General features: G+C 37.9%; 9 protein-coding genes and 1 long non-coding RNA gene across 23 annotated transcripts in view; 1 reads left to right on the top strand and 9 right to left on the bottom strand.

Annotated features, from left to right (window-relative positions):
- LOC111585533 (adenylate cyclase type 4-like) overlaps nt 1-5,938 on the bottom strand; it is a 24,361-nt gene extending 18,423 nt beyond the window's left edge. Inside the window, exons 1-5 of the mRNA XM_023295072.3 lie at nt 5,688-5,938; nt 3,680-3,892; nt 2,666-3,586; nt 153-350; nt 1-76 (exon numbers count right to left, since the gene is read on the bottom strand). The exon at nt 1-76 is cut by the window's left edge and continues 86 nt beyond it. Coding sequence (XP_023150840.2) covers nt 1-76; nt 153-350; nt 2,666-3,580 — 1,189 coding nt within the window. The 5' untranslated portion in view covers nt 3,581-3,586; nt 3,680-3,892; nt 5,688-5,938. The remainder of the gene's footprint in view (nt 77-152; nt 351-2,665; nt 3,587-3,679; nt 3,893-5,687) is intronic.
- A 5,089-nt stretch (nt 5,939-11,027) lies between these two features.
- Nucleotides 11,028-33,526, bottom strand: khnyn (KH and NYN domain containing). The gene is made up of 9 exons (XM_023295074.3): nt 33,387-33,526; nt 30,403-30,661; nt 27,012-27,146; nt 21,585-23,233; nt 19,793-19,923; nt 17,762-17,858; nt 17,491-17,598; nt 15,170-15,271; nt 11,028-13,486 (listed from the first exon to the last, which is right to left on the bottom strand). Exons 2-9 carry the CDS (start codon nt 30,622-30,624, stop codon nt 13,144-13,146), a joined length of 2,787 nt encoding a protein of 928 aa, XP_023150842.1. The 5' UTR covers nt 30,625-30,661; nt 33,387-33,526; the 3' UTR covers nt 11,028-13,143.
- Nucleotides 33,527-33,584: 58 nt separating this feature from the next.
- Nucleotides 33,585-53,287, top strand: ripk3 (receptor-interacting serine-threonine kinase 3). 2 transcript variants are annotated; one of them, XM_055007738.1, is made up of 14 exons: nt 33,585-33,725; nt 36,192-36,348; nt 38,708-38,871; nt 38,941-39,109; nt 39,912-40,067; nt 42,241-42,389; nt 43,618-43,667; nt 46,154-46,315; nt 46,409-46,491; nt 46,619-46,682; nt 46,782-46,840; nt 49,932-49,980; nt 50,087-50,259; nt 51,887-53,287. In XM_055007738.1, exons 3-14 carry the CDS (start codon nt 38,714-38,716, stop codon nt 52,058-52,060), a joined length of 1,446 nt encoding a protein of 481 aa, XP_054863713.1. In that variant the 5' UTR covers nt 33,585-33,725; nt 36,192-36,348; nt 38,708-38,713; the 3' UTR covers nt 52,061-53,287. The 2 variants fall into 2 exon arrangements, with proteins under 2 accessions (XP_054863713.1, XP_054863714.1); XM_055007739.1 differs by lacking the exons at nt 33,585-33,725; nt 36,192-36,348 and adding an exon at nt 36,358-36,594.
- LOC129348140 (uncharacterized) lies at nt 38,853-48,249 on the bottom strand. The gene is made up of 3 exons (XR_008600602.1): nt 47,515-48,249; nt 39,894-40,055; nt 38,853-39,195 (listed from the first exon to the last, which is right to left on the bottom strand). It is a non-coding gene; the product is annotated as an uncharacterized LOC129348140 (long non-coding RNA).
- A 6,593-nt stretch (nt 53,288-59,880) lies between the features above and the next one.
- Nucleotides 59,881-65,407, bottom strand: si:dkeyp-74b6.2 (cerebellin-1). Of its 2 annotated transcripts, none has more exons than XM_023287718.3 (4): nt 65,069-65,407; nt 63,334-63,990; nt 61,738-61,857; nt 59,881-60,335 (listed from the first exon to the last, which is right to left on the bottom strand). In XM_023287718.3, the coding sequence occupies exons 2-4, from the start codon at nt 63,625-63,627 to the stop codon at nt 60,138-60,140; spliced, it is 612 nt and encodes a 203-aa protein (XP_023143486.1). In that variant the 5' UTR covers nt 63,628-63,990; nt 65,069-65,407; the 3' UTR covers nt 59,881-60,137. The 2 variants fall into 2 exon arrangements, with proteins under 2 accessions (XP_023143486.1, XP_023143487.1); XM_023287719.3 differs by having other exon boundaries at nt 63,334-63,869.
- Nucleotides 65,408-66,431: 1,024 nt separating this feature from the next.
- On the bottom strand, nt 66,432-72,637 carry LOC111580122 (E3 ubiquitin-protein ligase TRIM39-like). Its single transcript, XM_023287713.3, has 10 exons — nt 72,505-72,637; nt 69,824-70,058; nt 69,379-69,748; nt 69,112-69,207; nt 68,801-69,034; nt 68,570-68,717; nt 68,455-68,481; nt 68,306-68,370; nt 68,047-68,169; nt 66,432-67,360 (listed from the first exon to the last, which is right to left on the bottom strand). The coding sequence occupies exons 1-10, from the start codon at nt 72,632-72,634 to the stop codon at nt 66,965-66,967; spliced, it is 1,824 nt and encodes a 607-aa protein (XP_023143481.2). The 5' UTR covers nt 72,635-72,637; the 3' UTR covers nt 66,432-66,964.
- A 14,084-nt stretch (nt 72,638-86,721) lies between these two features.
- On the bottom strand, nt 86,722-104,004 carry LOC111580123 (E3 ubiquitin-protein ligase TRIM39-like). 10 transcript variants are annotated; one of them, XM_055007733.1, is made up of 13 exons: nt 103,814-104,004; nt 101,850-101,985; nt 101,611-101,702; nt 96,491-100,998; nt 95,014-95,244; nt 94,560-94,932; nt 94,388-94,483; nt 93,353-93,586; nt 92,191-92,338; nt 91,971-91,997; nt 90,749-90,813; nt 90,383-90,505; nt 86,722-88,235 (listed from the first exon to the last, which is right to left on the bottom strand). In XM_055007733.1, exons 5-13 carry the CDS (start codon nt 95,238-95,240, stop codon nt 87,852-87,854), a joined length of 1,677 nt encoding a protein of 558 aa, XP_054863708.1. In that variant the 5' UTR covers nt 95,241-95,244; nt 96,491-100,998; nt 101,611-101,702; nt 101,850-101,985; nt 103,814-104,004; the 3' UTR covers nt 86,722-87,851. The 10 variants fall into 10 exon arrangements, with proteins under 10 accessions (XP_054863708.1, XP_054863710.1, XP_054863703.1 ...); XM_055007735.1 differs by having other exon boundaries at nt 95,111-95,244; XM_055007728.1 differs by having other exon boundaries at nt 97,450-100,998.
- Nucleotides 104,005-106,864: 2,860 nt separating this feature from the next.
- LOC118471433 (uncharacterized) lies at nt 106,865-113,355 on the bottom strand. Of its 2 annotated transcripts, none has more exons than XM_055007755.1 (2): nt 113,165-113,355; nt 106,865-108,179 (listed from the first exon to the last, which is right to left on the bottom strand). In XM_055007755.1, the coding sequence occupies exon 2, from the start codon at nt 108,150-108,152 to the stop codon at nt 107,274-107,276; it is 879 nt and encodes a 292-aa protein (XP_054863730.1). In that variant the 5' UTR covers nt 108,153-108,179; nt 113,165-113,355; the 3' UTR covers nt 106,865-107,273. The 2 variants fall into 2 exon arrangements, with proteins under 2 accessions (XP_054863730.1, XP_054863731.1); XM_055007756.1 differs by having other exon boundaries at nt 106,865-108,176.
- Nucleotides 113,356-122,580: 9,225 nt separating this feature from the next.
- Nucleotides 122,581-128,195, bottom strand: LOC118469144 (uncharacterized). Of its 2 annotated transcripts, none has more exons than XM_035940806.2 (2): nt 128,048-128,195; nt 122,581-123,883 (listed from the first exon to the last, which is right to left on the bottom strand). In XM_035940806.2, the coding sequence occupies exon 2, from the start codon at nt 123,854-123,856 to the stop codon at nt 122,918-122,920; it is 939 nt and encodes a 312-aa protein (XP_035796699.2). In that variant the 5' UTR covers nt 123,857-123,883; nt 128,048-128,195; the 3' UTR covers nt 122,581-122,917. The 2 variants fall into 2 exon arrangements, with proteins under 2 accessions (XP_035796699.2, XP_035796700.2); XM_035940807.2 differs by having other exon boundaries at nt 122,581-123,880; nt 128,048-128,133.
- Nucleotides 128,196-132,402: 4,207 nt separating this feature from the next.
- Nucleotides 132,403-138,180, bottom strand: LOC118469530 (uncharacterized). The gene is made up of 2 exons (XM_035942827.2): nt 137,795-138,180; nt 132,403-133,666 (listed from the first exon to the last, which is right to left on the bottom strand). The coding sequence occupies exon 2, from the start codon at nt 133,637-133,639 to the stop codon at nt 132,737-132,739; it is 903 nt and encodes a 300-aa protein (XP_035798720.2). The 5' UTR covers nt 133,640-133,666; nt 137,795-138,180; the 3' UTR covers nt 132,403-132,736.
- Between the last annotated feature and the right edge of the window lie 5,999 nt (nt 138,181-144,179).

The raw sequence follows: 144,179 nt of genomic DNA, 5'->3' as shown, positions 1-144,179 counted from the left end.
CGACCATGAGGGCCCAGGCCAGAGAGAGAGGCAGCACCGTGTAGACACTTAGCGAGAGGAAGAGGAAAAATGCCACCTGAGGAGGTGGAGTTAGAGATGAAACAAACAGTAGCACTCTTTTACCCAATTAAAACTCCTTCCTTTCTTCCCACCTGTTCCCATGTTGTCACAGGCCGTTCTGTGAAGATGAAGACTATGGCAGTGATGTACAGCGTCCCCCAGACGAAGAGGGCCAGAGCTCCTCCACAGCGCCTCACCGTGGCCAGCCAGGGCAGGCAGACGAGCAGGACAGCGCTCAGACAAAGAACCACGCAAACCACCGACAGCGCACCCACATGGAATTCAATGTCCTGTGCAGAGAAGAGTGAACAAGATCGCAAAATTAACGCAAACATGACAGCTGTACTGGATACATGCTGTCAGTGCGACAAAGCCGCTGAAATTTAATTTCATTAGCAGACACAAACAAGGAAAAGGAGTTCTGCATATTCACATGCTTCCTGTTCACTAAATACACAAAACACCTGTCTGCTCAACAATAAGGAACAGAATTAAAATGCCTTTATTCATCAGACATGAAAGCCGGCTGAGCTTCAAACAGGTGGTGCAGTATTTTTAATCCGCTGCAGCCATGAGGAGTAAAGCTATTTTAATTCTTGCAATGAGAGCAAGGTTCATGGTTATTTTTCAAAATGAAAACACTCATTTTGGTTGAATGTGCTGCAGCCTAGTCACAAATTCATGAGGAGGGAATTCAACAAACTAGTTTGCATTGGGAAGCAAAGCCTCTAGTATTTGTTGAGCAAAATCTCGCAGGAAACACTAAATAATTACAATTATTGTTTGAGATGTGAAATTAACATGAAAGAATAGATAAAATGCAGAATATTGTCAGATTTATCAATTCACTTATGACTTTTTTTTCTTATTTTTTATGAGTTAAATGCAATTAAAACTGAAATATTGTCTCAGGGTTTGAGTTGATCTGACATTTCATGTTTGATAATTAGTAGAGCGAGTCTCTTTGATTTTTCTTTGTTGATTTATATAAATTTTTAGCCAACTGAGGTAAATTTTTACACTCTCATGAAAACAAAACATGGCAAAAATGCAAAGTACATCACTTAAGTCTTGTTTTCCCTCTAAACTTTCACTGCTAAGAGATGGATTTGCTCCTTTACAGTTCCAACATGTTGATTTGCAGCACAATTTGCACACAACATGAATTAACATCAGCTTACTCTACAGGTAAATTTGTCACGACCAAATATATGGCTTCATAATCAGTCTACAGTGACAGACAACATGAAATTTGTGAAACCATCTTTAGTTGGATTCAGGACTTGGAGTAAACACATTTTCTTCCAGACCAGCTTAGAAACCCTAAACAAAGGCTGCATCACTGGATGTCAGTCCAGAGGCTCAAACCCAAATTTGATGTTTCAACTCTATTGTACTTTTAAATTATGTTACACAACACACAAGTGGCCTGAGACTCACATGACTTCAGATTTTCCATTAGAGGCCTTACATCGCTTTCAACGACCACAAATAACTTCAAGATTAAGTACAGCATTCAGAAATAATGTATAAGGAAGTCATCAATTTGTTTTTAATTATGATTCAATATGTTTCACAACTTTGTAGTACATACAGCAGATACTGCATGTACTGTGTTAATATGTTTTGTGGGAATGAGAAGTCACGTAGTCCGTCTAATTGCAGCTCAAGAATGCCGCCGTGTTTTGGAAGAACAGGTTTAATTCTCCGTTTTCTTGGCCACATTGTGCTGCATTTCTTTCAGCAACATGCTCTTAATGATCACCTCTACTCTGATACAACAGGGACGGATTAATGACATATTTTTCATTCTCGCTGTCTCATCTGACTTTCGAACACACCTGTCTCCTACCATATTGAACACATTACATACACTACTGTTCAAAAGTTTGGGGTCATTTAGAAATGTCTTTATTGTTGAAAGAAAAGCAGTTTTTTTTCAATGAAGATAACATTAAATGAATGATAAATCCAGTCTAGACATTGTTCATGTGGTAAATGACTATTGTAGCTGGAAACAGCTGATTTTTAATGGAATATCTCCATAGGGGTACAGAGGAACATTTCCAGCAACCATCACTCCTGTGTTCTAATGCTACATTGTGTTAGCTAATGGTGTTGAAAGGCTAACTGATGATTAGAAAACCCTTGTGCAGTTATGTTAGCACATTAATAAAAGAGTGAGTTTTCATGGAAGACATGGATTGAGTGACCCCAAACTTTTGAACAGTAGTGTACATTTTGCTGATTTATACAGATTTGTTCTGTACCGGTAGAGAACCCATAGTCAATTGTGAGAAAATAATCTGCCACATTTTTCAAACAAAAATGGTAACAAAATACTTCATATTCTCCCGTTTCAGGATCTCCAGAGTGATACTTTGGGGTTTTTTGTCTCATCACCTTTTGTTCTGAGCTAGGAAACAAGACACTTATAGAATTTAGTCCAACCAGTGTTCCAAAAATGTTGGACGTATTTCCATAAACATTCCCTGAACAAAGCCAGGGCCACATTTAAATGAACTAATTATTGATTATCAACACCTACACGTGACAGATTGTTAAGAACATGTAACATATGCAGCACTCTCTCTTTGTGTCTCACCGTTCTCGTGGTGGGAATGAGGACGATGATGGCCACACAGAAGAGCAAAGACAGCACCAGTCCGGGCAGCATGGCCGGAGTCTCCTCCACACACCGCAGGAAAGCTCTGTGGAAGGCCTGGTAGCAGCAGCACACCCCCTCCTTCACGCTCCGCCTGGACCGAGTGCTTCGCCTGTCATCGTCCCCGTCATCCTTGTCCCACCTGATGTCGATGCTGTCTCTGGTTTGGTTGACATGGGGTGAGACATCGGGGAATACAGCCGAAGTGTCGCTGAGAGAGGTCTCTGGTTTCGATTTATCCGTCAGGTCTCTGTCGGAGTCGTCCCTGTGATCGTCTGGACTGTTTTTACTGGTTTTGTCAGAGTAAGAAGTGTTCAAGCTGGATTCAGACAGATTGACAGCAGAGATAGAATCTGTCTTTTCAAACGAGCTTCCGTCGAGCTCAGATAAATCCTCTCCACAGAGATCAGTGCTGAAGCTGGTGCACATGTAGCCAGGGCTGGACTTTGTGCTGCTGTAGTCCGAGTCGCTGGATGAGTTGACCGGAGCATCCGTGCTCTGAGGGGTCTCGCCTGTTCCTCTCAACAAAGGATTGGTCTTCAGAGGTTCAGGGGCCTGTGCTGTTTTTGCCACGCCCACCTCTACAGGAAGCTGGGAAACGCCGCGTCCTGATTGGTCCCCAGCGGTAACACCTGTGGTGTCATTACCTAGTAAAATGTCAATGCTGCCGCTTTGTGCAGAATGTTTTAACTTGTCTGGTGCGTGATTCAAGTCATCAAGCTCCAGGATGTTACCTCCACCGTTTTGGCCCTCCCCATCGCTGGAGATGATGACGATGTCCGGCACTAAGGACACCTGCGATGCTTCTCCTCCGGGCCTCTTCTTGTCCTGAAAATCTTCAGACTTGTCTGGCATCGTGATCTGTGTGAAAGCAAAGGAGTTCAGGGACTATCACCTTGTCATTTTGATCTTGTCTGTGTGATTGATAAACACTAGAATTATCTTTATTGTTACCTTGTCAGGTGCTGTTAATGGAAAACTTCAGACTCTGCCCGTGTGTCAGATTAAACTACAAAGATTTTTCCAGAAAGAGTCCAGCTCCTCTGTTTCAACACTGATGATGGTTCTCTTTGTTAAGGTCCAAAAGATCTGCGACAAGGAATCCTGAATCGTAGCAGAACGTCCTTTGATGGGCACTGGTCCATAGTAGGAAGGAGAACAGTCTCTCTGCCAAAAAAAGGGTTAGCAACAACACAATCAGCAAAGCGTAAACAAACCTAAACATACATATACAGCATCAGATGTTTAGCTCAGAGATCTGTCACACAAGCAAAGTCCAATAAGAAGAGCAAACAAGTCGTACCTGCGCATGGTTTTAATGCCATTTTAATGACGGTCCTCTTCTAGTCATTTCCCCATTATGCAAAAAACTTGTTAGTCTGGCTGCAAGCTCTTCCCCAGTAACACACACTCATGCACAATACACACACACACACTTTTCAGGTGTGTACTGGAATGACATGTCAGTGACGCACCCTATGCACATTAAAAACATTTTTTCCAGTCGCCACCTACACTCTGATCAGCCTCTCTGTCGCTTTCCCCCTTCAGCTTCTTCTTCCCTGTCATTTATACAAACCGTCCTGCTGTGGCAAAACGTCACAACTACCTTCCTCGTTCCCTATCGACATCGATTCTGGGATTAAAATATCTTTTTAATCTGTCTCCTCTGCTGCAAATACATGTCTGATTTAATAGCAAAGCCCTGGAGGGATTATTGCAGTAATTCACCTGATTCATACCTTTAACCCTGTGTGACCTGCCCACTGTGGCTAGTCAGCCTTATTGCACCCCTTTTACATTAAATGACAACAAGCTGGTTTCTTTTCTACACTTCCACACAGGTGTAGTGTGTCCGTAAAAGGCCAACACACTTGTGTGTGTAATGACAGTACGCTTATTGTTCGTACTCGTGTGAAATGCTGTTCCACTGGTGTCCTTTTTCCCCCGTCTGCTGGTTTCACTACTCGGTTCTGCTTGTCCGTGAGGCACTTTCCAAAAAGAGGAAGGGGTTTTCCAAAACTTTATTACATCAAACTCAATCCTGGAACGTTAGATTGCCTTCAGGTTTTATTAATGACTACTTAAATGGCACATTTTGGGAAAAAAATATTAGCAAGGCACTTACCTTCTGAGGTTTATTTATTACAATCATGATGGGCCAAGTAAATTTTGTTGGAAAGAAAAAATAAGTTTCTATTCATGTGCCTACAAAAATCTCCTGTTGTATTTTAACCTAGAGGATACACAAGTTTTAAAAATGATTGACTAATCAGTAAACTATGAATCCACTATCAAGGAGTTTAATAGTATTTTTTGTGATTGCTTGTCTGACTAACAGCATATATTCAGTTTATCGAGCTAAACAAACAAAACGAGCAAATCCTCATATACTTGAGGCTGGAATAAGCTAATATTTGACATTCTTGACTGAAAAACCGAAAAGCCTTATCTATTTCTTTTGTGATTTCAGTGATAAAAACGGTATTACTGGTGCAGAATGCTCTCCAACATTCAGGTAAAGCACACCTGGTAGCTTTTAAAAGAAACCTGCTGTTCAGAAACGTTGAGTTGAGTTTTTGAGGAGTTTTAAAAGTGAATTTTGACATCTTATCAGCACTGAGAGGAAAGTGAATGTTAACAAAGCTATCTAAAATCTAACTGGCTGTCTATGGCGTGACGGATGATGGCAGCAGGTGTAAAGACTGAGCTCATAACAAAATAAAACAACTTTAACGTCCACTGGAGGACTACAGTTTAAAATAGAGGCTAATAGTGGCGAATAGTTAAGCTATCAATCATATCGGTTCTGAATTCACACTTTTAAAAGCTGTAAAGGATAAATTAACTGTGACAGAGCAGAAAAACACCGGTTGGATATTAACTTATATGCCCTGAAAAAAGAAAAGCTAATTAATTTAAAGAAAGTTAACGTGTTGGACAGACAATTTACATTTTTTACCTCATTGTTTCTCGATGTTAGCGTCCTTCTGTCCGTCACTTTGAACACACAAATGATAATTTCCTTTTTTTATCGCCAAATTTCCTCCGTCATCTTCTCACTGATGTCGGATAAAACCTCTCGGACTCGTTTCGGCTTCACAGGCGGATAAAAAAGGTGGAAAATATCCTGTTAAAGCCGCTTTTTTATTTTTTAAAACAAGGACGTTAGAAAGTTCCAGTCCGCTCCTGCGCACGAGCGCCTGTGAGTGTGTGTGCGCGAAGTTCGAGCGCGACACGGCGGGGTGCGCGACACGGCGGGGAGCGCGCCCCGGGGGCGTGCACGCAGCGGGAGCGCTCCGGTCCCGCGGCTGCGCAAACAGGATGAAAGCAAACAGGGAGGAGGTCAAAGGTCAGAGCAGGATGCTGATGGACGAGAACCCTGCAAGAAATTAAAAATAAAGACACCATATTGTCAGTCCGTCCGCATATAAACACACAGGAACACTGTAAAATAAATAAACAAATAAATAAATGCATTTTTTTAAAAAAACTGAAAATCTGGCAACAAGAGTGCCAGAAAAAGTATGAATATTATTTTTGATTTTTGATTTAAATACTGTAAAAAAAAAATAATCTAAGCACAAATCGCACAAGAACATATTTGTAAAAACACAGATGTTTGATGTAAACATCATGCATAGTTAAATAATAAGATTTAAATACAATTAATTCTAATTTTATGGAAATATATTGTAAAATGAATAAATAAATAAATAAATAAATAAAATTAATGATTTTCCTTGTTTTTTCTTTCGTTTTACAGTCAACATGTACATTTTCTGTAATTTCACCAGTTATTATCTATATTTTACCAAATCAGGCAAAATCTGTAAAATAACAGTTTAAATTTCTTACTAGTTATTGTTTTTTAAAAATGCAGATTTTTGATGCGAAAATGTGAATAAATAAATAAACAACCAAGTAAATAAATTTCATTTTCCATGCATTATTACATTACATTATGCACAATTCTGGCCTGTTTTTGTTTTTTCTTTATTTATTTTTTGCAAATTAATGCTTTATTATTCTGTTGTTTTGCTGGTTATTGTCTATAATTTACCAAATCAGGGAAAATTTGTAAGGTATCATTTTAAAATCCTTATTATTACAAAACAACAATATTTTTGCTGATTTAAAAGTAGTTCAAACTGGGAAATTTACAGTAAATTTACAGAAATTTACACTGCAAAAGAACCAATAATAGTTTTTTTAAATGCTGGTTTTCGATGTGGACAACATGCAAAGTTAAAAAATAATTTTTTTTGTGCCGGTTTAAATATATTTATTTGTAAAAATAAATAAATCTGATTTTTCACAGAAACACTGGGCACAATATTGGCCTGTTTTTCTGTCTTTTTCCTCTTTTTCACGATCTCAACATGTAAATTATTACATTTTTTCCCTGCAGTTTTACCAGTTATTATCAAATAAATCAGGGAAAATCTGTTGAATATCAGTTAAATATAGATTTACCATTTTTTAGTCCTTAATATACAAAATAACTATATTTTTCAGATTTTTTTAAACTGGACAATTGCAGTGTAACACTGCAAACGAACCAATTATTGTTTTAAAAATGCAGGTTTTTAGATTTTCGATATGGACATTATTTACAGTTTTTTTTTTTTTACTGTTAACATGTAAATTCATGGATTTTTCAGTCTGTAATTTTACCGATCACCGTCTGTAATCGACCAAATCAGGAAAAATCTGTAAAATAAGTTACAAATTTATTTACAATTTTGCTATTATAGCATTTTATGTTATATGAATACTTCTAACCTCTGCTCTGCCTGAAAGATCCAAATTCTGATAAAACGTGAATAAAAAAGAAGTTCTAGCACTTTTCTGACAAAATGTACATTCAGTAAACTCCAAAAAGTGACTGGTGGTTCATTTAACTATGAAACAGTGCAAAGATTTGACAGAAACAGTTGAAGAATTAGATGAAAACAACTCAAAAACAAGAAAAAGAATACCAGTGAGCAAACCATTCAAAGGGTTTAGAAACAAGCGTTTTCCAAAAATAGATCATAATTTTCTCCAAAACTTCTGCTCAATGGAACCTCATGCAGCACGTCGTCCTTCTGTTTGTTTTCAGCTTTATTGGTGCAGTAATTTGTGTTGTAATATTTTCCTTTGTTGGTGAACAAGCAAATTTTACAATATCAGCAAACACAGCGACTCGTCCTGCAGAGCCGACGCTGCAGCTGCTGCTTTATGGCCTCAGAGTCTGAGTGATGAATCTGACATCTGGAGTCTGAGTGACTAAATTAAAATATGAAATAACCTTAAAGTCAAAGTGAGTTGTCTGGCAAACTTTACGTGGATTTCTGCAGGATGTATAGAGAAATATCTAGAAGTACAGGACAGTTTAGGTACACATTTCTGTATATTTAATCTATTCAAATGATTTAAAACCCAGAAAAGGATATTTCTGTACAAAGACTGATATTTGCTGCTAATTATTTCACACAGCAGCGACACTTTTGTGTCTGTTTGTTGTTGATTTTACCATGAAAGGAAAGTCAGGAGAGCATCATGAGGCGATATTCACTTTCACTTTCTTTTCATTCTTTTCTTTTGTCTTTATACAACAACCATGAGATAAAGAAACCAGCAGCCACAACAGGCAAAGTGACAGCGATTAGTGTCTCTTTTACCAGTTTACCTACACATACTGATTATTATCTGACATTTATTTAGAGGAAAAACATTGAACCTGTTCGACCTAAAGAAGTGAAACTGCCAAAGCTAAATAAGACATCATGGAATTCACAGATGCACTGAAGTCTGACCGATGAGTTTCTGTAATATTAGCTTTGCAATATTTCAGTTTCATGTGTTAAATAACTTCATTACCTCAGAATCATTGTCAGTTTTCCTTTATTTTCTTTTTCTATTCTATTGTTATGTTCAGTAAATTATTGAACATTTAAGTTGTTGATTTTCTTTCTGAGCAAAATCTGGCAAAAGAGTTTCCTTCAAGATTGATGAAGTTTTATCTCATCTCATCTCAGTTTATCTTTTGTTATACTATCTCATTGAATCTTAATTCATCTCAACTTGTCTTATCTGAACTTATCTCATTTCATCTCATCTCAGTTTATCTTGTCTCATTTCAACTTATCTCATCTCATTTTATCTCATCCTATTTTTGCGTAACTTTATGTAACTTGACTTATCTAATCTCATCTCAGCTCATCTTATCTTATAACTTGACCAAACTTATCTCATCCCATCTCATCTCCTCTTATCTCAATTTATCTCATTCATTTATCTCATTCATCTTATCTTAAAATGAGGCTAAAAGTTTACAGATAAAAGTTTATTTGAGGACGTTACATAAAAACAATTCCAAAATTTTTAAACAGAAGTTTACCTATTTTGCCGCACATTTGAACTGTATTTTGCGTCTGCATCCTGATAAGAGCATTAAAAATAATATTGATGCTACTTCCACTATAGAAGAAACCTGTAAAAAAATAATCTAAATGAATTTGAAAAGATAGGAAAAATAAATCAAATATCTCTGCTAGTTTCATTGAAATAAAACCTGTTATTTTATGTGTTTATTTATTACCATGTGCTTCATTTTAGAAAAAAACGATAAAACACGGAATCATTCTGAATGAACTTTCTCACAACATTTGTTATTTTCTCTGGAGTTTTAGTTGTTCTCCACCATTGTGCTGTATGTAGATGAGTTAAAGTGGTTGAACAAAGGCAGAGCAAAGCTCCAGCCACCACCTACTGCTTCTTACTCATCCTAATAAACTCCTGCAGAGGTGAGCAAAGCATCTTCACGGCATTTTTTACTCTGTGCACCAGGGAAGTAAATTAGATGACTTTTGTTTCCTCTGTAATGCGTCAGGCCTGTGTGAAAATACTGCATCTGGTTCAGGATGTTCCTTAAATAGAGGTCGATTTTCTCTATTGTTCAGACCTTACCTAACCGGTTTAATATGCACGTATTCTGAGAAAGAGAAGCTCGATCCGTCTCTGGGAGGTCTAAAAAAAGAGAAAAGTACAGTGATCTCAACCTTTTCCTGTGTAAACACAGATCTGTGTAGTGTGTAATGCTTTATATCTGCTCTGGACAAACAAAACAAAGTGTTACAATAGCGAAAAGGGAAGCGGAAGAAGGCAAAGAAAACAGAAACGCATGCTGGAAACTACAACAACAGGACAACACGCTCAACGTTTAGCAAAGGAACGCATCTGTGTCCTCGTCTTGGTCTGTTTTTCAATCATTCTGGAGAAAACATGTCCTGATGAGGGGGGTTCTGCATGTTCTTTCACTGTAAAATCAAGAATTCCTCTAATCTGGGGATCAAAAATGAGCTCAACGAATGAATCTTGTGGTTGATCATCGTGTACTGTAATAAATTAACATAAAATACAGTCAAATCCTAATAGCTTTGGATTGTTTTTACAAAATACTGTTAAATTTGATTCTTTTTTGGAGTCAAAAACAAAAAATATGCATTAACAACTGACACTATCAAGACACCTAACATCAAAAATCAGACAGAAATCAGAAAAGAAAAATGAGACACAAAATGATAGAAACGATACATAAACCAACAAAAAAATTTGATAAAAATTACATGTTAGAGCTAAAAGCTAAAAAGGAGACACAAGACAACCAAATAATACACCAAAGGATTAAAATAACACACAAAGCAACAAAAAAAGCAACATAATTATAGTTACAGCCATTGATTACAGCAGTAACACAATTGAAATACAGTTAAAACGTTACACAGTAAAGCTCAGTAAAGCCTCAGCACCAGCTACCTGCCTCTTCAGAACTGATTTTAAACCTTCTCCTCCAGCTTACTGTCACCACTGTCCAGTCAAGTGCGACCTCTGGTGGAAATTATCACTAACAGCGGGTTTATTACAAAGCAGAATTTATTATTATTTTAGTTTTTCTCAGTCGCTTTGGTTCATTTCTCAGATCAGAATTGAAATTCTCAAAACTGCTTGTTCAATCTTCACATCATTGTGTCACTTGTGCACATCAAGTTATCAAGTTAAAAATTAGTGATGTGGAGGTCAAAAGGTGAGCGAATGTGGTTTAATTAATAACAGTGTTTAGTATTGAGGGACTGTTGGAAATCTGGTTGAAATATTAGTTATACGTGACTCAAAACATCACTTTTATCAGGTTTTCATCAAATTCAGCCCGGTTAAAACCAGATGTGACAGGTTTTGGTTTTGTTCTTCCTGTTTTCATGATAAAAGGGCATAAGAACGAAAATAATTGAAACACCAGCAGATTATTTTCATCATATCAATTAAGAAATACTTTAATAAGGTCTTAAAATGCACTAAAATATACAACGCAAATAGTTACAGTTCACTTTTTTTGTGTGTTTTTGCAGGCAAATCTGATATTCAAACACTGGAGATGTGAATAAAAAGGTCTTTATTTGATCATGTTCTAGTTTGGTCCTCACCCAGGTACACTTTCTAGGATTTTAAAGTCATGACAACATCAAAATAAATAAAAATATAAAACACAGTGCACAGATATAGAAGTTCATAGGCTTATTAGCAGTGCTAGCCGTGTACCTCTGCTTTAAATCTATTGCTGCAATAGTTTGATTTTAAAATAAACAGACATCTTCTGTTGAACAACCATATATTGCTTATTTCTTTCTGCAAATCTGCTCCTGAAACCCACAAAAACCCAGAAGACGATGGTTAAAAACCCAGCCGATGCGTTTCAGCTGTTTCCTCCAAAGTAAAAGCCCCAAGAAGGTCAACAGGTGTCATTTACTGTGTTCATGTGTTAGTTTGCATCAAAAATATGTTTATCCAGGAGATTGGTAAAGCTATTAAGGGGAAATCTGGATTAAAAGTCGTAAAATATAACTCTGGGTTCATGTTTTTCTGACTCATTTTTTTCCCTATTTCTTGGTGAAACATTTTGTGACATTGTGAAGAAAGATCTATAAAAATAATGTTTATTGATAGTTTTTAAGACATTACAGTTGAACCACAGTTCCTTGGACTCATCACAATTAGATTCAACTCCAGAACTTCATTTGGTTCTTTCTGAGCCACTCAGAGGTGGACTTCCTTGTGGTCTTTGGGTCTTTGTCTTGCTGCATAAACCATTAGTGTTGAGCTTTAGGTCATGAACTGATGGTGGATGTTCTCCAGGAGGATTTACTGATAGAGAGCAGAATTCATGGCTCCATCAGTGATGACAAGTCGTCCAGGTCCTCCAACCATCACACTACCACCACCATGTTTCACTGCTGGTATCATGTTCTTCTTGTGGAATGCAGTATTAGCTTCACACCAGATGGAACGGACCCATGTCTTCCAGAAAGTTCCACCTTTGACTCATCAGTCCACAGGATATTATCCCAAAGTCTTGGAGCTCATCCAGATGTTTTTTTGTAAATACCAGATGAATCTTTATGTTCTTTTTGGTCAGTAGTGGTTTGATCCTTCCAACTCTCCCATGGATCCATTTCCTCCCAGAGTCTTCCTTATTGTAGAATCATGTAGATGGATCTTAACTGAGGCCAGTGAGGTCTGCAGATCTTTAGATGTTCCTCTGGTTCTTCTGTGACCTCCTGGATTAGATGTTGATGCTCTTGGAGAAATGTTGGTGGTTGGTCCACTCCTGGGAAGGTTCTCCACTGTTCCATGTTTCTCCATTTGTGGATAATGTCTCTCACTGTGGTTCTCTGGAGTCCCAGAGCCTCAGCAATGGCTTTGGAACCCTCCAGACTGATGAATGTCAATGACTTTGTTCCTCATCTGTTCTTGAATCTCTTTAGAACGTGGCATCATGTGCTGCTTTTTCAGAGCCTTTAGCTACTTCACAATGAAGACAGGTTCTATTTAGTGATGTTTAGGTTCAACAAGCCTGGCAGTAATCATATGTGAGTGTGGATGGAGAAACTGAACCCAACGGATGAATGAATTTGATCATTTGGTAGCTAAGGGGGGCAATTACTTTTTCACATTGGGCAAGATGGGGTGGGCAGTATTTTTCCTTCAATAATGAAAACCATCATTTTAAAACTGCATGTTGTGTTTTCTTGGGTTATCTTTGACTTACATTAAGGTTAGTTGAATGATCTGATCCTTCAAAAACTTATCTGGTAAATCCTCCATCTATGTACGACTTCTCTCAGCCTTCTGAATAGCTGTCGGTCCTTTCTAGCCTCGTTTATTTTCCTATTGTGGTCCTCTCACCCGAACAGGATCGGCGTAAAATGTGTAAAATTATAAAAAGAGATGGCAGAGGGGATGCAGAGCAGAGAAAAGCAGCCAAGCAGGAGCTGAAACTGATTCTGGCTTCAACAGGTAAGCAGATGGAGTTTGACGGGACACACAGGTAAATCTGGCAAATTTCAGCAAGGAAACTCTCCATTAAAGAGTCATTTCTATTCCGTTTGCTGCTCCAGGATCAGATCTGACAGCACGTTGACGTCGGTCTCTGCTGGGTGACACTGCAGCACCAGAGTCACCATGTTGTCCTGACCAGAGAACACCTGACAGAGCTGCTCCCTCAGAGCTGCTGTTTCCTCCAGACTCCTGTCCACAGCTGGACCTCCGTGCTGCCAGCCCCTCCGCTGTCCTCGCTCTCGACCCCGGCCGCCTCCGTCCACAGCGCCCCCTAGCGCTCGGTCCCGGAAGTTCAAGACCTCGGTCTGGGAGCGAGGAGCTCTGGAGGGAGGGAACGCTGAGGCCGAACCAGCAAAGGAGTGATTCCCTGGATGAGGCGTCCTGAAAGGATAGGATCGTTTATCTCAGTACGACGATGTAAAGAAGTCCATCTGCAGAACAAATTCCTTTCATTTTTATTCAACAATGTCTTTATTACTAATTAATCAGTGTGCAGAGAAAAAAAAGACGTTGCTCTCAACCAAATCCCTCACGTTTTACAAAACAACACAAATAACACACAAAAGTATTAAAACAAGACATAAAACAACAGAAATGACATGAACGGATAAAAACAAGATACAAAACAACACTAACAACACACAAAAGGATAAAGACAAAAAAACCCCACTAGTAATCCACAATAGGACAAAAACATAACATAAAACAAGGCAAAAAACACACAAAAAAGACACAAAACAACATTAAGAACACAAAAATATGAAAATAAGACACAAAACAACACAAATAATACATAAAAAGATAAAAGCAAGACACAAAACAATACTAAAAACACAAAAAATATGAAAACAAGACACAAAACAAGTCTAATAACACACAAAAAGATAAAAACAAGTCACTGCAACATAACACAAAAAACCCATAAAAATGACACAAAACAACACAAATAACACACAAAAAGGATAAAAACAAGACACAAAACAACATTCATAATTCACAAAAGGCTAAAAACATGACAGAAAACAACACTAATAACACACAAAAAGGATAAAAACATGACACATGGACACAAAACAACATTAATAACACAAAAAATATGAATACAAGACACAAAACAACATAAATAATACACGGAAGGATAAAAGAAGACACAAAAAAACACACAAAAGGAAACAAGTAACACACAAAAAACCCTAATAGCACAAAAAAGGCCACAAACAAGACACAAAACAACACAAATGATAAACAAAAGGATAAAAACAAGACACAAAACAACACAATAATACACAAAAGGCTAAAAACATGACACAAAACAACACTGATAACACACAAAAGGCTAAAAACAAGACAAAACAAAACCACACATACCAAACAAAAGGAAACAAACAGCACACAAAAACGCTAATAATATAAAAAGGCTACAAACAAGACACAAAACAACACAAATGATACACAAAAGGATAAAAACAAGACACAAAAAACACAAATAACACACAGAAGGACAGAATTTCAGTTTCTAGCTCTTCTTTCCAAACACTGTTGTCAGCTATGATTTTTCCTTAAACAAGTGTTGGTCAGAGTTGAGTCATTCGCTTCACATTTGCACTGAGAAATGCAGAATTTTGTGTTTTTTACATAATGTGGTTTCTGCAAATGGTTTATTTTTGGCTGTTTTTTAAATGACACGTTCATAATTAAGAGACTTTGATGAAATAACATGATTTCAGGCTTGGAGTTTATTAAGTTTACAAATGAAACAGGACGTGAGAGATGAGTTGAAAATCCAGTGATTCTTTCTGTTTCTGGCTCTGATAAATAGTGTAAATCTAGTGATTTTTAAAAGAGAACCTGCTTCTTCAACCTGCTGGCTGGTTTTGGGGTTCAGATGGTTCAGGAGATGATTTATCTTTTAGAAAGCTGCACTAGTACAAGCAGACTAAAGTGCTTTTGTCAATTCTTTCAAAGTAAAAGTCATTTAATATTCCATACTTGTTTGGTTTATACTGTGAAACGTGTAAATAAAATTATTAAAAGAAAGGAATATTATGACATAAAAGACATCACCTGTGCTCTGAACGCAGGAAGTCGTCCAGGTGAGGTCCTCCTCTTCCCAGAGGGTCGTCAGGAACCATGAAGTGATCTCCCACAAACGTGTACTGCAGGAGTCTGGCGAGGGAATATCTCATTCATTTAATACATATAGATACACAGACATATATACTGTAAATATTTATAGTAAAACTCCTATTAGGACCAGACATATTAAACACATTCACACACAGTACTTCCCTTTAAGACTAGACTTGAGTACACTTTATCTGAATGGCTGAAGTACACATGAAGAAGGTGACCTCAAAAATATGTAAAATGCCAAATAATATCCACAAAATGACCAACACAGCTGCAAAATAAGACACAAAATGGCAACAAAGAGCCGCAAAATGATGAGAACTAGATGTGAAACTACCAAAAGCTGAGCCGGAACAGACGCGATACAACCAAAAGAGAGGAAGAAAGGCAGCAGATGCATGAAATTACTCAAATTGGATGCAAAACAACCAAAATCTGCATCAAATTAGTTTGAATTAGTGCAACAGGAATGGGCTGCTGTGACAGCAGAACAATGTAAGAAGCTGGTGGAGAACATCCAAGACGCATGGATGCAGTCATCAGAAACAATGGTTATGAATCAGTACTAACTCCTGTGTGGATCATGAAACTAAAACAGACAGAAAAGAAAACATGGAATCCTAGAAGCTGTTTGTGGCAGAACAATGCCATAGTTACTGATGGAAGAACTGAAGAGATTTTGGTTATTATCAAGAAAACCATGGAAAATGTCTGATATCAGCTCTTAAATGAAACTCTTATCAGCTATTTCTGTTATCTTTGTTCAAACAAATGTACCTGTACCTTGATAATATTATATATCAAAATTTCCCTGAAATTCTCTGGACTGGTGTTTTATTTGTATTTCAGTTTATAATAGATGCATGATAAGCCTTCAGACAACTCAAAGCTTATGTTGTCATGGATCTTCTTGAGAAAAAATCATGCAAAAACTTCCACCTAAACTGTGGAATCTTGCAAAATCCCACAGTTTTACCCCAGCGACTTTTTGAATTATGAATCTTTGAAACTAAACCTCAAGAAAAAGTTAGAATCATGTAGAAACAACCTAGTTTTATCATTTAGTGCTACATCAAAAACTTCTTAAAATCAGCTTCGGAGCTGGAAAATCCACGTTTTAGGACAATTCAATCGCATTCTTTGAAACTTTTCTAAGGGAACGTCTTCACATCCACTGAAAACATAATAAACAAGAAAAGCACTCAGAGAGCACAGTACTCTGCCAAGGCTGCTCAGTTGTATGATTTCCGACGGATGAAATCTTTCAAAAATGTGTGGTCCACAGCAGTGGATTTGTAGTAGGATAGCCATGATGAGATCGTGAGCAGTCAGCTGATGTAGTGTTCACTTGTTGTCATGGTTACAGTGACGCTGTGCAGCTATCTCACAATGATACAGAAATCTTTAACAAATCCGTGGATCCAGACTATAAGCCGCATCACTGCCAAAATCTAATCACAAAATGACGTGAAACAGCAAAATGAGATGCCAAATGAACTCATAAAAACATAAAATGACCAAAGTACGACATGAAACAACCACAAAATGACGAAAAAAGGCCAAACTGGGACATAAAAAGACATAAAACTACCAAAATGGGACACAAACTAGCACAAATGCAATTGTGTGACCTAAATATGTAGCAGGCGGCGGGAATTGATGGGACTCAGAAACACCCCCACAGTTTAATCAATTATTCCTTGTATCATTTCGGATGGATAAATAAATCCACAGCGATGGATTTGTAGTAGGATCGCAATCATGTGATCATCAGCAGGCAGCTGACGTAGTGTTCACTTGTTGTCATGGTTACAGTGACGCCGTGCCGCTACCTGGCAATGATACAGAAATCTTTAAAAAACCCGTGGATTCAGACTATAAGCTGCATCACTGCCAGAATCTAACCACTTGGTCCTTGTGTCATTTCTGACCTTCCCTGAAAATTTCATGCAAATCTGTTGGTCTGTTTTTGAGTGATGTTGCTAACAGACAGACAGACAAACGAGCACCGATCGTCACATATCTCCGCTGTGTTCTGTGGACGAGACATTTCGTGAGTTCATCAGCTTGTAGTTGCATCATTAATGTCATTAGCAAAATCGTGAATACAATGAAGTCCATAAGGGAGAGCAACACTGGACTCTCGTGACTTCTAGCAGCAGATGTGAAAAAGCTGCCACGTCTAATTGTTTGGCGGTTCAGTGATGGTCTTTTTCTCCCTCTCTGATGTCAAAATGTAAACTCTCAGTGTGTACCTCTTCTTGATGATGTCCCTCCACACAGGAGACTCGTCTGAGAGGTCTCTCAGGTTGTCGTTGGTTACGATCACGCCGTCCGTCTTCTGTGCATGCTGCAGTATCAGTCTGCAGAAACGACAGAAAAGAAGACAAAACGCCTCAGTGGTCGTGTTCGTCGTGAAGTCACCTGATGTTTTTACGCTGCAGTCGCAGTAAATTCTCACTCCTGCTTTGAAAACAAACATTGACTGATGTCGGACGTCTCTGAGAACAACCAGAGTCCGTCTACCTGTCGTCGTACGAGCTGATCCTCTTGCCCTGGACCTCTCTGGAGGGCGTGTAGGAGAGCAGGCCCACCTTCTGCAGCTCCGTCAGGTAGTGCTGCTCTGAGAGACGGAAACAAACCACTTTCAGTCTGTGCAAAGTGGAAAACACGCCCACACACAGTCGGCGAGCACAACCGCAAGAACACGAGCGACAAGCCCTGATTTACTGCGACTAAAAACAGCAGCAGCTCGTTCTCTCTGCAGCTGCAACACTCACGCATGGAAGGAAAGAAGCAGATGTAAAGTTTAACAAAGAGCTGCAGGAGCTAATGGAGGAAGTTAAGTTCTGAAGAAAAACAACCATGCAGGTTATTGTTTCTGTTACATCTGAATGTGGTACTTAAAATCTACATGAGCATAGATAACTGCAAGTCTGTCTATGGCAGGGGAGTCAAACTCATCGAACTTCAGGTTCCACATTCAGCCCAGTTTGATCTCCAGTGATCAGTAAAATCACAGCATAATAACCTATAAATAACCACAATTCCTAATTTTTCCTTTGTTTAGTGCAAAAAAAGTACATTCTGAAAATGTTCACAACAATCTGAAAATTGTTAAGAAAAATAAGTTCTATTTCAGCAACATTCAGCTTCAGTTTATCATTGACACATTACAACTTCCAGATCATAGAGTGTCGACAAAGGAACACAACATTTAGTCACTGGTATCTGGAACTGAATGATATAGTATTTTACTTTAAAAAAGACAAAAAAAACCCCAACAAAAACAAGACAAAATGAGACAAAACGACAAAAGCGAGAAACAAAATGAGACAAATGACATGAAACAAAACAAAAAGAGATAAAAAAATTTGACAAAAATGTTACAAAGTGACAAAAATATGGACAAACAAGACAAGAAATGACAAAAGCATGAAACAAAATGACAAAAACAATTCATTAAACAATGAATAAAGCAAAAGACAAAATGACAAAAATGAGGCAAAAAACAGAAGCGAGACAAAAAATGACAAAAGCGTGAAACAAAACAACAAAAGCGACACAAAACAATGAATAAAGCAAAACACAAAATGACAAAAATAAGGCAAAAAACAGAAGTGAGACAAAAAGGAAACACAAAACGACAAAAATGTGAAACAAACAAGTCAGACAAAAAAACCCCCAAAAACCTGACAAAATATTACGAAAATGAGACACAAAATGACAAAAGAACAATGAATAATCTAGTATTTTACTTTATGATGAAAACAACTTGTCATGGTCTAGAAATTATTTTAAATTTCTAGTTTTACAAATTTACAATTAAGTCTTCTCTGTAATTTTTACACTTTACAAAGTCGTCTTGGACCGGATTGGACCCTCTGGAGGGCTGGTTTTGGCCCACGGGCCGCATGTTTGACACCCCCGCCTATTGGAATTAAATGTGTAAATGTATGCACCTAAATAAAATAATAAATGTGTATTTCTATCATTTCTGTCAGTGAAACAACCAAATCTCCTTGTCATATGTAAAATTTGACTGCTTCTGTTGTCTTATGTGATGGGAGATGAGTTAAAGTTTTCCAACAAGCAAATATTCTCTCAGACGTGAGAATAACGGGACGTTAAATGTGTAGAAGTGCACAGTTTTTGGTTGAGTCTTCAAATCTGAATGTTTGTGCAGCAACAGCTACTGACGGATCAACTGCCTTTTAATCACTGACTTTTTTCATGAAAAATGAATATTAATGCAACCAGAATGTGCACAATTAGCTCCTATTTACAGACACTGAAATTCACTTCACAGGTTTGTTATTTACTGAGATAAAATCTCAAGAAGGTGAAAAAAATGAGAATAATTGCCAATTCAACTCTACAGTAAATGGATATTTTTTGAGTTTTCTCTGTTGATCAGACCCAGTTATAACATAGAAATCAACTGGACCTCTTTCACTGATCAAAACGACTTATTAAACTACTATTTAGCTGCAGTATTTACACTCTGCGAACTACTACGAACACCGTTAGTGTGAGTAGATGGAGATATGAATCCACCTTTGTTCCTGGGGTCGCTCTTCTGCCTCCACTGTGGCAGCAGAGCGCTGATGTCTCGGTGGCCTCGGTCCCAGAAGTGCTGCACAGCCAGAGCGATTCCTCGACAGGAGAAGAAATGACCCAGACCGTGGCTGTGGAAAACATGGAACAGCATGTGTAGAGTTTAACAATAAAATCTGAATGTTATCACAGTTCACTGGGTCTTTGATGTTACTCTGGATCTAATATTAACACAATATGAAGCTTGTATATCTGTCTGTTTTGAGGTGGTAAATGGAAACGTAGTGCAGGAATACCTCAGATTGAATGTTTCTTTAAATATTTTAAACTGACCACTAATCAGACTGACGTTTATTGATAATTCGCATCTCTTTCTGCAATTCTGCAAAGATGAACTAGATTCTAAAGTTGAATATCAGTTGATTTTCAGACACCTGTGTGTCTCTCTGAACTTTGGAAGCTTCCTCGTGGAGTTTTTGACCACTAGAGGTGCTCTAAAGAAATGATTTTATGAGTGTTTTGATTTGACTGGTGACGCTGCTTTCATGCTGTTCTGCTTTACTGACCGTTGGAGGCAATGATGTACAAAGAAATGCACCAACAGAGGCAGTGGACTAGACGGCATAGATGTAAAAATGTAAAAAAAACGGTTAGAAACACAGAACTTGATTTTATCTGTTTGCAGTGAAAATCCACTGTGGAGCTATAACTTCACAAGCCATAAAATCCCCCAAAAAGGAGCCTATAGTATATCAGCTCAAATAAAAGATGTTAAAATCATAAATGAATGAAGGAAAACATCTATACAACTGTCCAGATACACATTCTTACATTTCAAATCAGACAAAAACAGCTATAACTGATCAATACAAAAAAATATCACACTGGACAGAGTTGGATAATAGACTAAACCAACACAACCAGCCATTAATATGCTAAATCAGTACAAGATAAAAGAACATACTGGAAGAGATACTGCCAGTAATTAAAAATCTGTCAAATGAAAAATAATAAAATCTTCACACAGCCTTCCATAGGTTTTCATTTCAGTTCAATCCAAATGCTGACAGTCACTGATGGAATGTCTACAAGTTGAAAAAGTTCACTTGACAAGTGAATTTAAGTGTTTGGTTATTGCATTTTAAAATGTCATTTTTAGAACAAAGACTAACATCGATCTGTCTCTATCTATAGAAAGAAAGAGATGGATTATATAGAGATAGCTAGACAGATAAATTATATAGGGATAGAGCTAGATAGAGATTACATAGCTAGACAGGGATTATAAAGAGATGTATAGACACAGAGATTATATAGATGGAAAGAGATTAAATTGATATTATATAGAGATAGACTGAAATGGATATATAGCGATAAAGGGATTATATAGATAGACAGAGATTACATTGAGATATACACAGATACAGTATATAGAGATGTAAGGATAGGTAGATTGACAGAGATGATATACAGATGTGTAGAGATAGATTGGCAGAGATTATATAGAGACGTATGAAGATAGAGATATTATATAGCTAGATAGAGATTATAGAGACATAGAGATAGACTGATAGAGATTATATAGAGAGATTGAGATGATAGGGAGAGATAGAATGTGCCAGAGGGAGATTATATAGCTAGATAGAGATCATATAGAGATACATTATATAGAGATGTATAGATGGGTAGATATAGATAGCTAGATATAAAGGCAGAGATGCACAGAAATAGAGATTATGTAGAGACAGAGAGGTTTCGTGTCATACTTTCTGCACTCTGCTGTAACTCCCACCTCATAGCCACATTGCTGGCGTCAATGATGATCGTCCTCAGTTTGGGATCTCCGGGTTTATCCGTCAGCTTCAGCTCGAAGGGCGTCTGCAGGCCTTCGAGGAACCGCTGCTCTCCTGTCACCACCACCGAGGACGAGAAGCTCTGTCGGTCTCTGTTTCTGGTGGGAGACGAGTCTTTACCGGTGAAGACGGGAGGACGAGGAGCCTGGAGCGCTTGCTTTAAGGCAGGCTGGGGCTTTGGATGGTGGTTTGGTTTAGAGGTGGACTGACTGGGCCAGTAGACGGTTTGCTGCTTGTTGGACTGCAGATTGAGTGGGTGATCCACGGATGAGGGATAAGTCGGCATGGGAGGCCCTTTGACTTCAGGAAGGATGATTTGTGACTTTGATGTGTGGTGCTGCTTTGGATGGGACGTGTGTTGACTCGACGGCTGGGTGTTATTCACCCAAGCAAATATATCTGGATCTACTTTAGGTGCGACGAGGTTCATCTGTCCTCTCTGACCAGTTTCACTCCTGTTTGCGGCTATAAAAAGCTCAGTTTCTGCTCTTGCTTCGTCCTTCTGCAGCACCACGTCGTCCATCTCCCTCGGCTCGTCCCTGAAGGCGTCCGTCTCCTTGCTGCCCTCCCTCTGCAGCTCCAGGAGCAGCTCGTGGGTGGATCGATCAGGAAACATGTTGTAGGCTTTGGCCACGTTCTGCTCGTCGTACCCACAGCTGGCTGCAGCTTTCTTCAACACTCCTAGGACAAAGTCTTCCTCTTGTTCCATCTCCTCTGCACTGCCCTCTCCTCCTTCAGCTTCTCCATTACTGATCTTGACTTTATCTCCTCCTGCTGCTCCTTCGTCCTCCCTGTGCTCCGTCTCACAGGGTCGGTTCCTTTCGGTTTGATTCATGGCGTCTTGATGTTTTGGTTCTGGGACACCTGGACTGTTCTGCTCGCGGTCGCTGCGATCCTGCGCCTGCTGAACCAAGTCCAGAATCTGCGAAGCCTCTTTGGGTCCCGTTCGGGCGAGGACTCGCTTCACGACGTCCTCGCTGTAGCCCATGGCTGTGAAGAACTTCAAGAGAAGCCAGAACTCCTTTCCAGTTGACAGCTGCACCTCCTGCTCTACATCGGCTCCATCTTTCTGCCGGGTACCTGACGTTTCCACGTCTTCTCCCACCTCCTGAGGAGAATGTTTGGGTCTTTCTTCAGCTCCCTCTGCCTTCCCTCTGCTGCCCGTCGAGGAGGACAAACGCCGGAAGAAGGAGTCTTTACCTGCAGTCGCCCCTTCAGCCCAACGATCAGGTGTTTGTTTGTCCCATCGATCCTCTGCATCCATGTGGGACCTTTCCTGGGTTTTTGCATGAGTCGGCATCGGGTTCGGGTTTGATCCGAGCCCTGATTCTTTCACCAAATCCAGCAGGATTTCCTTCACTGACACTGGAAGCACGAGGAGATCCAGGATGTGTCTGTCCTCCCATTTCTCCACCAGAGCTTTAAAGGCCCGGCGTGAATCCAGGGATTCGCCTGAACCTCTGTCCAGGGCCTCGGAGCGTCGGGACTGTGTGCCCTCATATCGCTCCACCAGGTCTGTGATGAGAGAATAGGCCCGGACCACCGGCTCGGCTAAACCTGATATCAGCAAGAAGCCTGGAGAGCCGACCTGGTTTGGAGAGAAAAAGACAGAATGACAGAAAAATAAAAACAAGACGGCGTTCAGACTGAAAAGCCAGGTGGTAGAACAATGGAAGCAGCTGCATTACTACCATGCTGCACTACTATCACCTCAGTAAGCTGTCCTACATCGTACTAACGCCAGATCATAGGCTGGTTTTTATACATTTTATTTATTTTACTTTAGTTCATTTATATTGTATTTTGATCCTTTTTAAAGTGTATGCCGCTAATACGAAGGTGAGAGAGAAACGTCTTTTCAGTTCCTCTGTATAACCTGGATATATACAGAAACTGACAATAAAAATCTTCTATTCTTCTATCGATGAGTGCTGATAAAAGGAGTTGTCATGAGAAGTTTGTAGGTAAATTTAACATCATATCCAAAATGGAGAATGACACAGTTTGTCCATATAATGTGATAAAACCTGGTAGGACACGGTGTGTCCACAGAAGGACCTGAGGACTGAACTACGAAGCAAGTTTCACATTTCTTTGTGTGAGTCGACTCGACAAAACCTCAGTCAGAGATAACGGGTATCAGGAAGGTGGTTATCAACTTTCTTAGTTAACTCAGACTTCCTGCTTCAAACTCTGTTCACATAAAACGAGTTGTTTAGCGCGTCTTGTAACTCTTCTTCTGCAATAAATGAATCGACGGTGTTCAGCTGCTTCAGCCAACAGGTTGTTTTAATGGAGGAACATAAAATATATGACAGTAAAAAGCTGCTATTGCTGGAATGCTGATAGAAAACGGCTAAATATGTGTTAATATATTTATTTACTGATCAGTGCAGCTGCACACTAGAGCTGTCAAACTATAAACTTCATATATTTAAACATGACATTATATTGATCCGCATGTAGGTCGGACTCTGCCTCATAATGAAGGAAATCAGGTTAATTTGTGGCCAAATGAAAGTGGAACTAATGTCACTGATTGAATAATCTCTGTGATAAATACTGATAAACTCATCGATAGTCCCTGTGAAGGAAAAATGACTCTTTGCAGCTGTTACCTGACATCATCCCAGATTATGTTCAGACAGGCAGATGGTGTAGGAGGAAGACATGCCAGGACTCTCTGCTCTGGTCGAGGTCAGATATTATCTATTCTGATGTGACTAAGCAGACTAGTTGTCTCCATGTTGGTCTGTAATCTAAATCTGAATCTTCTCCCAACTACAATCTAAACCCAAAGATCAGAGAGAATCCTCAGAACTGATGCTGGCATTGCTTGCATGAACTGCTGCTCTGTTGGTGTCACTTCTCCTGATATCAGTAAACTTTACTCACAACCTAAATCATCTGAGTCTCTAGCTGCCTCCTCATCCTCTCTCGACCTCGCTGAACTTCCACAACAGTTCCTTCAGAGTAATCAGACCAAGCATGAAAACATATTTATACCATTTCTGCATCACCAGCTGAATATATGTCGGGTTTCCATGGCAACATGATGCATACAGGGTGTTATACTGTAACTACAAGGCTTCATTCAGTGGTTTTAGTAACGTACAGATCAATAGGTTTGCAGATAAAACATTTTCCCTCAGCTGAGAATCTGGATCTCTCATAAATAATCGTCAGGAATCGATTTGGTTGAAAGGAAACTCTTTACAGCCGATTTAAATCTGAAACTCTGAACAGAACCTGCTCCACAGCCAACACCTTCCTGACACTGAAAACTCCGACTTTAGGTACAAAATTCCTGCTAACACACTAATCTCTCATCAGCCCCCCAAGGCCTTTTTCTTCTGACCTCTGTTCTTGGATTCTTATCTGACACACCTACAAGCTGAGCTGATTGAAAAAAAAATGTTTTGCATAAATGCAAATCATGTAAGGGGAAAAAAAAGGCCAATCAGACTCTGAGACAGGACTTTACAGCTGCGTAAAGTTGTCCTCTGACAGAACAGTGAGCATGTCACAAAGTCATTCAGCTCTCTGGTCAGTTCTCTGTTACTGATTTAGCCTCATGTCGTCCTGCGGGTCAAAACTGACCCGTTTGAAAATGTGGGAAAAAAATTATTTTCACAGTGAAACTTCTGATGTCCACATTTTCAACATTTTTGGGAAATTTTTTAACATTTTTTGGTGGAAAAAAAGAAATGCTGAAAATGTTTCTTAAGAACATTAACTAAAAAAAAAATCAAACAAAATCCAGCGAATTTCACTGGATTTTGGTTGATTTTTTTAGTTAATGTTCTTAAGAAAATAGAATTAGAATTAGAATTAGAAGTTTTGCTGATATATATGTAATCACTTTAAATATCTTTACTCATTTTTTGGAAGATTTTTGCTCATTTTTTGAAAACAAGAACAAATATTTTCTTGTCAAATTTGGGGGATTTTTTTTTAAAAATAAAACCTTTATGGGAAACTTTTAAGGAATTATTGGAATTTTCTTCCTGAAGATCTTGCAAATTTTCATAAATTTGTGGATTTTTTTTTGCTGAATTTTTGGAACAATATTTTTTGGTGCCCGTAAATGAAAACAACAGGAGGGTTAAATACAGAAAAAGCTTCGGCAGACCGACTTCACGCAATAAAAAGACTCCGCTGACAAACTCTCACAAAAAATGAAACTGTTGCATAGAAATGTCCACTTTAAGGGACATGTATTCATACAAACATCAACATATCACGTTAAAAAAACCCTTTAAATCTATTTAAAGTTGGCGAAGAAACACTAATAATCCATTTAAAGTGTCTACAAGTACAAACTAATAGTGAAAAAGAAAGTTCTAAAAAATGCCATGAGTTGTATATTTGCAATTCGGGTTAATAATAGATTAAAAATTCCCAGCGACAACAAGATTTTACTTCTTAACCGATGACGCAACACAGACATTGACTAATAATGTATTTTCTCAGTGTAGTAACACAAAAGTCATCCCTAGATATCACATTATTACTCAATATCACTGTTAGGACATCATACTGGAAATGATTCAAGGTTTTAAAGGCACACTGCCTGTTTTAATGTTTGCTTTTCCACTTTGTCATCTTATTTAGAGCGACACGTTTCCCCATTTTTACACTCTGACAGCCGAATTATGCAAACCTGTATCAGATTATGTCCTTTAATGCACTCTCAGTATGAACTAGAGCCGAGGATTTGCTTCTTTTCTTTATTCTAATGGGCAGAATTTAAAGTTAATATCCTGTAATTTGGACTGACGGTTAAAATCATTGCTCAGTGTTTTCATTTAACCCTCCTGTTGTTTTCATTTACGGGCACCAAAAAATATTGTTTCCTTTCTGAAAAAAAATCCAAAAATTCAGCAAAAAAAGTTGCCCAAATTTCTGAAAATTTGCAAAAACTTCAGGAAGAAAATGTCAATAATTCCTTAAAAGTTTTATTTTAAAAAATCCCCCACATTTGAGTAAAAAATTAGTAAAAATCTTCCAAAAAATGAGTACAAAATATCTAAAGTGATTACATATATATCAGCAAAACTTTTAATATTTTCTTAAGAACATTGACAAAAAAAATCAACCAAAATACAGCGAAATTCGCTGGTTTTTGGTAGATTTTTTTTGCCAATGTTCTTAAGAAACATTTTTAAAATTTATTTTTTTCCACCAAAACATGCTCAAAAATTTCCCAAAAATGTTGAAAATGTGGACATCAGAAGTTTCACTGTGAAAATTTTTTTCCCCCGCATTTTCAAACTTTAAAAACGGGTCCATTTGACCCGCAGGACGACACGAGGGTAAATGAAAGTTGATTAATCTGTAATTAATTGTTAATAATATACACTTACCACTATAAGTGCGGAGGTGTTTTTAATCAGGCTGTCCATGAACAGCCCTTTGGCTCCACAGAAAACGCAGTGAAGGACCCCCGGATACGAAACCTCCTGCTGCTCCTCCTGGTTCACAACGCCCTTCACAAACAGCTAAAAGAGGAGAAACAGGTGGTTATTGTTGTGTTACTCAACTTTTACCATTCTAGGACATTTAATTTTGGAGTTTTTGGCGCCAGCTCTGTTAATTGTGGTTTCATTTTCTCGACATTACAGACATTTTTCTTCATAAAAACTGTCCGAACTAAAAGGAAAACTAATGGATTTTTGTGTTGGATTAAAAATCAAAACATTATGTGTGAATATTTGTGGGACAAAAGTCTTTAGTTCATCATTTTATACGTTTATCATGTTATACCACCAAAAATCAAGTAGATAAATTAAGAGTTTTCTGATAATTCTTGATGTTTTTACTGGTTTGTTTGTAGGTTCCTTGGCAACTCTAATCTGCATTACATGAGAGACATCCAGTAAAATATCAAGCTCTTTGTTTGTAGGACTAATCCCAAGTAAACCGCAGCACTAATGCAAACAGAAAACACTTGATTCTGTGTTATTTACGTTGTGTTCTGGTCGGTCGGGTTGCAAATGTCGGATATTAACTGCAGTTTGCCAGAAATTGTTAAAAAACATCAATAAAAACATCAGGCAGGATGTGCTAACAGCATGTTTCCTTCAATAAATTAAGTCATGATTTAAAAACTGCATTTTATTATCTTATAGGAACATTTTAGTGAGACAAAAATGCGAAAATAGAAGATTTCTATAGGGGGGTAAATACTTTTTTACATGGGGCAAGATGGGCTGGGCAGGATTTTTCCTTCAATAAATTAAATCATGATTTAAAAGCTTACATTTATTATCTTATATTAAAATTAGTTTGATGATCTGGATCATGCAAATGTGACAAATATAGGAAAATAGAAGATTTATATGGGGGGCAAATACTTTTTCACTACACCGTATGTCTACGACTGCAGGTCGGAAACACCTGTAGTTATTTGCATTAACATTCATGACCAGTCAGATGGATTATCTCAGGACAGCTAAATGTCACTGGTGGTGTTTATCTTTTTCATTTCTCAGGGTTCATGATTCAAACGTTGGATTCTGGACTCATAAATGTGTGTTAATGTGTTTTCTGTTGTTGCTGGATGGATTACTCTAGACGCAAGAAGTGACACAGAAATCACATTAACATGAAATATAATTGGATAAACTCTGAGCAGAGAGGAAGTATATCTACATGTAGTTTGCATTTCAGAGCTACTTCATCAGCAGCTGAAGGAGGAAAGTGAATTTGTTTCCTTTACAAGAACTGAGTTTTTGCTCTGTCATTCTGCAGGTTTGACTGAAACTCCACTGACTAATCAGCTGAGAAAAGCTTCTGGATGAGTCATTTTCTAGGAGCGCTGCCCTGACAATAACTTCTTACTGAGGCGGCACCTTTTCAACTGAAATGAAAGTTAAACCTCCAGGGATTTAAGTTCTACTACATGACAATCAATTTTGAAAAATACTGTAATATTATAAAAACAGGATTTTAAAAAAAGTATTATATTATTGTTTTATTCCTTAATATAACTTAAAAAATAATGGCAAATACCTGTACAATGGTTCGATTTTATTTATCTGTAATTCAGTTAAACAGGAAAAATGTATTTTGTTTATTATACTTTCCTTAACATAATTGCTTTTTTCAGATAATAGCAAATATCTGTAAAATAGTTATTATATTTCACTGATTTTAATGCAGTAAAAGTACTGTAATTTTACTGTCAACTAATAGCAAATTAAGACTTTATTCTGTGGTTTTACTAGTTATTATCTGTAATTCAATCAAATATTAAAAAACCTGTAAAATAATTTTAGTTATTATAATAGTGTTTCAATTCCTTAATATATATAGAAAAATTCTTTCAAAAAATGGCAAATATCTGTAAAATAATTAAATTTTACTGATTTAAATACAGTAAAAATGATGTATTTTATGGTCAATTTTTAATTAGTAAATTAGAAAAAAATGTCAATTAATATTTTCTTCTTCGGTTTTACTAGTTATTATGTATGATTCAATTAAATAGGAAAAATTTTTAAAATAATTTGATTTATTATTTTATTGTTTCAGTTCCTTAATATAAAAAAACTTTCTTTTAAAAAATGAGAAATGTCTGTAAAATAGCTATGTTTTACTGACTTAAATACAGTAAAAGTACTGTAATTTTATGGCCAACTAATAAATAGTGAATTATTAAAATTAGCAAATGAATAGCTTTTCCTGGTGTTCTACGAGTTATCTGTAATTTAACTAAACATTAAATCTGTAAAATTATTTCATTTATTACACTGTTTCAATTCCTTAATATAACAGTTTTTTTTAAATTAATGGCAACTATCTGTAAAATAGTTATATTTTACTGATTTAAATACAGTAAAAATTGTGTATTTTACAGTAAATTTTTAATTAGCAAATTAGAAAAAAAATGTAAATTACTATTTTTCTGTGGTTTTACTAGTTATCAGTAATTCAATTAAACAGGAAAAATCTGTAAAATTATTTTATTTATTATAGTTTGAATTCCTTATATATAAAATCCTTCAAAAAATGGCAAATATCTGTGAAATAATTACATTTTACTGATTTAAATACAGTAAAAGTATTTTACTGTCAACTAATAAATATTACCAAAATTAGTAAATAAATATTTTAGTCTATAATTCAATTAAACAGGAAAATTTTTTTAATATAATTGTTTCAATTCCTGAATTTCAAAAAAAGGCAAATATCAGTAAAATAATTATATTTTACTGATTTAAATACAGTAAAAATGGTGTATTTTACGGTCAATTTTTAATTATTAAATTAGAAAAAACTAACTTTATACTTTTTTCTGTGATTTTACTAGTTATTATCTGTAATTTGTTGCTTCAATTCCTTAATATAAAGAATTAGGGTATAAAGTGAAGGTAAAATAAAATAATAAAATAAAATTAAGTGAAATAAGACAAAAACATAAAATGCAATACAGAAAAAAATCACAAAATATACAAAAGTGATGCAGAAATGTGTAAATGACATAAAAAGGTGCAGATAAGTTTATAGTTTTACTGGTTGAAATGCAGTAAAATTACTGTCATTTTACTGTCAACTAGTAAATAGTGAATTACAAAAAGTAGTCAATTAATATTTTTATCTGTAATTAAATTAAAATGGAATAAATCTAATAATTGTGGAACCAAACGGATTGTAAATGGTTCTGGTGATGATAAAGTTGTTTGGTAAACAACATAAACAATAATAAACAGTACATATTTTTCACATTTATGTAATAAAGAAGCGTGCTCTTACTTTGGCAGCCTCCACGTTGCTGCTCGGCCCTCGGAGCTTCAGCCAGATCTGACCGTCGTCTCCGGGAGGCAAACCGTCGGCCCCGATGCTGAACGTCACCCTGAAGATTCGCTCCACGGAGCCGTGGATGGAGGTCAGAGATCCTCGTAGCATCCCGGCACACGCAAACTCATCCTCCACCTCCGGGTTTCCTCCTCCAGCTTCACTCCTGTCTGTGTCCATCCCTCGTCCTCAAACCGGCGGCTGGAAGTGGAACATCCTGAAACAGGTTCAACAAGAAGATCTGTAGATGAACTGGAGTTATAATCAATTCTCCAGGATTAAAAATGACGTTTTACTGATGCAGGTCGACTCCCAGACATCTGAAAAACACTGAGAACCATCTGATGGGAGTAAAATTAATAGAATAATAAAAAATAAATCAATGAGCTCTCACAGAAACAGTTCAGAAGCCAGAAAGTAGACTACAAAATAAAATACTTTTTATCAGCTTTAAACTATTTTTTTAAACCACTGACTGCTCTTTTACCTGTTTCTTAATTTATTTTATTTACTTTAGCTACTGTTCTTACTTAAAACGGTTTTACATGTTGACACTGATATAATGTCCACTTTAAAAAAAAAACTATTTAGAAAAAAATTTGAATAATTTTTACATTTTTTTACTGCATTTAAATTTTTTAAAAGTTGTATTTTGAAGGAAAATATTTTCCCTCAATAAATTTAAGATATTATCAAGTAAAATTACAGAAATATAATATTAATTTATACGTTGACTGTAGAATAAACAAACAAAAAACAGGATAAAACTTTCCACATTACTAATATTACATATTGTTTTAAAGTATTTTTTAAGAAGTTTTAAAAATTATTTTAAAAATTATATAGAAAATAATATTTTTACTATATAAAATATGCATTCAAGTAATGGCAAATATCTGGATCTATATCTGTTTGTGATTTTACTAGTTATTATCTGTAACTCAATTAAACATGAAAAACCTATAAAATAATTTTATTTATCATTTGACTGCTTCTTTAACATAACAAAACAAATTTCAATACCTGTAAAATATTTATGTTTTTATTGATTTAAAAAAAGTAAAAATACTGTAATTTTGCAGCCAATCATAAATTAAGACAATTTTGTCTTACTGTGTGTAATTTTATTAAATAGGGAAATTCTGTATTTTATTTTATTTGCACTTTTCAGCCATTACAGAAAATATCTCTAATTATATTTTTAAAATGAAATTTAGTAAATTAATATTGCTGTTTTTCTGTCATTTTAGTTATCTGTAATTTAATTAAACAGAGAAAATCTGTAATTTTTACATTTTATTTAGTTATTTTATCATCTTTATTATCATTATTATTATTATTGTTGTTATTATTCAGATTTTTCAACCATTATGCAAATACCTCTAAAATAATTATATTTTTTAAGTATTACTGCTTTCCTGTGATTTTATTAGTTATTATCTGAAATTTAATTAAATAGGGAAAATATTTAATTTAACTTTTAAAAGAATTTTTCAATCCTTGCAGACAATATTTCTAAAATATTTTAAAAATTAAATTTAGTAAATTAGTATTAATGATTTTGTCCTTTTTCTAGTTATCTGTAATTTAAATAAACAGAGAACACTTTTTTACAGTTCATTTACTTATTTTATTATTATTATTATTATTATTATTATTATTAGCATTTTTCAACATTACAACAAAAATGATATTTTTAAAATACATTTTGTAAATTAGCATTACTGTTTTCCTCTGATTTTACTTATCTGTACTTTGATTAACTATTAAAAATCTGTTTTTTCTATTTTATTTATTTATTTATTTCTAGCATCTTTAGCCCTTACAGAAAATATGTCTAAAATAATTATATTTTTAAAATTAAATATTGTAAATTAGCATTACTGGTTTCCTCTGATTTTACTATTTATTATGAATAATTTAATTAAATAGGGAAAATCTGTTTTTTTAATTTTATTTACTTATTTTATTATTATTGTTAGCATCATTATTAGCATTTTTCAACCCTTACATCAAATATCTCTACCAGAATTATATTTTTTAAAAGATAGTATGTTTACTGTGATTTTAATAGTTATTATCCGTATTTTAATTAAAATAGGAAAAATATGTAATTTTGTTTTATTTTCTAAAGCATTTTTTAAAAAAATTACAGCAAATATCTCTAAAATAATATTTTAAAATAAATTTTGTAAATTAATATTACTGTTTTTTCTGTGATTTTTCTCATTATTATCTGTAAATTAATTAAATAGGGAAAATATTTTTTATTTTATTTTTAAAATATTTTTTCACTATAATCACTAAAATAATTATATTTTTAAAATTAAATTTTGTAAATCAGCATAACTGGATTCCTCTGATTTTTCTAGTTGTTTTCTGTAATTTAATTAAACCAAGAAAATCTGCATTTTTTTTTACATTGTACTTACTTATTATTACTGGAATTTTTATCAATTACAGCAAATATCACTAAAATAATTATATTTTCAAAATTAAATGTAGTAAGTTAGCATTATTGTTGTCCTGTGAGTTTGTTATTTAAAAGAGAAAATCAGTAAAATAGCAGCAAAGTGCTCACAAATTGCAGATAAACACAGTTTGTAGAGAACAAAGCTCAACATTAAAACCTAAAACTCTTCAGTAGTATGAAGTGTAAACCCTCCAGACATCTCTTCTCTCTCTCTTTAGTAATCGAGGCTGTAGTTCCAGACTGTTTCTGGTCTGTTTCAGTGTTTTAACAACAGATTTACGGTCACAACAATGCAGGGAAAAGGAAAGACAACGGAGACGCAGCGCGTAAATGTGGCCCGACATGAAAACACAAGAAACCAAGCAGGAAGCTGATAGAAAACTCTCCCCAGAACAAATCTTTTACACTTTTAAACCGGATAAAAGAGTCGAAATAAAGTCATTTTTCTGTTTCTGTGCGGGTTTCTTACGTGAGCTGATCTGAGCGCCGCAGTCCGAGTTTCGTTTCCAGCTATTTGGAGGCGCAACTCGCTTCCGCAAAACACGACAACAAGCAGCAGAGAGCGGAGTCCACAGTTGAACACATGTTGCAACGATTCCGCCGCTCCGGTGGGCCGAGGTCACGGAGCCTCCGGCGGCGGGACACGAGCAGGAAGCCGAGGCGGAGAGAGGGAAAAAAGCCCCGCAGCAAACCGAAACTAAAAACACACGGAGGGAGCTGATCCGGCAGAGAAGCTGCTGTTGACCTCCGACAGCCTCATCTGGAGGCTTGGTGCGCCTCAAGTGTGCGTCGAAGTGGATCCAAAAAGGTGCCAAAGTTGCGCAAAATTACGCCTTTATGAAACAAATACTGATCAATAAAACACCTGGTAACGTCATAGAAGCTCATTTAAAGTCTGTTTGTTTAAATTAATCAGTAGAAATGTTGCTATGACGTCTGCCAGAGTCACAGGAGATGAAGGGGGTTTCCAATGACGTCAGAGGAGGGTTTTTTTTTTCTGTTTTGGCTCAAAGAGGCTTCACTAAAAGAGCTCTGCTGCTGATGGCTCTTTTTCACTTCTTCTTTGCTTCAGTTTAGAAATGCACTCGTGTGTGTGTTTCAGAAAATGTCCCAGAAAAACAAAAAAACAAGAGTTTGTTGCTTTTTAAAGACGTTTCCTCCCACTTCCTGTCAGCAAATCCTCCAAGTATCTGAGAAATAATACAATAAAATTAAAAGCACATTATTAATTTCTGAGTTAATCTGCAGTTGAAAGCTGCGTGCAACAAATTCAGATTATTACTGTTTGACATTCAAAAAATAAAATAAATAAAAAATAATAAATGATTTAAAAAAAAACGCAGTGTTCAGCTGCTGCAGGAAGTTATTTTATTTATGTCAATATTAATATACAGTTTTGCAACCGAGTTGGAAAATATACTGCAGAAAAAATTTTGGAATTTTACGGGCTTTAAAAAAAAAAAAATTACAGATATTTCAGTATTTTTTTTAAATTCTTGAGAATATTCATACAATAAAAATAGAATGAATTACTTGATGTAGTTAAAATTAGAGACTAAGATAATAAATCAATAAATTCGAGTTAATAAATAAAAAATATGATTTCTATTTTCTTTCAAGAAAAGTGTTTTATTTTGACATTTAAGTACATTCACAAATTAAATATTTCCCCCTTTATTGCGCACATGATACTGTTAAATTCAAGTTTAAAAATGTAAATATATTTTTCAATTCTATAAAATTTTAGTGACAATTAACAGAAAAACAATTAGTGGTTCTGTAATTTCACATCGATTTATTTGCTTAATGAGAGATATCTTGTGTAATTCCAGACACTGATCATTTTCACACATGTAAATCTAGTTTATTCATAAAAAAAATTATGCTACAAGATGTATTTGAAGTGTGGAAAGTTCATGCATTTTATGAGATTTTCCAGTATTTGGTGCCCCTGCTGCCAAAACATTACCATATCTTAATTTAATTAATCACATTTTTTTGTTTTATTTTATGTATTTTTTTTTAAAAATTAAGTTTATTTAAATTTAATTATTTTATTTCTATTTTATTTTTGTTTATTTTAACTTCATTTATTTCTTATTTTAAAGAATTATTTTTATTTTAATTTAAGCCTATTGTAATTTATTTTAATTTAATCTTATTTTTATCTTAATTCATTTTAATCTCATTTTAATCTAACTTTAATTCATTTAGTTTTACTTTTATATCTTTTTTATTATTTTTATTTTACTTAGTTTTATTTTTATTTATTTAATTTGTGTTCTTTAATGTAATTATTTCTATTTTATATTACTTTTATTTTTTTAATTTTATTTACTTTTAATTATTTTAAATTTTATTTCTTTTAACATTCTTTATATTGTTTAATATTTTAATTTATTTCAATGTCTGTTTTGTTTTATTTGATCTCATTTTAATTTATTGTCATTATGTCTTATTTTATTTTAATTAATTTTAATCTAATTTTCCATCTAATTTAATTTTATTTTAATTTTATTCACAATAACTAAAGGTTAAGTACCAGTGGAAAGTGTGTGTAGACCGCTAACACACCGCTCCACTCACAAAATTACACACATGACGATTAAAACTGACGTAGCAGAACCTGAAATACTGTCTTTTTTTATTCTCATATTAACATCTGGACCAGCTGCCATCAGATCTGTCTGAGACGTTGGTGTTTGGAGCTGCACAGCTTCGAATATTTATGCATTTGTGCTTTTAGATGATATTATTATTGGGCATTTATTCCATTTTCTGTATTATTTTAGTTCTGTGGCTTTATGTTTCCCATTTAACTCAGATTCAAACATAAAGACACCTTTGTATGTGTCTATTATCAGCTTCTTCCTGTATTAATGCACACATTTTAGTGTTGAGGGCCTGTAAAGGTGTGTTGATTCTTTATAATCCTCCCATTTACTGGAATTCATCTGACAGGCTGATCTGAGTGCCTCCTGCTGGCCAAACTGACTCATGTTTTGGAGCATATTTCCGGCTTTAAAACTGTTTTTCAAAGCACCTGGTTGGGTTTTGTGGCACTTTAGTGGTTAAGGATGAATTAAATAACCTTAAAATGAATAAATCAGATTAACAGAAGAAGCCTGGTTGGAATATTTCATTTTTATTCACTTTAATCTCTTCCTAAATGTGTCCAAACCAAAGATTTCTCATATTTAGTCCCTTAAACTGCATGAAATCAACATGATGTCGAGTAAAACCTTAAAAATCTGCCTTTTTTCTTTGGTTGTAGGCCAGAAGCAGAAGTACAACGAGGATTTCTGGGACGGATCTGGGCTGCACGTTTCACTTCTGCTTTCACAGAGAGAGAGTAGAAAGCCGGTGAATGAGGAGGGAGGATTTACAGTCGCTTTGCTTGGACGATGAGGCAGAAGAGAAGATCCCTCAGGGTGAGATCAGTCTTTACAAGTCTGTATGAGTGAATTTGTCGCGTTCTTTGTTGTGTTTTCTCAATCGAACGTTGTCTTTTTTACTGATGAACCGGTGGAACAGTATGTGAATCTGTTGTTTTACTATCAGACGTTGATTTCTGAGTTTAAGTCTTCAGCTTCAGGATCTTATTGTTTATTATAACTCACCATCAAGAGAAGAAAAGAACACTGTGAGCTGCTGGATGTTGGCTATTCTTGCATTTTGTAGGTATTTCTGTGTTTTTACCAACAGTCTGGACTTTTCTTTGCGTGCTCAGGACGCCAAACAACCCATATTTGTGGTTTCCTGTTGTGTTGTGTAGGTGTGCCAGTAAAACATTTGTGCCACTTTGTGACTTTGACCTTTTCTTGCTGAGCCACAACAGAGCACAAGACGAGATATTTCAAGCTTTTATTGGATGACAAACTGAAATATGCTTAGTTTTGTTTATGAATTTAGCCATAAATGTACCACATCCTAAACAGTTTCATGAGAAAAGCATCACCTGTAGTGGCAAATCAACTATTTTAGAGCTTTTTAGTTTCATTTAGATTGAAAGTTTCAGGGTTTGGTGGTGTTTTTTATCATCTGGAATATAGATCAAGACAATTGTAGGGTTTTTATACATAACAAACTTAAGGAATTCATCCATCGACTGGGACGGTAGGATTTTTTTAGTTATTATTCTTTCAGTACGGCTGATTTATTCCAATATTACAGCTCGTTTTTGTGCTACGTCGAGTGTCTGTGCAGATTTGTATTTCCATCTTAAGACAAGAAACTTCTACATACATAAGTTTGATACACAGCAGTGAGTTTTTTGGGGTTTAATCAATGACAAAAGAGGCGTTTTATTGCTTTTCTCCAGTGCTACATCCACATTAATACGCTTTCAAATTAAAAAGGCAAAAGGCAAATCTGTCAACACTTCTTGTACGTTTGATGGGAATCGCTCCAATACAACCTTCCCTCTTTTGCATACAGGAAGCAGTCGCATGATAAATACCAAGAATTTAACAGCAACATGGATGTTTTGTCTTTGCTTTATCCTCAAAAGTACATACAGTGCTGTGAGAAAGTATTTGCCCCCTACAGAAATCTAATATTTTTGCATATTTGTCACACTGAAATGTTTCAGATCATCAAACTAATTTTAATATTAGACAAAGATAACCCAAGAAAACACAAAATGCAGTTTCGTTTATTATCCAGCCCATCTTTCCCTATGTGTAAAAGTAATTGCCCCCTTAGCTACCAATCTACCAAATGACCAAATTTATTCATTAGTTGGGTTCAGTTTCACCATCCACACTCACATATGATTACTGCCAGGCTTGTTGAACCTAAACATCACTAAATAGAACCTGTCTTCATTGTGAAGTAGCTAAAGGCTCTGAAAAAGCAGCACATGATGCCACGTTCTGAAGAGATTCAAGAACAGATGAGGAACAAAGTCATTGACATTCATCAGTCTGGAGGGTTCCAAAGCCATTGCTGAGGCTCTGGGACTCCAGAGAACCACAGTGAGAGACATTATCCACAGATGGAGAAACATGGAACAGTGGAGAACCTTCCCAGGAGTGGACCAAAGTCTGGACTTGAGTCTAACTGAGATTCTGTGACAAGACTTTAAAAGGACAATTCATGATCTAAAACCATCTAATGTGACTGAATTCAAACTATTCTACAGAGAAGAGTGGAGCAGAATTCCTCCATGGTGATGGAAAAGACTGATCACAAGCTGGAACATTTAACTGCACTTGTTGCTGCCAAGAGACCAACCAGTTATTAGGTTCAGGGGGGCAATTACTTTTTCACAGGGTAGTATGGTTTGTGGGTTATCTCTGTCTAATATTCAATCAATCTAAATATTAGTTTAATGATCTGAAACATGTAAATGTGAGAAATATGCAACAATAGAAGATTTCTGTAGGGGGGCAAATACTTTTTCATGGCACTGTATAATGGCTGAAATGTAATCCTGGAGTCAACAGCATTTCCAAATGTCGACTGTTTAGAGGCCCTGACCTGCTGTAGTGGTGTGGACACCAGATGTAAACATAATGATGACACTTTATACCAGTTTATGTCTAGAAACAGTGACATTAATAACAAATGTTGATTCACTAAAATATCAGAACAACATGTTTAATATCCTGTTCAGGTTTCTAAACCACCACATTCTCAGACTAACACTGGGGACAGGAGCTCAGCTGTAGAAGTTGCCTTTAATCTGAGTGAGACTTACGGAGGCGCTCTTTGGAGAAAAGGTCCAGGATAGCAAGCTGCCTCCCTGAGATGAATAGTTTAATTGCAGTCTTCTTCTTCTTCTTCCAGTGAACCATGGCTAAGAGTAACAGTCCTGCTCCAGTGGTGATTGGAGAATCCTCCCTGAAGGGCTGGACAGAGATTGGTGAGGGCGGTTTTGGAAAAATTTACAAGGCCAGGCACCATCGGTGGTGCTGCGATGTGGCCATTAAGCTGCTTCGCTACGACGACGGGTAAGTTTCAGCATGTAGCTTCTGTTAGCTGATACTGAAATAAGTCACTGACTGAACCAATGCTCACAGGAACAGCTCGTCTTTGCTGCGTGAGGTCGAGATGATGTGTCTGGGAAAAAACCCGTACGTTATCCAGGTCCTCGGGATCTTTGAAGGCCGACCGCCCTTCAATGAATCGTGGACACAGCTGGGGCTGGTCATGGAGTTCATGGATAGTGGATCACTGGCCTCCCTGCAGGTAAAAACCTCCAGCAACCTTTAGATGGATTCATGTTTCCCAGAGGCTGAACCCCAGTGACTTGATGAATCATTCAGTTCAGTTTACTGAAATAAAACCATATTTATATTTAGTTCTACATATTAAAAGATTAGACATGAAATGATAGACATCATTTGTTTAATCACTTCGTAACAGTGGCTAAAATCAACTCATTTTTCTATCTTTTGTATATACAGCACCATGCAAAAGTATTTGCCCCCTTACAGAAATCTTCTATTTTGTGTATTTCTCACACTTATACGTCCCAAATCATCAAACTAATATTTATATTTATTGAATATTAGACAAAGGTAACACCACAAAATTCCTTTTGATAATTTGGTAGATTGGTAGCTTAGGGGGCAATTACTTTCTCACATAAGGCAAGATGGGCTGAACAGGATTTTTCCTTCAAAAAAACTAAATCATCATCTAAAAACAACATTTTGTGTTTTAGTTTGATGATCTGAAACATTAAAGTGTGACAAATATGCAACAATGGAAGAGCTCTGTAGGGGGGCAAATACTTTTGCAAGGCACTGTAAATGGCATTATGACAAGCCAAGCCATGAAGAGACAGTTTTACTTCTAAAAGACAAGTGTTTTACATTAAACATAAAGGATAAGACTCAGTGAATTGGGTTTAAACGTGTGAAATAAGTTGGGGGAACATCCTGTGCTAGAACAGAATAAAACAGAAAATAAAAGGAGACTATGAAGGACAGTTTGTAGGATATTTATAGGTCTATAAATGCATATCTACCTTCCTCCAACCCAACAGAAAACCTTGAACAGACCCCCTCCCTGGCCGCTGGCCTTCAGGCTGGTTCACCAGGTGGCTCTGGGCATCAACTTCCTCCACAGTCTCACTCCTGCTCTGCTTCACCTGGACCTGAAGCCCAGCAATGTGCTGCTAGACTCCTCTCTGAACGCCAAGGTGAGATAAAACAAACCCTGGGGCCATTATTACCCACAATGCAACTTCACCACCAGTGAGACAAGGAGCCGCCGACAGATATCTGTTAACCTCACATCTTTTTAACTTGCTTACTTTAACTTTTTTTTAGATTCTTTTAAACTTCATTTCAGATTTCAGTTTAGCAGACTTACAGTTTTGAATTGACACCACACAGCCTGTGACAAAAAGACAAGGTCAGAGGTTAAGAGTGGTCAGATCTCAGTCTGCAGTATTCTCCAAAAAACAACAACATTTGGGCTCAACTGAAAAATCAACAATTTGCTTCAGTCTCTTTGGGTTATGACGACTTCTTAGGCAGTTACGTTCAACCAACAAACTACACTGAGTTTATAGAATCGACTTTTCCCTAACACTCATTCAGAATTTCCTCAGTGAGGGATCAAGGGGAATAAAGTTTGTCTTATTTTTTTAGTCTCATTTCTATCTCTATCCAAATCCTATCTCCACCTCTGTCAATCCCTATATCTAACCCTGTCTCTATCTCTATCCCTATCTGTCTTTATTCTTATCCTTCTATTTCTACATCTATCACTATCTATCCCTATCTGTCTTTATTCCTATCCTTCTCTCTATTTCTACATCTATCACTATCTATCCCTATCTCCATCTCATCTCTATCGCTATCTCTGTCTTTATCTCCATCTCCATTTCTATCCCTATCTCCATTTCCATCTTTGTCCTATCCAAGGTATTTTAAATTACCATTTTGAACCATCTCAAATTGTCCTGGCATGCTAAGACTTGAAATCTTGAACTCAATGTGAAGAAAAATTGCATTAGCAAACCATTTTTATTAAGTTACATCAACGAATGCAGATATTTGACTTTAAATTTACACAAATCATTAAGTCGATGCAATTACAAGGCACTGTGGTTTATCTAAATCAGTGATTTGTTGGGGTTTTTTTTATATCTTGCAACCATAAATTGAATTATGAGGCAGTAATAGATCTTTTGTTGGGTATTTATTGGAGGAAAACTAGACTAACAGAAATGAGATATACTACAGAAATGTAGTTAAATAGTCTAACTGGTGTGAAAGAGACAAACTCAACAATATTTCAACAAGAGAACTTGTATTTAAGTCACACATTACCGATACAATCATTATTTATTTCGTGTACTGGTCCATTTTGACTTTTTGGGTTGTTTTTTATCTCTCTGGCTTGTGAAAAACCCTCCAAAGTCCACATTTAGGTGTTTATTTTACTACATTTAGTCTATGTAGGTGTCTCTTTAGTTGCACCTAAACCCACCAAACCTTCCAGTTCTATTCGTAACTGTGTTTTCCAGAGACCATGTTGATATATCATTCACAGCCTGATTTACATAACGGTTTATTCTTAAAAACATGGAGAAAAGAGATTTTTGGCTAGCTGCAGTGATAAAGAGAGACATCCAAAATTCCTACTGCTAAAAGTTTTGTCTTTTAATGTCGACATTTTGAATTTTTAACCTGACTTATCCAATATTCAAATATCTGCATACATAAAATTTCAGAAAATTTGAAATACGAAATTGTTGTAATTGAAGAAATCAGCTGGAAAAGTTTCATGTTAATATCTAAAACTTCAATTTCTTCACCCCATTCAGCTCTAGTGTCTTGTTTTAAAGCAAACTTGAATAAGAAAGAGTCAGTTAAATGCTAAATAATTCACAATATGTGCATTAAATGTATATATTCTTTGTAAATGCTGTCACATGTGGAGCTCTGCTTTAATTAAAACTAAGGTTTAAGACTTAAACTGAGCTGCCCCACAGAGAGGTTAGGCAATTAGTGGAACAATGTTTCTGTAATTTCATAGTCTGGACATTCCATAAAACAAAAGTGCATTTACTCAGAATTTGGTTGCTTAATTCAGTTTCATTTCAGTATTTTGGTGTTTGTTTTTGATTCCACAAGTAACTCCAGTTCTGTAGAAACTCTCATGTGCCCACAGTAAGTCTGTTTTGACCTTTTTATGAACTGTAGATCTGAACGCTCAAGACTAAACAATTACTACTTTACTTCTGTAGCCACATGTACCCAACAAATAACTTGATCACCTGATTGTCCAAACAATAAACCGTTATTGTCCCCCTCCTTCCTCTCTTTATGCTAATTTTTTTCTCTGTTCTCTCTCCTCTGCAGCTCACCGACTTCGGCCTGGCCAGGATTTCCCACAGCAGCACACGGACCTCTAAGAAGGGCAGCGAGGAGGAAGGAGGAACTCTCGACTATATGCCACCGGAAGCCTTTAGCACCTCGTACTGCCCAACACGGGCCTCTGATATCTACAGGTACACCCAGTTTTAAATTAACTTTTTAATGAACTTTTAAAATTAACATTTGGATATCTGTTCACCAGTGGGGAATTAGCAGCTGAAAAAGTATTTGCCTCTCAACAGAAATCTTCTATTATTGCATATTTCTCACATTTAAATGTTCCAGATCATCAAACTAATATTCATGTTTATTGAATATTAGACAGAGATAACCCACAAACCTGTACTACCCTGTGAAAATGTAATTGCCCCCCTGAACCTAATAACTGGTTGGTCTCTTGTCCCAGGTTGTGATCAGTCTTTTCCATCATGGAGTAATTCTGCTCCACTCTTCTCTGCAGAATAGTTTGAATTCAGTCACATTAGATGGTTTTAGCTCATGAACTGTCCTCTTAAGGTCTTGTCACAGAATCTCAATTAGATTCAAGTCCAGACTTTGACACCAGGACCTTCATTTGGTTCTTTCTGAGCCACTCATGTCTTCCAGAAAGTTCCACCTTTGACTCATCAGTCCACAGGATTTTATCCTAAAGTCTTGGAGATCATCCAGATGTTTTTTTGTAAATACCAGATGAACCTTTATGTTCTTTCTGGTCAGTAGTGGTTTGATCCTTCCAACTCTCCCATGGATCCATTTCCTCCCAGAGTCTTACTTATTGTGGAATCATGTAGACGGACCTTAACTGAGGCCAGTGAGGTCTGCAGATCTGTAAATGTTCCTCTGGGTTCTTCTTAGACCTCCTGAATTAGATGTCGATGCTCTTGGAGAAATGTTGGTGGTTGGTCCACTCCTGGGAAGGTTCTCCACTGTTCCATGTTTCTCCATTTGTGGATAATGTCTCTCACTGTGGTTCTCTGGAGTCCCAGAGCCTCAGCAATGGCTTTGGAACCCTCCAGACTGATGAATGTCAATGACTTTGTTCCTCATCTGTTCTTGAACCTCTTTAGAACGAGGCATCAGGTGCTGCTTTTTCAGAGCCTTTAGCTACTGAGCTATTTTTTCACTATCAATTAGAACACTACACATTCTGTCAAACACAGACTCAGTCTTAGTAGGAAGTTGAAATATTCGTCCTGCTGCAGCATTTATTGCAGCTAATTAAACCGTGTGACTTCCTCATCCAGAAACTGATCACTTCCCTTCTGGCTCCACATTTTCTGGCATCGCTGTTGTTAGCGTATTAAGAAGAAGGCAGATGAAAAGCCAAGCAACAATCTAATTTATGATCTGTTTGTCTCTCAGCTACGGCATCCTGCTGTGGTCCATTGTCACTGGGAAACAACCATATCCACGTAAGTACCACAAATACTCAGAACATCTTCTATTTATTCAACCCAGCAACAACCAACAATGCAGAACTGACCCAGAACCTGCAGCCAAGCATCTGAAAATACACAAAAAAGAGGCAAAAACAAGGACACTTCTGACAAGTGTTTTAAATGTACTTTATTTTATAGTTTAAATTGTTAATTCAACATTTTAAAAAAGAATAACTTTAGATTTGTAGATTTTTAATCCATCAAGGGCTACATAAAGTGTATTTTTATAACTTGAGGCAGTTTAACAGGTTTTTGTACATTTCTGGGGGACAGAACAATGAGTTTACTGTCACCTTTTCGAGTTTGGTCGACATCCAGCTATAACATCCTGTTTCTGGTGTTTCCTGTAGGAAGTGTTTTGACTTTTTTGACACTAAATGCTGTGTTATATTCATTCGGTCTTTCTCTGCATGCTGTGGAGCATGAAGCCAACTTACTAGAGATTATTTGCTCAAAACAACAGACAGAGAGATGATGAAACTTCGCCAGAAACTGTAGTTATCATGTGAAAAAAAACACAAACTCTTCTAAGAAGCTTGGGGAAACTGAAGAGTTGAGTGAAAACTCTCACTTCAAGTCATTTGTTGATATTTTTTTAAGACTTCTTACTCAGGGTTTTGATTGCTTTTATTTGTTTATTACTCTTCTTAGAATTCATTTTAATTACTGATTTCTCCATTTTTTCACTTATTTATATATTTTAATCTATCTAACGTTCAGTTTATTACTTCAGTTTTATAATTTCTCATTCTGTTGTCATAATCTTTGACTTCTGTCTCTACTTTAATAACAGATATTTAATTTTTAAAATCTATTTATCTCATTGAACGTGTTATATAAGATGGCCTTTATGTCCTTTATTTCTAACATGACTCTGGGGGTTGTTTGTACTGTTTAACTGCATTTTTATTTCTATTATCTGTCAAACATTTTGTGTTGCATCGTATTTGTGTGAAATGTTCTATGTAAATTAAGTCTGACTGATTAATTGATTGACATTTTTTTTATATTCCAAATACAGTGCTATGGAAAAACTAAATCTTGTATTGTTGCATATTTCTCACACTTAAATGTTCCAAATCATGAAACTAATGTTTATATTTATTGAATATTAGACAGAGATAGCCCGCAAACCACAGAATGCAGTTTTTAAATGATGATTTATTAAAGATTTATTGAAACCCTATATGAAAAAGTAATTGCCCCCTTGAACCTAGTTTGGGCCCTTGGTAGCATGAGTTAAATGTTTGTTCCAGCTTGTGATCAGTCTTTTCCATCACCATGGAGGAATTCTGGTCTACTCTTCTCTGTAGAATAGTTTGAATTCAGTCACATTAGATGGTTTTAGATCATGAACTGTCCTCTTAAGGTCTTGTCACAGAATCTCAATTAGATTCAAGTCCAGACTTTGACTCCAGAACCTTCATTTAGTTCTTTCTGAGCCACTCACAGATGGACTTGCTTGTGGTCTTTGGGTCTTTGTCTTGTTTTTGGTATCATGTTCTTCTTGTGGAATGCAGTACTAGCTTTACACCAGATGGAATGGACCCATGTCCTCCAGAAAGTTCCACCTCTGACTCATCAGTCCACAGGATGTTGAAAATACCAGATGAACCTTTATGTTCTTTTTGGTCAGTAGTGGTTTGATCCTTCCAACTCTCCCATGGATCCATTTCCTCCCAGAGTCTTCCTTATTGTGGAATCATGTAGACGGACCTTAACTGAGGCCAGTGAGGTCTGCAGATCTGTAGATGTTCCTCTGGGTTCTTCTTAGACCTCCTGGATTAGATGTCGATGCTCTTGGAGAAATGTTGGTGGTTGGTCCACTCCTGGGAAGGTTCTCCACTGTTCCATGTTTCTCCATTTGTGGATAATGTCTCTCACTGTGGTTCTCTGGAGTCCCAGAGCCTCAGCAATGGCTTTGGAACCCTCCAGACTGATGAATGTCAATGACTTTGTTCCTCATCTGTTCTTGAATCTCTTTAGAACGTGGCATCATGTGCTGCTTTTTCAGAGCCTTTAGCTACTTCACAATGAAGACAGGTTCTATTTAGTGATGTTTAGGTTCAACAAGCCTGGCAGTAATCATATGTGAGTGTGGATGGAGAAACTGAACCCAACTGATGAATGAATTAGGTTGATTTGCCACTAAGGGGGCAATTACTTTTTCACGAGGCAAGATGGGTTGGACAGGACTTTTCCTTCAAAAAATGAAATCATCTTCTGAAAACTGCATTTTGTGTTTTCTTGGGTTATCTTCATCTTACATTAAAATAAGTTTGATCTGGAACATTTAAGTTACAAATATGCAAAAGTAGAAGATTTCTGCAAGGGGCCACATACTTTTTCACTGTACTGTATAAAATATAATGCACTTAATCCTTGAATATAAACACATTTTCTGCTTGGCACAGTGTTCGTCAGTTTCCTCTAACACTGTTTAATCTTTCCTCTGATAGATGCTTTCTCCAGCGTCGTGAAATTCCGTATCCCTCGGGGCGACCGGCCGTTGCTGGATGAAATCAGACGTCAGGCTGCAGGATGTGCAGGTCTGTCGGTGCTGATGGAGCTCATGATGAAATGCTGGTCGGGAATACCCTCAGAAAGACCGTCCAGCTTTGGTAAGAACGCGACCTGACAGAACTTAAAGACACCAGCGAGTGCCTGTCAGATATGTGGGCTCACGCTGTGTTCGTACGACTATCTAACTGCAGAGTGCGCAACCATGACGGAGGAGCTGTTTAAGATGCACAAACATGCGCTTTTAGAGGCTGTCCGTCAAGTGCAGGATCAACTGGTGAGGGCTTCCTGTCCACCCAAGTCACCCTGAGATGATGTGAAAATTCAGACATGATGCAGCAAATCACTCTTTTTACTCTGATTGTACGTCACGGCCTGATCTCACTCTCCCTTCCTCTTTCCAGAGCAGAAAAGAAGACGACGACTTAAGACGTCGGATGCAGAGAGTTGGAGTTACTGAAGCTTCAGGCGTGTGCTGTTATTACACCTGCGAACACGTTTATACACACCAGTGGCCGTTGGGTGCACCAGTTTAACATTTTTGTCTTGTTTTTTATCTTTTTGCAGTGAGTTTCAGAGGTCCGGCTGGGAGCGACAACGTGCCGACGGGGCCGTCGCCGGTTCAGGTGAGGTTGAGGAAATTCGAGAAAAATTTGCTTAAAAACTCCATCAGTTTCCCATCTTCAGAGCGAACAGCTGATGAAAATGTTTGTCTGAAACCTGAGAAGACATTTACATTTTAGTTTTCTTTTGTAGCACCCCAGCACCTGTAATTTAAGACTATGATGACTTTCTAGAAGTAGTGGTAATTTAGGATACTGGGGTGTTTGGGTTCGTACTACTAAAGGTAGCTACCCTAAGGTTTACCTGATGTGGAGTAGACTTACCTTGCATACAAGACTTCAAACCTTTAGGTCTATCCACAGTTCCTACATGCTAATTGCAGTAACTGACCCCCAACAACTTGGTTATAGTTGAGTGAAATAAAAATACTTTAATTCAGCGTTTTAAATAAAATAGCAAACAAATATATCCCCTTCCATTTGATAATTTTTAAACACAAAATAACTCAAAATAATACCTTTCGAACTAAATACCTTCCCTTGAAATTAAATTAATAACACAAACATCTCTCTTTAAATATTTAAGTTTATCTCAAACAAACTTAGAAAGGAACGCCTTCAAATATGTCACTGAAATGTTCTTCTATGTGACAACAAACGTGTACTAAATACCAAATATTGTTCATTAAGTTGTGGATCCACACATACACTCACACCAACCCCAAGACGTTGCAGACCTGTGTGTCGATCTCCAGCTGTTCGCCGTAGTCCAGGTGCAGAGTAGAAAACCCACGATGATCACAGGAAGCAGCCCACGAAATCCCCACAGCGGCGTTGATCTCCGGTCAGCAAACTCACAGTTAGCAGTTAGCAGAATCCACGTCATGGCGTTCACAGCTCTGTGTCTGAAAAGTCAGCAGCCAGCCGACGAATAATCCAATGTCTCAGGAAAAGAAACGGTCAGAGGAGAGGCAGATAACTCCTCATCCCGGTAACTCCTCATCCAGAAGCACCTCCGTCTGTCCAGTTCAAAGTCCACTCAAGCCCAGACAACGCTCGCCTGCAGTAGCTTAGCCGTTAGCTTTAGCGGTTAGCTTGAACCCGCTCACACACAATCTCCCGTTTTTTCTCATTCGGACAGAAAACAACATCTGTGCCTCTGCAGTCGTTAACTACACACAGTTAACAAGGCAAAACATAAGATGTACTGAGTAAATCCAGTCAATAGAAACTCGGATTCTTAAAACCTGGTTCAGCTTCCAGAGCTCCTCTCCCTTCACCCTTTGGCTCTGCTCTCCCAACGTACATCTCACGTTTCTTCCTCCCGCCCCCTAACGGTCTCTTCCTCACTCCCGACCAATCCCCACACAGAAAAAACAACTTGACCTTTAACCCTTGACCAATAAACAGTTAACTGCAAATTAAAAGGAGTAGTCTGTTTTTTCATTCTCTTCCACTAAATATAATTAGTTAGATCAACCACACACACACACACATTCTTTCCTATACAGTTTATTTCAACGATGTAAATAACCATTGAGTTTACAGAAAATTAACCTGAATTAACTATTTTAATGTTTTAGTTAACTCAATTACTTTTAGTTTAACAAATTTTTACATAAAACCTAATAACTTTTTAAGGCTATTAATATAATTAAGTGCCCTATTCTCAACGGGGCTACACTTTGCCACAGATTGGCCCACGCTGCTGTTTTCTACACCATTTTTTTTTTGTTTTTTTTCCTGCCATGGGGAAGCATTGTACGTATCACTTGCTGCTGCATCAGGGGAATTTTAACAGGAAGTGATAAACACAGAAACTATAAAAGCCTCAATACAGTGTGTAAAGTTTGGATCCAACGCTTATAGAAGGTACATTTAAAGATGTATTTAGTTTTAGAATTAAATGGTGAATAGAAGCAGATGGACGGAGCTGATTGGTGAAGTTCAACACTTTGAGACTTTCCTGAATAGACACAATATAAAAGATGGACGTAGCCACAGAGACGCCACATATTTAAAACAAAAAAGAAAATAGTTTCAGACATAACAGATTGCATAAAGGCAAAAGAGAAAATAAATATATGTAATGTGGTATTTTATGTTAACCCAAACTTAGTGAGCAGTATAATGTATAAGAGGCTTTAAAATTCAAAATGTGTCTTGTCCTCCTAGTAATGAGACTGTTTTTAAACTAATTTGTGTATTATTGTCTTCAAGTCAGGTATTTTGACCTCCTGGATTTTTGAAATTAGAAGGGACTATGCAGATAGGGAACCCTGCCTTGCAACATACCTGTTTTTATCATCTATTTTCTTCTAAACTGCACCAGAATTTACTAAATAAACATCATAGTATATTGAAGGAGACTTAAATCTAGCAGCTGACACCAAAAACTCATTAGGAAAATGTTTACTGAGGTGAGAATTTGGGTCATTTTCTCTTAGACTTCTATACAATCTGACTTCTTTTGTAGTCGCCCCCTGCTGGATGCTTGAAAGAACGCAGGTTTAATGCACTTTTCGGGCTACTTTTGATGCTAAATAGGTTAGTCTAATCTGTATAGATGGAAACTTTTTCTGAAAGTAATATAAAGCTGGCGAGTATTGCTACATTAACATATGATAATTTGTGAAAAAACTATTTTTTGGGAGGAAATCTTTCTCTCCAGGCCACGAGAAAGCGTGTCACATGAGAAACGGTCCAACACATAATTCCCTGTAAAACGGCAAATCAGGCTTGAGTTGTGTTTCCCTTAAAAAACTTTTCAAATAAGAAACATTTCCAATTGATTAGTTTGTTTGTTTTGTCCATCTCTGGATTAACCAAACCAGTTATTTTCTTTCACTGTTTCCTGCTCTGTGCATCCAGTAGCAACTTTTAGCTGTGATGCTACATAGCTTCAGCTAACGTACATGCACCGTGTTTAATGTGTAAATGAGTGCTATTGTTGACTATAATGTCGTGTGTTTTCACTAAAACCTCACTGTTTTCATCGGAAAGATGCAGCGATTAGTTCTATACAGGGTTTTTATTTGAAACTGCACTATTGAACTTTGAGCTGTTGCTCTTTGTTCTCCTTTATCTTCAGCTTAGAGGTTTGATTTATCTCATAAACAACCACAGACTGAACTTGTACATCTTCTGGTTGCAGGAAATGGCTGACGGTTTCACAAACCACAGAGAGAAGACAAAACTCAGAGGTAAGAAGGAGGTTGTTGCTGACACAGGAAGCGGCTCAGGAGCAGTTTAGCTTCAGATCAAAGCTCAAACCAATCGTCTGCAGGTAATAAATGTCTTTCCTTTCAGCTTCACCTCCTCCTGCTGGTCCGTTTCATGGCCGGGTTAGTCCAGCAGACAGCAGACTGAAGCCGTCCTCTGTTCATCCCATTCACTCGTCTCCATCGTCGCCTTCCACCAGCCGCTCGGCTAAAGGAAGAGCAGCGAAAAGCTTCCTGAAGGAAGACCTGCAGCACTATCAGGTGGGTTTATGAGCTCTGCAGGAGGTAAAACACACCTCACACTGGAGAGGAAGAGGTACTTCCTGTCTGACTAGATGTGGAGTTCTAAAGAGATGTTAACCCAAACTTTAGGAGGCAGAACACAAAACCAGGAGCCTGAGGTCAGTAATTTAAAAATATGTGTTCAGAATTAGAACCAGAATGGCTCCAAATAATTCTATTCTTCTAAAAGCAGTACACAGTTTAAAAAAATACAATTTAAAATCTTTTTTCTTTTCAAATAACATCAAATATCTGTAACTTTACAATATTTATTTTTCTTTTGCGTATTTAAATACAGTAAATCATGTAATTTTACAGTCAAATGTAAAAAAAAAAAAAAAAAAAGCTTTTTTTAAATGTGAAAAAATGAGTGGCATTTCCAATACAATATAAATCTGTTTCCATTTTTATTTTTTATGGTCATTTTTCAATCCTTGATATTATAATTTATCCATTAAATACAATCAACTATTAATAAATTTGCAATTATTACAATTAAAAAAAATATTTTTTTCTAAATACAGTATGTCATGTAATTTTTTTCAATGAAATGTAAAAAAAAATTATAATTTTTAATGTGGACATTATTATTATTATTATATGGCTAGTGTAAAATAATGCTTTTATTCTGTGATTTTATGTAATATGATTGCATTTTTTTATTAATTTTTTTTGTTTTATCAGGTATTATATGTGATTCAACAAAACAGGAAAAATACAAATAAAATAAATTTTCTTTTCAGTTTTTGGCCATTTTTCACTCCTTGGTATTGTAATTTGTATTTCAAATAACACAATTTTTTAAATATAGAAAATAATATATAATTTCTGAAATGTGGATTTTTTTCATGTAGACATTCTTTATTATTATTTTATCTTTATAAATATAGAAAAATGTGTAAAATAACAGTAAAAATTAACTCCTAAATTAATTTTTACTTCAATGTTTTGCTTGAAAATAACAAATTTTGTGCAACTTATTTGACATTTGAGGGCAAAAGTTATTATTTTGAGGGTAAAAATGACTATTAAAAGCTACTTTTAATTCATTTTTACCTCAAAATTTGCTTGAAAATTTAAATTTTGTGCAACTTATTTGATATTTGAGGACAAAAGCAAAGACAAAAGCTGCTGATTATTTCCACACATAACATCCATCCATCCATCCATTATCTATACACTGCTTAATCCTCACTAGGGTCATGGGGGGGCTGGAGTCTATCCCAGCTGACTCAGGTGAAGGCAGGGGACACCCTAGACAGGTCACCAGTCTGTCACAGGGCTACATACAGAGACAAACAATCACTCTCACATTCACACCTACGGGCAATTTAGAATGATCAATTAACCTCAGCATATTTTTGGACTGTGGGAGGAAGCCGGAGTACCCGGAGAAAACCCACGCATGCACAGGGAGAACATGCAAACTCCATGCAGAAAGATCCCGGGAAAGCCGGGACGCAAACCAGGGATCTTCTTGCTGCAAGGCGAAAGTGCTAACCACTATGCCACTGTGCAGCCCCTCCACACATAACATCATTTATTAAATTGTAGGACATATTTGCTGGTTTATTGACATTCCTGCTGTTTTTCCTCCTCTGAGCAGCGTCAGCTCTCCAGCCCCGGCACTTTCTCCGACCATCCGTCCCCAGCGAGGAACGTTAACATCAACATCAGCAACGGGGTCGGAGTCCAGATTGGCAACAACAACACAATGCATATCTGCGATGCCGCCTACTTCTCTGAGAGGAGGAAGCGACACCCGACAGCGCCTCAGTGATCGAAGAGTTCTCAACTTTCTTTATTTAGGGTCCGAGCACCGAATGGTGCAAAGATCTTTGAAACCCAGGGGTTCAACATTTTCATTCTTAGTCTGTCTTTTTAAATTGCAGAAACTCTGCTCCCACTTTAGGACACAGGAAGTGTTGTCTGACGGGCCTGTACATGCATCAGTCTGCCTCAAACTTTACATATTTGATCAGAGTCCAGCCCTCATAACATCCATAGGCTGAAATACACTCTCAGTTACAGCACCACCTGGTGGACATGCTTGGATTAGCTCCTCAGCAAGGATGCGAGGACCCGACCAACGTTTGCAGCCTTAATTTTATTTTTTTTCTCTCCGAATGCTTGACTGAGCTGCTTTTATTTTTAATACTTTTGTTCTTATGTTGTTTTTCAAGTCTGAGCAGGATTCAGGAGGCATTTTAGTACAAAAAATGTATTTTTAAAATTTTTTTCTGCTTTTGTTGGACAGTTTGAGCCCAGTAACACCTCACACCTCCCTTCTGCCTCATCAGCAACATGAACATGAGCCAAGTCTGCTCATATGGTTTCATCTTTTTCACCAACAAATGGAGCCAGCTCACCGTCAGGCGCCAAAAAATGCCTGAACACACTGACTATTATTCAGAACGGCTCAATATGTGCTTTAAAACCTGTTCTCTGGTGCATTTTGGGTTCATTTTAACCTAAAACGCACATTAAAAAGTGACAGAAGCTCATTATTTTAATTCATTCACCTTCATGTGCTCTGAAATACTCCAGATATACTGTGTATATGTGTGTTTTTATGCATTAATTTGGTCACTTCATGGTACTTTTGTGAGTGCAGCCAAGAAAGTTTTTATTTTATTATTGTACATTTATTAAAAATGGATTTTCTAAAAGAAAAAAGGTTGAATTGTAACTCAGGTGTGCATTAAACGGCATGTCAGTGTTGAATATTTCACCCAGTCAAAACGAAGCGTAGCTTCAGTGAAGTTCAGGAACAAATAATGAAATATTTTATTTGTCGTATTGTTTGGCATAAAATCTTGTATCTTAAAAAAAGGAATCTGGTGTTTGTTTACTTTTCATCTACTGGGTAAATCTACAAGTGTTTTCTTTTTTCTGTAAATCTTTAAAAACTATTTCCTAAAACATCTGCTCACTGTAGTTTTATCAAAAAGAACAACTGTAAAATAACAATTAGACAAATACAATTAAAATCAATTCATCATCATCATCATCATCATTATTATTATTATTATTATTATTATTATTATTATTATTATTATTATTATTATGGTCATTTTTCACTCCTTAGTGTTTTAATTTTTCTTTCAAATAACAATTTTTAAAAAATATTTAAAATATTAAATTTTTGAAATATGATTTTTTGATGAGGACATTTATTATTATTATTATTATTATTATTATTATTATTATTATTATTATTATTATTGTATGGTTATAAATAAAGAAAAATCTATAAAATAACCATAAAGATGACCAAAACTATTCCTAATGAATTTTTACTTGAAGGTTTTGCTTGAAAATAACAATTTTGTGCAACTTATTTGACATTTAAAGGCAAGTTATTATTTTATGCTTATAAATAAAGAAAAATCTGTTAAATAACAACAAAAATTATGTTTTTGGGTCTATTTTCAGCAGCGGATGAACACAGATTTGGTGCTTTTCTTTTTACATACACTATATAATTTAAGTTAAATACAGTTAAAGTTAAATAAAATTACTGATCCCTTCTGTAATTCTGTATTTGTACTGCAATGTTGTTTTAATTACAGTTCTTTGATGTTTTGCAATAAATTCTTTCTTCATTTTTTAACAGGATTTAATCTCTTTTTTTTAATCTCACGGTGAATATCACAGAGTTGACAAATGATTTTTAAAGCAAAAATGTCAAAAAGTTCTCCTTAGATGTGAAACTTTGCTGCTTTTCTCTGGTTTCTATTGTTTTTTTGACACGTCAAACTGACAAGATGGACTGAATTTAATCTAAATTGAAGAATTGCAGGAAATCGTCAATTATAAAATCGGTCAATGAACTAATTACCAGTTTAAGTGACCAGCGGTGTTGGGAGGGAATTTCTATCTTTTTTGAACTGATTAGAATTTGGTGCTCAGAAGATTTTTCTAGAATTTACACATTAATTATAACAGAAGTTCACAGAAACGCTTAAACCAGAGGTGTCAAACTCATTTTAGTTCAGGTTCCACATTCAGCCCAGTTTGATCTCCAGTGACCAGTAAAATCACAGCATAATAACCTATAAACAACCACAGCTCTGAATGTTTCCTTTAAAAAACATCAGGAAAAGCCCGAAAGTTCTGAAGAAAATAAATTCAATTACATTCAATTTCAACAACATTCAGCCTCAGTTTATCATTTACACATTACAACTTCCAGATCACAGTGTGTCTACAAAGGAACACAACATTTATTCATCTGCAACAGAATTATATAGTATTTTACTTTATGATCAAATGTCAGACAAAACAAATATAGCAAAAATGGGACTCAGAATGACAAAAATTTGACAAAGGACACAAAACAAAAAACTTGACAAAAAAGTTACAAAGCGACAAAAAACAGAAACAAAACGACAAAAGTCTGGACTGCACCGAGTGGACAGAGAGCTGATTGTGTTTTTCTTTGTTTTATTCCAAGAGACTTGAAAAGTCCAGAATTTATTGAGACGAATATTAAATGAATAGAATATTGAATAGTAAATTAAATTTACCTACCAGATGTTGCTTTTATTAAAAAATGTTGATCAGATTCAGTTCCCTCTGACTTTTATTCTCCTTTAGGCAGGAACCGTCTTTGTTGTGAACTTCACCTGTCTGTAGGTGGCGCTGCTGCTTTTCGCTTCATCTTCTGTGTCCTGTGTTACTTAAAACAGGTTCTTCTTCCAACAAGAAGCAACTTTTAAAGACTAAATAATGAATTTAAAGGTTGAATTATTGTTATTTTATGTGTGTAGCAGCAAAAATGAGAAATCATGTGAAAACCTTCAACAACCATGAATTATTTTTATGTTATTTTATGGTTAACATATAAATTAATGCTTTTATTCTGTGATTTCATTCAACAAAGCTGGAAGAATCTGTAAAATAACAGCAAACTAAAACCATTTTTTCTTTCCATTTTTTAAATAATTTTTCCTTCAAATAACATCAAATATCTGTAAATTTCCAATAGATTTTTCTCCACCTTTTTAAATTCAGTAAATGGTGTCATTTTAGACTCAAATGTAAAAACAACAACAAACAAACAAAAGCAAACAAATTGTCATTTACCATACAATTACTATCTACTTTCAATGTTTAATGCATTTTTTTTGGCCATTTCTCAGTCCCAGATATTAGATTAGATCAAATACCTTTATATACTTTAATAATTTCAAATAACTTTTTTCCTATTTAAATACAGTAAATGTCATTTTAGAGTCAAATGTTTTCATATGTATATATATATATATATATATATATATATATATATATATATATATATATATATATATATATATATATATACATATATATATATATATATATATATATATATATATATATATATATATATATATATATACATATATATATATATATATATATACGAGATTTAAAAATGAATCTCATTAATTAGAGACTTTGTAATTAATTAATCATGATTAATTGCATTTTTTGTCATATAGCAATATTTGACTCAATAAGCAAAGTTTTTTACTTTAAATAAATTTTAACTGAGGACTGAGTCAATGAATAGACAAATGCGTGAACTTTAACCCTACACAACCATGCGTATCATATTTGCTACATGAGTTTCTGAGACTTCAATCTCATCAACATGATGAATACTTTAATAAATAGAACAAAGATAGTTTCTGTTTCTAAAATCAACATTGTTGTGAGCAAAAGGTTGTCAAAACTGCCCAATGTATTAAATGTGATGCAAAAAAAAATACTATTCTAAATTAGATGGCTTTTCTTTTTCTTTTTTTAGATTTTATGAAAGAGGTTAATAAACATCTCAGTTCCAAAAAAAAATAAAAAATCTCTGGCTATTTTAGGTTTTACAGGGTGAAACAGCAAAAATGTTTATGTTTAATTTCTATTTATCTGCATTTCTCATCTGTCTGCTACATTCACAGATTACTGCAAGCACAATTAAAGTGATTATAGTCAACATTTTAAGACTTTTTGTAAACTCAAGCACTTTCAATGTCTTGAAAAATGGTCTATTATGGGATGGCTATACTGTTAGCCAGTACCAGGACTGTCGTAGCTAACGTTAGCTCTGGTGCTAACAGCAACATGTTTTACACTGAGGTGATCAGAAAACTCTTTGTTGCACAATCTGCACAAAACCACCAATCATTTACAGGCACCAAAAAATATTGTTTCCTTGTTTGAAAAAAATCCAAAAATTCTGCAAAAAAATCTCCAAATATCTGAAAATTTGCAAAACCTTCAGGAAGAAAATTCCAATAATTCCTTAAAGGTTTTATTTTTTTAAAAAAAATCCCCCAAATTTGGCAAGAAAATTCTTGCAAATATTTTCAAAAAATTTGTAAAAATGATCCAAAAAAATGTAAAACTATCTAAAGTGATTACATATATATCAGTAAATTTGTAAGATTTTATTCAAGAAAATCAATCAAAATCCAGTGAATTTCGCTGGATTTTGGTTGATTTTTTTTTGTGAATGTTCTTAATAAACATTTTTAACATTTCTTTTTGTAACCCAGTAAGAACAACCTTTACTCGACTACTGTACTCTGGTTCGACTCAAGGAGCAAGGGATGGTTAATGTAAAAAGGTAAACACAAACATATTTATTTCAAAAATTGACATGAAGTAGAACAAATTCACTTTTAAAATCCCAATCTAAAAAAAAATAAAAAATAAAAATAAAGTGCCCTTTCACAGCCTGACGCTGTCTGATATTAAAGTCTATCAAAGTCCGGTCCAAAGTGTTCAGTTTGAATCCATGTCCGTCCCAGTTCATTCAGTGTGTGTGTGTTGTGTTCTACCCGGGTAGTGTGTGTGTTTGTATGGTTACTGCGTGCCGTTTAAATCTTATCTACCAACATGAATCTTCATGAAGATGGAGAATTCTGGATCCTCTTTACTCCTGGTTAGAATCACTGCTGTCCACTGACTGTAGATCCAGCAACAGGAAAAAAACAATCTGCCATAGCAGGAAATAAAGTTAAATTTCAATCATCAGCTACTGTACAGTATCATATCTATTTCTCTCTTTTTACCTCAAATGTAACATATAGTACTGGCCACAAAAGATTAATGAGCTATATCATGAGATATTAAACTCTTAGTCACCATTAATGCGTTTTTTAACAGTATTAACCCATCATGTTACACAAATTATTTTTTATCTCTAATCAATCATGTTTTCTCATTCACAATCACATTTATGCACTTTCAATCTACTCAAAATGAACTGTAACATATTATTTATACCATGAAAACCCGTATGTGTACATATCATGAACTTTAGCGCACTGTGTACCACTTTTATAACTCGACATTGAACGTAGCGCCCAGGAATGACGCAGCAAAAAAAATTACCGTTCTCATGTGAAAACAAAGGCATTTCTGGAACACAAAACTCAGCATATTGACTCATTACAACATCTTCTTAATATTTACAATTAACTCCGATTGGTCTTAAATTATAAGAAAGGTTCAATATTGCTCATCTATAACCGAACTGAGAATTACATGGCCATTAGCAACGTAGCATGCTAAGCTAATACACTCACCGGAGTCCTTGGTGGAGAAAAACAAAAGAAAACAAATCCTCCCGTCGCCGCCGTCTGGGACTCTTTCGGAACAACTCAAAACATGTTCACACTCTTAACTTTAAAATTAAAGCAGTTTTTCTTAAATAAAATATCAATAACTGTGATGAATGTACTGTAGCAGCTTTAGAATCTGGCTTAGCTGGGGTGTCTGTATCCCAGAATGCAATGCGCACGTCTACTAGATTCCCTACACTGAGCGCACATAGAGCCATCTAGCGGCTGCTTAAAGTGACTACAATCATCCTATTACAGCTATCTTAATAAATTCCGATATTTAAATTAAAGTTACTGAAACTAAAATTTAAAATATGCTAAGTAAACCCAACACTGCGTTTTCATATGGGTTACTTTTTTTTCCACCAAAAAATGTTCAAAGATTTCCCAAAAATGTTGAAAATGTGGACATTAGAAGTTTCACTGTGAAAATATACTTATTTCCCCACATTTCCAAACTATAAAACAGGTCAATTTGACCCACAGGACGACACGAGGGTTAATCCACTTTACGATCACCATTTTTACAGTCTTGTACTGTATAAGGTGGGTAATCCTATAAGCAACAGAGAATTCATGACAACAATTTTGTGCAACTTCATTGACATCGGGGAGCTTAAGTTCTTCTAGCTGCTCTACAGAAAATTAAACTAAAAAAAGCTTTTACATGAGTGTTTTTGATATTTTCACGTCAGTTTTTTTTCTCAGTCTTGCTTTGTGCTAACACCGGCCTCCGCTGAGCGCCGACACAAATCGGTTGTGACGGTTCGGTGTGAACTCAGCGGGATTCTGGCACCGCTTCCCTTCCCAAACCTCCATCTGCCACCGGATCCACCGTCCTGGACCAAACTCACACATGGATGTATGGATAGTTCAGGCTTTTTTTTTTTTTTTTTTTTTTTTTTACAATGAAAAGGCGAAAATCTTGTTGTGTAAAACATCTCGAGGCAAACAGCAGGGATGCCAACTATGTTCAGGCCCCTATGGAGGGTCTGGAAAGAGTAATAGAGGTGGTTTGGAGGTCACAGCGCTGTCAGCATTTAACCAAGAACACATGGTGAGGATCCATGTTACAGGAAGCTAAATCTGCCTGTTTTCATTTTGTGTCTTGTTTTTGTCATTTTGTGTCTTGTTTTTGTCATTTTGTGTCTTGTTTTTGTCATTTTGTGTCTTGTTTTTGTCATTTTGTGTCTCATTTTTGTCATTTTTTGTCTTGTTTTTGTCATTTTGTGTCTTGTAAAATACTAGAGTGCTCACTGTTCTTTTGTCATTTTGTGTCTCGTTTTTGGAAGATTTTGTGTCTTGTTTTTGTTTTTTGTCTGCCTTTTGTTGTTTATCTCATGTTTTAGTTGTTTGTTGTTTTTGTCATGATGTGTTTTGCCTTATTTGTTGCTTTGCGCATCGTTTTTGTCATTTTCTGTTTGTTTTGTCTCGCTTGTGTCATTTTTTGTCTAATTTTTTGTACCTTTTTTGTTTTGTTTCATGTCGTTTGTCTCATTTTTTTGTCGTTTTTGTGCCTTGTTTTTGTAATATTTTGTCTCACTTTGGTTGTTTTGTGTCTGACTTTTGTTGTTTTGATCATAAAGTATAATACTATATCATCCAATTCCAGATACCTGTGACTAAATGTTTTGTTTCTTTGTAGACACTCTGTGATCTCAAAGTTGTAATGTGGAAATGATAAACTGAGGCATAATGTTGCTGAAACTGAATTTATTTTTCTTAAGAAATTTCAGGTTGTTAATGATGTTTTGTCTAAAGATAATTCATTAAATGTGAATATTTTCAGAATGTACTTTTTTGCACTAAAACAAAGGAATGATTTGGAGTTGTGGTTATTTTTTGGTTAATATTCTCAGATTTTACTGGTCACTGGAGATTAAATTGAGCTGAATGTGGAACTAACCTGAACTAAAGTGACTTTTCCAGCCCTGCTTTAGAAAAAAAAAAGTTGTCGTGCATCCCGTGCATGAAACACTGCAACGATGGATAGACGGATAATTCTCTTTATTGCCACAAACATTTGCTCCTTTCATGCATTAAAGGAAATCCACAAACAAGCCTGGAGTAAGCGAGCACAGACGACACATCACGGTCTGAACGATAAGCCACAGAAGTGCAGTGGAAATGGAAATTACATTCAGGATTATCTGGTGCAAAGTGAGTTCACCCGATTCATCCGATGGACATCAGCGAGTTTGCATTAATGCTTCCTCCTTTAAGGGCCTCACAGCGACTGATTCTTCCCTACAAGGGGAACACCAGGAAGCCGGAGAAGGTGGAGTACTTCCAGCCTCCCATCAGGTTCCCTCGCTCCAGTTTGAGGTAAACCTTGTCCCCTCGCTCCATCATCACCAGCCCGGCGTTGGTGGCGGCTTCTCGGGTCACGTCCTGGTCGCCCGCGAAGGCCGAGATCACGGGCCAGCCGTTGAGAACCAGACTCACCTGCGAAGGACGAGGTAGAGCGGAGGGAAAAGGACTGATTAGAGATGCATACATGTCTGTAAGATAGTAGCTTAGCTTAGCTTAGCACATTGGTTGGAAACGGGACACCATTGATCACAAATGACTTAAACCTGCATTCTTTTCACCGACCAGTAGGGGGTGACTCCTCTGAAGTCCAGTTGTATTGAAGTATGAGATAAAGACCCAACTTCTCACTTGATCTGCTGCCTCAGGAAACATTGTTTTAACCAGTTTAGGGTCTCATTTGTTATTTTTATGTCTAATTCAAAACAGCATGAAGCGATTTTTTTAAAATTATGGTCCCATTTTTAGTAAAATAGACAATAAAGCATGGACACTGTTTACATTTAAACAGCTGTGAAATTGATAATGGATATTAACTGTTGTGAAATGAAGCTAAAAATATACATGTTTGCTTTGCCACGCAATATTTGTTTTGTATGTTGTCATACAAAGAGACACCAATCTGCATGTACTGCTACCATCCAAAGCACATTTTCTTGCTTCTCCTACTAAAAATATGAATAAAACACACAAAAAGTGCACAAAGCTCAGTTTTACTTAAGCATGACTTTAACCTGCATCCTTTCTACAGGCCAATAGGGGACGACTCCTCTGAATTCGAGTTGTATTGAAGTCTTCTCACTTCTAACTTGACTTGCTGCCTCAAGAAACATTTTGCGAATGAACTTATGGTCTCACTTGCAAATTTCAAGTCTAATTGAAAACAGCTTGAAGCCATTTTTTTTAAAATTATGGTCCAATTTTTGGTAAAATAGCCAGTAAGCTGGGACACTGTGCACAATTAAAAAGCTGTGAACTTGATTTTGGGTATTTTATTGTTGTCATTTTAACAATTTGGTCGCATAAAAATGTGCTTAGTTGTATTTCTTGTTTGTTTTAGTCCACAATGTACTTCTTTTGTTTTTTGTGCATCAGTGTGCACATTGCTAACCAAGCTCGCTATCTAACATTAGCTGGTAGCATAGCATTTAGCACCCAAGTAAGAAAATAAATGTAATGGAACATCAAATATCAGTAGTTTTGTAACGGATAGTTGGGCTGTAAAGGTTGGAACTGCAGTTCCCATGATGCTTTAGGGAAAGCAGGAAATGTTTTTGCGTCCATGGATGTAAAAATAACTATCACTGGGTTCCTGGGTCGAAAAAAATTTAAAAACCTTATAGCTCTCAGGCAATTTCAGTGGTTTCTATACAACTTTATGCACATTTATATATGATTTGACTACATTTAGACTAATTAGGGTTTGATGCTCCTCTATGTTTAAAGGCCTAACCACTTAGTTGCAGGCTAATTGCCAACATACAAACTTTAAAGTGCTATCAACCAAAGATGTGCCACCCAAAGCTGTTGTTCTCACTTGTATCGTCTGCCGGTTGTAAACTTTGACGACATGAAAGCTGAAACTGTAGACTCCTTTTCTGGGGGCCACAAAGATGCTCCTGGCCGGGTCGAAGTGGCTGCCGACGTTCACCAAGATCTGAGGAGAAAACGAGGCAGAAGAACCACTAATGGACCACTAGAAATACATTTTTCTTACATTTTTTTAATTCAAGCTTTTTGATGTGCTTACTCTCAGCGGAGAAAAACCAAAAAATGGGTGAAAAGAAGGGAACAAATCAGATACGATAACCCATAAATAACCCTCAACATTGCAGGACATTGCATTTATTACACTACAAGTCCACTCTTGTGCAACACTTTCAGATAGTAAACAAAGACTTGCAGCACAGTTTGTACTGTACTCAGATGACGTCTGACTCACGTGCTGATAAAATCTCAGATCATGATCATGTTGGCTGCAAAAAAAAACCTCAACAATGCAGCTTCTGATGACACAGTGTGATTTGAATGGAAGGAAATCTGGTTCAGTGGTCCACTCCAAACCAACAGTGATGTTTTATACAAACAGTCGTGATTCTTTTGAGGACGAACTCTGTGGACTTTCATGCAGCAGAGTTTGGTGCTCACATTTGTGGGTAACAGCATGAATCCTGTTGATTTTAGTGGTCCTCTGACGACATTTATATCCCCAAAAAACTCCATTCCTATGCAACTAAACAGCTTTCTCAGGGATATTTTTAAAAGTATTTTCTCCTGAATTGCTTTTCTTTGTGGTGGATCACAAATGAATACTTGAAAAGGTCATATTTTTACCCAAACTGTGCTATTTTACAAAACCCAACTACATACAAAATGAAACTTAACTTTAAGATTAAAGGTCTCTTACGGGACTTAAATCCCATCCAGCTTAATGACTTCTTTGTCGCCTTTCTCAGCCTTTCCCACAATGTCACAGTCTCAACGAAATCGTGAACGCAGTTTAGTTGTATAGGAACCAATACAATACCAAACCAATTTCACCAGTAATTTGTTTTACAATCAGTTACCGGCAAAACTATTGACTTTAATTACTTGTGATTAGTGCTAATTTCTACTATGCTGCATCAACATGTAATCAGTCTAACGCTGCTGCACAACCAGTCATGTTGACAACAGGTGCATTGTCTTCACAGACTTTAGTACTTTCATTGATTGCATGAACAATGCCCCCATTGTACCAGTCATGTGTTACGACAATCGCTTTCATTTCAGACGATGCATCTGTGCAAAAAGTCAACATATTGAGAACTTTACTGACGTACAAACACACCTGACAGCGACTGTGGATCGAATCTTATCATTCAGTATCAGTGATGGATCTGACCGATGCATGAGGGTCTGAACGGCAGAAAAAACATGTGCAGCCACCTGGAAGAAGCCTGGAGGCTGTTATGGCAGCAGATTTATGGCTGACATTCTACAGTGACAGATTACTGGTGAAATATTTTAATGCATGCCAGCAAACAACAGCTGGAATTGGATTCTGGCCAGACTGGTAAGTATCATTTCTTTGAAAAATGAAACCAGCTGAGAATAAGAAACAAAACCAACCACACACACTGCTGGAACCCACCTGGTCGAAGTAGATGGTCATGGTGCGGTTGCTCATCTCCGACGGTTCGTGGTTGGTGTTGCGGATTGCCGAAAAGGCCACGCGACCAGTTCCTGACCTCACCGACATGCCCAGAGCGCTACCCGACGGCTCGGCTGACGGCGTGGAGTCACAAACCACCAGACACTTTCCCTCCAACACGATTGGCTCCGTGTCATTCTGGCCTCTGACCTCCAAGATCCCCGACAAAACGAGAAGCAGCAGCCCAACGAAAAACACCAAGCGGGGGGCAAGAGAGGGAGCAGGGGTGGACATAGTTCCAAATCAGGATGAACTTTTTAGAGTTTATGGGTGTTTTTGTGTCTTTTACTCCAGAAAAGGTCACCACAACTCGTGACTTGGACTCAGTTTAGCAACAAGGTCATAGTTTCACCTGGACAGAAAACATCAACCAGGGTTTTCTCTCATCTCAGGGGACATCAAGTGGCCGACACCGGCTGGAGCTGGACTCTCTCTGGAGATGAGTATTAGTTAGTTAGCACCGAGACGGCGGCTTCCTGTAACAGCAGAGAGGAAGTCCATATACGGGCAGTACAGGTAGAGGTGTCGTCACACCTCAGCAGGAACAGACATCAGCCAAGAGGGCACTCACACAAAAATGTAAACTGGTTTGAAGGCCTGTGAATCAGCAGATCACAGATTAATGCACGCAAAATTTGCATAAAACTCTCCACACATAACTGAAGTTTGGAGCATGAGTGACATTTCATCTAAGGACAGTCAGATGTTCAGTTAAAACACAAGCATAATGAAGCGCATTGTGAAGTTAGTCTTAAAATATCGATGCATGCATGTTTGCTTTGCCACACTGACTTTATAGCTTTTACATTCAGCATCTGAACGCTTTGGAAGCAGAGGGGTCTGACCCACTTTCTTATTTTTTGAGAAAAATGGCTTCAAAGTCTTGTGTTTTCAAGAATGGTCTTATATTCCACTGTAACGCTGTATTTAGAAAGTGGTTAGACCACTTTACCACTAAAATCTAGACCATCTTACCTTCATTTCTCACAGTCAGTTATGTGGCTTATTAATAACATAAATGCCAAGCATACTAAATATTTGTGTGTGTGGGTGTGGCTTTTTGAGAAACACCAATGACCTACTGGAAATGGGTACAAATTACTCAAATTTAATGCTACAATCAGCAAAGACAGCCCTGGAGGAGGAGATGAGAAAGTTAGCCATTCCTATGATGCTGTAAACGTAATGAAAAGCAAACCACTGTGATCTGATCAGCTCGAGCAAGACTGCAGGGGTGGTGGGGGGGATGTGTGAATATTAATAGAAAACTGGTTGTGGTGAAGAACAAAATAAGCAGGAGTGATGAGGTAATGCTTTGGCCAGGAAGAGGCGAGGGTGAGCGCTGCCAGCTGGACTCAGGAGGGGGGACAGCGGACCGACACCATCCCACCACCGAGAGGCCATCTGTGGGTAAACACTGCCACGCTCTCACCTCGTACACCTTCCCAGTTTAATCCCTTCCACGCTCGCATTCCTCCACACGCATGCAAGAAAAACAGACCATCCCATAGTATTTAAAATAAACATATTTTAAATGCAGCAACAATTTTCCATCTGTGAAAGTAGTGCAGTTGTCGTTAGCTGAATCCCCAAAGTCTCCAACAACACAGCCAGTGATATTAAAGACCTTTTTACACAAATAACTCCTGAAACATGCTATAAAAGTGTCACCCACCTCTCACTTCCTGCGTTTGCTCTGCAGCCACGTTCAGAAACCAGCCGAAATCTTCCCAAGAGCCCGGTTTCCTCTTTACCTTCAGCTTTATCTCTGCTCCCTCTTTACCTTCAGCTTTATCTCTGCTCCCTCTTTACCTTCAGCTTTATCTCTGCTCCCTCTTTACCTTCAGCTTTATCTCTGCTCCCTCTTTACCTTCAGCTTTATCTCTGCTCCCTCTTTACCTTCAGCTTTATCTCTGCTCCCTCTTTACCTTCAGCTTTATCTCTGCTCCCTCTTCACCTTCAGCTTTATCTCTGCTCCCTCTCTTCCACTCTGTTCCAGGGAACCCCTGTGTTCTAGCAGACGTTTAATCACATCACGAGTGTCGCTGCCCTTCTGTTATCACAGCTCCTCGATCCCCCATTGTCCCCGTTTCCCCTCCCTCCTCATCCTCGCTTTACCTCGGATATCGCACTCAGGATGGTAGAAGTGGAAGGAACCATCACTATCTGCTATTAGTTCTCAATGGAGGATTGAAAAATCTGTTGTAAACATCTCAATCCAACAAACTCTGCTGGGTTTGATGGGTTTCAGAGGCGTGCACAGTAAAGCAGATTCTTTATGTAAAATCCAGTGTTTTCTGTGTGATCTTACAGCCTTTAGCATAAAAGTAATATTTTCTGGGCAGTGGAACAAGCAGCTATTACACAGTTGTCAAATATTACAAACAGACCTCTGATCAACTCACATCTGAGTGCACAAAGATGTTGAAATTGTTGATTAGACTTGATGAAAACTTGTTTTCTCTCAACACTCAACATATCTTCACCAGGTTACATTATGAAGTTAAAAGGCTGTAAATAATCTGTTTACACTGGCAAAGTGGTGTGTTAAAACGAGGTCCTATGAAATCGTTTGCATCCCTGGTTACCACTGCAGCACCTACAGGAAGTGACGGCCTCTTTGCTCCAAATAAAATCCTGCACTTTATGCAAGCTGCTGTCAGAGTTGAGGGGAAGATATTTGGTGCAGATTTACTCTCATGCAAGAGGACAGTATGTCTGCATGCCATCGCTGGAACAAATCCTTGATTACTGTATTTAAATGGTATAAAACATTCTGTTCTGCTCAAATATTCAAGATTAAATAGCTGTAAAGCAACACGTAACTGAAACCACAAAATACCGCAGTGACACAAAGGACTTTTCAGAAGGATGGCATGTGAAACCCAACCGCTGGGCGTGTAGCAGGCGGCTGAAAGATACGTAACAAGAAGAGAAAGACAGGCTGAATAAGAAATAAGTGCAGTTTATAAAGACTGCATACTAAAAATAGACCAAAGATTTACAAGCACACATTAAAGGACGGCAATAAGAGGGAATGAAAATGAAAAACATTGCATTTATTTTTAATTTCACAGGCTATGGATTTCAAACATTGAACATTTTTTTCCTTCAACAACAGTCAAAACATTTATTTACACATTAATCATTCATTTGAAGAATAATAAAAGCGCTGTACACACACCTCATTTGTCTTCCAGGCAGCAAAAACTCAGAAATGTCTTCTGTGCAGCAGTTAGAATGCTACAAATCATGAAAAAATGGGCAATTCTTTTGCCATTTTGGATCATTTTTGAGCCAATCTCACAGGTTTCGAGTTATTTTGGCCAAAATCTGAGTAATTTTTGACAGTTTTCGAGTCCTTTTAGACTTTTTTAATTATTGAGTCAATCTGGTTAGTTGGATGAGTTATTTCAGACTGTTTCAAGTTATTTTGGACCAATTTTGAGTTATTTTTTGAGTCATTTTGGACTAGCCTTCTGTGTCATGTCCTTCACAGAATAAAACTGTGGATTCAAAATGTTCTCAACCAACAACAAAAAGATTTCTTTTGGCATCGTCACCTTGTGCATCAGACGTCTGGCTCAGTGGTCGTGTCCTGTTCATTCCATTGTTCTGTGGGGCAGATAACCAGCGGCGCCACATTTTTCTGGCTGTCCGGAACACACGGGTTAAAGTAGGGATACATGGGCTCAGTGAAGCTACAGCCGCTGTAGGTGTAGATGTGAGTCTTTGCCTCGGCGTCATAGAAGGACACCGATCCTTCCTCGTAGTCCAGGAAGACACCGACCTTCTGGGGGGTTTCCTGGAGGTGGAGGGTGATGGAGGGGCCGGTGCAGGCGCTCAGCGGGCCGCCTTTCCTCCGGCAGATGGCCCAGTAGCCGCTGTGAGGACGAACCGTGATGGTGCCTTTCCTGTTGATGGACTCTCTGGCCACACCGAGATCCCAGTCTGTTTTATCCCCAACCTGAAACACCAGCATGTTGGTTTTATTGACTTTTAATCTAATTTATATTCTCTGCTACTTCTAGAACCTCAGAGCCTAACATAGAGTGGCATGAAAAAGTATTTGCCCCCCACTACAGAAACCTCCTAGTTTTACCGACATTTGAAGGGTTTGGAAGCAGAGTGGTCTGACCCACTTTTGGTAATTTTTTTGAAAAATGGGTTCAAAGTTTGGTGTTTTCAAGAATGGTCTAGTATTCCGCTGTAATGCTGTATGTTGGTTATGGGTTAGATCACTTTCCTACTAAAATCTAGACCATAAGATATTACAGAAAATGTATAAAACTTTTGTGGTCCTTTTGTGGGTCAGACCATTCTGCTTCGAACTCTGTCATTTGTCAGTTCATGGCCTAAATCTTGGCCACACCAAATCCTACCCAACCTGCAAAACCAACAAATAGATGATAAACTCAGACAGGCAATGCTAATTTACTCCTACGAAGAGTATATAAAGTGTATGAAGTTTGTCTTGCAAGAATTCAAATAAAATAAAAGTTTTGCCTGAAAAAAAGGTGGATTTTTGACCCTAATGAGCCTCTGCTTACTTTAGCTTAATGGTGCCTAACTTGGTTAAAGCTGTTAAACTGTGGAGTTTTTGCTTCTCGTGGTAAAAAAAAAGAACACTTTCAGTGTTTGGAGGCTCCTCACCTGAACAACCCAGTAGCGTCGTCCGGATGTGAAGCTTTGTTTCCCCAGAACGCAGACGCAGGAGTCGAAGCGCTGAGGATTGTCCGGCAGTCTGGCCCTCTTCTTCTGGGCGCTGACGTTCACCTGCGAGTGCATTCAGTTAGCATCAGTTAGCATCAATGTCTTCTTCACATCAAACACCTGTCTGGTCATCGACTGGTAGCTTCCATTGTTTCTAAAGTGCTAACAGGAGATGTCATAGGGTGAAATTTAGATTTACCCTCTTTCCATCCAGAGACAAAACCAACCAGCCTGAAGCCGTCTCAGGATCCAGAGTGACATCCACTGCAAAGACAAAAAAAGTCAGTTGGGTCGTGAATACCCTATTTTTTTTTAAAAAAAACTGCAGATGCATGTGTGTGAACATACCTGCATATAGATTCATCTTGTCTGCTTCTGCAAAGACACAGTTATAAAAAGTTATATTTGTGCGTTTATTGTTATTTTTGAATCTTTGGGTTTTTTTCCTGAAAAGTCTCCTGACCTTCTGCTGACACTTTGTTTGCAGCTTCCTGACAGACGTCCACCAGCTTCCAGACGACTCTCCTGGCTGCTCCCATGCAGTTATCAGAGTGAACGGCCACCTCAGACCACTCTCTGGTGGATGGCAGTCTGCTCAGCGACGGGAAACTCTACAAAGGAAGCATCTCATGAGCACAGTTTTCTAAACGTTGATGCAGCTCAGAAATACCACAGTCTGAAGCGGGTGTTGAACCTGTAGGAGGTGCAGAGGGCTCGGGGTGAGCTCCAGATGCTGCAGCTCGCTGCTCCTCAGCTGCAGCTCGTTGATTTCCTTCTCCAGCTCGACCAGCAGCTCCTCAGCCCTCCTCTCGGCCTCCTGCTGACGCTCCTCCAGCTCCTGGACCAGCTCGGCTTGGTGCCTCCGGATGGCAGCGATCAGCGAAGTGCAGACCTGAGAGCTGCTCTGAGTCTCCCTCTCTGTGACTTTCTGAACAGCAGAAAAAACAAGCATGAAAACATGAAATGATAATTCTATCTGGACGGATTCACCAAACCAGAACTTACTTTGCTTTGGTCCATTAACCTTTTGATCTCCTCCATCTTTCTCAGTCTGTCCTGCACCATCTGCTGGATGCTGGATTTGGTGTCCCTCAGATTTGTCTGCAGAAGGTCAGAAAAATTTCATGTTTTTATAGAATCAGCTGAAGAATAGAATAGAATAGAATAGAAATATTTTATTAATCCTCAAAGGCTAATTTGGTTGCTACAGCAGAAAGAGCCCAGTTCCCACCACCATAAATACAGATAAGTAAAAATGCAAAATGTCCTCACCCGGACCCTCCTGCTCTCCTTCTCCATGGGGACGATCTTGTGGTTTTTATGGTCCCTCTCAGCACATTTTGTACACACAGGAGTCTGGTCCAGCTTACAGAACATGCTCAGCGGCCGGTTGTGGTTTCTGCACAGGTGACTGGTGGTGAAGGTGGCCGGGTCGGTGAGCCGGTGTCTCTGCAGTGCTGGGTCCCTCTGGTGAGGCGTCAGGTGAGTTTCACAGTAAGACGCCTGGCAGACCAGACAGGACCGGACCGAGGTGGACTTATCTCCGTGGCACACGTCACAGAGAACCTCCTCGCCCTCAGACAGCTGGTTCGGTTCTGTGATCTCCACATCCTCCTCTTGAGTCGGACTCAACGCCAGAGACCTATTGGTTTGAATCAAATTGGTTAAAAACATCGGGCTCCAAAAGACGCACAGTTCGATGTCTAACAACACGGACCTTTTAAGGAACTCGATGATGTCAGAAAAGCCTCGGTTGATCCTCAGCTCCGGGCGGGTTATGAAGGTCTCCTTGCATAGTGGACAGTCGGACTTCTCCTTGGTGTCCCAGAAGCCTTCGATGCAGTCCAGGCAGAAGTTGTGTCCACATGGGATGGAGACGGGTTCGGTGTAGATGTCCAGGCAGATGCAGCAGCGGAACTGTTCCTCCAATGGCACCAAGGCCACGTTTCTGACTGGAAAAAGACACAGTATTTAACTCAAATGGTTTTATACTGTGCAAATACCCCGAGAAATAAACAGTGTCAGCCCCCCCTCATGTGGTCAGAAATGTTCTCAACCACTGGGTCTGGACCAGAGGACCTCTCTGGGTGTCCTATGGGGTCTGGAACCAGGACCTTGGCAGTCAATCTTTTGGGTTCTCTGGGTTGTGTAGTTGGTCATCTTGTTGATGTTACGTCTGATTTACAATTTGGGAAAAGTGTGTTGGAATCCAAAAAAAGGAGGGAATTATTCTTTCATGTTTGTGCCCAAAAGTGCTTAAAATGAATCCAAATGTGTTTAAAATGCGTCTGTTGCATGAGTAACACAAACATGAAAGAACATCAACAACAACTTGTAACATCAACAGGATGCAGTGGAACAAGTCTGATTCCCAGACGCTCCACTGCACAACCCAGAGAACCCGAAGGATCCACTGCCAAGGTCCTGGTCCAGACCCCATAGGACACCCTGAGAGGTCCTCTGGTCCAGACCCAATGGTTCAGAGCATTTTTGACCACATAAGGGGGGGCTGACACATTTTATTTGACAGCGTATTTTCACAGGTTGAAACCGGCTGAGGCAAATCATGTGTCCTTTTCCAGAATGGGGTCTTGGAAATTTGGAGGTCAAACCAACATCTTGGGTGATTGCCAGGTTCCTCATGACGTTCCTGATTGCTTGCTGTTTTTGCGATGTCATGGGGTGCATTTTCCTGCTGGAGGGAAGCCGATGACATTTGGGGTTTCCATTTGCATGAGGTAGTGAGCTCGTTCTGGGTTTATTTGGGAATCTAAATCTCACCAACACGGACGCCAGAATCCAAGGTTTTCCAGCAGAACCCCACATAGTACCATTATGATCGATGTTGTGGCTGTGAAACGAGTTGTCGAGCACTGAAATGTTTACCCTGCAGCGAGTTGTTTTCATGCAGCCTGGTTCAGTTTCACGTTTTCAACATCACAGATATTATTTCAGTGATTTGCTTTCATTGGATGACTCGACTGAAATGAAGGATTTCACCACAGCTTTGACTCACAGCTCCTGAGTCAGCAAGTCACATTGAAGAGTGACTCATATGAAGCAACTCAGGATATGACTCACAGTCTGTAGCAAAACAATGCTCCATTTAAATAGTACACTGAAGCATTTTGCAAAAACCTGCATCCCTCCGCTTTTGTTTTTTCACCTGTAACATGAAGCTATTTTATGCCTCTAGCATATCTAGATTCTTTAGATTGGCTATATTTATTAGGACTTTAGATTTTAGATTTATTACTCACTAACCCTGTTGCTATCTTGTTGTCTAACTTTTCGTGAGTTTCAGTTCAGTTGGCAATGAATCTTTTTCTGATTCTGATTCAATTGTTCATCCTTAGAATCCGGTGGAGCTTATAACAAATGACAAAATAATCAACTCACAGCACCTACAGTGTATTTTCTAACAATAAAACAGTCCAAAACCTGCAAAAATATAAAAATGATGAACTTTAACCCGTCAGCCTCCTGGAAAAATGTAAATTAAGACCAATTAGAATTCATTCCTGTGCTGCATGTGTCGCCAGATTGATGTTAACAATGTTTCTGACTCGCAAATAGCACCTTATTACTCTCACACTCAGGATAATATGGAATAATATTACTGTTAAATAATACTAGAAAACACCCGTATGACGCTGGATTTGTTTGCACATAGCTCTGCCTTTGTTTACCATTTTGAGAATATTTTCAGAGATATCTCTTGTCCTCATCACCTGCATCAATTTGCAAATTACAGAAGAAATTAAATAAGAAACACGATGTTTGTCCAGGTTTGTTCTACGCCGGCGATTCGCTGCTGTTGGGTGAAGAAGTAAAATACAACGCTGACTGATATGAAGCAGTTCTACAACAGTTTGCTCTCTTCTAAACCACAAAAACACTAGTAATGGTACTAATGCAGATGGTTCTTAGATCAAGATTAGTCAAGAAATAAGAAATCAGACTTTGGACATAATTATTTGTGTGAAATATTGTGACCAATATAATTGCAGTGTCTACAATTTCACAAAATCCCAAAGAAAATCACATTTAATTTAGTTTTTTGTGTGTTGATCCATTTTTGCAGCATCTTGCATGTGAGTTTTACTGCAGATTGCCATCTTAATTCAAAATCTAAAACCATGTTATCTCAGTTTTCCAGTACTGTGTGTCAGAAAACTACACAAAAAAGCAAAAAAAAAAAATTATATTGTGCATTTTTTTGACAGATGAGGCACAAATTTAGAAGGAATCAGAGAAAACCTGCAACTCTGCACTTAAATCTACTGGTTTTTTTGCTTCCAGTCACAGAACAGCATCTGTTTTGCAGATTATTGTTATTAAAAGTGATTTTTTTTGCACTGCACTGCTCTCACATTGTTGATAATAAAACTGTCCTACCTGTTTGTGTCGACATGCTGAGCGTCACCCTCGCAGATGCTTCGTCCAGATGCTGCACAGCTTTAAATATCCTCTCAGTCACGCCTTGTTTACTCACATCACCGTTCAGCTCCTCCTGCTTTCTGCACATTCCTCAGTCGGTCTGGTGTTTCTGGTCCTTCAACTGCAGCCTTGTTGTTAGTAAAGGTTTTCTATTACAAACGGACTTTGTTTCATTGGTTGTACATTAACATTCTGGTTGTTTGTTTTTCTCTGTAGCGTCCAAAGCAACTTCATCCTGATGCATTATGGTGCTAATATTAGTGTGTGATGTTTGCTTTATGTACAAATGTATGATGTATAAATGTATAAACACCTCTTGGTTGGTCTGGATTTCATTTCAACTCAATAACTTGTTAAAAATTCCTCTACATTGTTTCGCTTCAGAGTGTTGGACCCAACCTGTCCCACTGGATGAACGAACAAAAAACACTTTCTCTTTTCATTAATTTCAACATAAGATTAAAAAAGAAAAACTACATGTGACAAGTTTGCATTTTCCCATGACTAATGCATGATGTGCTTTTGAACTTGAAAGCATCCAATCAATTTATTATACACTACAGTTCAAAAGTTTGGGGTCACTTAGAAATGTCCTCATTGTTGAAAGAAAAGCATTTTTTTTCAATGAAGATAACATTAAATGAATGATAAATCCAGTGTAGACATTGTTAATGTGGTAAATGACTATTGTAGCTGGAAACAGCTGATTTTTAATGGAATATCTCCATAGAGGTACAGAGGAACATTTCCAGCAACCATCACTCCTGTGTTCTAATGCTACATTGTGTTAGCTAATGGTGTTGAAAGGCTCACTGATGATTAGAAAACCCTTGTACAGTTATGTTAGCACATGAATAAAAGTGTGAGTCTCCATGGAAAACGTGACATTGCCTGGGTGACCCCAAACTTTTGAACAGTAGTGTACACTTACAGGAACTTGATGGAGACACAATACCAGCCTGGACTGAACATTTTGCAATGTGTTTTCCATTTTAAGGGCCTAATATTTTTTTTTTGTTATTGTCATTTTGGACCATTTTGAGTAATGTTGGACCATTTTTTAGTGATTCTGGATGAGCTTCAAGTCATTTTGGACAATCTTAAGTCACTTTGAGCATCGTGTTGTCATTTTGGATATTGTTTTTCAGATTCTCCTCCGTTAGAAGCATCATTCCTGTGTTCTAATGCTACATTGTGTTAGCTAAGGGTGTTGAAATGCAAACCGATGATTAGAAAACTCTTGTGCAGTTATGTTAGCACATGAATAAAAGTGTGAATTTTCAAACATTCATTCTCCTGAGGTCGTTCACTACTTCAAGCCAAAGGACAAAATATGTTGAGGAATATTCTCCTGCAAAAACACCAATTTTAATAAAGCAGTTTTCTTTTTATAATCTTGTGTTAATAAATGTGTCCAGCAGAAAACATCTGAGTGGACAGACTCAGGCTGGCTGAGTCACCAGATGAAACATGAAAGCAGCACCAGCGATGCTATCACAGCTGGAAATACTGTACAGATAACTGAAACAACAATCTGATAATCAGGTGTGGCAAGACCAAAAACTGAAACAGCCGGAATGTGTGAGGCCAAGCCTGGAAACAAGATGCAGAAAGACATTTTAAACTGAGATTTTTTTACATTAAATTCAAAATAACACTTAAAAAAACCTAGAATTTCCACCAGTCTTGTGCCATTTTGTCACCAGATCGGACTCAGGGAGTGAATGTTGCTTCAAAGTTAGTTTTAGTAAAGCTGATCTACAAGCAGAACAATAATTGCTTTTCCTGTAAAACCACACATACACAGATCTTTTGTTTCCTCGTTAGGTAATTGTGCAGGTGTACACACTTGTGCTCAGCAGAAATAGATTGTGACTTGTGTGCACACAACTAAATCATGTTTGTAAATTTAATAATAGAGTAAGAATCATTACACACATTTATTACACACTGGAGTGCTAAAACCAACGCAGCCTTATTTAAAGTTGCATCCAGTAAATAAATTCTGCATTCCATTGTTGGTAAATCCTACTGTTTAATTGGTGTAACATTATATAATTAGCAGAAACGCTTTTCCTTTAGAGTGTTACAGTAAATGTGAAAAGTGAAAACACATCCAAAACTACTGCAGTGTAATGTTTTGCAAAATTGGTATCCAATAAGTGAGTAAAAACTCCTGCCAGAGTCGCCTCTTACTTAAACAGTGCTAGAAATGGTGACCTGCAGATTTAATATTTTTTAAATTAATCACATTTGTGTGTAACGCAGCAATAAAATGCATTATAGTTGCAGTTATTTCTGTTCTCACCACTACGTTTTATTGTGAAATACTTCACTGTGTGCACACTGGTCACATCTGATATTCAGCATTTCCTGATGGGTTTTTTCTAACAAATTGCCAATAAAATTCTGAATTTAAAATGCATTACTTTCACTCTAACACATCAACATGTCGCCTACGGCACCATCTGATGGGTTAGACGATACAGAACATAAACAAACAAACGTATACGTTTCTACATGTATCTACAGCAAGAAGCTTGAAAATGTTGGTTCTGAATGCAAAGAAAACCCAATTAAAGATCTTTTCCAGAGCTAACTCTTAGATCTTGTTGGCATTTGTACTTTAAGAGGAGACTTGATGAATCTGGGTATCTGGATGGTTTATAGACTTGTTAAAAGGCAGAAAAATAACTACTCTCTGCTCAGCTGCTGGTCATTTCCTCCATCTGTAACTAGAACTTTACAAAAACCTTTCTAGAACTTGTAGGGGATTTTATGGAGGGTTCGTCCATCTTTATACTCTGTGTTTGTCATTTCCTGGAACCAGAACTACTTCCTGTCTCATCTTCACCTGAGAGTTGGATGGTTTAAGTTCATCTGAAGGTTCCTGTCATGTGACTGTGAGAACAGATCCAGGTCCAGACAACATGAGTGATACCTGGACCATCTCACACTGACTCACCACATGAAAGCAACACCGGCTACACAATCACGGATGGAAACTCTCTAAAGATAGCAACCAAAGAGTGACAAAACCTATCTGATCGTTCAGGTCTGGCAAAACTAAAAAGCCTCATCAGTCAGCCGTGTGAAGACCAACCCAGGAAACAAGAAGACTGTAGCAGAAAGAGATGCAGTGATCGCAGTTAGGAGGTGAAAATGAAGTCAACTTAGTCTTCATTTAAATCATTAACTCTGCTGTTGTGCTGCTCCTGTAACAGTCCATTAATCAGTGCCAAAGCTTCTAATAATAGTAATAATAAAAGCTGCTCTGCAAAACATCAAACATGAACTTTCCTGTTCTCAGGCCAAGTAGCTCACCTGTTGGTTGATCAAACAAAAAGAAATCAAATGAAAGAATCGTTGCAGTTTAAAGATGATTATTATTATAAACGCTTGTCAGACAAAAGCACCAATGGGATTTCTAACATTCTTCACAATCTAAAAATGTTGATTTTATTTAGTTTTTGAAGGTTTCTTTGCACACAGTTTCACTACAACGCACGTTTATAATAATAATTTACACCCAAACAGATTAGAAAACATCAGAATTAACACCACAGGAATTAAGCAAGTCTTGAGTAGATCATTTAAGTATTCTAATGTGAGAGTCTTCACATGAGAATAAAAAAACCGGGGCACTTGAACCTGATGTTAAAGTGTATTGAATTCAGATCTATCATTGCAAAGTTAACAACTGGAGTGAATTTGCTTGTTTTCTAGATTTGAGAGTCTAATAGATTCGACTCAAGAACGAATTAATTTGTGTTTATACAACTACAGATTTATATGTGAACGTTATGTTCAGCTTTGGACAGTTTTGCTGATTCAGGGATGGTTAAAAAAAGAGTTTAATTTATGGTCAAAAGCAGAAAAATGGTCAGACACATCCGGTAATTATTTATTACTCTGTCAGACTAGATTTCTCACTGGACGCGGTTTGCTTTCCCCGCTGTGATGTGTTCAAGTGCAGTCTGTGAAAAAAAAAAAAGGTACTTTTCCAGCCTTATCTGTGGTATTTTCAAAGCTCTACTGATTCTACACATCAGAGTGTTTACAGGTCATAAGAGGTGATGGAAGGATTGTTTTACCCAACAGGCCTCCAGACATCAACCTGAGAGTGGAACCGTTTTTTTTAGTGTCTGTATTTATTGTTATGCAAAGAATTGTACATTAAATTACATAAACAGGCTTACAAACATCAGGCTGAGAGTAAAACCGTTTGGTTCATAGTGTCTGTATTTATTGTCTTATGTAAAGACTCTTACATTAGAATACATGAGAGACTTCCTCAATTCCTGTGGTGTTAATTCTGATATTTTCAAACCATGTTTCGAATCTTTTTGGGCGTAAATGATTATCAAAATCATTCAATTCATTTTCATTATCATTTAATTTCTTTTTGTTTGATCAACCAACAGGTGAGCTACTTGACCTGAGAACAGGAAAGTTCATGTTTGATGTTTTGCAGAGCAGCTTTTATTATTACTATTATCATCTCTTTCTGCTACAGTCTTCTTGTTTCCTGGGTTGGTCTTCACACGGCTGACTGATGAGGCTTTTTAGTTTTGCCAGACCTGAACGATCAGATAGGTTTTCTCACTCTTTGGTTGCTATCTTTAGAGAGTTTCCATCCGTGATTGTGTAGCCGGTGTTGCTTTCATGTGGTGAGTCAGTGTGAGATGGTCCAGGTATCACTCATGTTGTCTGGACCTGGATCTGTTCTCACAGTCACATGACAGGAACCTTCAGATGAACTTAAACCATCCAACTCTCAGGTGAAGATGAGACAGGAAGTAGTTCTGGTTCCAGGAAATGACAAACACAGAGTATAAAGATGGACGAACCCTCTATTGCCTTTAAATCTAAACTGTGAGTTCTTGAGGCTGTTTCCACAACATGCACTTGTTTTTTATAACTTACTTGTAAATTTAATTATTATTATTTGATTTTTATTTTCCATATTTTAATTATGTTTTAACTGTGTAATTTTATAACGGTGCTTTGTACTTGCTGCTGCCTATCTTGGCCAGGACTCCCTTGAAAAAGAGGTTCTTAATCTCAACGGGATCTCTCCTAGTTAAATAAAGGTTAAATAAATAAAAAAATAAAAGTCCCCTACAAGTTCTTGAATGGTAGTTTTAAAATTCTGGTTACAGATTGAGGAAATGACCAGCAGCTGAGCAGCGAGTAGTTATTGTTCTGTATTTTAAAAAATCTATAATCCATCCAGATACCCAAGTTCATCAAGTCTCCTCTTGAAAGTGCAGACGAGTTAGCTCTGGACAAGATCTTTAATTTGGTATTCTTAGCATTGAGAATCAATGTTTTCAAGCTTCTTGCTGTAGAACCTGTTTTATCAGTCAGTCTGTGTCATAGTTTTCCATCTTTCTGGGTCTAACTGATTAATAGGAAAATGTTTGGACCAATCAGAGTCCTGGAATCACTCATCAGCTATCTTGGTCTTTATCTAAAAGAGCCACAACTGCAACTTCAACGATTAACGGAACATTAAAACTGCATCAACAGTTCTATCTCATAAAATCTGCTTAAAAATCCACGACAGGGAACTTCCGTGCAACTTAAACCATCCAACTCTAAGGTCAGGATGAGACAGGAAGTAGTTCTGGTTCCAGGAAATGACAAACACTGGGTAGATGGATGAACCCTCCATAAAGTCCCCTACAGGTTCTTGAACGGTGGTTTTAAAGTTCTGAAACAACAGTTCTGATATAATCGCCTTGAAAAGTTTGAGGAGAACTTAAGGTTTACGAGACATTTCTCTCCCTGCAGGTTAAACTATACCTGACCAGTATTAAGTCCAGTGATACCTGGACCATTTCACACTGACTCACCACATGAAAGCAACGCCGGCTACACTATCATGGATGGAAACTCTCGAAAGATAGTGTTACAGCCCAGGAGCCTTAGTGTTCCCCTGTTGCTCTTCTGTTTAGGTCTCTGGATGGGCGGAGCCTATAATCACCTCACCTTGTACACCTGGCCTGTGTATCTGGTTATATAAGCCGGCCTGCTGAGCCCAGCCATTAATACTCTCTTTGTTTTACTTTGGTTTGCTGCCACCACACACCACTGATGCTACTACCACATCTCAGTATCATGTGTTTCTTAATAAATGTTCTTTTGTTGCGGTCAAACCTCTCTCCCCGTCTGTTGCGTCCTAAGAACCAGTCGTAACAACAGCAACCAAACAGTGGGATCTGATCGTTCAGGCCTGACAGAACTAAAAAGCCTCATTGATCAGCCGTGTAAAGACCAAACCAGGAAACCAGAAGACTGTAGCAGAAAGCGATGCAACAAAAACAACAACACCAGATTAGAATACTTTACTTAAGACTGTTTTTCAAAGACATAACTAAAGCATTCAAACACTGTAAGGGCCAAAAACTGCAGTTCCTCAAACGTCCACTTGAGGCTGGTTTTAAACGTAAGTTGACCTCCATTGACCTCCATGTTAAAATATTCGATTTTACAGCAGAAATAAACAAGTTTACAGCATTACACAAACAGTTTTGGTCTCTATAGATTAATTCCACCTTCATAAGAATTGAACAGGCATGAATCTTTATATAACTCATCTAACTGTCTAATTATTTTTTCATTGGACTCTGTGTATCAAAGTCCAGTTCACATTACAGTGGATTTCCTGGAGACTGCAGTACTGGATTATTTTTATTACCAACTCCCTTCTTCTTCTTCTTCTTCTTCTTCTTGTGTAATTTTCCATCTTGTACCAGCAGCTTCTATAATTTTCACTCATCTAAATCTAAAGAATTTTCCATGAAATTTCCTCTCTGGTCCTTAAAGAACCTTCAGAAAACAACGAAGCCTTGTGATTTTGTCTCACTAGAAGTTCTGATCAGTAGATGTACAACTAAAGAGTATTTGGTTTGAAGTGAGCAGGACTTTTTAAAAATCATTTCAACTGCATTTTCATGACTTTTTACTCTTTTCAAGAATCAACTTTGATTTAAAAATTATGCTTCTGCAGTCATATTTAAAAAAATAAAAAACCTGTGTAAAAGCAGTTAAAAGTTGTTTCCTGAGAAGAAAAACGACTTCTTGGAAACAGGTGTGAAAAGATTAACTCTGATCTGTCTGCAGCTCTTCAAACTGTGACTCTTTGACTTCCTTAAGGACGGCGGCATCTTCTCACCTTCCGAACACTTTGTGCTTTGTTGCTCATGTGTGACTTGAGGCCGAGCAGCCAAGCGTGAAGTACATTTTTTAGGCCAGGTCCCAATCAGTTGCTGTAATTCTCAAGCTTCTCGAGTTTCTTCCGTGAATAGAAAGAATGAAGAGCATCTTTCAAAACAGTGATGCATCCAGTAAAAAAAGGAAAGAGGTCAAGAGCTCAGGTTAGTGTTCACACCTGACATCAGAATGGGGGTAAATATTAGATATTTGGTTATTGACGCCAGAATTTGGTATCAACAGACCAAATTAAATTAGATTCAACTTTATTGTTGTTACACTCGTACATTTGCAGGTAATGAAACACAGTTTGGCATCAAACCAGAAGAGCAAAAGGCAGCAAATGCAAGATTTGAGATATACAGGTGAATGAAACTTAATATATTATAACCATGAAATGGTTTGTTATAGACATAATACACTGAATACAGAGATGCTATGAACATATTTATAGGTTGTAAGATACAGTTGGAGGTGCAATAAACACACTATGCCGACACAGTATAGGGATACATACACTACGGTCCAAAAGTTTGGGGTCACCCAGATAATTCCATGTTTTCCATGAAAACTCACACTTTTATCCATGTGCTAACATAACTGCACAAGGGTTTTCTAATCATCAATGAGCCTTTCAACACCATTAGCTAACACAATGTAGCATTAGAACACAGGAGTGATGGTTGCTGGAAATGTTCCTCTGTACCCCTATGGAGATATTCCATTAAAAATCAGCTGTTTCCAGCTAGAATAGTCATTTAGCACATGAATAATGTCTAGACTGGATTTCTGATTCTTTCAATGTTTTCTTCATTTTAAAAAAATGCTTTTTAAAAATAAATAAATAAATAAATAAAAAATAAGGACATTTCTAAGTGGCCCCAAACTTTTGAATGGTAGTGTAGTATAGTCACAGTATGCAGATTATGGACAAATTATACAAATAAGCTTAGTGTGGACAGTCCAGGGTGCTGTTGTTGGTGTAACGACCTTTTAAATTCCAGTAATCAGGTCTGGATGCCAACATCCCATCTGAACAACAGTTTGAGGCAAAGGCCGATGGTTCAGATGGACCGCCGTTTGCCTCAAACTCGTCGGAACAACCACCATTCATCTCAAACTAGTTTCACAATCATGACTTCAATGTCCTCTGACCTGAATTCAAGAGATGTGGCGAACTTTGCAGCAGGAATGTACAGCCGACACCATGCAGAAACTCAAAGGAAGGCTTCCAACACTGTTTTCAGAACCACTGGAGTCGTGGAAGGAAGATTCGCTGGAGAAAAATGGGACAAGTGAAAGTATAAGCAGCCCACAGGATCAGATAGATGAGATAAATCGTCATAGTTTTGTACAACAGCAGAACGAAATTTGAGTCTCGTCCACGAAGAACATGCAACTGTCAAAAGAGCAGCATAGAGTTAACATGTCAAATATGCAGCTGTCAAAAAACTATAAGGATTATGTGCATAGTATATCTAACAAAATTAATACTGTGCAGCATAAAATGAGCTGTAAGGTCCAACTGTTGGACCAGATTTTATTGGCGTGCTTTAATTAGAGTTATTTCTTGACTGTAAAAACCATCCCTGAGTCTCTTTGTGTCACTTGACCACCAGGAATCTCCTGCCAGAGGGCAAAACGAGTGAAGCTGGCAAACGTCTCCGATCAGAACTGCTCCTCCCTTTGTTCTTGGCAGGTGTGCGTCTCGGTTGAGGATTGCGTTGTTGTGCTATTCACTATTGTGACACACTCGTGTTTGTACATTTTTAACGTCACATTAAGATCTGCAGGATGTTATCAAAAGCCTTTTCTCATGATAAGGTCTGAGAAAACCATGGAGGTGTATTTTGCCACAGACTGTACTTTTGTGTACTGTACATGAGGAAACGAGACAGAAAAACTCTCTGACAGCATCCTGATGAGGGCGAGTTAGTCTTCAAACTGCAGCACACGGTAGCAACATGTCCTGTAAAATAACACGACGTTATAGTTTTAATTCATAGTTCATCTCTCTATAATCAATCACAGCTAAATATGAAGGGTTAATATTTTAACTAGACTTTATTTATGTGGAAGCACAGTAAAAAAAAAACCATTGTAGTTACCTGTACATTTCCACATTTTCTTCTTTCAAAATGCATCAAACTGTGAATCGCGAATGTATGAAGTATAACGAACAATGTGTCTTTATTTTTTATGATTTATTTAACATTTAAAAATACACTTAAAGACTTAATACAATAAAAAGATAAATTATAGTTTAGTTTTTAGATTGGAACATTTACTGCATAATAAATCATAGTCTTATGAAATATATTTTAGAAAACAAGAGTAAAAAACAGGATTCTCAGTTGCACAAACAGTCATGAGTCTAAATATGTGAACTGTTGTGTGAACCGTTTTGGTTTGAATCACATCATCAATATTTGTAGTAGCCACGTGTTAACTGTCATTATTTTTTCTAGTTAGAGTAAATGATTTATCCTTGGTGATTAAAAATCCCATTTTCAATAAACCGATTTGGATGTTTTTACACTTTTTCTGTCTGCTCCGAAAATGAGCTCAGAATTGATAATTTTTTTACACAATCTAGTTAGAGATTTATGTTTTGCACATTTTTTAACATTTTAAATTTTCAAGATTTTTTTTAAAATTAGATAATTTTCTTGACAATGTTTTTCTTTACAATCACATTTGTGCAGCCGAACACGAACTCAGAATTATTTCTATTTTGTTACACATATTGTTAAAGCTTTATTTTTTTTTGCATATTTTTAACATTTAGAATTTTAGATTGTTTTATATTAGACATTTTTTGCCCTTTGATAATGCTTTTATTATTAAATAATCAATCATCCATATACTGAAAAATGTTTGTTTTGTTTTTAACTGTCTCTTTTTTTTCTGTCTAGAGTAAATGATTTATATTCTTGGTGATTTTTTCAAAATAAGACATTTTGAATAAATTGATTTAGGATTTTTTTATTTTTACACATTTTTTCTGTCTGCTCTGTGTAAACGCTACCTGCAGTTCAACCAAACAGGAGCACAGATTTTTTATTTATTTATTTATTTTTTTACACAGTATAGTTAAAGTTTTATTTTTTTGCATATTTTTAACATTTTCAATTTTAGATTTATTTTTTTTATTTGGACAATTTTTCTTTTCTTGACATTTTTTAAAAAATTTTTCAATAATCAATCATACATATACAGAAAAATATGATTTTTGTTAACTATCTCTTTTTTCTGTCTAGAGTAATTGATTTATTCTTGGTGATTTTTTAAAAGGAGACATTTTGAATAAACAGATTTTTGATGAAATATATTTTCCATGTTTTTTCTGCCTGCTCCGTGTAAACACTGCCTGCAGTTCAACCAAAAACATGCCCAGAATTAAATTTTTTATTTACACAATCTAGTTAGAGATGAGCTTTTTGCATATTTTTAACATTTGGAATTTTACATTTTTATTAATTACTATTTTTCCCTCAACAATATTTTTGTTATTCAATAATCAAGCATACATATACAGAAAAACATTCTTTTTTTGTTTGTTAACTGTCATCATTTTTTTTTCTGTTCAGAGCAAATCATTTATTCTTGGTGATTTTTAAAAAAAACAATATATAATAAAACTAAATAGATTTTTTATTTTTGAACACTGCCTGCAGTTCAACTGAACACGAGCTTGAGTTTTTTGTATTTTTTGCAGAATCTAGTTAGAGATTTTTTTGTGTGTCTATTTTTAAGATTTTAAATTTTAGATTACATTTTTTTATTTACTTTTCTTTTCTCGACCATGTTTTTATTATACAAGAATCATTCATCCATCCATCCATCCATTATCTATACACCTCTTAATCCTCACTAGGGTCATGGGGGGGGTGGAGTCTATCCCAGCTGACTCAGGTGAAGGCAGGGGACACCCTAGACAGGTCACCAGTCTGTCACAGGGCTACATACAGAGACAAACAATCACTCTCACATTCACACCTACGGGCAATTTAGAATGATCAATTAACCTCAGCATATTTTTGGACTGTGGGAGGAAGCCGGAGTACCCGGAGAAAACCCACGCATGCACAGGGAGAACATGCAAACTCCATGCAGAAAGATCCCGGGAAAGCCAGGACGTGAACCAGGGACCTTCTAGCTGCAAGGTGAAAGTGCTAACCACTACACCAATGTGCAGCCCTCAATCATACATATATAGGAAAAAAAATAACTACTGTCATTCTTATTTTGGCTCCGTCAGATTTGACTTTTTTTTTTTTTCACCAGACAGCAGCTCGTTCTGGTTTGTCTGTTTTGTCTCGTACACATGCCAACTGTACCTACTGTATGGGGAAGAAGTTCCTGATGAGATGATAACAGGCGTAAAACGAGCTGATAACATCCGACACCTTCCACCTGTCACTCAAAGCAGCGAAGCATTTAATCTTTCATACCTTTAAACTGAATTTCAGAAGAGATAAAAAAATCACCCCTATACAGCTGGTATGAGCAGGAAAATTAGCTATAAAGACCAGCATAGTTAATTTTGCACCATACCGTAAACATCTCTGCTGTGAAGTTTTATTTTAACATCTAGAAAGTGGAATTTTGCGGCAGCCTCTAGTGGCCAGTCCCGGTACTGCAGTGCTGTTTCTTAACGTGTGTGTTGCTGCTGTCTTGTGATGCATTTTTTTTTTTTTTTAAATGATGTAGATTTTACTTGTAGTTTGAGTCGTTCTGGACTGATTTCACCACATTTCAACATGTGAATCTGTTATCCTGCCAGAATCCAGAAAAGAATTGGCGTTTTAGAGCTGAACTTGTACCGGTTTCCTGATCATGTTAGGATCGTTTTGTCAAGAATTTGTTTGATTTTAAGATTCGACTAAGCAGATAATCTTCAAAAATAGGTTTGATGGATACTCTGTAGTAGCTGCAAGACTCTAGCGCTATGATTGCATCTTAGTTTTTGATTGGTGGTAGATTTGAAACCAGATAATGATGCAGCAGGAGGTTGTGATGTTCTCCAGAGGGGGTAGAGGACAGCTGATGATTCTCTCTGCTGTCCTGATAACCCTCTGCAGAACCAGACAGTCACACAGTAGGTCAGTACAGACTCTATGGTGGCCTGGTAGAAGGACACCTGCAGTCTCTCCTTCAGGTGGTTCCTCCTCAGCACTCTGAGGAAGTGGAGTCTCTGCTGTGTCTTTTTAACCAGTGCTGCTGTCTTGCCTGTCCAGGTGAGGTCCTCATATAAATGAGTCCCCAGGAACTTGAAGGAGGCCACTCTCTCCACACAAACCCCGTTGATGGACAGTGGAGCATGGACACCCTCATGCCTCCTGAAATCAATGACCATCTCTTTGGTCTTCTTGGTGTTCAGCTCCAGGTTGTTTCTGAAACACCACTCTGGCAGCTCCTGTATTTCCTCCCTGTACGCTGCTTCATGACCCCCTGAGATGAGGCCAACCACAGTGGTGTCATCAGCGAACTTAATGATGGTGTTGGAGGGTGGATGGTGAACAGTCGTACATGTAGAGGGCTACAGGAGGGGGATCAGCACAGTGCTACACATATAATATATACACACAGATGTGCAAAGATGATAATCATAGTGCAAAAATATTGCACAGAAAGTTAATGAAAGTCAGCGGTGTTGTAGCTGAGAATATAAATGAGATCAAATTCCAGCAACACGTTACATAAACAAGAAAAATTCCAGTCAGTCATTTGAGCTTCATCATCCAACAGCAACAGTATTTTGCCTCCAGCTAAAGTCTTGGACAGGTTTCAAACTTCAGGTTCAGGAAAACATAACTTACTGAAGTAAATTTAGCATGTTTGATGGAGCTACAATATATTTATAGCTCTGCTCTGTATACGTTTGGACCCCATCAACTGTTTTTTTTCTCTTAAATGATGCCAGTCTGGACTGTGATTCCAGCCAAACAGGATGCAATCTGTGCATCTCCACCCGTGGTCTCAGGAGGCCCGTCCTGCTTCTAAAGCTCGTCCATATGCGGCCCTCTCCGGTCCAGATTTATCACTTTAACTGCTGCATTAATGCACCATTATTATATTAGCAGAGCAGTCGGGCGTTTTCTGGGCACCGAGCAGCTCCTGAAGAAGGATGAACTCACATAACCTGCAGTCAAACCTGTCCAGCTGACAGTCGAATCATGAAACAATCACACGTTTTGTTTTGTTTTCAGTGGAAAGGCCGGAAACCTTCGAGCATGTTGACAGGAGGCTGCATTCTGCCGACACCGTGAAGCGCTGACAGCTCCACGCCCATCACCCATCCTGGTCTCCATGCTGCACAACCGATTTGTAGGCCTCACCCTGCTGCTCAGCCTGAGAAAACAGGAAACTTTACCCTCCTGATGGATCCACTCATCAATGAAACACACCACCTGGTGGACGTCTTCATCTCCAGAAGCTCCACAGTCCTCATTTCATACGTTTAGTTCAGATTTTTAACTGCTTGACTTCAGCAGCTCCTAGTGGTTAACTAAAGTTATTTATTAGATGCTCTATTTCATGAAAAAAATCTACATAATAGGGCTATAAATCTCTCTCTTTTTAAAATTTTGCTAGAAAAATAAATAAAAAAATATGGAAAAAAAACCTATTATAGTCATTATACATTTAAGGCACATAAAACTGACTGAAAACTGTGTATATCAAACCAACAATTTCTCAACAATAATACATTTTTTTCAAATAATATCGATAACATCACACAAGTAGACTTTTTACCTGTAAAATGTCTATTTTTGTAAAATATTCATATCGTCAAGCACCTGAAATCTTATTTTTCTTACAAATAACATTAAAAAAAATCTATTTCAAACCAAATGTTTCTCAACAGTAATCATTTTAAGTGCAGATAATAATATCAATAACACAACAAAAATAGACATTTTACACGCAAAATAACTTGAAGTAGCCATAAAGTTTCCATATTTGTTCAGAAAATTGATTTATTTACTTGAAAGCAACTTGATTAAAGTGGCAAAAACCCTGATTGAAGATGATAAAATATTAAATATGTCAAGCAGAATAGTCGTCCTACCTTTACATGGCACAGAACTTACTGAAAACATATTTTACAGGCAACTACTATTAAAAAACTATGTAAAACTGACAATTTTTCAACAATAATAATTTTTAGTGTAGATAATTATATCAGTAACATCACAAAAATAGACATTTTAAAATAAAAAAACTGTAAAATCACCATAAAGTTTCCATATTTTTTTTTAGAAAATTGATTTATTTACCTTGAAAAAATTTGAATAAAATTGCAAAAACCTGAGTGAAGAAGGTGAAATACTGAATATACCCAGCAGAACAGTCACCATACCTGTACAGTGCATATAACTGACTGAAAACTTACTTTACAGGAAAATAACCTTCAAAAATTTTGCAACAAACCAGCAATTTTATAACAATAATCATGTTTAGTGCAGATAAAAATATCAATAACATCACAAAAATACTGTGAAATTAAAGTTTACATGTAAAATAATCACAAAATTCCCATATTTGTCAAGAACATTGATTTGTTTACATCAAAAAGTGTTAGATTCCATTTATACATTTTTTTTCCATTTATACATTTTAATAAAGTGGCAGAAAACTGAGTCAAGAGAGCAAAAGATTCAATTTGTCAAGCAACTGAAAATTTATTTTATAGGCAAATAATATTTATAAAATGATATAAAACCAATCTATCATCATTTTTACCATATGAAGAATATCAATAACATCACAAAATAGAGTGAAATTCCATTTTAGATGGAAACTAACTATAAAGTTTCCATATTTGTTGATTGATTGATTGATTTACTTGAAAAGAGTATTAAAATGTAAATATCAATTGAACATTAAAAAGACAAGAAAACACACACATAAATTGGTTCAGTTTTACCAGATTTATTTAAATATTTTTGGTCCCAGCTGCTGGAATATTTCTTCTTTTTATTTAAAGTTTGGAATAAAAAAATTATTTCTACACGTTCAGTTACACCAAAAATATTTAATATCAGGTGTAAACCCTGAAAACATGCTCATGTGTCCTGAGTTCATAATGTTGCCACATCCTCAGCGGGATGTTCAACGGGACAGATAACCAGCGGCGCCGTGTTCCTCCCGTTGTCATGGAGACAGGGGTTAAAGTAGGGATACATGGGCTCAGTGAAGCTACAGCCGCTGTAGGTGTAGATGTGAGTCTTTGCCTCGGCGTCATAGAAGGACACCGATCCTTCCTCGTAGTCCAGGAAGATGCCGACCTTCTGAGGGATTTCCTGGAGGTGGAGGGTGATGGAGGGGCCGGTGCAGGCGCTCAGCGGGCCGCCTTTCCTCCGGCAGATGGCCCAGTAGCCGTTGTCAGGACGAACCGTGATGGCGCCTTTCCTGTTGATGGACTCTCTGGCCACACCGAGATCCCAGTCTGTTTTATCCCCAACCTGAAACATAAGAATGTTGGTTTTATTGACTTTTAATCTAGTTCATATTCTCTGCTGCTGCTAGAACCTCAGAGCCCAACATACAGTGACATTAAAAAGTATTTGCCCCCTACAGAAACCTTATATTTTTGTATATATGAAGGGTCTGGAAGCAGAGTGGTCTGACCCACTTGCTTAGTTTTTGAGAAAAATGGGTTGAAAGTTTTGTGTTTTCAAGAATGGTCGAACATTCAACTGTAACGTTGTATTTGGATTGTGGATTAGACCACTTTACCACCAAAATCTAGACCATAAAATATTCCAGAATTTATATAAAACTTTGATTTTTTTGTGGGTTAGACCACTCTGCTTCTAACCCTCTCATTTGTCAGTTCTTGGACACATCAAGTCCTACCCAACCTGAAACACCAACATGTTGATTGTATTGGCTTTTAATTTATATTCTCTGGTGCTTCTAGGACACCAGAGCCCAATATACAGTGCCCTGAAAAAGTATTTGCCCCCCTACAGAAACCTTCTATTTTTGCATATTTGTCAGTTCATGACCTAAAGCTCAACACTAATGGTTTATGCAGCAAGACAAAGACCCAAAGACCACCAGCAAGTCCACCTCTGAGTGGCTCAGAAAGAACTAAATGAAGGTTCTGGAGTCAAAGTCTGGACGTGAATCTAATTGAGATTCTGTGACAAGACCTCAAAAGGACAGTTCATGATCTAAAACCATCTAATGTGATTGAATTAAAACTATTCTACAGAGAAGAGTGGAGCAGAATTCCTCCATGGTGATGGAAAAGACTGATCACAAGCTGGAACAAACATTTAACTGCAGTTATTGCTGCCAAACCAGTTATTAGGTTCAGGGGGACAATTACTTTTTTAGGTTTTCAAACAAGTTCTAAGCAGATCCTGAAAACTAAAGAAATCGACACAACATTTCCTTCTGTGCTTTAATAATTGACTTTTGCTGTAATTTATATTCTCTGGTGCTTTCAAGAGAGTCCAACATATACAGCGTTGTGAAAAAGTATTTGCCCTCCTGCAGAAATCTTCCATTTTTTTGCATATTTCTCAAGTGTTCCAGATCATCAAACTAATATTTATTTTTTCTTGAATATTAGACATAACCCACAGAACACAAAAAGCAGTTTTCAAATTACGGTTTAGTGAATATTTATTGAAAACCTGCATCAGCCATGTGAAAAATTGTTGTTGCTGCCAATGGACCAACCAGTTATTAGGTTCAGGGGGGCAATTATTTTTTTTCTTCTACAAGTAAACCATAATTATAAAATTTCATTTTGTGTTTTGTGGATAAATAAAGATATCAGTTTGATGATCTGAAACATTTAAGTGTGAGAAATATGCAAAAATAGAAGATTCCTGATGAAATACTTTTTCACAACACAGTAAAGAAAGCAGCCAGCATTTCTATGTCCAACAGGGAGTTATGTGAATAGTTTATGCTTATTTAAGTCACAACAAGAGAACACAGTCAGGCTTGTGTGCTTTTTAAAAATGTGAAATAGTCTGAAAGGCCAAATCTGCCTTTTAAATACAGTAAATGCATCACCCAGGAACGAGATACGATAAGATTAGATACTTTTAGAGTGGTATTATTGCACAGATTGAACAGAAGTAGAAAGACGAAGGAAATAGAACGTTTTCTCGTGGATGTAGAAAAATAGATATTGCAGAGGTTTTTTTTGTAAAGTGCAGAATATTCATCATTTACATGATATTGTACTAAATATACAGATACAGTGAAGTCCAAAATTATTCATACCCACAATGGATTTCGGTTTATAGTGAATTTTGTTTCTTCTTGCTGGAAATGCCATTGTGTTTATTGATTCATCTGAACTGTTTCTTCAGAATTTCATACATCTTAACTAGAAAATACCACCTCTAAGACAATGTCACCTCTTTATGCCAGAAGAAACCTAATATGATGAGAATTCTAACGAGTTGGCATCTTAATTACCACGTTCACCACTTAGCACTGAGCTAATTCAAGCTAATGTTAGCGAGCTGGACAACTGAATCCTGTTTCTCATGCTGATTTTGAGTCCCACTTTGGATAATATCCTTTGTTCAGCAGCAGGTTTTTGGCTTATGACTGTTTTTTCCGCTGAGTCTGGAGCTCCTACCTGAACCACCCAGTAGTGCCTCCCAGAGGTGAAGCTCTGTTTTCCCAGGACGGAGACGCAGGAGTCGAACCTTCGTGGGTCGTCGTGGAATGACAGTTTCCTCTGATGGGAGCCAAGGCTCACCTGTGGATCACAACAACGTCCTCCGTCAGCTTCATCGCCTAGAAATACGCTCAAAAGACAAATTCAGCTCTTGGTTCCTACAAATCCACCTGATTATCTGCTTGATAAAGTTAAACCCCAGAGGATTAGTGCATCTACAGAGCCTGGTAATGCTGCAATTATCACCTGTGGTGCTGCTTGTAAGTGACCAAAAGGCTCCATGAGACACTTTTGTAAATGTGAAGGAATATAATTCCAGAATACCTTTTTGCCGTCGGAGGACAGAATCAGCCAGCCTGCAGCGGTCTCAGGATCCAGAGTTACATCCTCTGGAGGCAGAACGGGATAAATTATGTTCACAATCCAACCGAGTGAACAGAAATCATTCACTCTAAATCAAAAAATGGGCACTTTTATCATTCCAGCATCATGTTTTGCTCATTTATTTACCACAGCAAACAAAAACAACAAGCAGTGCTGAGAAAAAAGATGTTTACAATCGGATTTGTTGGTTTTAATAATTTGGCATTTGGACCAAACACTTCTGTTAATTCCAAAACTGTGAATGAAGGTACTGATGTTAAGATTTTCTATGTTGTTGTTTTTGCTAAAGTCATCAGTATTTCAGTGGGTTATTTGACTGCAGAATATTTGAATTCACAAAATGTTTAGTTCAGATACCATGCCTTGAAAAAGTATTTGCCCCCTACAGAAATCTTCTATTGTTGCATATTTCTCACACTTAAACGTTCCAGATCATCAAACTGATATTTATATTTACTGATTATTACATAGAGATAACAAACAAAATGCAGTTCTTAAATGATGATTTATTGAAGACCTATATCACCCCATGAAAAAGTAATTGCCCCCCCCATAACTGGTTTGGCAGCAACAACTGTGGTTAAATGTTTGTTCCAGCTTGTGATCAATCTTTTCCATCACCATGGAGGAATTCTGGTTCACTCTTCTCTGCAGAACAGTTTGAATTCAGTCACTGTCCTTTTAAGGTCTTGTCACGGAACCTCAGTTAGATTCAAGTCCACAACCTTCATTTAGTTCTTTCTGAGCCACTCAGAGGTGGACTTCCTTGCAGTCTTTGGGTCTTTGTCTTGCTGCATAAACCATTAGTGTTGAGCTTTAGGTCATGAACTGATGGTCAATATTCTCCAGGAGGATTTTCTGATAGATTTGTAGTTAAGGGGGCAATTACTTTTTCACATAAGGCAAGATTGGCTGGACACCATATTTTCTCTTTCAATAGATGAAATCATCATCCAAAAACTGCATTTTGTGTTTTTTTGGGTTATCTTTGTCTTATATTAAAATTAGCTTGATGATCTGGAACATTTAAGTTTGACAAATATGCAAAATTAGAAAATTTCTGGGGGGGGGATAATTTTTTTTTTGCAGCACTGTACATTTACTCTCATGTCAGGGAATGTAAGTGACCAGTTTATTTCTTTGTTCACTTTATTCCACTTACCTGCATATTTAGCCACACTGTTTACTTCTGCAAAAAAAACCCCATAAAATTCTCATGAAACAGTTGACGAGGAACATACAGACAGAAAAATATGATTATTTTGCTTTTAATGGTGAAGATCCGTGTTGTATCTTTGCAGCATAAGAACACAGCACAAAGAAAAGCACAGAGAATAAAGACCGAGCTTTTTAGCAATAACATGATTTTACAAATTACCGACCTTCTGTGGATAGTTTCTTGTCGAGATCATTGCAGATTTCCACCAGCTTGGAGAAAGCCCTCCTCACGGTTCCTATGTAAACATCCGACTGGACTCTGACTTCAGACCAGTCCCTGGTGGGCGGCGGAGCACGGAGACATGATGAGCTCTGAAACAGACATTATTCATTCGCACAAATTAAAATATGCAACGGACAGGCAGCTTGTGTTCATACATCAATATATATATTCAATGCTAGGTTGTCTAGTTTTACCCCCAACATGAAGCACCAAAGTGTTCATTTTATTGACTTTTTATCTGTTTCACTGGGTTCTAAGCAGGTCCTGGAAACAAAACAAACCAACACAGCACTTAATTTTGTGCTTTGATAATAGACTTTTGCTGTAATTTATATTCTCTGGTGCTTTCAAGAGAGTCCAACATATACAGCGTTGTGAAAAAGTATTTTCCCTCCTACAGAAATCTTCCATTTTTTGCATATTTCTCAAGTGTTCCAGAACATCAAACTAATATTTATTTTTTATTGAATTTTTGACAGAGATCATCCACAAAACACAAAAAGCAGTTTTAAAATTATGTTTTATTGATTATTTATAGAAAACCTGCATCAGCCATGTGAAAAAGTTATTGTTGCTGCCAATGGACCAACCAGTTATTAGGTTCAGTAGGGCAGTTACTTTTTTAATTCAATAAATTCTTCACTAAACCATTATTTTAAAATGGCATTTTGTGTTTTGTGGATAAGCAGAGATATTAGTTAGATGGTCTGAAACATTTAAGTGTGAGAAATATGCAAAAATAGACTTTTGCACGGCACTGTAAGGAAAGCAGCGAGCATTTCTATGTCCAACAAGGAGTCATGTGAATATTTTATGCTTATTAAAGTCACAACAAGAGCACATTGTAAGATTTTTGTGCTTTTTTTAAAAATGTGAAATAGTCTTAAAGGCCAAACCTGCCCTTTAAATCTCTAAATGCATCACCCAGGAAAGAGATGCAGTCCAGAATGAATGAATTTAAGTTTATTATGAGATGTGGTGGTGTCTCGGAGACATCTTTGTTTTCATAGCTGCATCCAGTAAGGCTCAGGATTGATGGTGTGACACTTTATTGTACAGTTTGCGTTTTCCTGACAGTGGAGGAAAATGATCTGAAGACTCACCAGCACCAGATGAAGATGGTCCCTGCTGTGCTCCAAGGACTGAAGCTCACTGCGTCTCCTCTGAAGTTCACTGATTTCCTGCTTGAGCTTGTTCAGAAGCTCCTCCGCCAGCCTCTCAATGGCTTCCTGCTTCTCCTCGATGTCCTCGATGAGCAGAGCCTGGTTTGTCTCAATGGCACTGACCACCATGGTGAAGACCTGAACACTTGTTTGTATCTTTCTTTCCTTATTTATCTGCAGAAATGCATAAAATGACACAAGAATTTCACAAACTGACACCACTCACTGGTTGACAGACATGCCGACACAACAGCAAATGGACAAATGAGGGTATGAGCAGGTGAAGAGGATTTGTATTCTCAGACTTCCTGCTGTCTTCAGGAAAGAGTGCTTGTTCCTCTCACCAGAGGGGGCAGCACTGCTAAAGACAATGGAAAATAGGGACACCACAGAAGAAGACTGGTCAGCGAAACAACTCTGAGCCTGGAAAACTATTTCAAGAGTGGTACGAACACTTCATGGCCTCCGTATGAAAGATGGACACAGCCTTGGAGTCTTGAAAGTGAAGGCCAAGCGAGTTTTTAAACCTGCATTCTTTCTAACAGCCAGCAGGGAGCGACTTCTCTGGTTGTGAAAGCAGTCATCGATTGCATAGAAGTTCTCAGTTGCTTCACTGCCTCAACAAACATCTATCTATCTATCTATCTATCTATCTATCTATCTATCTATCTATCGAAATATGTGTCCATAGACTTTATGCCTATGTCGGGGTACCTCTATACCTCTTTTAGAATCCTTTAGAAACCTAGGAAGCACCCAACCCTCCCCACAGCTCACTGTCAACTCTGTTTAAACACCGTAGAACTACTCTATGATAATAAAAAGATGTAATGTTGGGCCTGGAGCTGGAAAGCATCTCTGAAGAATGATACAGAAAGAATACAAACCGCACAACTAGTATTTTAGGATTCTAGTACGCTCACAAAATCAGTGTAGATGTTTATTTCAGAAAAACCATAAAAACGCTGAACTTACTTGGCTTCTCTCCAGTGCATGTTTGATCTCCTCAGTCTTTCTGATTCGGGCCTGGATCATCTGTTCAAACTCTGCTTCGGTCTTCTTCAGTTGAGTCTGCAAAGGTTGACGTTTATGTACAGTTTATTTTACAATCAGAGAAATTGCCCAACAGATCATAGTGCAACTTTACCTTGATCCTCCTGCTCTCCTTCTCCATTGGGACGATCTCATGGTGTTTGTGGTCCCTCTCTGTGCATTTCAAACAAACAGGCGTCTGGTCAGTCTTGCAGAACATCTCCAGCAGCTTGTTGTGGTTTCTGCAGTGGTGGCTGGTGGCGAAGACGGCCGGATCCACTAGCCGGTGCTTCATCAGAACTGGATCCTGCTGGTGAGGTGTCAGGTGAACGTCGCAGTATGACGCCTGGCAGACGAAGCACGACTTGACCGCTGTCACCGTGTGTTCGTCGCAGATGTTGCAGGGAACTTCATCAGATCTGGAAGACTGCCTTTGGGAGAGTCTCTTCGGTGGCACCGGCTTGTATCCAGGTTTGCCCTTCAGGGATCTTTTGATTTAACACAGATCTAATTAATTCTAGTGAATTGCTTTAACATGTACATACACAAAGGTCAGAATACCAACAGACCTTTTAAATTGCTCAGTGATGTCTCTCAAGCCCACGTTAACCCGGAGTTGTGGACGGTTTCTGAAGGTCTCTTTGCAGAGAGGACAGTCCGACTTACGTTTGGTGTCCCAGTAGCGTTTGATGCATTCCAGGCAGAAGTTGTGTCCACATGGGATAGAGACGGGGTTTTTGAAGCTCTCCAGACAAATGCTGCACAGAAACTGCTCCTCAGACAAAGCAGCAGCCATGTTTCTGCAAGAGTGACATATTTTCTCAGATTTTAAAACTTTTAAAATTAACTATCAGTCCATTCATTTTCTATAGGTAAGCATGGGTGTCTGAAGTGTCTGGCATGGTCTGAAAGGCACCGTGAAGGAAACTTTCCAAACTTTACCAAACATTTCTTTGTTGTCTGATCATATTAACCCTATCACAGAGGTGATCAACTAGCAAAAGACAACTACTTTAAAGGACTCATTACATTTCTGTTTTAAAACGTCTTTAAGAAGCCAAACCAACACATTACAACACATCCAGGCTTCATTTTTTCAGTTTCAAATACAGCTACCTCTTCAGCATCATGTGCAGAAAAGGTAAAACAACCTATAACAAAAGTAAACTCACAGGAGCAGTCAAATATTAAATTTCGGACAGAAAAGAGCACCAACTATATTATCATTGTAGTGAATCGGTTGAAGGAATGATTCAGAAAATCTGAGAAGACTCATCTCATTGCTTAAACAACCAGATTCACTCCTTACCTTACTGCATGAAAATGAAAATAATGACAAAGTTCAAAGGACAGACAGTAATTTTACATACAATTTTCAAATATTAAAAAACCCATAAAAACCCTATGACTGTGAATGATTATATTATTTCAGTTTTTTTTATTTTACATCAAAAGACTGTTGAAATATACTTGCAAATGCATTGTAATACATTTGAAATTTGAAAAACATTTGTGAAACTGTAAAATTCAGGTTTGATACTGTAAATAATATTAAACAGTTGATTACAATAACAGAAAAATAAGTACTGGTTGTGTAATTTTACATAGATTTCTACATAGATACTACATTACAGACATTTTTACACCAAAAACATTGAATGAATGTGTTTTCATTTGTGTTTTCTGTCTATCTATCTATCTATGTATCTATCTATGTATCTATCTATCTATGTATCTATCTATGTATCTATCTATCTATCTATCTATCTATCTATCTATCTATCTATCTATCTATCTGTCTATCTATCTATCTATCTATCTATCTATCTATCTATCTATCGGCATTTACAAAAGAAATATGACTTCCTTGTGTAAATATACCAACAACAGCAAATAGACAGAAAATGTCATTATATGCAGATGACTTGTTTTTTTATATCAATGAAAATGACTATTTCCTTTAATCAAGGTAATAATTACACTTTAACCAACAAGGAATTGTCAGTTTAACTTCATGTCCACACCACAATTGTGAAACATTCTTACCTAAGATTTCTCAATGGTTAAACAGCAAAATGTCATTATATGCAGATGACACCTCCTTTTATGAATAGAGAAAATTAAAAACAAGAGTCATTGTTGAGTTGCAATCTACAATACATAATCTCATAATGACATGTATCAAAGATAACTGGAATAAAACCAAATACACACTGAAACTTCTCATCTCAGCACTACAAAAGTATCCTTCTGAACAAACTTTGAAAAGCTATGAATTCTGCTTATAGAAGAGTTTTCGTTCAGCTCTTTAATGACACTAATGTTTGAATCCCAGTGTTTTTTAAAACTGTATCCTTATGTTAAAATTAAATATCCTGCAGGTCTTGTGCATTGTTTTTCAGCCTTTATTCAGCCTGATATGCTTCATACTTTTACAAACTTCCAGATTGCCTCTATTATTAATACAATTACATTTATATAATGTGCAGACACAACAGTAGATTAAGGAAAAAAATGAGCAATAGATTAAAGAAGGTGTGTCACGACTTGTGCTGTGCACTCAGGTCAGTGCCAAATAATTGGAGCCAACAATGTTCCAGTACATGTGACGCTCTGCTAAGCTTGTGCTTTATTGTTTTCTCAATGTTACAAAAACTCAAACGCATAAACATCACTAAAAAAAAAATTCATTTACTACATAGCTACATTGACTGCAGGACATTTTCTTTTTAATTTAAGGGTTAGTACTTTGACTAAAACTCCCAAAAAAATCTTCTTCCCATGTGTTAGGTATATCCCCTTTTAATTGCCCCCTGGGAACAGTAAAGTTTTCTGAATCTGAATCTGAATCCTCGTAACACCAACCTCGACTCTTACCTCTCGGCATTTTTGAAAAACATTTCTGAAATATCGTAAAGCTACAGTTCAACTTATCTTGAAGCAGATATAACATTTTTTATGCTATTACCCTCTACACTGTTTAATTAGAATAAATAATGTCTTACTTGTGTTGATCCGCAGACAGATTGTCCTCAACAGATGTGTCCAAAGCAACATGAATGTCTTGAACTGTTCCTGGTAAAAGTTAAACGTCACCTCCCACAGTGGAATTTAAACTGGTAATTCTGGTTCTCCTACTTAGATTTCTCTCTTCCTTTATGTTTTCCAGTTACTGTAGTAAATGAGTCAAAGTTACAACCAGTTACAAGCTCTGCAAACAACAACAGCATAGTATTTCCATGTCCATGATGTGTTGTTACATGTCTGTACATGGCAATGCTTGTATTCAACATCTTTCCAAGACCAAGATCGAAAGATAGCTGAGGGTACATCAGGATGTGGTTAGCCTAGCTTAGCTGGAAGTTCTGGACTAGATTTTATCATTGGGCCACATGTCTCTTAGAAAATCCAACTCAACCTTCTCTTTATCGTCAAATATTCACCCGTCAGTCACAACTTTAAAGCCACTGACCAGCGAAATGAAGAGCTTTAGATTTTCTTGTTATACTGCAGTGTCCTTGGCATTCATGTGGATGTAACTTTGACATGTGCCACTCACCAGGCTGAGCATAGATCCCCAACACAAGCAGAAAAATGTCCCTCCTACAACACTCAAACTGTTCTGAGATGGCTTAAGGAACATGACCAAGAGCTCAGAAGGTCTCCAAAGCCCAGATACCAATCCGATCAGCATCAAGTCCCCTCCATGGAGGCCTGCAAACCATCAAACTCGAAGGATTCACTGCAACATATCGATGCCGGACACCACAGGACCAACCAGAGGTCCAAAATTCTGGTTGTTCTGTAAGCATTAAAAGGATCTTCATAACATTAGGCTGCTGGTTTTAACATTGTGGCTGTCACAGAAATAATTTGAATCTGTAAAAAGTAATAATAAATAAAAATTTTATGAAAATTAACCAATGAAAATCAGACATTGCTTTTGAATGGTGGTTCAATAGAATTATTTTAAAAAATATATTCATGAAACAGGCCTGGACAAAAATGATGGTACCCTTAACTTAATATTTTGTTGCACAACCTTTGAGGCAGTCACTGCAATCAAACCATTTGTGTAACTGTCAGTGAGACTTCTGCACCTCTCAGCAGGTATTCTGGTCCACTCCTCATCAGCAGACTGCTCCAGTTGTCTCAGGTTTGAAGGTTCCTTCTCCAGACGCCATGTTTCAGCTCCTTCCACAGATAGGATTTAGATCAGGGCTCATAGAGGCCACTTCAGAATAGTCCAGTGTTTTCCTCTGAGCCATTCTTGGCTGTTTTTAGCTGTGTGTTTTGGGTTATTATCCTGTTGCAAGACTCATGACCTGCGACTGAGACCAAGCTTTCTGACACTGGGCAGCACATTTCTCTCTAGAATACCTTGATAGTCATGAGATTTCATTGTACCTGCACAGATTCAAGACACCCTGTTCCAGATGCAGCAAAGCAGCCCCAGAACATAACAGAACCTCCTCCATGTTCCACAGTAGGGACAGTGTTCTTTTCTTCATATGCTTCATTATTGCGTCTGTGAACATCGAGCTGATGTGCCAGAAAGTTCCAGTTTTGTCTCGTCTGTCCATAGGACATTCTCCCAGAAGCTTTGTGGCTTGTCAACATGCAGTTTGGCAAATTCCAGTCTGGCTTTTTATGATTTGTTTTCAACAATGGTGTCCTCCTTGGTCGTCTCCCATGAAGTCCACTTTGACTCAAACAACGACGGATGGTGCGATCTGACACTGATGTACCTTGACCTTGGAGTTCACCTTTAATGTCTTTAGAGGTTGTTCTGACCTCTTTTGTTACCATTCATATTATCTGTCTCTTCCATTTGTCATCAGTTTTCCTCCTGAGGCCACGTCCAGGGAGGTTGGCTACAGTCCCATGGATCTTAAATTTCTGAATAATATATGCAACTGTAGTCACAGGAACATCAAGCTGCTTGGAGATGGTCTTCTAGCCTTTACCTTTAACATGCTTGTCTATCATTTTCTTTCTAATCTCCTGAGACAACTCTCTCCTTGGCTTCCTCTGGTCCATGTTTAGTGTGGTACACACCATGTCACCAAACAGCACAGTGACTACTGTAACCCTATAAATAGGCCGACTGACTGATTACAAGTTTGTAGACACCTGTGATGCTAATTAGAGGACACACCTTGATTGAACATGTCCCTATGGTCACATTATTTTCAGTCTTTTCTAGGGATACCATCATTTTTGTCCAGGCCTGTTTCAAGAGTTTATTTTTTAAAATAATTCTGTTGAACCACAGTTCAAAAGCAATGTCTGATTTTCATTGGTTAATTTTCATGAATTTTTTATTGATTATTACTTTTGTCAGATTCAAATTATTTCTGTGATCATTGTGGGTTTTTTCTTTCATTAACCGAGGGGTACCAACAATTTTGTCCACATGTGTAAAGGTTTACATAAATAAAGTAGGAGCTGCATCCTTCTGTCCAACAGGTACAGCCCAAGAAGACAGTAATAATTGTGAATAGTGAAACGATCCTGGATTATCTTTCAGTACTTGGGATGCACATTGATTTTTGTGGTGCAGAGACATAATTTTGCTCATGGCTGATATACAGTTGTAGACGCTGTGAATCCTGTATTTGTAAACCCAACTGTTGTTGCTGTTGTTGCTACCACTGTTGTAGCTCATGTTGCTGTTGTTGCTGTTCTTCTCTTGAAGGCAACTTCAGGACTAAAGCGCACTGGAATCCATCGAAAGTGAGGTGAAGGTTTGTGAAAACCAGAAAATTCACATAAGCAGTTATATAATTCACTAACTTGTCATTGTCATATGAGCCGTAAAGGAGGAGGTAAAGAATGAAAGTGGGAACGTAGACAACCAGAAAGTTGCACATGGCAACAACCATGATCAGTTTCTTCAGGGTGGCAGTGGACGGGGATGAGGTAGGTGTTGTAGCTTTTACAATGACAGCCAAAGCAAACAGAAACATGAAAACAGTTAAAATGAATATGGCCACTCCGGCAGCATACAGATGAAGTGGAATTATAATGCCAATCATTAGACCAATCAATGAGTAGGCGATGCGAACCCTGGTTACACTCAGTGGCTGATGACACAGATGATTGATGGACAACAAGGTGCTCAGAAGATGAAAAATCACTCCAAACCATCTGGACAGGAACCAGACGTTTTTGATGTAGAAACAGCTCCTTTTACCATCGCAGAAGCTTCCAACGATCTCAGCTCCCAAGATTATTGCCACGATCAGATTCACAGCATCCATGGTGAGCAGAGTCACCAGAGAGTTGTAGATGACTTCAACACCCATGAGACTGTTTTCCTGGCAGGTGAAGGTCATGACGAAGGATCTTTTAAAAAGGCTGAGATTGCTGTGATGGTACCAGAAGACCCCGATGATGATGAGGAAGCCCAGCAGGGAGCTTCCTATCAAGTATCCTCCAGCCAGGTATGGGTCTCCAACAACACCTGCTGATCTGAGCATTGCTGCCTCCTGGATGGATTCCAAACTGCTGGAACTGTTCTCCATGATGTGTTGGACTCAGTTGTCGACCTGCTGGAGGACGGAGAAAGAACATCATTTAAACACCATCTGCAAAATACAGAGCTGTGAAAAAGTATTTCTTCTATTGTTGCATATTTCTCACATTTAAATGTTCCAGATCACCAAACTAAGATTTATATTTATTTGAATATTAGACAGAGATAATCCACAAACCTGTATCACTGTGAAAAAATAATTGCCCCCCTGAACCTAATAACTGGTTTGGCAGCAACAACTGCAGTTAAATGTTTGTTCCAGCTTGTGATCAGTCTTTTCTATCATGGAGTAATTCTGCTCCACTCTTCTCTGCAGAATAGTTTGAATTCAGTCACATTAGATGGTTTTAGATCATGAACTGTCCTTTTAAGGTCTTGTCACATAATCTCAATTAGATTCACGTCCAGACTTTGAGTCCAGAACCTTGATTTGGTTCTTTCTGAGCCACTCAGAGGTGGACTTGCTTGTGGTCTTTGGGTCTTTGTCTTGCTGCATAAACCATTAATGTTGAGCTTTAGGTCATGAACTGATGGTGGATATTTCAAACTCTCATCTACTCGTTATTAATCATCAGTGGTGTTGAATAGCTTCTAAAAACATTAAAAAACACTCCAAATTGGGTCTTACTTGATGTGAGAAGTGTTGAGGCTGTTTGCTGGTGGAGGAAGTGACTGACTTTGTCTCTTTGGATGTACATTTATGCAGTGCTGTCCTGAGAGCTTTGGAGGAGCAGGTGCTCAGAGTTAAAAGGAGGCACATGGAAACATCGTACAGAAATGTACCTTACAATATAAATGGTTGAATTGTAGCAAATATTCATAAAGAATGTAACATGGAAGCACAACATCTCATATCATTGTTCACACCTCATATCTGTATTAGGTGACAGTCTGTGTTTGACCTGATGGGTTCATTGAACAGCTTCTGTTCAGGGGGTTGGTGAGGATGATGATGATGATGATGATGATGATGATGATATCGCTGGAGGTGTGCTGTAGTGATCTGAGAGTGTAGACAGTAAAAAGAGCATGGGAGAGATAGAAGATGATTAAACAAGCATTATGTGATCATGACAAGATGCAAAGATAACTAACATTAGAATGTCTGACTGTGACCTGCCATCCTGCTGATTGTTTGGAGGAGACTCCTGCTGAGAGGCTGCAGTCAGGCTGAATGTTGGAACTAAACACAACTAGCTGCTCATTCATCCACTGAAAGGAGAACATTAATGATGACATTAATGATCCACAAAGCCATAGTTCAAGCTGTGCATTCATTGAGGACAAAGTAAAATAATGTATTAAGCTGAACTGAGATCAGCATTAGACACTGGACTGTTTAACTGTGACTGCTTTTCCTGGAGTTCTTGCTTTTAAATTTAACCCTCATGTGGTCCTGTGGGTCAAAATTGACTCGTTTTAAAGTTTGAAAATGTGGAAAAAAATATATATTTTCACAGTGAAACTTCTGATGTCCACATTTTCAACATTTTTGGGAAATCTTTGAACATTTTTTGGTGGAAAAAAAGAAATGTTAAAAATGTTTCTTAAGAACATTCACCAAAAAAATCAACCAAAATCCAACGAATTTCGCTGGATTTTAGTTGATTTTTTGGTGAATGTTCTTGAAGAAAATATTAGAAGTTTTACTGACATATAAGTAATCACTTTAGATATTTTTAGGAATTTTTGGAAGATTTTTTACTCATTTTTTGAAAATATTTACAAGAATTTTTTTGCCAAATTTGGGGGATTTTTTTAAAAATAAAACTTTTACGGGAAACTTTTAAGGAATTATTGGAATTTTCTTTCTAAATGTTTTGCAAATTTTCTGAAATTTGGGGAATTTTTTTGCTGAATTTTTGGATTCTTTTTCAGACAAGGAAACAATATTTTTTGGTTCTTGTAAATGAGGACAACAGGAGGGTTAAATAAAATTGGAGGACAAAAATGGAACCATTGTGACACCTCTTCATTTTAATTTCACAGCTTGATTTTTGTTTTCTGACCTCAGTAAAACCAAATGCAACCAATTATTTTGACACAAACATGACTTCAACATGAAATGTTTCATCCTGTATTTATTAACAGACGTCTTCATACTGCATAAACTGACTGTTTATACAATATATGACTGTCTCCACCTCCTCTCCTTACGAGGCATCTCTGCAGAATGAAATATTATTGATAAACTACAATCTGATACACACAGAGTGACATTTCATACCTTTTCCAGACAGATACTGTAAAGCCACAGATTTGTTCCATGGTGCTGATTCATAATCTGCCCTTTATTATTCGTAGTGCTAATAATAAAGTAAAAAATAGTTAAATGATATAGAAATCATGCATTTAAATGTATTTGTGCTTTCATTCAGTTTAACTATCCATGTCGCGCAAGACAGCAAGGTTATAAAAGTTACATATTTGATATTTATGCATATTATATTTAATTTGTGTGTATACATACAAATGTTATAAACAAGCACTGATATTTTTAAATGAGAGCTTGAGAAAAGGACAATTGCAATTCTTCTAATTATTATTGTCAACAACTGTATTATTGTTGTATTTATACTGTAATGGTCCAAAATGATGTGAATATGCATGTACACTGCATAGTTTTATTGAAATAATATAAGCTATGCTTCATTGCCTCTAGAAACAGGAAAAACACAGCAACTCACTGACAGTAAAATGATCCATCTCTCTAATGCCTGGCATACTTTCCCCCTCAGCATGCTGTGTGTGGACACAGGATGCTCACTTCACTTCATCAGTCATCTAGAACACAACGTGCACAAACCAATACAGCTGCAGGACCGACTCACCGGACCATCAGCTGTTGAAGTCCTCCCTCAGGTCTCCACTTTCTGGACTAGCAGCGTGAGATCATGTGTTCGTTGTTTGAGACAGAAGACAAACTACTTCTCTCCAGTTAAGCTGTTTATGTTCTAATATCAGTGTTTCAAAAAATCTTGATCAAGGACTTCTTCTGTTTGGAACGGCCTCCCAGAAAAGGATCAAGTTTGATATGAACACAGCGTCTTATACAGTATGGTGAAATGTGATTGGCTAGAGGACGTATACATAGAATTCAGATAATGAAATGTGAATGGCTACAAGGTGGAGATGAACCATGGTTTAGACTCAGTTCTCCCCTGGTTGGTGCACAGATATGTCCATATCTCTTGACACACGATTCATCCAATCCCCAAGAGCAGCACTCTGTTGAAAGAACCCTCCTTTCTAACTCTTCCAGAGCTCTGCCTGTCATTTCTTCTCCTCTGTTGGCTGTGATGGGATGCAGCCACTGGTGGTATTCAACAGGAAGGATCGTTATGGTTTTCCATCTTAAATAAACAGTTTCAGTGCAGCTTGCTGTGACCTTATAAGGGAATAGGAATATACTGTGATGCAGAGCAAAAACTCTCTACGTCTTTGGAATGTGTACTTGCAAGGAGCTATAACTTTCCAGCTTGTCCTGTCTGTGACCAACGTATATTTAAACCTTCAGAAGCTGAGGTTAGTCTCTCCCTTTAAAAGGTCAAGCACAACTCATGCATTAATTGGACTATATATCATATTGATATCAATATTGTATTACTCTTAATTACATGAAGCTAATATCTACACACCATGATGTAACTGCTGACTGCATTTTCAGATGAGCTTTGTTACAACTTGGCTCCAAAAGCCGCAACAAAACCAGGAGACAACAATGGTGTGGTGACTAAAAACGGTTCATTGCCACGCAAAACAACCAACTGGGCATTAAAAACCCCAAACCAAAACCCAGAATCATGCTGCTGGAGCCCCACCCAGCAGCAGCTCCTGTCAGAGAGCCAGCTTGAATGGAAGTGGGGGAGGTGAAGTGCAGCAGAGCCACTAGATCACAGGTGTGGCTCAATCAGGTGACGACTGGAACAGGCACACCTGATATGCAGGTGGAGGGTCGTCACAGCTTGTTCAAGTATTTCTCTGAGAAGAGAAAGACACCTGGTGAAGATGATGCTAGTCAGGTATGATTAGCCTTTTACTGACTCATAAATGATGATGGTTAGGTAAAAAATTGTGTTCACACTTGTAATCAGATGTGATGTGAGTGTAAATTATCTAACGTTAATGTTTTATGTAATCATATAAGACAAGTAACATTAGACAGGGAGGAGCAGTGGAAGAAAGTGAAGGAGAGCAAAGTGATGAGAGTAGAGGAGAAAAACTCATGGTGGCTCCATGAATCAGCTGGCAGCCGTTGCCTTGAGGGTTCCCATCTCAAGTGTGAACTGTGAGAGGGATTTTTTAAAAATTGTATTTATGTATTTTAATTTTTAGCATTTATTGTAGTAGACAGTGAAGAGAAGACAGAAAACGTGGGGAGAGTCAGGGAAGGACCATGAGCCACAATCAAACCACGGCCGCTGCGTTGAGGACTATAGCCCTTTTTATGAGTCGTCCACTCAACCAGTGGAGCTATCTGGGCATCGCATTGGACCACTTTTGATAGATGCTGACCACTGCAGACCAGGAACACCCCACAAGAGCTGCACTTCTGGAGATGCTCTGACCCAGTCGTCTTGTCAAACTGATTCACATCCTCATGCTTGTCCATTTTTTCTGCTTCTACCATCAACTTTGAGGACAAATGTTCACTTGCTGCCTGATATATCCAACCCACTAACAGGAGCCATGATGAAGAGATAATCAGTGTTATTCACTTCACCTGTCAGTGATCAGTGTTACGCCTGAACGGTGATTCTATTAATAATGAAGCATCAGCATGTTGGATTTATACACAAAAAAATGTGAGAGGTTGTCACATGATTAATGGGAAAGGAAAGTTCAAATACACAAAAATGTTCTCATTTTTAAAAACTTTTTCTCTAATTTGTCTATTTTAGTAGAGCTTCTAGCAACAGCTCACCGACATCTGACAGGTGTTTACCAGAAGGCAAAAAGTTGGAAAAAAACTTGCGTTATCTTTGATAGTATGTTGTATTTTAAAAACTTGTTGTGTAAAATCTTCATCTTCAGAGTAACTAAAACTGTCTGATAAATGAAGAACAACTAGCTTTAAGATACGATTTTTCCAACGTTCCTGTTTGGTTTATGGAAATGCTAAAATGAAATTTTGCATGTTGTTTTCTGCGATCTTAATCAAAGAAAACTGAAAAGTTTGCACAAACTTCATGGTTTCAGACACTGAAGGAGCATTTATTTGCACTTTCACTGAAATTGGCAAACCAGTTAAAAGGACAATTTCTAGCAGAGGTTCAAAATTCAATACAATGAATGCAACAGTTTGCATCAGTGTAGCTGAGTTATGAAAACTTCTACAGTAATTAATACACTGAGTGAAGGGAATTAGCTGCACTACTGTAAATGAATATCTGACAGCATCAGCACAGGTTTTTAAGCTTTTTATGACTTGGAATCAAGTTATTGATCCAATTTAATTAATTTACTACAACTCGGAGTGTGATTTAAATCAATTAACACAGAGATTTGAGTTTTAAAAGTATTTGCCCCCTTCCAGAAATCTTCTATTTTTACATATTTGTTAATCTGTTAAATGTTTCAGCTCATCAAACTAATTTTAACATGAGAAAAAGAATATCCAAGAAAACACAAAATGCAGTTTTCAAATGACTGATTTCATTTAGTGAAAGAAAAATACTGTCCATGTGAAAAAGTAATTGCCCCCTGAGCTACCAATCTACCAAATGACCAAGATTTGACATGAAACAATCTAGATGTGCTTTAAGTCCAGAATTTCAGCTTTAATTTGAGGGTATTTACATCCAAATCAGGCGAACATTGTAGGAACTACAACATATTTTAGATGTGTCCTCCGCCTTTAAATAATTGGACAAAACAACATATTGAACAGATGTTTTATTTTGAAAAGTTTTCAAAGTTGCTGCTATTTCTGTCAACTTCATTTTCTGCAGCTCTCCACTGCCAGTACATCATGAAAGTATTTACACATTTCTTCTTGATCTTTACTGGATTTTAAATCAGACAGAGAGGATGAAACGGTGATTTTCATCTGTGATTTCAGGATTTACATGAATAAAGTAGGAGCTGCACCCTTCTGTCCAACAGATACAGTCCATGAGGACAGCAAGAATTCTGAATAATGACACAATCCCGAATAATGTATCAGTGATTGGGAAGGACATTGATTATTATGGTGCAGAGACATAATTTTGCTCATTACTGATTTACATTTGTAGACGCAGTGTGTCCTGGATTTGGGAAAATCAGCTGCTATTGTTGTTGCTGTTGTTACTACCACTGTTGTAGCTCATGTTGCTGTTGTTGCTGTTCTTCTCCAGAAGGCAACTTCAGGACGAAAGCACATAAGAATCCATCGAAAATGAGGTGAAGGTTTGTGAAAAACAGAACATTCACATAAACAATTATATAATTCATTAACTTGTTATGGCTGTATGAGCTGAAAAGGAGGCATTGAAGAATGAAAGTGGGGACGTAGACAACCAGGAAGTTGCACATGGCAACAACCATGATCAATTTCTTCAGGGTGGAAGTGGACGGGGATAAAGTAGATGCTGTAGATGTTACAATGACGGACAGAGCAAGCAGAAACATGAAAGCGGCCAAAATGAATATGGCCACTCCAGGGACATACACATAAAGTGGAATTATAATGCCAATCATTAGACCAATCAATGAGTAGGCGATGCGAACCCTGGTTACACTCAGTGACTGATGACACAGATGATTGATGGACAACGAGGCATTCAGAAGATGAATAATCACTCCAAACCATCTGGACAGGAACCAGACTCTTTCAATGTAGAGACAGCTCCATTTACCATCGCAGAGCCTTCCAACGATCTCAGCTCCCAAGATGATTGCCAAAATCAGATTCATAGCATCCATGCTGAGCAGAGTCACCAGAGAGTTATGGACGAGTTGAACACCCATGAGACTGTTTTCCTGGCAGGTGAAGGACATGATGCAGGATCTTTTAAAAAGGCTGAGATTGCTGCGATGGTACCAGAAGACCCAGATGATGATGAGGAAGCCCAGCAGGGAGCTTCCTATCAGGTATCCTGCTGCCAGGTATGGGTCTCCAACAACACCTGCTGATCTGAGCATTGCTGCCTCCTGGATGGATTCCAGACTTCTGGAACTGGTCTCCATGATGTGTTGGTCTCAGTTGTCGACCTGCTGGAGGACGGAGAAAGAACAACTTTTTAAACACCATCTGCAAAATACAGAGCTGTGAAAAAGTATTTCTTCTATTGTTGCATATTTGTCACACTTAAATGTTCCAGATCACCAAACTAATGTTTATATTTATTTGAATAATAGACAGAAATAACCCACAAACCTGTATCACTCTGCGAAAAAGCAATTGCCTCCCTGAACCTTATAACTGATTTGGCAGCAACAACTGCAGTTAAATGTTTGTTCCAGCTTGTGATCAGTCTTTTCCATCACCACGGAGGAATTCTGGTCCACTCTTCTCTGTAGAATAGTTTGAATTCAGTCACATTAGATGGGTTTAGATCATGAACTGTCCTTTCAAGGTCTTGTCACAGAATCTCAATTAGATACAAGTCCAGACTTTGACTCCAGAACCTTCATTTAGTTCTTTTTGAACCACTCAGAGGTGGACTTGCTTGTGGTCTTTGGGTCTTTGTCTTGCTGCATAAACCATTAATGTTGAGCTTTAGGTCATGAACTGATGGTGGATGTTCTCCAGGAGGATTTTCTGATAGAGAGCAGAATTCATGGCTCCATCAGTGATGACAAGTCGTCCAGGTCCTCCAACCATCACACTACCACCACCATGTTTCACTGCTGGTATCATGTTCTTCTTGTGGAATGCAGTATTAGCTTTACACCAGATGGAACAGACCCATGTCTTCTAGAAAGTTCCACCTTTGACTCATCAGTCCACAGGATGTTATCCTAAAGTCTTGGGGCTTATCCAGATGTTTTTTTTAAAATACCAGATTTATGTTCTTTTTGGTCAGTAGTGATTTGATCCTTCCATCTCTCCCATGGATCCATTTCTTCCAGAATCCTCCTTATTGTGGAATTGGGGCTCACAGGATTCTATGATAGGACCAATATTATTCACTTTGTACCTGCTCCCCGTTGGCAACATTATTATGAAGTTCTGCATAATTTTCCCATGTTATGCAGATGACACCCAGTTTTATTTGTCTATGAAACCAAAGGAAACCAATCAGTTAGTCAAACTCCAGGCAGGTCTGAAGGAGATAAAGGCCTGGATGACCTATAATTTCTTCATTTAAATTCAGACAAAACTGAGTTTATTGTATTTGGCACTGAACACCCCAGAAACACATTTATATAACCAGATAGTTACTCTCAATGTCATTGCCTTAGCCTCCAGTTCTACTATTAAAACCTTGGTGTTATTTTTGATCAGGATGTGTCATTCAACATACATATAAAACAAGTTTGTAGGATAATTTTCTTTCATCTGCATAATATTGTAAAAATCAGGAACATCTTGTCTCAGAGTGATGCTGAGAAACTAGTCCAAGCATTTATAACTCCTAGGCTGGATTTTTGTAAATCCGTATTATCAGGATGTCCCAATATTTCTCTAAAAACCTCCAGCTGATACAAAATGCTGCATCCAGAGTTCTGACAGGAACCAGTAAGAGAGATCATATTTCTCCTGTATTAGCTTCTCTTCTTTGGCTCCCTGTAAAATCCAGGATAGAATTTAAAATCCTGCTTCTGGTAAATAAAACTGTTAATGGCCAAGCTCCATGTTACCTTAAAGACTTTATTGTACCAAATCATCCTAACAAAACCCTTCACTGTCAGACTGCTGGTTTACTTGTGGTTCCCAGAGTTTCCAGAAGCAGAATAAGAGGCAAAGCCTTCAGTTATCTGCTCCTCTGTTGTGGAATCAGCTCCCAGTTTGGGTTCAAGAGGTAGACACCTTCTCTACTTTAAGATTATGATTTAAACTTTCCTGTGTAATAAGGTTGTAATTTGGGCTGATCGGGATCATCTGAGCTGTCCCTTAGTCATGCTGCTATAGGTTTAGACTGTTGGGGGATTCCCATGATGCACTGGGCTCCCCAATCTCACCCAAAAGGTTAGGGCAGATAGCTGCCTTCCCTGGGTCTGGTTCTGTCAAAGGTTTTATTTTCCCTTCCCTAGAGTTTTTTTTAAATTTTCTTTCCCACCATCGCTCAGAGGGAATCCAAAGGCAACTTTGGATTGTTGGGTTTTCTCTTTCTCTTTTCTTTCTTTATAATTCGTAAGGTCTGTCCCTTAATATGCTAAGAGCTTTGAGATGACATATGTTGTGAATCTGCACTATATGAATAAAATTGCTTTGAATTTCAATCATGTAGATGGACCTTAACTGAGGCCAGTGAGGTCTGCAGATCTTTAGATGTTCCTCTGGGTTCTTCTGTGACCTCCTGGATTAGATGTTGATGCTCTTGGAGAAATGTTGGTGGTTGGTCCACTCCTGGGAAGGTTCTCCAATGTTCCATGTTTCTCCATTTGTGGATAATGTCTCTCACTGTGGTTCTCTGGAGTCCCAGAGCCTCAGTAATGGCTTTGGAACCCTCCAGACTGATGAATGTCAATGACTTTGTTCCTCATCTGTTCTTGAACCTCTTTAGAACGTGGCATCATGTGCTGCTTTTTCAGAGCCTTTAGCTACTTCACAATGAAGACAGGTTCTATTTAGTGATGTTTAGGTTCAACAAGCCTGGCAGTAATCATATGTGAGTGTGGATGGAGAAACTGAACCCAACTGATGAATGAATTTGGTCATTTGGTAGATTGGTAGCTAAGGGGGCAATTACTTTTTCACATAGGGCAAGATGGACTGGACAATATTTTTCCTTCAGTAAATGAAATCATGATTTAAAAACAGCTTTTTGTGTTTTCTTGAGTTATCTTTGTCTAATATCAAAAATCATTTTGATGAGCTGGAACATTTCAGTGTGATAAATATGTAAAAATAGATTTCTGTAGGGGGTGCAAACCTAAAGGAGATTTTCCTTAAAATTATGAACATTTGAGAGAAATCAAACTATTTCAGTAGCTGTAGCTTCAACCCGTGACTTTCATATCAAATGTTAACTCAGTTTAGATCAGCTTAACTCAACAATACATTTAAAATAGTTCTTTTTTTCAGTGTTTTTCATTCAGTCCCTGAAAAACTGAAGATTTTGAGGGCAAATACTTTCTCACAGCGATGTGTTTATCACATATCACCTTTGTGCTGGATGTTTTTTCTCTCTCCACTGCTCATAAGAAGCCATCAAACAGATAATTGTGTTCATTTTTAATCCGCTCTATAAAACACAACTACAACCATAAAATTTAAAGGGTCATTTCCTCACACTGGTTTGTAACACTGCAACAAAATGTTCTTGGAGGTTTTTATGCTGAAACATTTAAATGTGACAAATGTGCAAAAATAGAAGGTTTCTGTAGGGGGACAAAAACTTTTTCACAGCACTGGATACCCGTAATTTAAACTCAAATTTCATTGTTTATTGATTTAAAACACAATTCAAGTTGTAAATTAATTAAATTGGCTCGATAACTTGTTTCCAAGTCATAAAAACCTTAAAAACCTGTGCTGATGCTGTCAATTATTAAATCATTTAAAGTAGTGCAGCTAATTCCCTTCACTCAGTGTATTAATTATTGTAGAAGTTGTCATAACTCAACTACACTGATGCAAACTGTTGCATTCATTGTTTTGAATCTTGAATCTCAACTTGAAATTGACCCTTTAAACTGGAACTAATTTCGGTGAAAGTGCAAAAAAAAAACTACTCCTTTAGTGTCTGACACCATGAAGTTTCTTTAAACTGTTCAGTTTTCTTTGGCAAAGATCACAGAGAATAGCAAGTAAAAATTGCAATACTGTGTTTTAACATTTTGCATTTGGATGAAGCAAACAGCAACATTGGAAAAACACATTACTTGAAGTTGACTTTCCTTAAAATTAAGATTATTTGAGGGGAATCAAATGATGTGAGTAGCTCTAACGTCAACCTGTCACTTTCATGTCACTTGTTAACTCAATTTCAATAAACTTTATTTCATGATTCTTTTAAAGTGATTGAAAAGATTCATTTTTTCCAGCGCATTATATTCAGATCCCTGTAAACTTAACCAGCCTATTAATGCAACTGTTTAAACTGATTATTGAGTTTTCAAATTATTTGCAACTGAAAAAACTGACATTTAAAGTAACTTCAGTCAGATGGCAACTAGTCATTACAAAAACAGACCTTTAACAGTGAAGTTTTTAAATCAGATGCTGCAATCTCTCCTTAAAAACAAGAAAACTAACAGTAATCTGCAGCAAAACATTCAGATATTCAACACATTTTGTACTTTTTGATCCTCAGGCTTCTCTTCTACAACTTTAAAGATGTTTTCACTTCTAATCCAGTTGCTTTTTACACTAATCACAGAGAAAATGAAGATGATTACACTAAACAGCTGACAAAACTTGGACTAAAGTCATTATTTCAAACTCACATCTACCCGTTATTAATCATCAGCGATGTTAAATAGCTTCTAAAAACAATGAAAACACTCAAAATTGTGTCTTACTTGATGTGCAGTGTTGAGGCTGTTTGCTGGTGGAGGAAGTGACTGAGTGACTGATTTCATCTCTTTGGCTGCACATTTATGGCTGTAAAGCTAATTTGATTCAAGCACTTGCTCTCTTTTATTTCCTCTGTATCACCAGACAAAGCTGGACAGCATTTCTTCATTGACTTACATTGACATATTATGTTTAATTTGTGTGTATACATACAAATGTTATAAACAAACACTGATGTTTTTAAATGAGAGCTTGAGAAAAGGACAATTGCAATTCGTCTAATTATTGTTGTCAACAACTGTATTATTGTTGTATTTATACTGTAATAGTCCAAAATGATGTGAATATGCATGTACACTGCATAGTTTTACTGAAATAATATAACCTATGCTTCATTGCTTCCAGAAACAGGAAAAACACAGCAACTCACTGACAGTAAAATGATCCATCTCTCTAATGCCTGGCATACTTTCCCCCTCAGCACGCTGTGTGTGGACACAGGATGCTCACTTCACTTCATCAGTCATCTAGAACACAACGTGCACAAACCAATACAGCTGCAGAACCGACTCACCGGACCATCAGCTGTTGAAGTCCTCCCTCAGGTGTCCGCTTTCTGGACTAGCAGCGTGAGATCATGTGTTCGTTGTTTGAGACAGAAGACAAACTACTTCTCTCCAGTTAAGCTGTTTATGTTCTAATATCAGTGTTTCAAAAAATCTTGATCAAGGACTTCTTCTGTTTGGAACGGCCTCCCAGAAAAGGATCAAGTTTGATATGAACACAGCGTCTTATACAGTATGGTGAAATGTGATTGGCTAGAGGACGTATACATAGAATTCAGATAATGAAATGTGAATGGCTACAAGGTGGAGATGAACCATGGTTTAGACTCAGTTCTCCCCTGGTTGGTGCACAGATATGTCCATATCTCTTGACACACGATTCATCCAATCCCCAAGAGCAGCACTCTGTTGAAAGAACCCTCCTTTCTAACTCTTCCAGAGCTCTGCCTGTCATTTCTTCTCCTCTGTTGGCTGTGATGGGATGCAGCCACTGGTGGTATTCAACAGGAAGGATTGTTATGGTTTTCCATCTTAAATAAACAGTTTCAGTACAGCTTGCTGTGACCTTATAAGGGAATAGGAATATACTGTGATGCAGAGCAAAAACTCTCTACGTCTTTGGAATGTGTACTTGCAAGGAGCTATAACTTTCCAGCTTGTCCTGTCTGTGACCAACGTATATTTAAACCTTCAGAAGCTGAGGTTAGTCTCTCCCTTTAAAAGGTCAAGCACAACTCATGCATTAATTGGACTATATATCATATTGATATCAATATTGTATTACTCTTAATTACATGAAGCTAATATCTACACACCATGATGGAACTGCTGACTGCATTTTCAGATGAGCTTGTGAAGTATCTGATCTGGTGGTTGTTGACCATAGAGTGAACTTTTAACTAACAGGTGGTTCTGGTGGTTGTTGACCATAGAGTGAACTTTTAACAGATGGTAGTAAGTACTGAAGATGTGTTTTCAGGCTCCAGAAATCCTATGCTGTGTTGACTTTGGGGTCCACTGTTAACCTATAGCTGATTTGTGACCCTTAGGAATGCACAGAAGGGGAGTCTTGTCTGAGGAGTTGTCACTCTTTAGTGGGGTTGTAAACCAGATGCTGTAATTTTATACGTTGCTAGAAGGTATAAAAACTGACCGTTGGTCTTTGTTCGAGGAGGATCATTGGGCCACATCCTTCCAGACAGCTCCTGTCTGTACGATACTGTTCTTTCTTTTAATAAAGTTCTTATTAAGAAAGTCAGTGTCAACGGGCGTTTCTTCTCCACCTGAACATCACGGACATCAGAGAAACAACGACAAATTTGTGGCGTCACGAACAGGATCAGATGCGGAATTCGTCGGCGGCTGGCAGCTCCCTTGGTCGCTCTTCACCGTCCTGATTCGACGCGTCAGGTGAGCTGGTTTCTCACTTAATTGGGACGCTGATTTGCTCATGGGGGCTGTGGGGCTTTTGCTGATGTGCTGCACTGTTAGAATTATGTGCGCTGATGTTCTGTGATGTGTTGGTGTTTGGAGCGATGTTCCGTCTAAATTGGGGTTAATTGCGCATAATTAGGTAAAGTGGGGATAGAATAGAGTAGATAAATGTTGGGATAAGAGAAATAGAAGTTGAAGTGAGATCGTAGGAAAATAGTATAGAAACCAAAGCAGTAGATTTTATCCCTGGCCAGGGTTAGTGATTGGCATAATAGAGAATAGGAAAGAAGAGAAGAGCAGAGGATAGAGTTTGAGAAAAGAGACAAAAATAGAGGGCTCGAGGAGCCTATGAATAGATGTGTTTTTACTGAGTTGAAATGGAAAGTAGTTAAGGACAAGCCGCAGATTTGGACAAAGCCCTCTGGGAGGCAGGTAGCACTGGCCACAAACCCTGTTATGTGAATAGCCTACATGTAGCAGGTCGGTTCATAGAACTGGGGATATAATGATTATATTCAATCGTAAATAAGTTCCCTCTCAAGTTCCCACCGAAAGACGTCACGGTGTCCGAAGCAGCTTCTCGATTGGATGATTTATATCCCAGAATGGTAGCACAAATTTAGATGATAAGAGAAAGAGTAAAGTTAAAGGAGCGGCTCAAGCATGCTTTTAGGATATGTGTGAATGATTTGGTTCCGGGATCGATGGTTGACTGTGTTTTTGGATGATGTTAAATAGGCCTGTATGTTTTATTTTATGGATCTGATTTGTTTGTTTGTGAGTTGATTGATTGCTTCTGGTTTGTGCTTGCGCCAGTAGCTGCGTCTGTGTCTCGTCAGCGCTCTGTCTTAGCTGCCCCCGCCCTGCGTGTGTGCGTGTGCTGCTGTTGTGTGTGAAAGACTGGTATGTGCTGTAATGTGTGAATGGATTATATAAGAGATTTCTTGTTAATGAATATATACATATAGGTTGGGATGTAACCATTTAGAAGGAGAGACATTGTCGTTTCTTTAGTGTTAAAATGTATTAGCCTTTTTGTCTGCTAATATATATGAGCCACATTGAGGACTTTCTGTAATATTGCTAATATAATGAAATAAATGAGCCTTATAAAGGACTATTGTGAATTGATAATGTGTATGAGCCTCATGGTGGACGTTTGTATATTTGATGAGATATATGAGCCTTGCTGAGTCCGAGAGACCAGTGAGGACATTCTGTTTGCATAAGCATAACTAAATATTTTAGAGGGGAAAACACACATAGGGAAAGAAAACCAATAAAGTTCTTTAGGGTCAGATGGTACATTTTGATTTTGTGGATGGTACTGGTGGATTGATTGGTTGATTGTGTGGTGTGTAATCTCACATTCTCTTTTCTCTCTTTCTGGATGAGAGAAAAAGAGAACTGTGGTTGAGAACTTACAGTTGGATTTGAGCGCACTTCAATACTCCCTCGTTTGATTTTAAATTGATAATACATAATATAAATACAATTATGATATATGTTTAGAATGAATATAAAATGAAAGTAAGGGATTTCTTTGTAGAATAATATGATAGATACGATAGGTTTGTGCCTATTAATTGTTTATAGAGAGACTTTGTAGGGAACATTCCCATTGTGATAGATTAAAATAATATCAATGTTGGTAAATATACATTGACTATGCCGAGGCTCAGAGACTATTATAGACTCTTAGAGCAGGAAGATGTCACCCTGGTGAGGTGTACTACAATAAATCCAGCTGAGAATTTGCCAACTCCAGAGGATGGGGAACCACATGATTGTGTTCAGGAAGCAGAGAAATACTCAAGGCTCAGGTCTGATTTGCAAGCTTTTCCGTTGCATGAGCCAGACTTGGAGTACTGGACTGATGGATCCTGTTATCGAATAGGAGACAAATTGTGTGCTGGTTACGCAGTAGTGAAATTTCAGGGGAATGAATTTGTTGTTGAGGTAGCGGAGGTAATACCACAACCTGCCTCTGCACAGCTGGCTGAACTTGTGGGGCTGACTGAAGCATGTTTGTTGGCAGAAGACAAGCGGGTGACGATATATACAGATTCAGCCTATGCTCATAATGTGTGTCACTTGTTTGGAGCAGTGTGGAAGAATCGAGGATTCAAGAAGACAGATGGTTCTCCTATACAACATTGTGCTCAGATTATGAAGTTGCTGCATGCAATGATGAGGCCTAAGGAAATAGCAATAGCTAAGTGTGCAGCACATAAAAGTGACATTTCAAGGGTCACACAAGGTAATAAAGCGGCTGATGAAGCAGCCAAGGCAGTTATAGGTGCAGATAAAATGGGTAGAGTTCTTCTAGTTTCCCATGAAGTGGACTTGGAGGATAATATTACACTCAGAGATGTGATTTTGATGCAAGAAGCTGCATCTGCCATGGACAAACAACTTTGGTTGGACCGAGGTGCCACCCAGGATTCCACTGGTCTATGGAGAAATCATGAGGGGTTGATGGTGGCACCGCCAGATCTGTTGGGTCTGATGATTCATGAAGCGCATGGACTAGCTCATGTTGCAAGGGGGGAAGTTAGGAGAAAGATCACGAAAGAGTATGGGTTTTGGGCACCATACTTGCTTGAGCAGATTGATTATGTCATAGGCAGATGTATTATTTGTCTGAAACATAATGTTAGGAGGGGAGTGATGGTTCCTCCTGGGCACATTCCAACTCCAAAGGGCCCAATGCGTGAGCTAGTTGTGGACTTTGTTGATATGATAAGACCGGTGGGAGGAAAGAGATATATGCTAGTCGTGGTTGACAGGTTTTCACGTTGGCCTGAGGCGTGTCCAACCAAGCGAAAGGATGCTCAGTCTGTTGCTAAGTTCTTGTGCCGTGAGGTCATAAGTAGGTGGGGACTTCCAGATCGAATATCTTCAGACAATGGGAAGGAGTTTGTGGATAAAACGGTGAGACTGATTCTACAAAAATTGGGAATTAAACAACGTCTGGGTGCTGTTTATCATCCGCAAAGCCAAGGTATTTGTGAGAAAATGAATGGTGTGTTGAAAAATCGCATTGTCAAAATCTGTCAACACACAGGTTTGAACTGGGTAGCGGCGCTTCCATTAGCATTAATGGTGTGTCGTTCGAGCGAGCTCCGTGATTTGCGTATGACACCTCATGAGTTGGCTACGGGAAGACGGATGCCAACACCTTGTTTGCGCACAAGCGGAAAGGGTCCGAGTTTGGCACTTTTGGAAGATGAAATGCGAGCGTACGTTAAGTACATGGCTGCTTTGCATAAGCGAATATCCACGTATGTTTCTGACAGGCAAAAACAGGAGGAGGTGCAAGAGAAGCTCGATGAGCAAAAGAAGGACGTGGTGCAGCCTGGAGACAAGGTATTCGTGAAGGTGTTTAGGAGGAAGTGGTTTAATGAACGCCGTGAGGGACCATTTGAAGTTGTTCGCAGCACTGGAACTGTGGTACAGGTCAAAGGGTCCCCGACGTGGTATCACTTGTCGCATTGTGTTAAAGCACCACAGGGAGAGGTACCACGATTACAGAGCAGAGATGATGAGGACTCAAGAGTGCCAGGAGAATCTGCTGAAGAAGCAGTGGTACATGAGGACCTCCAAGGTCACACTCCAGAAGGAGAGGTGGATGTTCTTGATGATTTTGAGCATACTTTTGATGATGCCAGAGACGACTTTTCAGTCAATGGACAGGAAAGGAGATTTGAGGACGTTGACTTACAACACGTCCCAGAAACAGCAGAATCTGTCTCTCAAGAATGTGAGTCAAAGACTCCAGAGGGCTGTGCCGCCTCTCCAGGAGGGTCAGCGGAACCACTTGGATCGAGGAGCCCAAGGCCAGTCCGGAGAAAGGTTAGACCTAGACGTTATGAGGACTAGGATTGAAGCGATCCTGAGGAAGTCTATTCGGCTTCCATGTCAGTGTATTGAGGGATATCAAGTTCAGTGGGAAGATAATCATGGTAACATTATTGATTTATCAGATACATCACCTTCAGGAAAGTTTGTGTTCAATAATGACCCCATGAGGTTGAAGATGGGAGGAGACTGTAGTATTTATCTACGTAGATTTCAGTTAGAGGATCAGGGTGATTATAGATGTTCTCACCATGAATCACAGGAGCATGGTGTACAGTTAAATTTGGGGGCTAGTGTGGTGACTTTAGTGGAGATAAATGAGAGTAGGAATAAAGAGTCCCAAGTTGTTAAAGAACCACAAATGGTGACAACTATGGTACCAACTTTTTTGCCAAAAGTCGACAAAGTACAGCAGACATCTACTTCTTTGGTTCCGAAGGTTGCTGATGCATTACATTTAACCACAGTTGTGTCTACTCCAGTTACTACTTTGGTTACTACTATGGTAGGGGAGACTGAGACAAAACCGAAGGTAACAATATCTACATGGCGTTTAGAGCCCGCAAAGATGACACCGATACCTGTTGCTATATCTATGACGCCTACGACATTGAAGGATGTAGTGGATGTGAAGCGAAAGTCCCAGATAGAGTTGAAGGATGAATTGTTTGACAATAGTAAGCAAGTAGACAATCGAGAGCCACTTGTTGAGAATGATGATGTAGATTCATTGGAGACAGTTCAGATGAACGTATCAGAGGTACAGAATGATGGTTGGACATCGGAAGATGGGACTGAGGCTTTGCGTACATTACGGAAGAGAGACACTAACTGGAAGGCGTATGGTTTTGACTCCTCAGTGATGAAAATTGCAGACCCATGGGCAAGTAGGAATTTGTGGTTTCAGCAGGTGACCCATTCTGTGAGATCTATTAGTAGGCTAAATTGTCCATGTCTGGTGAAAATTCCATCTCCAGGCACATGGCCTTCGATTTTGGAGACGGTGCCGCATCCGTTGGCGGCTCCATGTCAATCGAATGCATTAACATGGTTGTCTTATCAACAGGGGTCACCGGCAGCTGCCTTGAAGGCTTTGTGGGGAACTTTATTTCAGCCAGGTTCTATTTGTTCTTGGCTGAGGACATTGCCATATGTGAATTTGATGGACCAACATGAGAATGTACTGACAGCACTCCCTGATGCATTAGATGTGAAACCTGTGAGAGCTTTTGGTTGTTTCTGTTCCAATAAGACATATATGGGATCTGGAATGTTTATGGGAATATCTCGTTGTAATGAATATAGGATGCATTTGGGTAAGGGTAAACTTATAAATCCTCATGAATTGTTTCCTGTAACTTTCCGTTTGCCCCATAACCAGAATAAGACTGTGTGGGTGCTTGATCGTCTTTTGCCTGCGAACGTTACTGTAGGAAATTTTAAGGATATTTGGTGGGTTTGTGGTGACAAGGCGTATTTGTTTTTGCCAAATGGATGGACAGGGTGTTGTTATATGGCAACATTGAAACTCCCGTATGAGGTTTTGGCTGTCAAGGACACTAATGCAACTAACAAAGTTCAGTCTAATGTTGCTCCTGCAAATAGGAAGAGAAGAGAGTTGGCGCAGTTTCATAATTTGGAATCCTACCATTGGAGGATAAGTTTGGGTGAAAAATGGGGTATAGGACTCCTTCCGTGGTATGGCGTTACGTTTTTGGCTGATCATATTGACAATATCACTTATACCCTGCAGGGTTTTGCGAATGAGACTATAAGAGGGTTTGGTTATTTGTCGAATACTCAGAGGAGTCATAGACTGACATTGTTGAAACATGATATGGCTCTGGACTATATTTTGGCCAGACAGGGTGGTTTATGTGTGGCTTTGAATTTAACTGGGGATGCTTGTTACACGTTGGTTCCAGATACTTCTGATATTATCACTAGTGTGATAGATGCGTTGCAAGCCATTAGGGATGCGTTTGGTCCATCGGAAGGTGCTGGATGGTCTGCTAATGTTTGGCTGGAGGACCAATTGGGTCCAATGGGAGCTGTTGTACTCCAAATTTTGATAGCGGTTCTTTTGTCACTGTGTGTGATGTTCTGTTTCTGTACGTTGTTGTTGACCTTTGCGAAGGCTATGATATTGAGATGGGTTGGTGTTGTGCTGCCAGGTGACAACGTTCAGATGCCGTTATTGAGTGGAGCTTCCTTGAGTGAAGATGAGGCAGATGTCATGGGGAGTCAGATGGTGGATAAATATCCCTTTTGACTGTCTCTTTTGGTGTGGTCCTACTTTTTCTTTTTGTAGTTCTTTAAAGGGGGAAATGGGAACTTATGGTTTTTGATTTGATTTTTTGAATTTTTTACTTTTACCTTTTAGTATATTGCAATATATTATACTGTGTTTGATGTGTTTGTTGTTACAAGATACTGGTTGGTGTGTTTTGTCTTCCCAGGAGACTATCTGGGAAATCGAGTAAAGAGCGGCTGTCGTTCAGAGATCTCTACAGCCAAATGGACTCATATGCTTGAATATGGACAATGCAATGGAGGAAGAATCCGAAGTGAGGACATTACAGTGATGGCATACTACGACTGGAACTGTTGATGGACGACAGTTTGATATATTCATGTTTTCATGTATGCCTATTGTATGGATTCTGTTTCCATATGTACTCTGTTTTTAATATTGGATGCTTATTCTTGTTTACATTTTTATATTATGAGTTAGTGATACTATTAATATGTTAGTTTTTGAGTTTTATGCCTATATGACTGATATGAGGTGTTTATGACAGGGGGTTCATTACTTGGATGTTTTCTCTTAGGAGGTGAGTACATTGGGATCTCAGGTGTTTTCTTTTTTTCGACTGTTTAGGGGCAGTAATGCTAGGCAGGGTCAGGTCCATTGAAGGGTTCGATGGGTCGACCAGCCTGACATTGGATGTTTTTGATTTTATTTCTGGGATTCCCATGTGTATTCGCTTCTACTTGTTTACATACTTGTTTGAACCTTTTGTCTAATTGGCTTGGAGTACTATATGTGGTCGCCTAGGGCAGAGGGACCGTGAGAGAATTTTCCTGTCTTGTTTGTTCGATGGATGATTTGGAAAGATAGCTGCCGGGCAGGTTTTTCGCTCTCACACTCCGTTAAATTGTTATACTGTTGAGTTTATGCTGTGATTAGCACGGCTAAATAGGAATTGTCATGTATACTATGTAATCGATACTATGGTAATGTTTTCGACGCTTTGTCAGCGCCGAAGGGGGGAAATATGAAGTATCTGATCTGGTGGTTGTTGACCATAGAGTGAACTTTTAACTAACAGGTGGTTCTGGTGGTTGTTGACCATAGAGTGAACTTTTAACAGATGGTAGTAAGTACTGAAGATGTGTTTTCAGGCTCCAGAAATCCTATGCTGTGTTGACTTTGGGGTCCACTGTTAACCTATAGCTGATTTGTGACCCTTAGGAATGCACAGAAGGGGAGTCTTGTCTGAGGAGTTGTCACTCTTTAGTGGGGTTGTAAACCAGATGCTGTAATTTTATACGTTGCTAGAAGGTATAAAAACTGACCGTTGGTCTTTGTTCGAGGAGGATCATTGGGCCACATCCTTCCAGACAGCTCCTGTCTGTACGATACTGTTCTTTCTTTTAATAAAGTTCTTATTAAGAAAGTCAGTGTCAACGGGCGTTTCTTCTCCACCTGAACATCACGGACATCAGAGAAACAACGACACTTGTTCAAGTATTTCTCTGAGAAGAGAAAGACACCTGGTGAAGATGATGCTAGTCAGGTATGATGAGCCTTTTACTGACTCATAAATGATGGTTAGGTAAAAAATTGTGTTTACACTTGTAATCAGATGTGATGTGAGTCTAAATTATCTAATGTTAATGTTTTATGTAATCATATAAGACAAGTAACATTAGACAGGGAGGAGCAGTGGAAGAAAGTGAAGGAGAGCAAAGTGATGAGAGTAGAGGAGAAAAACTCATGGTGGCTCCATGAATCAGCTGGCAGCCGTTGCCTTGAGGGTGTTTATATCCAAATCAGGCGACCATTGTAGGAACTACAACATATTTTAGATGTGCCCTCCACCTTTAAGTAATTAACAAACCAACATATTGAACAGATATTTTATTTTGAAAAGTTTTCAAAGTTGCTGCTATTTCCATCAACTTCATTTTATACAGCTCTCCACTGCCAGTACATTCTGAAAGTGTTCACACATTTTTTTCTTGCTTTATGCTGGATTTTAAATCAGACACAGAGGGTGAAACGCTGATTTTCATCTGTGATTTCAGGGTTTACATGAATAAAGTAGGAGCTGCATCCTTCTGTCCAACAGATACAGTTCATGAAGGCAGGAATAATTCAAAATAATGACACAATTCTCGATTATCTATCAGTGGTTAGGATGCATATTGATATTTGTGGTGTGGAGACATAATTTTGCTCATTATTGATTTACAGTTGTAGACACAGTGTATCCTGGATTTGGGAAACCCAATTCTTGTTGCTGTTGTTGCTGCCACTGTTCTTGCTGCTGTTGCTGTTCTTCTCCAGAAGGCAACTTCAGGATTAAAGCACACAGGAATCCATCAAAAAGGAGGTGAAAGTTTGTGAAAACCTGAACATTTGCATAAATAATTTCATAATTCACAAGGTCGTGATCATAGACTGCAGTGCAAAGGAGGCACTGAGCAATGAAAGTGGGAACGTAGACAACCAGGAAGTTGCACATTGCAACAACCATGATCAGTTTCTTCAGGGCAGAAGTGGACGGGGACAAAGTAGGTGCTGTAGATGTTACAATGACGGACAGAGCAAACAGAAACATGAAAGAGGCCAAAATGAATATGGCCGCTTTGGTGACATACAGATAAAGTGGAATTATAATGCCAATCATTAGACCAATCAATGAGTAGGCGATGCGAACCCTGTTTACACTCAGTGGCTGATGACACAGATGATAGATGGACAACGAGGCATTCAGAAGATGAATAATCACTCCAAACCATCTGGACAGGAACCATGTGATTTCAACAGAGAGACAGTTGATTACACCATCGCAGAGCCTTCCAACGATCTCAGCTCCCAAGATGATTGCCACAATCAGATTCACAGCATCCATGCTGAGCAGAGTCATCAGAGAGTTGTAGACGACTTGAACACCCATGAGACTGTTTTCCTGGCAGGTGAAGGTCATGATGCAGGATCTTTTAAAAAGGCTGAGATTGCTGCGATGGTACCAGAAGACCCCGATGATGATGAGGAGGCCCAGCAGGGAGCTTCCTATCAGGTATCCTGCTGCCAGGTACGGGTCTCCAACAACACCTGCTGATCTGAGCATTGCTGCCTCCAGGATGGATTCCAGACTTCTGGAACTGGTCTCCATGATGTGTTGGACTCAGTTGTCGACCTGCTGGAGGACAGAGAAAGAACATCATTTAAACACCATCTACAAAATACAGAGCTGTGAAAAAGTATTTCTTCAATTTCTTGTTGCATATTTGTCACACTTAAATGTTCCAGATCATCAAACTAATATTTATATTTATTTGAATATTAGACAGAGATAACCCACAAACCTGTATCACTCTGTGAAAAAGTAATTGACCCCTGAACCTAATAACTGATTTGGCAGCAACCACTGCAGTTAAATGTTTGTTCCACCTTGTGATCAGTCTTTCTCATCATAATGGAGAAATCTTGGTCCACTTTTCTCTGTAGAATAGTTTTAATTCAGTCACATTAGATGGTTTCAGATAATGAACTGTCCTCTTAAGGTCTTGTTACAAAATCTCAATTAGATTCAAGTCCAGACTTTGACTCCAGAACCTTCATTTAGTTCTTTCTGAGCCATTAAGAGGTGGACTTGCTTGTGGTCTTTGAGTCTTTGTCTTGCTGCATAAACCATTAGTGTTGAGCTTTAGGTCATGAACTGATGGTGGATGTTCTCCAGGAGGATTTTCTGATAGAGAGCAGAATTCATGGCTCCATCAGTGATGACAAGTCGTCCAGGTCCTCCAACCATCACACTATCACCACCATGTTTCACTGCTGGTATCATGTTCTTCTTGTGGAATGCAGTATTAGCTTTTAGCAGGATGTTATCCCAAAAGTTTTGGAGCTCATCCAGACATACTTTCTTTTGCATAAACCAGGTGAACCTTCACGTTCTTTTTGGTCAGTAGTGTTTTGATCCTTCCATCTCTCCCATGGATCCATTCCCTCCAGAGTCTTCCTTATTGTGGAATTGGGGCTCACAGGATTCTATGATAGGACCAATATTATTCACTTTGTATATGCTCCCCTTTGGCAATATTATTAGGAAGCTCTGCGCAAATTTCCCATGTTATGCAGATGACACCCAATTTTATTTGTCTATGAAACCAAAGGAAACCAATCAGTTAGTCAAACTCCAGGCATGTCTGAAGGACATAAAGGCCTGAATGACCTATAATTTCTTCATTTAAATTCAGACATAACTGAAGTTATCGTATTTGGCCCTAAACACCCCAGAACACATTTATATAACCACATAGTTACTCTCGATGTCAGTGCCTTAGCCTCCAGTTTGACTGTTAAAAACCTCAGAGTTATTTTTGATCAGGATGTTTCGTTCAACATACATATAAAACAAGTTTGTAGGATAATTTTCTTTCATCTGCATAATATTGTGAAAATCAGGAACATCTTGTCTCAGAGTGATGCTGAGAAACTAGTCCAAGCATTTATAACTCCTAGGCTGGATTATTGTAAATCCGTATTATCAGGATGTCCCAATATTTCTCTAAAAACCTCCAGCTGATACAAAATGCTGCATCCAGAGTTCTGACAGGAACCAGTAAGAGAGATCATATTTCTCCTGTATTAGCTTCTCTTCTTTGGCTCCCTGTAAAATCCAGGATAGAATTTAAAATCCTGCTTCTGGTAAATAAAACTCTTAATGGCCAAGCTCCATGTTACCTTAAAGACTTTATTGTACCAAATCATCCTAACAGAACCCTTCACTGTCAGACTGCTGGTTTACTTGTGGTTCCCAGAGTTTCCAGAAGCAGAATGGGAGGCAGAGCCTTCAGTTATCTGCTCCTCTGTTGTGGAATCAGCTCCCAGTTTGGATTCTGGAGGTAGACACGTCCTACCCTTTAAGATTAGGGTAAAAACTAGTTTGGGCTGATCAGGATCACTCTCGCTGTCATTTAGTCATGCTGCTATAGGTTTAGACTGTCGGGGGATTCCCATGATGCACTGGGCTCCCCAATCTCACCAACCATTCAGGGCAGATGGCTGCCTTCCCTGGGTCTGGTTCGGTCAGAGGTTTTATTTTCCTGCCTCCCTATCTCAGGCTTTTTTTTTAGTTCCTTCCCATCATCACTCAGAGGGAATCCAAAGGCAACTTTGGATTGTTGGGTTTTCTCTGTTCATAATTTGTAAGGTCTGTACCTTAATATGCTAAGAGCTTTGAGATGACATATGTTGTGAATCTGCACTATATGAATGAAGTTGATTTGAATTTCAATCATGTAGATGGACCTTAACTGAGGCCAGTGAGGTCTGCAGATCTTTAGATGTTCCTCTGGGTTCTTCTGTGACCTCCTGGATTAGATGTTGATGCTCTTGGAGAAATGTTGGTGGTTGGTCCACTCCTGGGAAGGTTCTCCACTGTTCCATGTTTCTCCATTTGTGGATAATGTCTCTCACTGTGGTTCTTTGGAGTCCCAGAGCCTCAGCAATGGCTTTGGAACCCTCCAGACTGATGAATGTCAATGACTTTGTTCCTCATCTGTTCTTGAATCTCTTTAGAACGTGGCATCATGTGCTGCTTTTTCAGAGCCTTTAGCTACTTCACAATGAAGACAGGTTCTATTTAGTGATGTTTAGGTTCAGCAAGCCTGGCAGTAATCAGATGTGAGTGTGGATGGAGAAACTGAACCCAACTGATGAATGAATTTGGTCATTTGGTAGATTGGTAGCTAAGGGGGCAATTACTTTTTCACATCGGACAAGATGGACTGGACAGTATTTTTCCTTCAATAAATGAAATCATGATTTAAAAACTTCATTTTGTGTTTTCTTGACTTATGTTTGTCTGATATCAAAATTAGTTTGATGATCTGGAACATTTCAGTTTGATAAATTTCCAAGAATCGAAGATTTCTGTGTGTGGAGGTGGGGGATGGTTCTTTCTCACAGCACTGTGTTTATCACATATCACCTTTGTGCTGGATGTTTTTATCCCCTCTCCCCTGCTCATAAAAAGCCATAAAACTGATAATTGTGTTCATTTGTGATCCGCTCTATAAAACACACCTACAGCCATAAAATTTAAAGGCATGTTTCCCCACACTGTTGTGTAACATTGCAGCAAAATGTTCTTGGAGGTTTTTATGCTGAAACATTTAAATGTGACAAATGTGCAAAAATAGAAGGTTTCTGAAGGGGGTACAAATACTTTCTCACTCCACTGTATGTCTGTAATTTGAACTCAGATTTCTGCATTTATTGATTTAAAACACAATTCAGGTTGTCGTAAATGAATTAAATTGGCTCAATAACTTGATTCCAAGTCATAAAAACCTTAAAACCTGTGCTGATGCTGTCAAGTATGAAGTCATTTAAAGTAGTGCAGCTAATTCCCTTCACTCAGTGTAGTAATTACTGTAGAAGTTGTCATAACTCAGTTACACTGATTCAAACTGTTGCATTCATTGTTTTGAATTTTGAATGTCAACTTGAAATTTTCCTTTTAACTGGTTTGTTCCTTTCGGTTCAAGTGCAAAAAAAAAAACTAATTCAGAGTCTGACACCATGACGTTTCATTAACCTTTCCAGTTTTCTTTGACTAAGATCACAGAAAACAGCTAGCATAAAAAGAATACTGTGTATTAACATTTTGCATTTGCATAAAGCAAACAGGAATGGTGAAAAAAATATTACTTAAAGTTGACGTTCCTTAAAATTAAGACAATTTGAAAGGAATCACAAGATTTCGAGAGCTCGAATTTCAGCCTGTGGCTTTAATATCACTTGTTACTGAATTTAAATCAACTTAATTTAATAATTCTTTTAAAATGGTTGAAAAAAGTTTATGTTTTTCCAGCATGTCACATTCAGTCCTGATCCTTTTAAGCTCAACCAGCTCATTAATCCAACTCTTTAAATTGATGGTTGATCTTTCAAATTATTTGCTGCTGAAAAAAAACTGACGTTTAAAGTAACTTCATTCAGACCACAATGAGTCATTACAACAGCAGACATGTAAAAGTGAAGTTTTCAGATCAAATGCTGCAGTCTTTCCTTAAAATCCAGAAAACTAATAGTAATCTGCAGCAAAACATTCAGATATTCAACACATTTTGTACTTTTTGCTCATCGGGCTTCTCTTCTACAACTTTAAAGATGTTTTCACTTCTAATCCAGTTGTTTTTTACAGCAATCACAGAGAAAATGAAGATGATTACACTTAACAACTGACAAAACTTGGACTAAAGTCATTATTTCAAACTCTCATCTACTTGGTATTTATCATCAAGGTGTTAAATCATTTCTAAAAACACTGAAAACATTCAAAATTGGGTCTTACTTGATGTGCGAAGCGTTGAGGCTGTTTACTGGTGGAGGAAGCAACTGAGTGACGGACTTTGTCTCTTTGGATGCACATTTATGGCTGTAAAGCTGATTGTATAACTAGACCATTCAAACACATTATTTCCTTTGTATCACCAGACAAACCTTGACCTCATTTCTTTATTGAGTTTAGACCAAATCAAGCAGGATTTTACTTTTGATTGCATCTGTTAATGTGAAAGATTTTCTCTGTTTAAACCGCTGCTGCTTGAACTGAATCCATCTTTTGCTTCCTCTACAACATGAATTAAAGATGTGATGTGAAAAAACAACCCAAAAGTTATGGAGTAAGATAGCTATCTTACTCCAAAAGTCACTTCTTCATTTATTGAACCTCCTCCACAACTATCAGCTCAGAGTCTGGAACAGGTCTTGACGGCAAATACTTGAAACAATTGTATGTTTATTGTTTTTATTGCTTGGAAATCATCAATAAAACTCTGACCTGAAATCAACCCGGTGATGCTGCACTTTTATTAAGACTAGAAGCTACTTATCAAAATCTACATTATGTAAATCAAATAGTCTTCATAGTTTTACAGCTCAAATTTAAAATCAGGCTGAGCAAAGGTCAAAATTGCAACCAAATAAATCTCCCTCGATATACACCAATCACACATCACATTATGGCCACCTGCCTAATATTGTGTTGGTTCCTGACCCATTGAGACCTGGATTCCACTAGACCCCTGAAGGTGATCTGTGGTATCTGGACTCCACCAGACCCCTGAAGGTGTTCTGTGGTATCTGGACTCCACCAGACCCCTGAAGGTGTTCTGTGGTATCTGGACTCCACTAGACCCCTGAAGGTGTTCTGTGGTATCTGGACTCTACTCGACCCCTGAAGGTGTTCTGTGGTATCTGGACTCCACTAGATCCCTGAAGGTGTTCTGTGGTATCTAGACTCTACTAGACCCCTGAAGGTGTTCTGTGGTATCTGGACTCCACTAGACCCCTGAAGGTGATCTGTGGTATCTGGACTCCACTAGACCCCTGAAGGTGATCTGTGGTATCTGGACTCCACTAGACCTCTGAAGGTGATCTGTGGTATCTGGACTCCACTAGATCCCTGAAGGTGATCTGTGGTATCTGGACTCCACTAGACCCCTGAAGGTGATCTGTGGTATCTGGACTCCACCAGACCCCTGACGGTGTTCTGTGGTATCTGGACTCTACTCGACCCCTGAAGGTGTTCTGTGGTATCTGGACTCCACTAGATCCCTGAAGGTGTTCTGTGGTATCTGGACTCTACTAGACCCTGAAGGTGTGCTGTAGTTGTGCTGTAATAATGTTGTGTTGTGCTCCTCACACCATTCCTGAACCATTGTTGCTTTGTGGCACAGTGCATTATCCTGCTGAAAGAGGCCACAGTCATTAGGGAATACTGTTTCCATAAAAGGGTCTACATGGTCTGCAACAATGCTTAGATAGGTGGTTCATGTCAAAGTAGCATCTACATGGATGGCAGGACCCAAGGTTTCCCAGCAGAATATTGCCCAAAGCATCACACTGTCTCCACCAGCTGGCCTTCTTCCCATAGTGCATCCTGGTGCCATGTGTTCCTCAGGTGAGCGACACACCTGGACATCCATGTGATGTAAAAGAAAATGTGATTCATCAGACCAGGACGCCTTCTTCCATTGCTCCATGGTCCAGTTCATGTGTCCATTGTTGGTCTTTCAGCGGTGCACAGAGGTCAGCATGGACACCCTGACTGGTCTATCTATGCAGCTCCATACATAAACCGTGATTCTCTGTGTTTTCTGACACCTTTCTATGAGAACCAGCATTGACTTCTTCAGCAATCTGACCAACAGTAGCTGGTCTGTTGGATTGGACCACATGGCCAGCCTTCCTCCCCACATGCATCAGTGAGTCTTGACTGCCCATTACCCTGTTACTGGTTCACCACTGTTCCTTCCTTGGACCACTTTTTGCTTTGTTTTTCTTTAAATTTTTAGCCTTTATTGTAGTAGACAGTGGAGAGGAGGCAGGAAACGTGGGGAGAAGTCATGGGTCGCCCACTCAACCAGTGGAGCTATCTGGGCATCGCATTGGACCACTTTTGATAGATCTTGACCACTGCAGACCAGGAACACCCCACAAGAGCTGCAGTTGTGGAGATGCTCTGAACCTGTCGTCTTGTCAAACTGATTCACATCCTCATGCTTGTCCATTTTTTCTGCTTCTACCATCAACTTTGAGGATAAATGTTCACTTGCTGCCTGATATATCCAACCCACTAACAGGAGCCATGATGAAGAGATAATCAGTGTTATTCACTTCACCTGTCAGTGATCAGTGTTACGCCTGAACGGTGATTCTATTAATAATGAAGCATCAGTGTGTCGGATTATGCACAGATAAATGTGAGAGGTTTTCACATGATTCATGGGAAGGGAAAGTTCAAATACACAAAAATGTTCTCATTTTTTGAAAAAACTTTTTCTCTAATTTGTCTATTTTAGTAGAGCTTGAAGCAGCTCACTGACATCTGACAGGTGTTTACCAGAAGGCAAAAAGCTGGAAAAAACTAGCGTTATGTTTGATAGTATGTTGTATTTTAAAAACTTGTTGTGTAAAATCTTCATCTTCAGAGTAACTAAAACTGTCTGATAAATGAAGAACAACTAGCTTTAAGATACGATTTTTCCAACGTTCCTGTTTGGTTTATGTGAATCCAAAATGCTAAATCAAAATTTAGCATTAATACTTGGTGTTTTCTGTGATCTTAATCAAAGAAAACTGAAAAGGTTAAAAAAAAAAAACTTCATGGTGTCAGACGATGAAGGAGCATTTATTTGCACTTTCGCCAAAATTGGCAAACCAGTTAAAAGGACAATTTCTAGTTGACATTCAAAATTCAAAACAATGAATGCAACAGTTTGCATCAGCGTAGTTGAGTCATGAAAACTTCTACAGTAATTAATACACTGATTGAAGGGAATTAGCTGCACTACTTTAAATGACTGAATACTTGACAGCATCAGCACAGGTTTTGAAGGTTTTTATGACTTGGAATCAAGCTATTAAGACAATTTAACAAATTTAGTACAACTAGGAATGCGATTTAAATCAATTAACAACGAAATTTGAGTTTAAATTAATTGGTGCTTGGAAAAAATATTTGCCCACCTCCAGAAATCTTCTATTTTTGCATATTTGTTACTCTTAAATGTTTCAGATCTTCAAACTAATTTTAATATGAGACAAAGAAAACACAAGAAAACACAAAATGCAGTTTTCAAATGATTGCTTGATTTCATTGATTGAAAGAAAAACACTGTCCATGTGAAAAAGTAATTGCCCCTTGAGCTACCAACCTACCAAATGACCAAGATAGGAAATGAAACAGTCCAGGTGTGCTTTAAGTGCAGACTTTCAGCTTTTGAGGGTATTTATATTCAGATCATGTTATGATCCTGCTCCAGCCTCTGCCCTTCTTCCTCCTTTTCTCTTTTCTCCCATTGTTCCTCATCTGTTTCTGTGTTGACCTGTCTCTCTCTCTGGCTCCCTCTGTCTGTCACCTCTCCCTCATGTCTCTCTCTCTCTCCCTGTCTCTCTCCCTCCTGTCTCTCTCTCTCTCCCTGTCTCTCTCCCTGCTTCACCTGCCTGCACTCTGGTTTGCTGATTGCTACAATGAGTTTCAGCTGCAGCAATCAGTTCACACCATTCACCTGTTCTCCACCTCACCTCTACCTATTTAAGCTCTGCCCGTTCATTCACTCCCTGCTGGATCATAGATTCACATCCCTTCATGGCTTCCTTTGCATTCCTGGATTCTGTTTCTCCCCACCAAGCCTCCTACCCCCTGTCAGCTTCAGCCCTTGGACTACACTGATTCCCCCATCCTGGATTTCCCTCTCGTGGACTCTGTTTAACTTCTGTTTGTTCTTGGATACTCCCCAGTCTTCAGTACGCCAGTTTTGTTTCCCCAATAGCTTCTGATTCCCTGAGCCTGCCTAGCCCTTAGTTCTGTTTTCCCCTGGTTTTTTGTAAGTACATTGCTGTGTTGTTTGGTTCAGTTTATTCCTGTTTGGTTTTGTGGTTTTTGTAGATTTAGTAGTATTGTTTCTTTTAGTGTTAGATTCGGCTTAATTTATCTCCTGGTTTGTTTTTCCCTTTTCTGTATTAGTTTAGTTATTTGGTTGAATAAATCCTTTTCCGTAAATTCACCTGTCTGCCAGTTTTCTGTGTGCCTGCACTTGGCTTCTCCTGCTTCGCCCCGTAACAGATCAGGTGAACATTGTAGGAATTACAACATATTTTAGATGTGCCCTCCACCTTTAAATGATTGGACAAACCAACATATTGAACAGATGTTTTATTTTGAAAAGTTTTCAAAGTTGCTGCTATTTCCATCAACTTCATTTTCTGCAGCTCCCCACTGCCAGCACATTATGAAAGCATTCACACATTTCTTCTTGATTTATACTGGATTTTAAATCAGACACAGAGGGTGAAACACTGATTTTAATGTTTGATTTCAGGATTTACTTGAATAAAGTAGGTGCTGCATCCTTCTGTCCAACAAGTACAATCTATGATGACAGTAATAATTCAGAATAATGACACAATTCTCGATTATCTATCAGTGGTTGGGATGCACATTGATTTTTGTGGTGTGGAGACATAATTTTGCTCATTATTGATTTACATTTGTAGACACAGTGTATCCTGGATTTGGGAAACCCAACTGTTGTTGCTGTTCTTCTCCAGAAGGCAATTTCAGGATTAAAGCACACTGGAGTCCATCGAAAATGAGGCGAAAGTTTGTGAAAACCTGAACATTTGCATAAGCAGTTGTATATTTCTCGAAGTCCTCATCGTGGACTGCAGTGTAAAGGAGGCACTGAACAATGAAAGTGGGAACGTAGACAACCAGGAAGTTGCACATTGCAACTACCACGATCAGTTTCTTCAGGGTGTCTGTGGACGGGGACGAGGTAGACTCTGTAGATGTTACAATGACGGACAGAGCAAACAGAAACATGAAAGCGGCCAAAGTGAATATGGCCGCTTTGGTGACATACAGATAAAGTGGAACCACAATGATAATCAGTAGAGAAATGAATGAGTAGGTGATGCGAACCCTGGTTACACTCAGTGGCTGACACAGATGATAGATGGACAATGAGGCATTCACAAGATGAATAATCACTCCAAACCACCTGGACAGGAACCATGTGATTTCAACATAATCACACCTGATTACATCATTGCAAGACAATTGAACCAGTGAGGCTCCAAAGATTATTGCCACGATCAGATTCAGAGCGTCCATGAAGAGCAGAGACACTAGGGACTTGTAGACGAGTTGAACACCCACGAGGCAGTTTTGCTGGTAGGAGCAGGATATGATGCAGGATCTTTTAAGAAGGCTGAGATTGCGTCGATTGTACCAGAAAGCCCCGATGATGATGAGGAAGCCCAGCAGGGAGGTTACCATCAGGAATCCTCCTGCCAGGTACGGGTTTCCGACAACACCTGTTGATCTGAACATTGCTGCCTCCTGGATGGATTCCAAACTGCTGGATCTGGTCTTCATGATGTGTTGGTCTCAGTTGTCGACCTGCTGGAGGACAGAGAAAGAACAACATTTTAAACACCACCTGCAAAATACAGAGCTGTGAAAAAAAAGTATTTCTTCTATTGTTGCATAATTCTCATACAAACATGTTCCAGACCACCAAACTAATATTGATGTTTATTGAATATTAGACAGAGATAACCCACAAACCTGTATCACCCTGTAAAAAAAAAATAATTGCCTCCTTGAACCTAATAACTGGTTCAGAGGCAACACCTGCCGTTAAATCTTTGATCCAGCTTGTGATCAGTCTTTTCCATCACCATGGAGGAATTCTAGTCCACTCTTCTCTGCAGAATAGTTTGAATTCAGTCACATTAGGTGGATTTAGATCATGAACTGTCCTCTTACGGTTTTGTCACAGAATCTCAATTAGATTCAAGCCTAAGTCAAGTTTGTTGAGTGAGTTGTTGCTGTACGGTAATGTTTCTCTAGCTGTTGTCTTGGCCATGCTTCCCTTGAAAAAGAGGTCATTGTATCTCAACAAGATCAACCTGGTTAAATAAAGGCTAAAGAAAAAATTTTAAAAGTCCAGACTTTTATTCGGCCATACCAGAACCAACATTTGGTTCTTTCTGGTGGAAATGTTGGTCCACTTTTCTCTGCAGAATAGTTTTAATTCAGTCATATTAGAGGGTTTCAGATCATGAACTGTCCTCTTAAGGTCTTGTCACAGAATCTCAATTAGATTCAAGTCCAGACTTTGACTCCAGAACCTTCATTTAGTTCTTTCTGAGCCACTCAGAGGTGGACTTGCTTGTGGTCTTTGGGTCTTTGTCTTGCTGCATAAACCATTAATGTTGAGCTTTAGGTCATGAACTGATGGTGGATGTTCTCCAGGAGGATTTTCTGATAGAGAGCAGAATTCATGGCTCCATCAGTGATGACAAGTCGTCCAGGTCCTCCAACCATCACACTACCACCACCATGTTTCACTGCTGGTATCATGTTCTTCTTGTGGAATGCAGTATTAGCTTCATACCAGATGGAACGGACCCATGTCTTCCAGAAAGTTCCACCTTTGACTCATCAGTCCACAGGATGTTATCCCAAAAATCTTGGAGCTCATCCAGATATTTTTTTGCAAATACCAGATGAACCTTTATGTTGGTCAGTAGTGGTTTGATCCTTCCAACTCTCCGATGGATTAATTTCCTCCCAGAGTCCTTCTTATTGTGGAATTGGGGCTCACAGGATTCTATGAAAGGGCCAATATTATTCACTTTGTATATGCTCCCGTTTGGCGGGATTATTAGGAAACTCTGCATAAATTTCCAGTGTTATGCAGATGACACCCAGTTTTACTTGTCTATGAAACCAAAGGAAAACAATCAGTTAGTCAAACTCCAGGCATGTCTAAAGGACATAAAGGCCTGAATGACCTATAATTTTCTTCATTTACATTCAGACAAAGCTGAGTTTATTGTATTTAGCCCTAAACACCCCAGAAACACATTTATCTAACCAGATAGTTACTCTCAATGTCATTGCCTTAGCCTCCAGTTCTACTGTTAAAACCTTGGAGTTATTTTTGATCAGGATGTGTCGTTCAACATACATATAAAATAAGTTTGTAGGATAATTTTCTTTCATCTGCGTAATATTGTAAAAATCAGGAACATCTTGTCTCAGAGTGATGCTGAGAAACTAGTCTCTGCATTTTTAACTTCTAGGCGGGATTACTGTAATTTCTTAATACCAGGATGTCCCAAAAATTTCCTATATCATCAAGGCTATAGATCACCTGAGCTGTCCCTTAGTCATGCTACTATAGGTTTAGACTGCTGGGGGATTCCCATGATGCACTGGGCTCCCCAATCTCACCAACCGGTCAGGGCAGATGGCCGCCTTCCCTGGGTCTGGTTCTGTCAAAGGTTTTTATTTTCCCTATCTCAGAGTTTTTAAAATTTGTTTCCCACCATCACGTAGAGGGAATCCAAAGGCAACTTTGGATTGTTGGGTTTTCTCTGTTCTCTGTTTGTAATTCGTAAGATCTGTGCCTTACTAAAGTAAGGGCTTTGAGATGGCATATGTTGTGAATCTGCACTACATGAATAAAATTGGTCTTGGAGAAATGTTGGTGGTTGGTCCACTCCTGGGAAGGTTCTCCACTGTTCCATGTTTCTCCATTTGTGGATAATGTCTCTCACTGTGGTTCTCTGGAGTCCCAGAGCCTCAGCAATGGCTTTGGAACCCTCCAGACTGATGAATGTCAATGACTTTGTTCCTCATCTGTTCTTGAATCTCTTTAGAACGTGGTGGCATCATGTGCTGCTTTTTCAGAGCCTTTAGCTACTTCACAATGAAGACAGGTTCTATTTAGTGACGTTTAGGTTCAACAAGCCTGGCAGTAATCATATGTGAGTGTGGATGGAGAAACTGAACCCAACTGATGAATGAATTTGGTCATTTGGTAGATTGGTAGCTAAGGGGGCAATTACTTTTTCACATCGGGCAAGATGGGCTGGACAATATTTTTCCTTCAGTAAATGAAATCATGATTTAAAAACTGCATTTTGTGTTTTCTTGAGTTATCTTTGTCTAATATCAAAATTAGTTTGATGGTCTGGAACATTTCAGTGTGACAAATATGCAAAAATTGAAGATTTCTGTAGGGGATGCAAACCTAAAATAGATTTTCCTTAAAATTATGAACATTTGAGAAATCAAATGATTTCTAACTTCAGCCTCTGAATTTAATATCACCTGTTAACCCAATTTAGATCAACTTGAATCAATAATACATTTAAAATGGTTCTTTTTTCAATGTTTTTCATTCAGTCCCTGAAAAACTGAAGATTTTGGGAGCAAATACCTTCTCACACCGATGTGTTTATCACATATCACCTTTGTGCTGGATGTTTTTTTCCTCTCAACTGCTCATAAAAATACATAAAACAGATTATTGGGTTCATTTTTAATCCGCTCTATAAAACACACCTACAACCATAAAATTTAAAGGGTCATTTCCCCACACTGGTTTGTAACACTGCAACAAAATGTTCTTGGAGGTTTTTAGGCTGAAATATTTAAATGTGACAAAGATGAAAACATAGAAGGTTCCTGAAGGGGGGCACATACTTTTTCACGCCACTGTATGTCTGTAATTTCAATTCAGATTTCTGTGTTAATTGATTTAAAACACAGTCCAAGTAGTAAATGAATTAAATTGGCTCAATAACTTGATTCCAGGTCATAAAAACCTTCAAAACATGTGCTGATGCTGTCAAGTATTCAGTCATTTAAAGTAGTGCAGCTAATTCCCTTCACTCAGTGTAGTAATTACTGTAGAAGTTGTCATAACTCAACTACACTGATTCAAACTGTTGGATTCATTGTTTTGAATCTTGACTCTGAACTTGAAATTGTCCCTTTAAACTGGTTTGCTAATTTCGGTTCAAGTGCAAAAAATTACTCCTAAACCATCTGCCACCATGACGTTTCTTTCACCTTTTCAGTTTTCTTTGACTCAGATCACAGAAAACAGTAAATATTAATGCAAAACTGTGCTTAAACAGTTTGCATTTGTATAAAGCGAACAGGAACGCTGGAAAAAAATATTACTTAAAGTTGACGTTCCTTAAAATCAAGACTATTTGAGAGGAATCACACGATTTGAGTAACTCTACCTTCAACCTGTGGCTTTAATATCACTTGTTAACTCAATTTATATAAACTTATTTTAATAGTTCTTTTAAAATGGTTGAAAAGATTGAATTTTTTTGCATTCAGTCCTGATCCCTGTAAACTCAGCCAGCTTATTAATCCAACTGTTTAAATTAATTACTGAATTTTCAAAGTATTTGCTTCTAAAAAAAACTGGCACTTCAGTCAAATGGCAACTAGTCATTACAAAAACAGACCTTTAACAGTGAAATTTTTAGATCAGATGCTGCAGTCTCTCCTTAAAAACAAGAAAACTAACAGTAATCTGCCACAAAACATTCAGATATTCAACACATTTTGTAGTTTTTGCTCGTTGGGCTTCTCTTCTACAACTTAAATGATGTTTTCATTTCTAATCCAGTTGCTTCTTACAGTAATCACTGATAATATAATGATATGAGTTAATAGCTTCTAAAAACATTAAAAACATTCAAAATTGGATCTTACTTGATGTGCAGAGTGTTGAGGCTGTTTACTGGTGGAGGAAGTGACTGAGTGACTGACTTTGTCTCTTTGGCTGCACATTTATGGCTGTAAAGCTGATTGTAAAACCAGACCATTCAAACACATGCTCTCTTTTATTTCCTCTGTATCACAAGACAAAGCTGGGCCTCATTTCTTTATTGAGTTTAGACCAAATCAAGCAGGATTTTACTTTTGATTGTATCTTTAACGTGAAACATTTTCTCTGTTTAAACCGCTGCTGCTTGAACTGAATCCATCTTTTGCTTCCTCTACGACATGAATGAAAGATGTGACAGTGAAAAAACAACCCAAAACTCACTTCTTCATTTACTGAACCTCCTCCACACCCATCAACTCAGAGTCTGGAACAGGTTTTAGGATGGGAATCACATGAAACAATCATATATGTTTATTGTTTTCATTGTTCAAATTCTGACCTGAAATCAACCTGGTGATGCTGCACTTTTATGAAAACTAGAAGCTACCCATCAAAATCTGTATCACATAAGTCAAATCGTTACGAGATTTTTACAGCTCACATTTAACATCAGGCTGAGCAAAGGCCAAAATTACAAACAATTAAATCTCCCGCCATATACACCGATCAGGCATAACATTTTGACCACCAGCCTATTATTTTGTTGATCCCTGACCCATCGAGGCCTGGACTCCACTAGACCCCTGAAGGCTTGCTGTGGTATTGTAGTGTCATATTTTTTGGGTACTATGTGCTAAAAGTAAGAGTTGATTTAATTTTGGCAAATGCTATTAGACATGTGTATGAAATGCATAATGATGTATATTCTAGTATGGTATGGTGTGTGTCTGTGGAGGACACACACACACAGCTGGAAAATCACAAAGTATAACCTGTAAAAATAATGTGTATATGATAATATATCCTGTAAATTTATACCATTTGTACTCATATAGTAACCAACATTTGATCTTCCAACGTGTTGTTGATTTAAATTAACTTCATTCACCACAGAAACCATCAAACATCACTGAATCCTGCAGAATATTGACTCAGATTACCTGCAGTTGTGTATCAGAACCACTAGATGTCAGTAAACAACCACATTTCAGTCTGCATCAAAGTCATGGAGACACACCTTGGTCACGTGACTTAAAGGTATTATTTTAACATTAGCAGTAACTTTAATACAGACTGACTCATCTCACTGAAAATGATTTAGCTCAGCTTTCATTATTTATCCTGATCACAAAATAAATCCCCACAGATCTCCTGCAGTTCTAGCAGCTGACATGTCATTGAACACAATGCTGTTCAGCTCCTTGTTCAGTGGGAGCAGGACTGGTTCATTGGTAGGGATGGAGATGGAGAGACAGACCTGCTGAGTCTAACGCTGCATCATGTATAAACTAACTGATGCATTATACTGTATTATTTTACTTAAAGGAACTCAGCAGATTTGAAATGAAACACATTTAATCCAGTGATGTCATTTTAGTGACACACACATTCATGAATTAATACACATAATACGAGAAAATCACACATAATTCAGAATTGGACCATTCTGCGAAATGAACAGTGCAGCTTGTTTTTACTGGACTTTCAACTGTAATATAAATACTTTTATGGCTGTAAAGGTTCCAGATATTTTTTTTTATCACTGCTACGGACAAATTAACGGGTGAATTTCTACCAATAATAGACTACATCCACCTTCTTTTGTCCAAATATAGTTGCACATTGTCCCTGCTTCTTTTCTCTGCATTCTTTTGGATTTCTCTTTAAAAAGCTGAGACACTGACATTCTTCAGTCACAGTTCACTAATATTCACACCTGGTTTGAAGGCAGGACTAAACCATTTCATTAAAATCAAAATAATTTTGTCAATGATGATTTGTAAAGAGGGCAACGAGAAGATGAGCGGTTTGCATTGAGGGATCTTTCTGCATGGAGTCTGCATGTTCTCCCTGTGAATGCCTGGGTTTTCTCCCAGTACTCCGGCTTCCTCCTCCTTACTGGTGATTCTAAATTGTCCCTAAGTAACTTGTCTGTATGTGTGGCCCTGTGATAGACTGGGTGTCCCCTGCCTTCGCCCTGAGTCAGCTGGGATAGACTCCAGCCCCTCTGCAACCCTACTGAGTATTAAGTGGTGTATAGATAATGGATGGATGTTTGGCAATATCTATAGTGAATGGAATGAGGGATGAGATCAAATGAAGGACTGCTGCAAACGACTCCAAATCGAGCGTAGTCTCCATATAAAGCACTCATGCAGTTCCTGCTCTGATCTGATCAACCAACTCTTCAATCGATGAGTCAACTTTGGGTACAGGTTAAAATAAACGTATACCAGAGAATTCCCATGTTAGTACAATGGCTCAGGAGATAGCAGCATGAAGGAGGAAACTGAATGTGAGTAACCAGGTTTTACATTTATTGAGAGAATACATTGCACTTCCCATACAGAGATTACAGTTAGATTTTTTTGGTATAAACATAAATATAGAGTTATATTATTAACATTTTCTACAATAGAACAAAGTTCAGCAGCAAAGACATGATGTGCAACATTTGCAAATTATACAAGTCTGACATCAATAGTCCTATTAATCATTACTGAAGTCTAAGACTCATATTGAAATTGAGAAGTTGTTTAGATTGAGTGTACTTGATTTGAATTGACCATTAAAATGATCATTTGTCAGGCAGCTTTAAATAGCCATGTCAGAAACCTTGCTGTGTATTCAAATGAATTAATGTCTTTCAGCCCTGAACACCTGCTCTGGGATCAGTCAAGCTTTGGATTCCTCCATCTGTCAAAGAGCTGTGCATGAGGCTTTAGCAAGAGTCACACTTTCTATGAATAGTTTTTGAATTTTTGTTTAAAAACCACAAGTTTGGAGATACAGACATTTTCTTGGTGTCAAATTTTTGTTTCTGGGTTTTACTGTAAGAAACAGTCCAATGAAATTTGAGGAATGTGTCACCAAAGCCTAAAGCCTCAAGTGACTTGAAAAAAAATTGCTGCTTTTTTGAGGGCATTGATTTTGTCCAATTTGGTGTCAAAGGTTTTGGAAACCAGGTTGCAGTTTTTATGAGCTTTATGTAAGAAATGAGTGTCACGGGCCGACCGCAACTGAAATCAATGAAGGATAAAATACCACGATAACAAAATGGAAACACAATAAAGAACTGAATACAAGGAAGGAATCCAGGAAGCTGGAGAAAATCCACACATACACATTGAAACTCCATGCAGAAAGATCCCGGGAAGGCAGGGACCCAGACTGCAGATCTTCTAGCTGCAAAGTGCTAACCACTAAGCCAATTCTGACACTGGAGAAATAAACTAAAGAAATAAGAAAACTAATGATCGATAAGACTGTATTTTACATGTACAGGTGTATGTGTGGAGTGGGGAGTTGGAAGTGAACAAACAAATCAGACTAAAGATATTCTGAGAACACAAAGTAGGAAGGTTTTCTGTATATTTCATCAGCTGCACATGAACATTGCAAAAATGACTCCTAAAGTGAGGACCGTCTTTGAACTCTGCAGCTCTGTCCTCGTTTTAAGGCTTGTTTAGCTTTGTTTGGTCTTTACAGCATTTACTGCTCAGTGCTGTCATCAGCTTCATCTAAAGCCTCAGCAGACAGCTGACACAAACTTAGCAACAAGCTGGTAAACAACGTCCAACATCTAGCATTAAAAGAGATATATATTCATTATATATTTTACATTATAAGGAGAAGGTGAAGACCAAACCAGAGGATGTTTAAATCAACAATTTTTTGGTCTTTTCTTGGCAAATTCACATATCTGTAAATGCCAGTATTATGCAAATCTGTGTCAATTTATCATTGAGTTTTTTTTTTTTTTTTTGGCAGGTCACAAATTATGGTTACTATCATCGATCAATCATCTGTATCACTGTTTAATTTTTTGTATTTTAAGTGATTTTGTCTTTCCCATATTTTGTCCTAATCCTCAGTTGATGTTGTTCTTGCAACACACTAATTTCCCAGCTGTGTGTAGAAACAGCAAAGGCAACACCAGACTGCTGGGAAGACTAGACCAGATAGCAACTGTCATTATCACACACTGAGCACTTCCCACTGAGGACAATACACTCCAAACCAGATTCCAAGCAAACCTCAACACCAGCACTCCCAGTATGACCATAATGGTGTAGAATGCCCTCTGCTTTGATTGGTCAACCCTCTTCCTGCCCCCACCCTGTTCCCCTGGACCTGGACGAATCAGAACACAGAGAACAGAAACACTGCAGAAGGAGACGACTGTTAAAGATAACGTCAAGAGGCAGAAATCCATGATGATGAAGATGTTCTTAATAAGCACAAAACAACTGTCTACAAAGCAAATCAGCCAGACACAGCTGATGCTGATGTTTCTGATTCTGATCCCTCTCTCTTTCCTCAGGCTCAGGTAGGTGATGGGATGAACCACAGCCAGGTAGCGCTCCACACAGGTCAGGACGTGGAAGAACGTCTCTCCATACCAGGTGACAGACAAAAAAAAGTACGCCACTAGAAATATCTTCTCATGATTACTGCAGATACCACAAATCACAAGGACAGACCCAAAGACACCCATCATCTCCATGGTGACCATGTTGTAGGTGAAGCTGTCAGAGTGACTCATGGTTGCTGCTGAGGAGGTGGAGTGATGTTGTCTCCATTGTTGGACACCATGGTAGATGATGAAGATGCAGAGAGGGAGGAGGAGGAGGATGTAGGAGATACGATACGTGATGTAGATGAAGAAGCTTGGACTGGTGATGTAACATTTCATGAATGGAGAGATGAGATTGTTGGAGGAAATGTTTGGATGAAGAAGGGAGTCATTGGAGGATGAGGAGAAGTTTACTGACATCTGGAAGAGAAAAAGACATGACAATCAAATGGGTTCAGTCTAAAAACTATCATTGGTTTTGTATTTATGAATAAAGAGGGATAATATTTTTTAGATAATTCAAAGAGCACCAACCTTCAGAGTGTTTGTTTCTGAGTTTCCTCCCTCTGCGTCTCTCTTCTGTGGACTCTGTGGAGTGTTTGATCCAAAGATACTGTACTGGCTGTATATCAGCATCACTCCACCCCTCTCTTTCTTCAAATATGTTTCATTTGCATTAAAAAGAGGAAAAAAACACTGACAATGACAAACTGATTATCAAATCTGACAAATGAAACACGCACACACACATTCAAATTTAATTTGACATACTCAATTCAAATCAGTCATTAACTATGTTCTCTGTACATGGTTGTGTTATTTAAATCACAACTGTGATTGTGGTTTAGAACTATGGTGCTTTACTATAACTGTCACACCATTAATAATCGTGGATTTACACTGATCAGTCACAACATTATGACCACCTGCCTAATTTGTGTTGATCCCCTTTATGCAGCTAGAACTCCTCTGAGCCAGTGATGGACTCAGGACCTCTGGAGATGTTCTGTGGAACCAGGATGGTGGGAGTGAATTCTGGGGGTGCTGTGGGTTGCAGGGTGGAACCTACCCAGATCAGGCTTATCCTGGCACAGTGCCCAATAAGATTTGGATCTGGGGAGTGTGGAACCCGGGCGAACACCTTAGCTCTGTTGTGTTCCTCACTCCTGAGCAGTTTTTTGTGGTGTGTTGGGGTGCACTGCCCTTATTTGCCTGATCAAGCCCTGCCTGAAACAAAACAAGGACCCACAGCAATTATCTGCAGGCTTATATTTGAATGAAATAATAAAGACAGCCGCTCTGGGCACAATCATTTGATTTGATTTGATTTGATTTGAATACAAACCAGTCGCAGATGATGTAAAAGTCATTTTAATTCTAACAAATGATCATCTTAATGGGCAGATCATTAACCACTGATGTATTGTTGAACAAGGCTCTGTGCTCTGGTCCTCAGTTTGGCTTCTGATCTCCCTGGAAAAGGAGAGAACCAGGAGAACATTTGCCTAAAGAAACAAACTGTATAAAAAATAATGAAAATGTGCAAATTGACTGAACATGCAAAACCTTTACCTGTTACACAATCACACTCATACGCACACTGATGTTTTAAAGTTCTGTATATGTGGATCAGATCTCAGTTTCCACCAGTCTGTGACTCTGTAACGCAGCAGGAGGAAGTTCAGAGAGAAACACTGCTGACAAGGTGAGTCCTTTAAACCTATTATCACAGGTTTTAGTTAAAATAGTTTGAAGTGGAATCTCTCTACAGACAGCCTGCCAAAACAACTTCATTTCCTTACATTCCCAGAGGCAATGAAATCTGGTCCCTATAGTTGTTTTACACTTTGGACAGTTTGGGGATGTTTCTGTTGTGTATTTACTATAAATATAGGGGGATATATAAACATTTT

Source organism: Amphiprion ocellaris, chromosome 23 (assembly GCF_022539595.1).
Source record: "Amphiprion ocellaris isolate individual 3 ecotype Okinawa chromosome 23, ASM2253959v1, whole genome shotgun sequence".
Lineage (NCBI taxonomy): Eukaryota > Metazoa > Chordata > Actinopteri > Pomacentridae > Amphiprion > Amphiprion ocellaris.
The sequence above is the reverse complement of the archived record's forward strand: the minus strand, read 5'-3'. Positions and strand labels throughout refer to the sequence as shown.

Coding starts and splice junctions, on each gene's coding strand:
- khnyn (XM_023295074.3), bottom strand. CDS start 30,624: ATGGACACAGACAGGAGTGAAGCTGGAGGAGGAAACCCGGAGGTGGAG. Junction 23,234..27,011: donor ACACCTCCGCACTTATAGTG/GTAAGTGTATAT, acceptor TCTCCAAACCAG/GTCGGCTCTCCAGGCTTCTT. Junction 17,599..17,761: donor ATCAGCTCGTACGACGACAG/GTAGACGGACTC, acceptor TCGTTTCTGCAG/ACTGATACTGCAGCATGCAC.
- ripk3 (XM_055007738.1), top strand. CDS start 38,714: ATGGCTAAGAGTAACAGTCCTGCTCCAGTGGTGATTGGAGAATCCTCC. Junction 39,110..39,911: donor GATCACTGGCCTCCCTGCAG/GTAAAAACCTCC, acceptor CCAACCCAACAG/AAAACCTTGAACAGACCCCC. Junction 40,068..42,240: donor ACTCCTCTCTGAACGCCAAG/GTGAGATAAAAC, acceptor TCTCCTCTGCAG/CTCACCGACTTCGGCCTGGC.
- si:dkeyp-74b6.2 (XM_023287718.3), bottom strand. CDS start 63,627: ATGTCCACCCCTGCTCCCTCTCTTGCCCCCCGCTTGGTGTTTTTCGTT. Junction 61,858..63,333: donor TGACCATCTACTTCGACCAG/GTGGGTTCCAGC, acceptor TTTTCTCCTCAG/ATCTTGGTGAACGTCGGCAG. Junction 60,336..61,737: donor ACAACCGGCAGACGATACAA/GTGAGAACAACA, acceptor CGTCCTTCGCAG/GTGAGTCTGGTTCTCAACGG.
- LOC111580122 (XM_023287713.3), bottom strand. CDS start 72,634: ATGTGCAGAAAGCAGGAGGAGCTGAACGGTGATGTGAGTAAACAAGGC. Junction 69,749..69,823: donor ATCATCGAGTTCCTTAAAAG/GTCCGTGTTGTT, acceptor TCAAACCAATAG/GTCTCTGGCGTTGAGTCCGA. Junction 68,482..68,569: donor AAACAAAGTGTCAGCAGAAG/GTCAGGAGACTT, acceptor GTGTCTTTGCAG/AAGCAGACAAGATGAATCTA.
- LOC111580123 (XM_055007733.1), bottom strand. CDS start 95,240: ATGGCTGCTGCTTTGTCTGAGGAGCAGTTTCTGTGCAGCATTTGTCTG. Junction 92,339..93,352: donor ACCATCTTCATCTGGTGCTG/GTGAGTCTTCAG, acceptor TGTCTGTTTCAG/AGCTCATCATGTCTCCGTGC. Junction 90,814..91,970: donor CAGTGTGGCTAAATATGCAG/GTAAGTGGAATA, acceptor TTCTGCCTCCAG/AGGATGTAACTCTGGATCCT.
- LOC118471433 (XM_055007755.1), bottom strand. CDS start 108,152: ATGGAGACCAGTTCCAGAAGTCTGGAATCCATCCAGGAGGCAGCAATG.
- LOC118469144 (XM_035940806.2), bottom strand. CDS start 123,856: ATGGAGACCAGTTCCAGAAGTCTGGAATCCATCCTGGAGGCAGCAATG.
- LOC118469530 (XM_035942827.2), bottom strand. CDS start 133,639: ATGAAGACCAGATCCAGCAGTTTGGAATCCATCCAGGAGGCAGCAATG.